General features: G+C 47.1%; 1 protein-coding gene across 12 annotated transcripts; it reads left to right on the forward strand.

Annotated features, from left to right (window-relative positions):
* Window positions 1-6,780: 6,780 nt before the first annotated feature.
* Window positions 6,781-115,439, forward strand: ZNF532 (zinc finger protein 532). Of its 12 annotated transcripts, none has more exons than XM_046024963.1 (11): window positions 6,781-6,838; window positions 9,225-9,306; window positions 9,391-9,502; window positions 55,724-58,086; window positions 71,433-71,614; window positions 75,828-76,004; window positions 82,493-82,655; window positions 86,334-86,615; window positions 108,416-108,528; window positions 110,548-110,695; window positions 112,813-115,439. In XM_046024963.1, exons 4-11 carry the CDS (start codon window positions 55,741-55,743, stop codon window positions 113,305-113,307), a joined length of 3,906 nt encoding a protein of 1,301 aa, XP_045880919.1. In that variant the 5' UTR covers window positions 6,781-6,838; window positions 9,225-9,306; window positions 9,391-9,502; window positions 55,724-55,740; the 3' UTR covers window positions 113,308-115,439. The 12 variants fall into 12 exon arrangements, with proteins under 12 accessions (XP_045880919.1, XP_045880922.1, XP_045880917.1 ...); XM_046024966.1 differs by lacking the exons at window positions 6,781-6,838; window positions 9,225-9,306 and adding exons at window positions 7,304-7,583; window positions 8,687-8,897; XM_046024961.1 differs by lacking the exon at window positions 6,781-6,838 and adding an exon at window positions 7,304-7,583.
* Window positions 115,440-136,018: the final 20,579 nt, after the last annotated feature.

Consider the following 136,018-nt stretch of genomic DNA (forward strand, 5'->3'; position numbering starts at 1 on the left):
CTCAGTGGGGAGCCTGCTTCTCCCTCTCCCTAGGCCTGCCACTTCCCTACTTGTGCTCTCTCTATCAAATCAGTATCTTTGAAAAAAAAAAAAAAAAAAAAAAAAAAAGAGCAACAGAGTTCTTTGTAAAGGGAGGGTTGCAAAGTCCTTCTTACCCCTCTTCAAAAATGAAATGAACTTCACAAGCGCTGGCCTCCCCAAGATGGGCCATGTTGGCATTAACATTTTTTCAAGCTAATAGCAAGCCAAACCCAGCAGATTCAGAACAAGCTCTTTGCTTCCCCCTCAACTGCCTTGCTGTACCAGGAAGAAAGGTATTAAAAGAGATTCCTCTTTACCAAAGTAATTTATCTGCATAACAGAGCAACCTTTGTTTTCCAGACATCTCCTCTCCCTTTCTGGCTAATGGTCTTTTCTCCCCTTTGTATCCTCAGACCCTACCTCTTTTTTTAGCTCCTCATTAAGCATTTGTTGCTGAACTGTTTGGAACTTCCAAATCTGGGTGGATTCCCCTATGTATGCTATTAAATTCGATTTTCTCCTGTTAATCTGTCTTGTGTCATTTTTAGTCTTAGTCCAGCTAGAAGGACCTTGAAGAGCAGAGGGAATTCCTCCTCCCTGACGGTAGCAGTATATAAAACTTCTGGCCTCAATTTTTTGGCTTCAGTAGCTTATCTGTGAATGAGTCAGTGGTAGAATTTGGGTGTTGGAATTTTTGTAATTTAATCCCAGAATTTTAAATTGCTGTAGAGAAGCAGCTTTTTTAGTTGTTGTTACACAGTTTAAAAAATTATATACATGGGGTGCCTGGCTGTCTCAGCTGGAAGAGCCTGTAACTTTTGAGCTGGGGGTTATGATTTTGAGCCCCATATTGGGTGTAGAGAGAACGAAAATAAATAAATAAAACCTTAAAAAATTATATGCACATATTATTTTGGCTAAAGAAGTAATTTATTATTGAGAATATCCCTTCTCTGCTAAATTTTTATTGAGTGGTACATAAAACAATAAGTTTTTATGGAAGGTCCTCATTGGAACAGGATCAAACATATACCCTAAGCAGCGGCATGTTAGAAATAGCTGTACTTTTCTTTCAACAGTAGGGCAATCCTCCCACACTGTGTAATTTATTCTAATACGTGTTTCTTCAAATCTACAGCAATATTTTCTAAGCGTCTTCCAACTGTTTGCTGACAAATGAATGTATTTTATTTTGCAGTCATATTTTCTGGTTATTATTTTCATCTTTCAACATTTGTTTGTATCTTCTACCTTTCTAGGAATAACCAATGTTTCCCTAGTGAGATGTGACTTTGGGTCTTTTGGCAAGAAATAAATGTGTCATTAAGTCTAGCAAAAATTGTAAAGTACTTGATCTTCTCTTATCTCTAAATGTCATTGAAAAAAAAATCAACAACCCCGCTGGTGTTTAATTAAGCTTGATGTTCTGAACTCCTGATTTTTAAGTGTCTGAGTGTGGTAGCATTGGGAAGACCTCAGTGAGCCGAAGTATCATTGTGCCTGATCTCACAAGTTTCTTGTCTCATAGAGAGAGCCAAATATATTTCAAATATTGTGTGGGAAGGACAATTTAGGGACACACATCAGGGACACCCAGACTCAGCTTGTGAGTGTGGGGAGAAGTCAGGGAAGACTTTTCCACGTGAGAGACATAAATTATGCCTAAAGATAATACATGGCAATAAGACAAAGGGGGTTGGGTGGGAGATGTCCCAGAAAGAGGAAACAGCAGGGTGAAGGCCTGATGGTGAAGGCAATAAGGTCTCATTGGAATAACAGAAAGTTCTAGGAGGCTGCATCTTGGAATGGAGGAGGGAAGGACAAGGGATGTGGACAGGCAAAGGGGCTTCATTACTTACACAGCCTCCACCTTATTCTGCGGAGAATGGAGAGAAATGGAAGGTTCGAGCAGAGGCGTGGCAAGATGATATCTTGAGAAAGTTGCCTGGAGAACATACTGGAAGTTGGCCAGATTGGAGGCATGAAGATCAGTTAGGGGATAGGAAATGAAGAGATGGGCTAAGCCTTGAATCTGGTGAGGGATGTGGAGAGAAGGGACTGGAATTACGAGATACCTGGGAAGTAGAATCCGTAGCACACCGTGATGAAGTAGATGAGAGGGCATGGGAGTCACCAGAGTGGAGTCAATGGGGAGTCGGGGCTGAGTGTCCTGGAAACAGGCTCTGGAAAATCTCTGGAGGAAGACGTGTGAGGGAGTGAGGAAGGCAGGATTAGGCAGAATGAGAAGCTTGAGCAACGGTACTATGGAGACCAAGGCCTCAGCCCATTCATGGTGAACTCTGGAACTGGGCGGCCCCTCAGAAGTAGTCCACATGAGGCAAGAGGGCTAAGCCTTTGTATCTCCACATCAGCCGGACAGAAGTTGCTTGCTACCTGGGACCAGGGCATGGGGGCAGGGGGTGGAGGAGGAGGGACAAACTTAGTGAAGACAGTTCCCAGGAACTGGCACAGGTCAGGACCAGGACAATGGGCAGGGAGGGACTCAGCTGGGAGTGGTCAGCAGCCGATGTTCTCAGGAGCTAGGGGATGGGGCGTACCCCCTGAAGAGAGGTTCTGGACAAAACACTGTAGTCTCCACTACAGGGGCAAAAGCTCTTACATTTACTCTGGGATATGTTTACTTTCAGGTGCCTGGGAACTTATTATCCATTCCTTAGTTCACAACTAGTTAATTCCGTCCCACAACTACTTAATTCTGTCCTTCCTTCCTTCCTTCCTCCCTCCTCCACTCCCTTCTCCTTCCTTCCTCCTTTCTTTCCTCCCTTCCTTCCTTCTCTTCTCTACACCCGACATGGGGCTCAAACTTATCAGGCAAGATGAGTCGAATGCTCTCCTTAGTAAGCCAGCCAGGCATCCCAATAACTAGTTAACTTCAGCTGTGGGATGTGTAAGGCATTATGCTAACTGGTGGGGATGGCGGGGGTGTTGGGGCCAGATGCAAAGATGAAGATTCAAAAAGCACGGTGCCCAGGGAGCCTCTGTACCGGAGAAGACCAGTTCTCTGGTGGAACAAAGTCCTCATTTCCTGCCTGCTCCCTTCTCCTCCTTGAAAGATTAACCGGACAGCTCTCCTTTTTCTCAGACACTTTCTTAGCTTTCCTTCCCTTAGGCTTGGAGAGTCGAAAACAAGCCCAAACATCAGTTCTTTTCAAAGATCCTCCGGCATAATGTAAACGTTACAAAGAGGTAAGAGATCTTACAAAATTCTCAACAGGCCTTGCCCACTGGCCCTCCATTGCCAAAGATGATTCTGTGCTGCTATACCAAACGCCATACCTCTGGCTTTTCTTGAATTCCCTAGAATTCATAAAACAACCCCATTCCTTGGTCCCTGTCCTTCTCTTTCCTTGGGCAAAGCTGGCTTTCCAGCAATCAGGTCCCAAAGCGACAGTAGGAGAAACCTTAGCAGATCCATCTAGTAGCCAGGACTCAGGAAGTCATTCAGATATCGAGGGGCCACCTACGGAATGCCCAACTTTGAACTGTTAAATTAATTAAAACAAGGAGGCCAACCGACTGAGGCAGCTTGAATGACAGGGTGGCCCACGTACGCAAATCAAAGTCTAGGGCTGTAGCCAATCACGTCATTTCCTTTCTTTGTTCCGGCACCTTCTCTGGTCTCTCCCCAGGCTCCTGTAGGTGGAGCGCTCGGAACCACTTCCGGTTTGGCACTGCCCAATTTGAGTTCATATTTCCTCAAATAAACTCTTCACATTTTTAATATGCCCCGGTTTATCTTTTCACAGACAGACACCCTACTTTCCCCACATTCAGTTCTCTGAGTGAAAGGCTTCCCAGGCATTTCCAAACTAAGGGTCAAGAAAGGGGATATGGCTTTGCTACAGAAAATCTATTTATAAAATCACTAACAAAGGATAAGGGGAATCCTTTCCCAGACCTCCCCCCAGTCTATTTCTGGTAGGCCAATAATAATTTAAATCTGATTATGGCTTCTTTCAAGGGTATGGTTTTTGAAAAAAAAAAAAAAAATCCTGATTCTATCAATATGTTGATGTTAAAAAGATGGATTTTCTTTTCTTTGTTGGTCACTCAGCTCCAGATCTTTAAATTATAATGTGGTGTTGAATAGTGTAATCACTTCTTGTAAAACGAGCCAGCAAATGTAACCTATTAAACTCTATAACCGCCCAGGCCGACCTTAGTTTTGAGGTGGAAAGTTTGTAGCTCAGGTCAGGAGACTCAATTTAGGAGTAGTTTGCAAGGCCTTTTGATGGCGAGATAAAGAAAAGGTTTTTCTTCTCCTTTTTGGTCTCCTTTTCCTCAAGGAACACACCTTTTGTGTGCTCTAACAAAGGAATTTCCGAATTCATAGTGGAATTTGGAGGTGAAGTATTACGGGTAGACTGATAACTATATGCGCTTGCAAAGCCGGTTTCAAACCACAAAAGGATTAAAAAAAGAAGAAGAAGAAAAGCTGGGATTTTGCAATATACTGATGGGAGGAAAAGCTAAGACATTGGGAGTTAGCAATAAAAAACAGCAACAAACAAAATCCCAAAGGATTTGGAATTCCTTTAGTTTCTATTTGGCATAAGAATAATATGATTTCTTTGTTCTGTTCTTTCTTATCTCCAGCACTCAAATAATCCTTTATTTCATTCCTGCAGTCAAGTTACTTCTATTGTTGCCCAGAGCAGAAGGGTACCCAAGATAGCCTTACGTATGTAGAATAACAGAATGAACCTTTGTGTTGATTTTTTGGTGGAGGGGTAGTGTTATGTTTCAAAAACTTAAACTAAATGTGTGGGTTTTTTTCTCTGTTGTGAAACAATAATTTTACAGAGTGGGTTAGGATGGGTTCTTTGCTTTTAACTGTTGGTCTACCTGGGAAAATGATTTCTCTGAAATCCTCTTTGTAAAATAGAGCAGAGACAATGTGCAAGAAATTATTATTTTTAAAAATTTTTGGTTGTTTATGGTTTTTAAAAGCAGATGCAATGTTATCTGTGGCCGTTTGTGCAAATGATGAATTGTGCTTTCAAATTAATTTCCTCCAGCGAGTTTGACCAAAACACTGGGCTTTGTAAAAAGCTCTGCTTAAAAAGTATTTGGCATCATGACGCCACGAGGCAGTTGTACAACTAAAGCCTCTTTATGACAAAAATAAGAAATCCAGACTTTAGTTTTGGTAATACAATTCTTGTAACCATTCGAACACTGTTGGGCTGTGCTTTCAACTCCTGAGAGAAGGAATGGGGGCAGGGCAAGGGAGCTTGTTCAGTAAACAAAGATTCCAAATCTAGGGAACCTAGGATTTACTAGGATACGTGCGTTATGAAATTTCATATATCAGAGTATGTGTAGTGCATCAAGATTTCAGATAAGTAGGTCCTTGTATAGTCTTCAATGCCTGGAATGTTTTTACACGAATGCTAATAAAGGCCCACCTTTGGGAGAAGAAAAAAGGCCTCCTTTCAAATGAAATCAAGCCCAGGTAAAGTTGAAACTCAATCCACAGAGCTCTGGCACCGTTTTCAGGCTAAAAGAAGATGAGAGTTTCAATTTCATCATCTTGTAACACTGATAAATGTGGTGCCCTGGCTGACAAAATTTGCAGATTACCGAGGTCTTTCTAAACACGTGTAAATGCGCGTGCCCATTTATGTGCAACTCCAAACAATCTGGCGTTTGCAATGAAAGACCAACGACTCTTCCGTGAGACAATCATTCGGTTCATTTACATGAAAAGTCTTAAATAGCAAAAATGCTACTTTCAATTTACATCATAGTGTCCCCATAATCGAGAACAATGGCTTCCTCAATGGAAGATAATGCAAAGGAGAGGCATACTGAGATTAAAAAAAAAAAAAAAAACCTCTAAAAACAAAACAAACCAACCGCAACAACTTTTCAGCATACTTTGCAAATACAAGCCAATTAATCTAATTTAAAATATAACACACAGCAACAGCTTCCCATGCTGGGAGTCTTCAGTGCTACTGGAGGAATATTAGTTCTCTTTAGAGTCCATCCGTTCACACACAAGTGAGCCTTTTTAAGAGCTTATGGTGACTTTTTTTTTTTTTTTTTTTTTTTCAGATCCTTCCATTTTGTCCTAGTTCCAGGGCAGCCACAATTAGCTTGACATGGGGTTTCTCTCTCCTTTCAAAAACCTTTCAATTGAGTGCACGTCTATGAACGAGGTAGGACCCGGGACCCAGGGCCGGATAAAGAGCATACCTGATCTCTTGGTAACATTGTCTCCTTCGTGGACGTGTGAACGATTATGCACACCTCTGTGGTCTGAGCGGGGTTTATACATGTATCTTTATGCGTTCTGCAGGCTAGGACCACCTGCTGTATGTACAATACGTGCTTGCTCTTTTTGTACACCATCTTCCTTCTAGAATTTAAAGACCCACCTATTACAGCTTGTTTACTCAGTATCATTCCCCCATTAAAGAAAAAAAAAAAATCCTACAAGAACTCAACATGCCATGTTTCAATCTGGCCCCAGTGGCTTTTTCCCTGGAAGCAAAACGTGTGTCTTTTACACCAGGGCTTTCTCCCCACCCCAGGGGGTGTCTTCCATTCTTTTGTGGCTCAGTTTAAGGCGAAAGGGCTCCAAACCACTAACTAAACAGGAGAGAGCCCCTTCTTCCCCCTCCAGGGAGAATTTCAGATTTAATTTATCTGAAGATAGCGTGCTCTCTTCTTACTTATTTGCCACCATTACGAGGATAACAAAACACCACCTTGGCTTCAAGATCCTGGGTGGAGAGGCTCACGGTCTTTTTCAACCATCTTTGGCGAGGCCTTGCTTCCTTCCACTCGAGTAAGTTGCGGCTTGGGGCCACGGAAAGGACTGGGTGAGAGCCCGAAATGTCGTTTGAAAAAGAGAGAAGCCCTCCCTCCATCCCCTGAGCCCCACCAGCCCGCTCTCCGGGGCGAAGCTGCGATCCAGCAGCCCCATATGGGCGAGACTTGGCAGGTCCGCGGGGCTCCTCTCGCAGCCGCGGAGTCGGCGCCGGCCGGGCGTCCGCGCCCGCCGGCCGCGGGGCTTCGCGCTCTCGCCTCCCTTCTCCCCGAATCCTCCCTTCCCCCACCGGCCGCCCCCTCCCCCTCCGCCGCGCTCCCTTTTGTTCGCTCGCCGCTCGGGCCGCCGCCGCCGCCGCCGGGCCCGCACCCCCCAGCCGTAGGCCCCGGCGTGGCGGGCCGCCCCGCCGCCGCCGCCGCGCGGCCTAGAGCGCGCCGCCCGGGGAGGCGCGGGGCCCGGGGCCGGGCGCACGGCGAGGCCGCGGCGGCGGGGCGGCCCGGGGGCGCGGGAGCCGGCAGCCCGGGAGGCGGCGGCGGCGGCGGCAGGCGGCGGCGAGGCCGCTCCACCGCACACGCACACACAGACCCCGGCAGCGGGAATGCAGATGACACGCCCGTAACATGGAAGCCGCCGCCGCCGCTACGACGACAGCAGCAGCAGCCACAGCAGCAGCAGCCGGCGGCGCCGCGCTGAACAAAGGTCATCCGAGCTGCGGCCCAGACGCCCGGGCTTGACCGCTGCGAAGGCCAACCCCGGGAAGGGGGTGGGTGTGCGCCCGCGGGGCGGGGGGCGGCGAGGGGCGGCCGGGGCGGGGTGGGGTTGGGGGGGGGAAGCCGGCGAACGAGGGGCGAGGGCAGCGCAGGACGGGGCGCGGGTGGGCAGCGGGGGAGAGGCGGGCGCGCCGGCCCCTCGTGCCCACCCCTGCGGGCCGGGGTGAGCGCGTGAGGCTCAGGCCCCTTGGCCTGACTGCAGCGGCCTGTCCCACCCTGGCCTTGGGGCCGGCTGGCCTTCGCGCCCCGCCGGCTTCCTCGGGGGGGCCGAGGACGAGCCGGTTTCGCTAGGCCCCACAGGTTCGGAGAGGGGGGCCACGTGAGCGCTGGCGCTCGCTCCTACCCCCTCCAGCGCCGGCGGTGCACCGAGAGGATTCTTTAAAGGCCTCTGTGCCCCTCGTTCTCACTGGCCCTCAGCTCGCCCCCCCACCCCCACCGCAGGCATCCCTAGTTTCCTACCCCGAGGTGAAGGGATTTGGACTTCTCCCCCCAGGTGCTTGAAAGAAGAGAAGGTTGGAGGAGGAGGAGACTGGGGGGGCTGCTGGTGGTGGTGACAGGGCTGGGAGAGCGAGGAGAGGGACGGGAGGAGGGGGCTGGGTGGGGTGGGGGGTGACAGGCAGAGAGGAGCCTGGTCAACAAGCCAGCACCACTCTGCTAGCAGGCCGAGGCCGCTCCTGCAGCCGACGCATCCAGTGTGAGGAGACACACATAGATTGCTTTCTTGGGGGCTCTTTGTCAGCCACCAACACAGGGAACACACACTGACACACACGTACACAAAGATGTGAGCCAGGTTGTGGGAGGTAAGTGGGGGAAGGAGAAGGAGGGGGAAACAGTGTCTTCGGTGGGCTTTGGGGTGGAGGGGCAGGGGGGATGGGCCCTGAGGGGCTCTGGGGTGCTTGTGAGGTGAGCCTTTCCAAGGCTCTGTGCTTGTGTGTGTGTGTGTGTGTGTGTGTGTGTGTGTGTTGGGGCGGGGCGGGGGGGGGGGGGAACACACGATGACCTTCCCCTCCTCACGAAGACCTGAAAGGGAGAAGCAACCCCTAGCGAGATCCCCTCTGTGCTGATGATTTTCAGGGACTTGTTGGCAACTCAGCGAGGGTTGCCATAGCTTTTTTATGTAGGGTGACCAGAACCGGCTGAAACTGGTTTGAGGCAGATCAGCTCCTGAACACAATGCAGTCACTGAGCTACTACAGTGGGATAGCAGCTTCCTCCCTTCATGGCAGCCAAAAGCAGAGGAGCTTGCAGGAAGGTACCATCCCAACACAGTATGTGAATGCACACTTAGACACCACACAGCACTGGTACGTGACTGATGGAGCCCTAAAAGATTCTGTAGAGAAGAGGGAAAAAAATGTGCAGGTTTGCAAGGTCTGAGATTACTTGGTCTTTTCCTGCCTTTTTCTTTTGCTTAAGGGATGGACAAGGAGCTGAGATTTATGACCCTTATTAAAGAAAAAATGTGCCTTGCTAGGGTGGGGACACTTGATTTCTGCAGTCTCTCTTTCTTTCTTTCTCTGTGTTTTTAACAAAACAAAACCAAAATGAACTGATGGGTTTGTAATGGTAGTTTTGTTTGTTGCTGGAGAATGCTACTTTGCATGCTTTTTTTTTTTTTCTCTCTCTTGCAGGGTATGTTCTGTTTTGTGCTTTTCCTTTTAGAAGCTACTAAAGGGTGTTGGGGATCCTTCTGACTATTATGAAGGCCAAAAGGTAACAATACTGTTCTAGGAAATGAGCATAAATGCGTTCCAGTGATGCTGTAAGGCATACATGCTGTCTTTTTTTTCCTTGTAGGCCTGTTGACTGGGGCTGCTTTTAACCCTTTCATATTTGCAGAGAATGCAAAACCGTGTGACAGTCACTGAACATTGAGCCAAAGTCTTTCCAAAAGGTCAAGGTTCACAAGGTGAGATATGATATTTTGAGCATGAATTTAAGTGTTTTATTTGAAGATCCGTGCAGAGGCTGATGGACAGTGGATTGGTACCCTGGAGATAATTTTGGGTTCAGAGTGGGAATACTCTGAATGTTATCCAAGTTTAATGGGATTAGGGTGACTTTATGATGGTATTGCTATCAAGACAAAATCAAAATGACTTCCTTAATTCGCATGTGGCTAGTCCTTGGGAAGGAGGCAGGCCTGGAAAGAGGCAAGTTTAGAGAACGGTAGGCATCAGGGCCTTGTGGAGAATGCACTGGTTTGCATGAGACTTAAAGCAGCACACATGTAGCATTATCCTGATGGTGACCACAAAAAAAAAAAAAAGGAAGGACTTGGCCAAATGGAGGCAGCCTATTTGAGGAGTCTGAAGGTAGATTTGCCTTTTGTTCATTCATCACCTTCCTTTTTACCTTGTGCTCTGTGTTAACCTGAAAGGTTTTTCAACTCCGAGTCAAGTGGTGGAATGGCTTTTATTGATTTTAGGGGCTGTTGACGGTGAGTTTGCCATTGGATTATTTGTGGCATACATTTTAATGTGGAATGCTAATGCAGTACCAGGAGGAAACCGGCTAGTCTGGCTTCATCTGTGACAAGATGCCTGTTAACTCAAAGCTTTGTAGCAGTGGCTGGTGGAAAATGTCTGATGCCTTAAAGAGCTCGCAGTTATCTTCGGGCTGGCGTTTGTATGCACCCCCAAAGCCAGAGGTTTTCGAGGAGCAGGGAGAAGAAAGCAGGCATGAGTCTGGCAAAGTAAAGAACAAAGGCAGTGAGCGCTTACCGAGGGAGCACTAAGCATTTTGCCTTGGGGTTCCTGGTGAAAAGAGCTGCAACTTCCCCAAACAGGAAACCAGCAGCTCCAGAATCCTATCCAGTATGATCTCCACAACACACAGAACGCGTTCTGGGTCCTGGTTTGGTAGGAGTACAGTCAGGAGGAGCTCAGAGAGGACAGGATTGGAAAATACATTTGTCCCCTACTTTGAAGAGGGCATTTTATTCCTCCTCGATTTGATTTTTGCGCAGAGTCAAGCCTTTTCAGAAATGCGGAGGATCTTAGAATATGCTAAGTTGTGGGCTGGCAGTTGGTGGGCAGAGTATCTGCAGTGAAGGGTGTCAAGTAGGCTAGGGTTTTTATTGTTAAGGGTTTTTTTCATGTGATCGCAGAGCACCCAGGATGTGATAAAGCTGGCAAAAGGGAAGCGAGGGCACGGTCAGCTCAGAGTACTTTGCACAGTATTTAATAAAGATAAATGTAATCTCCGTCTGATATACCAGTAAATAGCTTCCACGATGGAACAAAATTCTTTACAAATCACTGTGCTGAAATGGGTGTTCAATTCTACATCATTTTCGACTGCCAGAGGTTCACCGTCTGAGTGTGGTAGAAATCTGCTTGCAAAGCAGATCGCAATCCACGTTGCACGATATGCTGCTCCTGCTTTTCTGGTGCCAACTAAAACTCAGATGGCGAATATGATAAACCTTAATTAGCTTAATACAATAAGCTGTTTTATAATTTAGTCCTTCATTCCCGTCTTTAGAAAGGCCGTGGTTTTTATTTAACTTTGACAGCTAACCCCTTGCAATCCGTGTTTCTTGATAGTCTGTTTTAAGAGCCCTTTTTGTAAAGAATTGCATGGCGCAGAACGTTCTGGTTGACTCTCTCTGTGGTTTTTAGCTTTGTTACTCCTCCTCCCCCTAGAAGGCTCCTGGAAAATCGCATTTGTTTTGCATTTAGGCCAGCCTTTCCAGCTGCAAGGGCTGTTTAAGCTTGGAGAGCTGGTTCTCCGGGGCAGCAATCAGAAGCTCATCTGTGGACTGAGGTTTGTCTCAGGTGGCTCGATCTCCTGCTGAGGTCTAACAATGTAGCAGGCCCAGGTCTCCCAAGACAGGAACCGAGAGCTTTCTGGGCTTGGGAATGTGAATGTGAATGTGAGTGCGGAGAGTGAGCAACAGCATTCTCCTTCCTGGAAGAGCCAGGAGAGAGCAGGGTAGCACCCACACTTGGGGCTGGGCCTGCGTCCTTGCTGTCACCGTCGCCATGTGGAAGGCCACACCTGGAGCCTCCCAGGGATCGCCTGCGGCAGGCTCTGAGGAGGGTGACAAGCCGGCCATCCGCTCTGGAGGAAGAATGTGTGCGTTTGGCTGATGAGGGTACGCTGGAAAGTGTCACAGGGTGCTCAATCTTTGTTTTCATCATTTGCTCCCTTGGATTTATTTTTTTGCACGTTAAGAAACATTAGATCCTGGGCTTTTAGGACTCTGAGCATCCTGGTTCAGGAGAGGAGGCTTGTTGCTTTCTCTTTTCCCCCTCTCTTTTTTCACAAAGAGATTCCCTGCCCCCATCCACCCTGACTCCTCCTTAAAAGAAGGGTTTAGGAGGGAGGCAGGGCACATGTAGGTGGAATTTTCTGCGTATACCTTTGCCTCGGATGAGTTAGGGTTTTCAGATTTGTGTCTCCCGTCCCTCTTTATTTCTTCCCTTGAAATGCTTTCTTGGGTCTGTCTTCTCTTGGGTTTGAATAAGCTCCCTCATCTCCTTGTTGGAACTCCCTGTCTAGCTCTTCACAGCTGGAGCAGAGGTTGTCCCGATATGGGACCCTGGGATGGTTGCCAGTGCAAGGGAAACCGAAAGTATCTGGAAAAGGTTTGGGGTTGCTCTCTCCTCATTCCCCTAACATCTCACCCCAATCAGTACAGTAACCACATCCGCAGTAAGCATTGAGGAAATCTACACCTGTGTGTTAATTACATTCGAGGGGTGATCTTTAACCAAGTCATGGTTAAATAATTAACTTTTTTAACTTTTCAATTTACATACAGTGAAATCTGCTCTGTGGTGTGGAGTCTTGGGGGTTTTGACTAGCATACAGCGCTGTGTGTCCACCCGTGCCGTCCGCAGGGAGTGGTTCCGTCAACCCCCGAAATTTGCCTCCTGCTGTACATTGGTGGTCAGATTCTTCCCACCCCAACCCTTGGCAACCACTGGTTTGTTCTGTCCCTATATTTGGTCTTCTCCAGAATGCCATACAAATGGCTTCTTTCCCTTAGCAGAGCGCATTTGACATTTCATCCACGTCGCTGTGTGTATCCACACTGGCTGCTTTTCCGTTGCCAAGCTGTGGACTGCGATATGGACATACCACAGTGTGTTTCTTCGTTCCCCCCGGACGTGTGGGGTGCTTCTGCTTGGCGGGTGCTTGCGAGTAAGGCGGCTGTAAACATTTGCATGTTTACATTCTTGTTCTTGTCTGAACCTAAGTTTTTACGTCTCTTCCCTAAGTACATGGGGGGCAGGCGGCGTGGCTGGGTCATATGGTCAGTACCTAAGAATTAGAAGTCCAAGCGAAAGCCCGTTCAGCTCTTCCTTGCAGCTCACGAGAGAGAGCTGGCCTTGTCAGCGGCAGTTAAGACTTCCCAAGTAAGACATCGCAGGGAGCATTATCTGAAGACGCACGAGAGATGATTATGATAATAGGACCACTCACTAGCGGGATGACATGCTTTATAACCCAGAACTAATCGGAATTAGCCAAAAGTGGAAACAGAAAACTGCCGGTGGTAAAATATCCTTTATTTCCTACAGCAATCATTTTTCGTCTCTTCAGAAACATTTGGCAGTTTAATTTTGACATTTGTCTTCAGGTTCAGGGCCACGTCAGACAACAGCAGAATCACAGTTTTGGAAAGTGGTACCGAAGATCTTTGTTGAAATCGGACTTGCGTAAACGACGTATTATTAATTATGATTTGCCTGAGTTTTCGACTGCCAGAATATGGGTGTGGTTTTAATATCTGCAGGTATTGTTCAGGTTTGATGCCTTTTAAGGAAATGAGAATATTTAAGCAAAATCCAGGCAATGAAGTTGGGAGACTTGGGGAGATTTAGAAAAAAAAAAAAAAAATTTTTTTTTTTCTTTTAACTTTAAACATTTTTTCAGACCAAGGTTGTGGGTACTGGAGACAGAGGAGAGCCCGAGAAGTGGGAAGTGATCTTAATTTGGGGATTATTTCATCCATTTTACAGTTACTGAATGTTTACAAAGCACCAGACATTTTGCTAGGCCCTGGGAGTACCAAGAGAAAAGGAATCCGGAGAGAAAACTGGAGTGGGAAGTAGCCTACTGGTTGCTATGACAGGAATGTGAATGGGCTACCTAATGCCCAGTGTCCAGAGGGAGGAGCCCTCGAAGAGGTGGCTTCTGTAGCGAGCCGGGAAAGACGGGTAAGAGTAGAAACAGCAGGCAGAGACCTGGGGAAGAGTGCGGAGTCCTTTGGAAAGACACTGAGCGGGCCTGGAGTTGTGCAGGGGGCGGGGAGAGCCGGGTGGCTGTGGGAGAGGAGGAGAGGACATCAGGAGGCTGGCTGTCAAGGGCCAGACTTCTGAAGGTCATTCTCTGCGGAGCAATCTAGTGGGGGACTTTCTTGTGGAGGTGGTAGAAGCCGAAAGCCTTCGGCCCTGGGGCAGTGTCTGAGGCGGGAAGGGAGGCTCTCCTCGCCAGAGGCAAGGAGGTCACTGGAGGGGACCACCGTAGCAAATCCGGGACAGAGGAGGGCCTGGGGTGGGACAGAGGAGGGCCTGACCCCAGGCGATGCAGTGGGATGGAGTGGAAGGCGGGGGAGGTGTGTGTACACTTGGGAAGGGGGTGGGGGAGAGGGAGGAGCAGAGGACAGCGCCAAGTCGGCTCCTTGAGGTTAACTTGCTGCTGCTGGTTTTTGTCTGGGAGAGACTGCGATCAGAAGGCCGACTAGATTTGGAGGGTAGATGTTGAAGGGGCTCCATACAGTGAGGTCAAGTTTGGGTTGGGTTGTCCATGGAGGTGTCCTTTGTTGCCAGGATCCCTTTGGGCTGGAGGAATGGGCATGGAACAGAGATGATAGAAGAAAGATGTAAAAAAACGTTGAGTTTGGGGTTCCATAAGATAACGGTTTGTATAGTCACGGCCTTAAAGAAGGAGCAGCTGAAGAACTTAACTACGCATGCCTTGGAAAACAGGAGGGCAAGACATTTCCGGAGAGGCAGAAAGTAATCTTAGTAGCCGACATCTGCAGACACGCAGCCCATCCAGGAGGCCGTTCTGCTTGTTATTTCCCGTCGTACTGGAGCAGTGAGAGGAGCTGGGTCCCTTTATTCCCGTGATGCAGGTGGGGAACAAAGACCCTGGCCAAGGCGGCTCGTAAGTGATACTAGAAGCAGAATTTGAGGCTTGTTCCTCACCACCAGGCTGTTCTGCTTTGGGGAGCAGAATTGGTGGGCATGAGGAATCCGTGGAAGGTGTTTAGGGGTGTGGAGGAGGAGCCTGAGAGGGCATAGGTAGGCCCTAGACAGTAAAGGCACTGATAAGGTTCACGTTAGAGGTGGCAGTTGATGATGGCTGAGGTGAGAACATGTCATGGAGAAGCTTGGGACACAGTTGAGGTTCCCTTGTAATAGCCCCATTTTCCTGACTTCACTCAGCATGGAGAGAGGAGAGTAGGCAGAGACAGTGCAAGAAAGCGGGTTGAGAAGAGTACATTTTTACTGGGCACTATAGGGTGAGGATACAAATTGGAAGGGAGAAGGAACAGGGACGTTTTTGTTTTTATTTATTCTTTGAAAAGAACTCAGATTGAAAGTAGTGCTGAGAAGAATCTTTAGTTTCAGTAATAAATAAACACAGTTAAAGAATTCTTTGAGTCATCTTCTGCAGACAGGAAGTTCTAAATTTTTCCTCTTTTAGAATGAGAGGAGGAGAGCAAATTCTACTTGATCTAAATCTGGAGACTGAAATAAGTAATTTTTAGACAAACTCAGAGTAGCCTTTTTAGCCATCCCAGGTGTTCCCTCCTAAGTGGCCTGTAATTGATGGTCCTTAGGGACAGAAAATGCGGGTTTTGTATTGTTTTCAGTTAGATGTTAGTACAGCTTGACGTAAGAAGAAATTCCAGGCATCTTGTAGGATTTAGAGAGGCCTAAAGATAAAATCAAGGTGTTGTTCTTGAATGTTTTCTCAACTCAGCCTTTCCTTTTTGGGACACACTCTGGCTTTGCAAAGGCTGACTCATTGGTCTCATTATGGGTATTGATTTTGATCATTTTCTTCCCGAGAGGAACAGAATTCTTTCTAGGGATCTGAATCGCAGTTAGGTAGCTTGAAAACCTAAGAAAATTCGGAGCCCTGTGTTTTTTGTTTTTGTTTTTGTTTTTAAAGATCTGCTAGCTGGAAATACTTCAAAGATTTACACTAATCTCCTTTTCTGCAGTGAGCCCAAACTGGGGAGAGAGTGGGGTCGGTGGGTGGACCTGGAACCCAGCATTCTCAGCTCCCAGTCTACGGTAGCTTGTGTCATGACGGACTGGCTCTCTGCCCTCCAGTTTGTTATGGGCTGGGTGGTGTGTGTGCGCGCTCCTGATACCGTCCTTAGGTCCTGTGAACCACACAGGTTCTCGTTGGTGAGCTGGTCTTGAACTGTTCTGATTTAACATAGCAAGAGTGGGAGAGGTAGTGTGAGGTCTGTAGTTTGAGATGTGATCGTGCCGAGTGTTCTAGTGAAATCTGGGCGCTTGGTCCACGGGGATTTTCAGTGGCCTTTGCCTGGCTCTTGGTGACCTCAAGCTGCATTCTGCCACCATGGGACCTTAAGCAATTTCCTTAAATTCTAGGCCTTGCTTTTCTTTGAGGGTCCTTACGAAGATTAAGTGCATGTAAGGTGCTTCATAGAGTGTCTGCTCCAGGGTGAGTCCTCCCTCGGGTTTTAGCTGTGCTGTGTTCCCCAGCTTCCCTGGTGTAGGGGAAGGGCCTTTGCTGACATTTCTTCTCTCATCGCAGAGGGTGTCGTTTCTCCTCTCGTGCCCATTAGCTCAGTTTTAAGTAGTTTTGGTTTGTTTTGGCCCATGAAAATCCACAGTTGAGTGTCTCCCGCCTGGTCTGTGGTGTCTTCAGTGATAGCTGCCCGATACCTGGTATGTAAGTAGGCGAAATGTAGACAGGAGGATCGTGTCCCCATTCCCACTTGGCTGGACATTCATTTGTAGCTGGAAAATGTTGGATGAATGTTGTCATTATCATCTCGTACTTCGACTGTCTTTGTTTCCAGAAAAATCCAGCCCTGTCAGTGGTGGCCGTAGCCTAGCTGATGTCATTTATGTTAACCAGCATTAAAAGAAATAAAACCTGATTGTGCAAATACGGCAGGTTAGCCACAGCCTCCGCTCCATCCCTTCTCTCATGGCACGCTGCTTCCCACGTTTGCTTGGCAGCGACCAGGTCCTCGTTATCTTGCACATGGGGATTTGGTGGTGGTAGAAGACTGAGTGGAGAAGGAACCTGCAGGTCATATTTTAGTGTCTAAAACTTCTCTGTCGGTAGAGTGGGCGCTGGCCCCATAGGGCCGTGGAGTGCTTGCAGTGTGACTGGTCCTAACTGGGCTGAGCTGTAAGCATAGAACGCACACCAGGTTCTGAAGACATACACAAAAGGAAAAAAAAAGGATGCAAATATTTCATTATTACTTTTTCCATATCGATTACATGTTGAAGCGAGGCTCTTTTGGTTGAATACAATTTATTACTAAACTAAAATTATTAATGTTGTTTTGCCCCCCCCCCCTTTTTCTTTTTCAAATGTGATTGCTAGAAAATTTAAAACTGTATGTATGGCTTTCATTCTTTCTCTGTTGGACAGGGCTGGTCTGGAATGTTAGATGGACATCTAAAGAAATTGAGCGATAAATCTCTCTGGTGCCCTGAAGTGTTGAAGTTCATTGTGTTGAGTTACCCTTTTGGTTGGAAAAGAATAGTGGAAGGACGATGTGATGCCTCCTGGTTAGAGAAACTCGTGCTCCCCTGGTTTGGACCCTCTTCTCTCACACGTGTCCCTAGTTCACGTCTCTGCATTATTGGGTCTTGGCAGCCGTGCCAGGCCGGTGTCTGCTTCCAAATGGACAGGGAACGAGTGCGGATCACACGTTTACCACGTAAGCTAGATGCTTACGCCAAATGTCCCCTGTGAAGTGTGATTACCATCCCCTGTGAGACTCTGGGGACGTGAAGTGACTGGCCCAAGGTGGTACCACTCGCGAGTGACAGACCTTGGATTTGGGCCAGGGACGAGCTGGCTTGGGAGTTCTACTGCCTTTTCCGAATAATGGTTCCTGCCTGGTGTTCCTTTTTGTTCCTCTTGCTCAGAGTCCCATACCTGGTCCCAGGTGCCCTTGTTGTCTAGATAGCGTTTCTCCCTCTGTAATTTGCACGCAGATCCCCTGGGGCTGTGTTAGACTGTGCAGACAGTGATGCCGGCTGGCTGAGTGGGCCAGGGTTCTGTCCCTCTAATAGGCTCATGCCGGTCATGGTGACCTGTTGCTGGACCACACGTTGGTTAGCAAAGGTCTGCGCTGTTTCCTTGGGTTTTGGACGTGCTTCCTCTGATTCCAGAGTGATCTGATTCTCCAAAACTTGCCTCATTCTGCAGGGGCTCACCCTGTGGCTCTGCCTGGGATGCCAGCAAGCGCACATGGGACCAGAACTGGTTTTCGGTCGCAGGTGCCCAGCCGGGCATGAACGCTGATTTCTGTGGACACACAGTTGGACTGGATGGACGTATTCCTGTTCTTACACAAGTGCATCACTCCTCCTTTCTTATCTTAACCCCTTCGACACCTGTCGTCTGATAAAACATAAGATAATTTTAACCCTGAGCTGTGTGGCACGGGTCTCCGTTTGAAGTCCTTGCGATGAAGACCGGCCTTAAAGTGACACTTGGGGGGGACTGTGCCGTGTTTGGTTCAGAGTCGGAATCTGAGGGAAATGAGGACTCAGAGCAGTGGCCTGCCACTGTTTCTGCCTCCGTGCCTGACAAAGAATCGAGGTGGCTTGTGACTTTCCCTTAGAGTGGGAGTTACAGTGCGCACCTCACACCGAAGTGTGGAGGGATGAGTCATCACCACCTGCTTCTTAGCCCAGGGTGAAGGCAGCCAGCCCGGAGTCCTTGGATCGGGAGGTCTTGGTCTTTGGACAAATCAGAAATGGGGTTTCAGGAGGGAGCTTGGTGTGTTGTGTGTTTGAACTCTTAAGAGGTTGTGCAAAATTTAGTGTATTTTTAAATTTTTAAAATTTTAAACAAGTTTTTAAAAAACATCTTAACAGGGGCACCTGGGTGGCTCAGTGGGTTAAGCCTCTGCCTTCGGCTCAGGTCATGATCTCAGGGTCCTGGGACCGAGCCCCGCATCGGGCTCTCTGCTTAGCAGGGAGCCTACTTCCCTTCCTCTCTCTCTGCCTGCCTCTCTGCCTGCTTGTGATTTCTGTCTGTCAAATAAATAAAATCTTAAAAAAAAAAAATCTTAACATTTTTAATCTTTAAAAAACGATTTATCTGTTTATTTTTTAGAGAGAGGAGAGCATGTGCGCACACTCCTCACGAGCAGGGAGGCGGCAAAGGGAGAGGCAGAGAATCCTCAGGTACATTCCCTGCTGAGCACAGAGCCCGACATTGGGGCTCGATCCCAGGATCCCAAGATCAGGACCTGAGCCCAAATCAAGAGTCAGACACTCAAATGACTGAACCACCCAGGCAGCCCCAGTGTATTTTTTAAATTTGGGGATGCGATTTGATTAAATGAGCTAACGATTAAATGATGTCTGATACGTTAGGTTACCGTCCCCATCACTCTGTAAGAAAACTCCATTTCACAGAAACACGAGTTGAATTTTAGATCTTACTGGAAACTTGGACTCAGAGAGTTCTACGATATATGAATCTGGCACAGTGAACAGGATTTTTAATTGTTGGCTAAATCTGTCAGCTCCCTGCTTGGCGCAAGACCCTGTGCCTGGTGCGATGGGGGTGTCTGCCTGGCCCGTGAGTGAAGCTGCTGAGTCCCAGACTGCTGGAAGGGGAGTGGGGTGGGCTCGGGGGGTGGCAGCAAGGCTGGGTGTTCAGGGTGGGCCAGGCGGTGGGGCCAGCCCTGGAAAAAAGGGGTTGGGACTGTGGAAGTTCAGTCTGAGTTGCGGGTGAGTTCAGAGTGCAGTCGGGGGTCGTAAGTGCAAAGGCTTTCGGAGCCTGCCAAGTGTCAGGAGAAGTGAGGAGTCCGAGACTAGACAGACACTCAGAGGTTGTCAGAAGACAGAGCAAAGCTGGATGGATGGTCACGAGTCTAGTGGACAGGCAGGGACCAACAGAGCACGAGGCCGCAGAAGTGGCAGCTCTGTAGAAGTCCAGGACAGCAGCAGTTGGGCGATGGGGACTGTGTGCTCAGAGGAGAGGCCCCCGGGATGATGGTGGGGTGCGTGAACGGGCGAGGGCAAGATGAGCTACCGTTGCCAGTGAGCTCTGCATCACCGAATCAGAACCAGCTCTACGAGGCAGCCTTCCTGTGAGGTGGCGGGTCAGGGCCCTTGTTGCTCAGGGGGCCGGGGTTAGGAGGATGGACTGGGAGAAGCAGTCACTCCTTGTACGCAAGACAGATGCGGAAAGGCGTTAAAATACTCGATCGTTTGGAGTTTGCCTGGCTTCACAGGACACATGATCGAGACATGGCTATTCAAACTCACACCGGAGGAGAAGGTGCTGACGATGAGGCCATGCCTGCTGCCGGGGAGGGCTCCTGTGTCGTCTTGTACTGAGCTTACTCTGTTCTTTTCAGGGCCACATGGCCTCTGCTGTCTCTTTGTGCCTCTCCTTTGGTAGAACTGCATTCTCCTTCCGGTGCACTTGGCAAAGGTGACTGTCCCACAGCCCCTGTGTTCCCACATCCCCGTCTAAACTGCTAGTAACGGGGCACCTGGGTGGCTCAGTGTGTTAAGCATCTGCCTTCAGCTCAGGTCATGATCCAGGGGTCCTGGAATCCAGCTCCGTGTCGGGCTCCCCACTCTGCGGGGAGCCTGCTTCTCCCTCTCCCACTCCCCCTATTTGTGTTCCCTCTCTCGCTGTCTCTTTATCAAATAAATAAATAAAATCTTAAAATAAGAAAGTCCTAGTCACATCCCCTGCGTTGCCTAGTCCCGCTTCTGGTTCTCCAGACCCGCAGCTGACGGGTCCTGTCTGCTCAGCTGTGGCTTGGAGGGCCGGGTTATGCCAACGCTGCATGGGTGGTAGGTGGCGCTGGGCTGGTGACACACCCCCTAGTAACCCCTCTACTGCCTGGCAAGGGGGTGGTCTTACCCCGTTGTATGCCTGAGAAACTTGAGGCTCTGAGAGGTTAACACACATGCGGAGGCTTAGTTGTTGGCAGTTGGCACCCGTGCCGGGGTCTTCCTGACTCCAGTCCTACCCGCTTTACCGTTCTCCGGTATAGTAGCTAAAGTGAAGGGGCTCTTTGGAGCATAGAGTTGGAGTCTTTTGTTGATTTTCTGTTTCCTCAGAATCACAGAAACGATATGTTTAGCCTCCTGCATTTGCTCGGTCAATGGCGAAGGCCGATTATCTGAGTTATGCATCGGAATGAGACATTGGAGGTAGGAAATTTGGCTAGATGGCTACACATCAGGCCTAACGTGTAGGGTTCATGGGTACGTTGCTGTATATTTGAGGTCTCTCCCGGGCAGGGGTGCACGCACGTGAATGCTTGTGTTTGAGGCCCTGTGTAGCGCATACCTATTTGGCAGAAGGCCGAGTCTGGTTTATCTGGCCGATGTTAATTGGGGGAAAGATGAAATACACAGAGTTCAGCACTTGAGTAGTAATAATGAGGCTTTAATGGTTTTGATTTTGGATGACTCAGAGAACTGTAAAACATTTGTGTTCTCCTCGTCTGCAGCGTTAGGATATTGTCGACCTCCGCTGGAATTTCACACGTAGCTCTAACCTCTTTGGTTACACAGTGCTCTTATTTCAGGTCACTGGGGACAGGAAACATTTGTTCTGTGTCTCTTGTGCTTCTTAGAAGACCTTGTGGGGCTGCCTGTGTGCAGGAGGCACTTTTGGATGCTCGTTCTGTCCCGGGTAGTGGCTGGGAATTCTAATGGCATCGGCTTATTATCCTCTGTCTGAGAGCACGGGAGTTGTGGCTTCATTTCTTCTAGGGCTTTCTCTATGCTAGAATCCTCTCCCTGACCTTGTTTTGATACTATAATAACCCAGAGTAATTAGTACTCAACTGTATTCCAGATAGTTCAGGTAGAAGTAAGTATCTACCTGGATTATTATTATTTTTTTAAGGTTTTATTTATTTCTTAGGAAGAGAGGGAGCGGGGGGAGGAGCAAAGGAAGGGGGACAAGCAGACTCTATGCTGGGTAGGGAGCCCGGCATGGGGCTCGATTCCGCGACCCTGAGATCGTGACCTGAACTGAGACAGAGTCAGACGCTCAGTCGCCTGAACCACGCAGGCGCCCCTGGCTTGTTGTGTTTAACCTTCACAGTAACTCTGGAGTGGGTCTTATTTTTCCCTTTTACACATGAGAAAACAGAAGCTTGAAGAGGTTAAGTAAGTTGCCCAGAGTCTCTTAACTTGGAAGGGGAAGAGCCAGGGCTCACTTGCATCTGTCTTCCTCCGGAGCCCGTGCTTTGAGCCACGACCGCACACTGTGGTTTACAGAAGTCATTTCTGCAGCCCGGCCACGGCAGGCTCACGTGTCTTTGAGGTTCAAAGCCGCTGCTTCTGGGGCAGCCAGTATTTCTCCTTTGTCGAGGTCCGAGAGGTATTTCTGGCCTGCTCTGTGCACTGATGTGGCTGTGGCGGCTGAAGGCAGGTAAACATTGAGAGCCACCCTTGCTGCCTCCCCTGACTTGCCGTCTTGACCACACGTGTGTCTCTACCTGTGCGTCTGTGCCTCTGGCAACACAGACAGCGTCCTTTGGCAGTAATCACCCGCCCATCAATGTCTTTGTCATCACTTCGGCGGTGTTAAGGTTAAGGCACAGCCCCTTTAGGATCAGCTTTTTATTGCTCTTCCTCTATGTTTGGAGGTTCGTTCCCTTGCTCTTTCTCGAGTTGTCTTGGGGTTGATGCAGAGGTGCCCGCGGAGAGGAGCTGCTGGGAGAAACACGGAGTTAAGCGCCAGGAGAATGGGCACGGGGCATGTCCTGCACACTCCATTCCAGAATGCATTCCTCTTTGCCAAGAGCCATCTCCAGGGAGAATAGCCGCTTACACCTTGTTGCATGCGTGTCCCAAAGATGTCTCACCCACAGGCTTCTGGCCTCCAGTCCTCTTGGAGGGTGCTCCCAGCCTGGGCCCCCAGAATGAAGATTCTCCCTGGGAGTTCACAGCAGCAGATCCGGGAAGAGAGCGGTGTGCGTGTGTCTGTGTGCACGCATGCACGCACACATTTCATCCAGCATTTCCCACATTCTCGGGCTGTGGAATCCCTTTTGGGTGGAACATTCTTGGGTGAACATCCTTTGGGCTATTAGCTGTCGCTGATGTGAACTTAGTGAAAAGTAGGAGGGCCAGGGCTTCCTCCGATCTCTTCCTTTTAATATAATACAGTGACTGGTGAAATGATGTGATTCGTTGTGTGTTTTTCTGCCGCTTCTCTACCCTGGGAAGAGAATTTGTGAGTGAGTTTATTTGTAAGGTCCACGGCCCATAGGCCTGCTGTGAGTGGTAACTCCGGGGCGAGGCTCTTAGTTGTAGCTGATAGATGAAAGTAGTACCTTTCACAATTCCAAACACGTTTTGAATGAAACGTGTCTGGTGAGAATCGTCGAACGCTCAGGTGATGGCCTCACTGTGGAATGAACGTGAGAGCGTTTGTGATCAGGACGCAGGGAGCCCTTGGAGCACGCTCTTCCTCAGCGGGGGGAGAGGAAGGGGGCCGAGGTGCCAGAGCAGGTACCGGCCCCCATCTCCACCTGGGCGACTTGGGGGCTGGCGGGAAGGCAGGTTTGTGGTGATTTTAAGAGGTTTAGGTCTTGGTGAGAGGAGGACAGGGTGCTGATGGGAAAAATCTCTTGTTTACTTGGAGCAACGTTTTTCAGCCTCAGCGCTGTTGGCATGTGGGGCTGCACGGCGCTGTGTTGTGGGGCTGTCCTGGCCGCATCCCTGACACCCATACGCACCCCTCACCTCACCCCCCACCTCACCCTCCGCCACCAACATGTGACAACCAGAAATGTCTCTAGACCTTGCTAGATAGCTTGGATGGGGTGGGGATGGTGAAGGGGAGTCGCCCCACTTGAGAACCACGGACTGAAAGCGTTATGGCAAGAATGATGCTTCAGAACTTCAAGCAGTAAGAATTCCCAACAAAGACTGCCAAGCAAAGCGAGCAAGCAGGCAAGCAGCATCTCGAAACTGTACAGATGCCCCAAGGAATGTAACATACCGTGAGCTACTGGTTTCCTCTTCTGTGTTGTCTAATGCTAGGGGTCTCAAAACTGTTTGCACATATTTGGAAAATTTAGTATTTAAGTTGAAAAAAAACCAACAACAACAATGCTGGTAAAATCAGTAAGAAACCACAGAAAACGGATCTGCTGGTTTGATTGTAGCATTTCAGGGACAAAGCCTTCCATTGTAGGATTTAGGGTTTATGTGTGAAAACTGAGAAGGCTTATTCAGGTGACAAAGGAAAATTACTTTGAAGTTCTCCATTGTATACTCAACATATCACTTGTAATTTAGCAAATCGATCCTTTGCTTCAAGCTAGAATTGTAGAGATGCTACTAAAAAAATGTGGTATTTATAAAATGCCAAAGGAATGCTAAAGCTTTTGTGGGTTCTGCTCTTGAAGTATGCTCTTGAAGGTAGGGATCCTTTGTTTCAGCATTTAAATGGGCAAGTGATTTCTTGAGTTTCAAATACTGGAATTCACCAAACATGTTTCATTAAAAAAAAAAAAAAAAGCACTTTGCATCTAATAGTGAGGTTTTTTTTTTGTTTGGTTTTTTTTTTTTGGTTAAAGATTTTATTTATTTATTTGACAGACAGAGATCACAAGTAGGCAGAGAGCCGACAGAGAGAGGGGGAAGCAGGCTCCGTGCTGAGCAGAGAGCCGGATATGAGACCATCCAAGGCCCTGGGACCATGACCTGAGTGGAAGGCAGAGGCTTTAACCCACTGAGCCACCCAGGCGTCCCAGGTTTTTTGGTTTTTTTTTTGTTTTGTTTTTTTAACTTTCTCATGAAACCTTTTGAATAACCCACTTCAAGCAGAGGATGTAGTGAACTTTCCTGAAGTTTATTGATGGTGACATAATTAGCCCAGACCCTTTCAGTATTTCTCTAAACTCATTGATGAATTAGCAAATTACTAGCACCAGGGTCTTTCACTTAAAAGAATGTAAATGCAGTGGGAAATAGGGCTAGAGCAAAAGTGCCTTTGACAGAATTTACCAAGATTGATGACTTTGACTATCCCTAAGTTCACAAGAAATATAAACTCTCATCTACTTTCCTGTAGGTATGAAATTTTGAAAATGCACGCCTATACTTGGTGGATGAACTCCAAGAAATATTTGCCCCTGCCTTCCCGTCATCCCCTGCTCTTTTCTGGATTCAAGTGACAGAATGTTTGGTGTGCGTCCTAACCCTTTCTATGAATTTTACATATCTCTTCATTTTACATATCTATATGTAGAAACATATAAAATGCAGTATGCTTGTTTTTTCTTTTTAATTTTAGTGTAATTTAGATACTGTTTTATGACCTGATTTTTATTTTCACAAAATGGTGTACCTTGATGGTTCCATGTTAGTATCTATAACACACTTACTTACGCTTTTTTTTTTTTTTAAGATTTATTTATTTACTGTGGAGAGAGTGAGGGGAAGGGCAGAGGGAGAGAATCCTCAAGCAGACTCCCCACCAAGCAGGGGGCCCAGTGTGGGGGTGGAGGAGGATTGGGGAGGGGGTGTTGGGGTGCTCAGTCCCAGGATGCATGTGATCATGACCTGAGCTGAAACCAAGAGTCAGACAGAGGTTTAACTGGCACCCAGGTGTCCCTCGTCTGCCTTACTTTAATGACTGCGTAATACTCCATAAAAAGGATGTATTATAAATAACGTAAATGTAGGTAACACTGAACTGTGTACTTAGAAATGCTTAAGGTGGGGCACCTGGGTGGCTCCGTTGTTAAGTGGCTGCCTTTGGCTCAGGTTGTGATCCCCGGGGTCCTTGCTCAGTGGGAAGCCAGCTTCTCCCTCTCCTACTCTCCCTGCTTGTGTTCCCTCTTTCGCTGTCAAATAAATAAGTAAAATCTTAAAAAAAAAAAAAAGTGGTTAAGGTGGTAAATTTCATGTTATGTGTATTTCACCACAGTTTTTTTTGAAGAGGACGTATCACAGTTGATTCAATCATCTCTCTACTGATGAACATTTCCATTTTTTCCAGGGTTCTGCTGCATCAAACATTTTTTTTTTTAAGATTTTATTTATTTTATTTAACAGACAGAGATTACAAATAGGCAGAGAGGCAGGCAGAGAGAGGAGGAAGCAGGCTCCCTGCCGAGCAGAGAGCCTGATGCAGGGGCTTGATCCCAGGACGCTGGGATCATGACCTGAGCCGAAGGCAGAGGCTTTAACCCACTGAGCCACCCAGGCGCCCTTGCATCAAACATTTTTTATAGCAGTGCCTCTCACTTTGGAAGATTTAATTTTTTTTTTGGTTTAAAACATTGCCCCTGTGCCCGAAGGTCAATGTCATGGTGTCCAGGTACAGGAAATGGGATCCTTGCCTTTTTTCCTTTGGAGGGCAAGGAAAAAAAACTAAGGAAAAGAGACCCCCCCCCCCCCCCCCCCCCCCGACTTTAAGGATTTATTGGTTGTGGGTGTGCTGCTGGAGAGTGAGACTCCCATGGTAATCTTCTTAGCTGAAGGTTCTCTCTCATCATTAGCCAGCTCTGGGTGTCTGTTTGGGCAAGCCCTCGCCCTGAGCACCTTTTTGTTGTTCTAGACCAGATACCTGCAGAGCTGTGAGACCAGGTGGATTACTGGGTCTCCAGAGGAATTCCTGGAGGTGAAATGAAGGACAGCCCTAGGGAGGGCGTGCAGCCAGATAACAGTTCTGATAGTGAGGTTTGGGTGGCGCGGGAGGGTTCGGGTCGCCTGCGGTGGTTTGGTAGTCAGTCAACTCTGCCTTCTGCTTGGAGCTTTCCTCGCAGAGAGCCATCGCTTTGAAATGCTAACCCGAGGGCAGCCCTGCCCTTTAAATTGACATTCCGCTTTCTAAAGAAAAACCTGAGCCAGGTATTTTTGGAAGCTCTGTATGTTCAGTAAGTAGATGTTCCCCGGCTCGAAAACCTTAGCACTCTGGGCAGGTCAGCACAATTCTATTTTTGACTCTTGAGCGAGAAAAAGAAAACAGTGGTCACGTGGATTGACTGGAGGGGCGTAATTTGGGTACGTTTGATAGCGGTTTCGTCAGACAGCACCCTGTGTCATGTGCCTTTTGGGTCCCTGAGACCATCTGGTGGAAGAGGTGGGGAGATACAGAGCGGGTCTGAGCAGCTGCGGCAGTGAGGGACCCGTCACCTTCCACCTGGGCCCCCACAAAAGCCACAAAACAAAGCAGAAGCCCCAGACTTGAGGGCGCAGGAGTGTCTGTCCTGTGGGACCAGCCAGTGTCGCTCGTTGTGGCGAATGTGTCCTCTTCCAAATCCTAGACCCTCTCTGAATGCCGGAGAGCACGCTGCGGGGGGTGGGGGGGTGACTGTGGTCAGCCCCATTTCCTGAGGAAGTGACTGAGGCCTCCGGCTTCTGAGAGCGGCTTCAGCCCGGGGCCCCGGGAGCCCGCAGGACGAGAAATCACATGCACATTGATTTTCCTTTGAGCAGGGGCTTTGACATGAAAGGAGCCCTCCGCAGATGTTTCTGTTAGGTTAGTGCTTTGCTTTCGAAAATTACTTTACTGCTCTGCCGTTGTAGTTGTCCTTCTGTGGCTGTCCTCTGCGCGGGGAAGTCGGAACACGGGAGCATGGGAACTCTGTGTCTTCACAAGGGTCCTCTGCGATTACGTTCTGGTCTAAGTTAAGAAACTCAGTGTATTTTATTTTATTTATTTTTATTTTTTATTTTTTTTTTTTAAAGATTTTATTTATTTATTTGACAGAGAGAGATCACAAGTAGGCAGAGAGGCAGGCAGAGAGAGTGAGAGGGAAGCAGGCTCCCCGTGGAGCAGAGAGCCAGATGCGGGACTCGATCCCAGGACCCTGAGATCATGACCTGAGCCGAAGGCAGCGGCTTAAACCACTGAGCCACCCAGGCGCCCAAGAAACTCAGTGTATTTTAAAAGGACGTTAATTCCTTGAATAATAAAACACAATCTTTATGGGATATTTAATGTTATACAGGCAGACTCAGGATGGAATTCTTAGCTAGTTTTTTTTAATACTTAAAAAATAATTAATTTGATACATTTATTTGAGAGAGAGCATGTGTGCACGAGTGGGGGGTGTGGAGGGCAGAGGGAAAGGACCCCAAGCGGACTGCGCTGAGTGCAGAGTACCACCCGGGGCTCGATCTCACGACCCAGAGATCATGACCTGGCCAAAAGTGAGTCACATGCTTTATCGACTGAGCCACCCAGGTGCCCCTCAGATAGTTTTTTTAATGGACAAAATGTGGGAAACTGGGCATTTTGGAATTTGTATGTGATTTTAGCAAAGTATGAAGGAAAATTAAATATTAAATCAGTTAACTCCACACAAAGAGGGCCATTTCAAATGTACCCTATCATGGCTTGATACCATGTGTTTTCTAATTTTAAATATGAAATCAGGTATTTTTCTTTACAGTTTATTTTTTTTAAGGTGAGAATGTATATGACTCAGTCTTTTCCTCCCCTGGCTGCCCCCTACCCCAGCATATTGTGGACCATATTTTCCCTTTTCTTGATTTTCCTTCTTCCCAAGCATTTAGCTAACACACAAGACTCAGAAGCTCTGAAGTTAGCTAGGTGGAGGTAAATAAGCCCTGAGTTTCCCTGTTTGCAGGTAGCTGGCACAAAGAAAGAAAGGGGTGCTTGTTCAGGCTTTACCTGAAATCCAGGGTTGTCTCTCTTGAGCCATGTAACGTTTATCCGTATGTCTTTTTTCTCTTCGTGTTGCTTTTACTTGCCTTTTCATATATATTTTATATTTTCTATAAAATATAGTTATTAAGAACGTCATTCATATTAACTTGAGCGTTCTATTTAAAAAGACATTTTTCCAGAAGTGGAGCAGGTGCTTAAGAAATATAAACTCCTAAATAAAATTAAGTACCCTTGTCAGTCCTTAACTGTTATCACCTGGGCTTATCCAAACATTTGCTTTCCTTCTACCCAGAGGGCAGTGACTGTGCTCAGGGCTCCATTTCTTCCTCGAAGGGTGGTTATTACCTCTTTAACGACTTCTAGGTATTTCTTTCTTTCTTTTTTTTTTTTAATATTTTATTTATTTATTTGACAGGGAGAGATCATAAGTAGGCAGAGAGGCAGGCAGAAAGAGAGAGAGGGAAGCAGGCTCCCCGCTGAGCAGAGAGCCCGATGCGGGACTCGATCCCAGGACCCCGAGATCATGACCCGAGCCAAAGGCAGCGGCTTAACCCACTGAGCCACCCAGGCGCAAATTGTACCTGGTATCTGCTTGCTAAAATCCCCTCAGTCTCAGTTGCTCTGGTAAAGAGTTCTTTTCTGTCTCCCTGCCTATCTTTTTTGAGAAATGTAAAATGTAACAAAAAGTATAATGATGAATTGCATATCAGGTACTAACCAGGCACTATTTTTTTTTTTTTTTTTTTTTTAAAGATTTTATTTATTTATTTGACAGAGAGAGAGAGATCACAAGTAGACAGAAAGGCAGGCAGAGAGAGAGGAGGAAGCAGGCTCCCCGCGGAGCAGAGAGCCCGACGCGGGGCTCGATCCCAGGACCCCGAGACCATGACCCGAGCCGAAGGCAGCGGCCCAATATGTCTCTCTGTGTGCACACTCTGTTCCCTGCTCCTCTCCTACCATTTCCCCCTTCCCTTCCCCCCTCTCTTTCCCCCTCCCTCTTCCTCCCTTCTCCCACCTCCTTTCCCCTCCTTTTTCCCTCCCTCCATCCTCCCCTCCTCTTTCCCTGCCTCCCTTCCACCTTCTTCTTCCTCCTCTTCCCTTGGACCTCATAGGCAACTGGCTCCTTCCTTCCTTTTTAGAGGGACCTGGGACCCTAGTACTGATGCACATTAAAAATCACCAGATAAATGGATTATGCCTTATAAATGGAGTTAAAAAGTTTTCTTATGGGGTGCCTAGGTGGCTCAGTTGGTTAAGTGTCTGCCTTTGGCCCAGGTCATATGGTCTCAGGGCCCTGGCTCAGCAGGGAGCCTGCTTCTCCCTCTCCCCCCTGCTCTTGCTATGTTTCTCAAATAAAATCCCCCCCCCCAAAAGTTTTCTTATCCTTGGTTTTTCATCTGTGTTTTTGTGTATGTTTGAAGCCTCTTAAAATAAAAATTTGACTTATAATCATTTTGACTCAATGTACCTTAGAAAGTTGACTAGCGACCTTGGCATGTCTTCCTGACCAGCTTTTATTTATTTATTTATTTATTTTTAAATTGTTGACCCATATGGATTTTCTTTCTCATCCTACCAGGATAGGCTATTAAGTTGCAGCCTCAACCAGTTTGCCCTTTCTTGGGAAGCTTAGTGAGCTTCTGGATTCATCCTTTCCTCGAGCAAGGGAAGTGGCTTATTGTTTAGATAAGACTTCCTTCAGGCTGCGATCCGGTTGGAGAGTAGCAGGGAGAGCATACTGCAATATCAGACATGGATAAATACAGATAAATATATTATAAGTTTCTGGATAAATGCTTATCCACAGAGAAGCCTAGTTTACTGTGAAATCAAGAATATGTGGTCTCTCGATGGATGGAATGACAGAAGTTAAACATAAGGGTTATGATTTAAGAGCATGAGTAAATGATTTTAATGTCTGTTTCCCTCATCTTTCATTTTACCACGAGCTAAAAATACATCTTCAGAATTTTAACGCAAATGGGTGAAACTCAACACTGTATATCTTAAAGGTTATTTTTTGAAGTGTTCTTATTTTTGCAAGAATTCTCCAAGAAAGGTCTCTCTCGTGGTTCCTTGCCTTGGCAAAAATCTCTTTGGAAAATATCAAAATCTAAATTTAAAAGGGTATTCTTGAGCAAATGTGTGTACTGAATTCACACGAACATATGTCTGACATGATGGAAACATGCATAGACACGGAGAGAGATTATTGAACGTGACAAGGCCTAGTATGTTAAAAATATGTATGTGTGTTTGTATTTATGCTTCTGTATGCATTTAGAAGTCTGTATCCCAAATGTTATCAGAGCTTACCTCTGACCAGTGGGCCTCCTGGAGACTTTTGCTTATGTCTTTGGGTTTTAGAGGACTGGCGAAGAGCATATACTATGCTTATAATAAAAATGGTTTTCAAAATCCAGGGGTGAAAGAAAGTCATTTGAATAAATGGCAGCCTGTTGGCTAAATAAAGCTTTTTTTCAAAGATGCTACCCGAGCATTCAGGTTAAGAGTGCTTCTGTTGGAGTGGCAACGTTTACCTAGGGATTTTAGAATCTAAGAGGTTGTTGTATTGGCTAGCAGGGAAAGAGCTGGAGGCGGTGGGATGCCATTACTGTAACAAAACTCCCTTGAAAGAACTTCGGGTTCTGCAGCTGGTGGATGAATTGGTGGGGTTCTTGACCTGTTGTTTCTGTACCATTCAGTGGACAGAAGAGAGGGAGAGAGAGGGGCGGGACAGAGGGAGAGAGAGTGTCTCCAGCAGGCTCCACACCTAGTGTGGAGTCCCATGTGGGGCTCGATCTCATGACCCTGAGATCATGGCCTGAGCTGAAACCAAGAGTCAGATATTCAACCGCCTGAGCCACCCAGGCGCCCTAGTAGACAGAAAATCTTTAAGGAATGCTATAAAGAGAGCGGGTTGGTTAATCCAGGTTATGAGATCAACATTTTCTGATTTGTCCTTCAAAGGAAGAAGTAAAAGAATAATTGGAAGTTTCTGTGAGTTACTTCAGACCTCAGTGAATCTCCTCCTGTCAGGGGGTACATTAACCCTTAACTATTAGAAATGAGCTCACTGGGAAGTTGTAGACATTTTTGGACCTATGTGCTTGTTACTCAATCTACTAGAATTGTCTGAAGACCTGGCCTGCCCATGAAATGGTTGGCCTTACTATTTTCTCTCTAAAGGGTTTGGCTTACGTTTCTTGTGTGTGTAAGCCAGAGAGAGCAGTGATGGCATGGAGCCATGGCGGCCTCAGTTTTACTTACCTGTTGGTGGGTTGGATAGTTCCAAATATCCCGAACCTTCAGAAAATTCCCCTAACACGTTCACTGGGTTTATTGTGGCTTTTTCCTTGTCCTGTATTGACGGTCTTTGGTAGCGAGATGGGAGAACATTTCCTCTGATTCTAGACTGGAGAGAAGGAGGAGCGCAGTGGCCCCTCGGTGTCTTGCTGGTCCAATACTGTATTTTCATTGTCCTTGTCATTCTCGGCACTTCTGCAAAGAAACATAAATATGTGATTTTCATCACAGAAGGCCTTTCCTCTGTTTAGGAGGGGTTGAAATAATAAGTGAAAATAATATTCTTACTAATCAAATCCAGTAAACCGTGGCTCCTTCTGGGTGTTAATTTGTGAGGCTTTAAGATTATTGACCTCCTTACCCTTCCCTAAGGAATTAATTAATCATTTGCCTTTTCTGCTGCTCTCATCCTCCTTTTACCGGCTTCATTTCCATTACACTTGGTCTTCCCCTGCGTGTAGGCATTCCTTGGCATTCTGTGAACTGAGCTCATTTATCAGTTTTCTCTAGATATTTGGGCAGCTTTATCTAGATTCATACTGTGCCCTACCTGGAATATTTTAGAGGTTAATGTACCTTCAGGCTGTGGGGGTTATTGGAATCTTAAGGGATGTGTTGTGGGTCCTGGAGAGAAGTTAATATTCCACAGGAAAGACCAAAAGAAACTGTGCCCAAACTTTCTCCTTCCCTCGAACCCTGTGGCTCAGGTCCGGTGATCAGAGGCTGTTCGGGCTCCTCTGTGTAAATTGTCTGGAAAGTTTGACCCACATTGGCTTGTCCGGCTTGGATTGTCTACCAGGGTGCGCTGGTCACACCCGGTATTGGTGGTGCTCTACAGAGGGGTGACACCTTCTGGACACCTGGCCATCTGTGTTCTTTGTGGTGGTGTCTGTTTGCGGACTGCCAATGAGAAGACTCATGTCTTTGTGGCAATACTTCCCGGAAGACATGGGGCACCTCTGAGTCCCTCTTAGAGGAAAAAGAGGGTCTGGAGGTCCAGTAGATGTGGTGAGCATTTCATGCTGCAGCCGCCCTTTGTGATTCAAAGTGGATATTGATGTGTTAAAGATCTCAGAAGACGGGGCTCCTGGGTGGCTCAGTTGGTTATGCTGCTGCCTTTGGTTCCAGTCCTGATCCCGGGGTCCTGGCGTGGAGTCCTACCTCAGGCTCCCTGTTCAGTGGGGAGCCTGCTTCTTCCCCTCCCTCTCCCTCCTCTCCTCCCCTCCTTTCGCTGTCTCTCTCTGTAGCTTTCTCAAATAAATAAATAAAATCTTAAAGAAAAAAAAGAAAGAGCTCAAAAGATGGTGGGGATCAATATTTAGGGAAGGCTTGTGGTAAGGAAACCAGTTTAAATGTTTAACCACATTACTCAGAAGCTTCTTCCCTCCCAATGTATATAAACAGAACACACTTTGGGACATAGTGACGTGGAGATGTCTTGGTGGGTAGCAGCCGCCCCTTACTGGCTCACTCGCCCACTGCGTGCACCTCTTCTCGGCCACACTGGTCATGTTTGTCGTGTTAGTAACCTCTGAAGTGTATTGTGGTGGGGGTACCCGAACACTGAAATGGATAAATGCTAAAGATCAGGGCTCTGTACCCCTCAGACTGCTGTTGGCTGAAGGTTACCAGCACTGTCCATTTCCTTAAAGCTGGTCACAAAAGGGTACTGGATTTTGGAATTTCCAAAATCTTCATTCCCTCCCTTCCTTCCTGTCTTTCTCTCTGTCTTTCTTGCTTTATCTCCATGCCCAGCGTGGAGCCCAATATGGGGCTTGAACTCACGATGCTGAGATGAAGAGTCGTATGCTTAACCGCCTGACCCACCCAGGTGCTCCTCGAAAATCATTTTTTTAAAAAACATTTTTTTTTTTTTTTTTTTGACAGAGAGAGATCACAAGTAGGCAGAGAGGCAGGCAGAGAGAGAGAGGGGGGAAGCAGGCTCCCTGCTGAGCAGAGAGCCCGATGTGGGGCTCGATCCCAGGACCCTGAGATCATGACCTGGGCCGAAGGCAGTGGCTTAACCCACTGAGCCACCCAGGCGCCCCGAAAATCTTCATTTTAAAATCCGACGTTCCTTGTCCTCCCTGTTCTTCTCTCACCGCGTTTTTGTTTTTTTTTTAATTGTGGTAAAATGTGCGTAGCATAATAGTTACTGTTTTAACCATCTGCATTAATTAACCAGTGCCATTAAATACATCCCTGTCTGCAAAACTTTTTCATCGCCCCCAACAAAAGCTCTGAACCAGCCCAGTGGTAACTTTCCTCCCCACCTTCCCCCAGGTCCGTAACCTCTGTTCTGCTTTACATCTCTGTGAATTTGCCTGATCCCGGCCCCTCCTCTAAGTGGAAATAGAGTTTTTATCCGGTGTGTCACCAGGATCCCATGAAGCCGTCCGGGTGTCTGGGATGGAAGCTGAGGAAGGAGGGCGCAGACGCCTTCAGACGCCTGCGTCACAGGGGATGCCTCTCCCTCTGCAGTTTGGGTCCTTATCTGTCTCTTACTATAAACCACTTCAGAGCCCTCTTCAAAGGCATCATATGAATAAAACAATGACGCATGGTGGAGATAAGCGTTAGAAAGGCCAGTACCTTGGACAGATTGAAGCAGGTCGGGGTTGCTCAGTTAGAGGTGTCCTTGGGAGGCTTTGAACAGGAGGAAGTCAGATGAGGCTCAGGAATAGAGTGCATGGAGGTAAGCCAGCAGGAGAACAAGCTGGGAGACAAGTCCGAGCCCTGTGCGACCTCACATTTTTAAATGGGCAGCCTGGTTAGCTGGAGACATAAAAGGCTACCCGACTGCATTCTTCAAAGGGCCATGGCTTTGTTCTGGGGTCAAGTCTTAGGTTGTAAGCCTTTTTCTTTTTTCTCTCTGTTTCTCCCTCCCCAGGGCTTGAACAGAACCACAAAAAAATTCTCCAGGGTTGGAATTTTCTCTTTGATACTGGCCCGGGTCTAAGGGGGGGGGATTGTTATTTGCATTTCATTACATGTGCTCTTAGATTTGGTAGGCTTGGCGGAAGAGCTCAGCTGATTCCGAATTAAACAAATAATTTTACGAGCTGTGCAGTTTTCTAGAATATACATAATCTGAAAGTAGTTGGATGCCAAATCCTCCCCCACACCTCTTTTTGCTGCCTGTATTTTTAACTCTCACTGAGTAAGGGTCTTCTCAACGCGTTGAGGTTGGAGGGAGACAGACCTGAAAAAGAAAAACACACTTAAAAATTCTTCCTGAATATTCATGCAGCCTAATTTTGCAATTAAAAAAAAACTGTTTCTGGGTTTGCAGTTACGTAACGTTTTTTTCTGACCAGTAAGGGAATATGCCATATTTCACTGTAAACAATTTTGAGACCACACTTAATGCAATAATGCCCTAAGGGTTACAATTAGTGAGCTGCTTTCTAATTGTGACAGATTTGCATTTGCGTTAGGAAAAGCCGTAAGTAGGTTTTATGCTTTTTTTGGAGAAACCAGGCTTTGAAGAGCAGAGTGATTTTTTTTTTTTTTAATTGTTCCTATTGAGGGGAGAGATGTGACGTTAAGATTGTTATTTAACGATTTCTAACAGTTTTAATTTTTTGTCAAAGTAATACACGTACATAGATTTGAAAGAACCACACGGTGACTTCTAGTCCTCTTCCCTGCGGGCAGTCAGTTTCACCTCTTTGATCTTCCTTATTGACTCTCTGGTTTCTCAGTAATAAACTCACAGTGCGAACTTCAGACTTCTTCATTTTAGATCTTAACCTCCTGATCTCCTGGTGGAGGTCACAAGCTGGGTCCGTGGAGGCAGAAGGTCTGGGTTCTCGTCCATCCTCATCCAACATTGACTGGCCGTGTGTCCTTGAGTGAGATACTCAAACTTTCTCTGCCTGGCATATAAAAGAGGAATAATAATCGTAGTCATAATAGTCATAATGGCCTCCAGGCCCGCCCTTGATGTTCCAGAGCAGAGCCTGGGGCCAGACTACAAAAGGAGACCAGCTGGCTAAATATTTAAAAGGTATAATGAAATATTTAAAAAATATATTTAAATATTTAAAAGGTATATACCATATGCCTAAATATTTAAAAGGTTTAAATCAAGCTGTGTCTTTGGCCTGGTCCCTGGTCCCACCCAGGGCCTTGCCGCCTGGCCCTCAAGACCCAGAGTCTGCAGGTGGCGTCGTCCTCCTCCTAGCAGCCCTGTGAGCCCAGCTAGCCTGGAGCCCCCGGAACCCGGCTGCGGTCAGCAGCGCAGGCTTCCCAGGGAGCCCGGATGGCTGGAGTTGTCATCCAGCATAATTTTCTTGAACTTCTCTCCCACTTAAGTTTTGTGACTGAAGATTTTCAGTACCTTCCATGCCCCCGGGAGTCAAGGAGCTCTGGGACCCCAGGGCAATGCTGTGGTCTCCACATACACGCCACCGCTGTCTCTTTCCCATAATTCCTATTCACTTGGCCAGTGCCCGAAACTAAAGGGGAAACCAAAACTCCTAAGAGACCAAAGAGAAAAAACCCAGTCTCTGTGTTTGGTGCTGTTGGAAATGGCTGCCTAAAGCACAGGCCCAGGGCAGGGCTCCTGTTACTGTGGACAGGTCTGAGTTGCCCTGTTGGCCGCCGAGGGGACCCATGAAACGCTGTCCAGTCCTTTGTTGTACTTCTTAAATTTTTTGATGTTCCTTTAATTTCGCTGTGCTCTGGACTGTTGTCATTTGCTGTGCGAGGCCGTCAGAGGTAGAGGGTTGCCAGATTTAGCAAACAGAAAACACAAGGTGCCCAGATAAGCAACAGAACATACTTTTGGGAAGAGACGGATCATTGTTTATCTGAAATTCAGATGTGGTTGGGCATCCTGTATTTTATCTGGCAGCCCGTGCTGGCCCCTGCCTCCCGAGACTTGGCACGTTTAGTCTTGGGGAGTTACTCCTGCATTTTTTCTTTGATAGTACCTCTCTTTATTTTTTCTTTCTGAAATACTCTCAGTAGTGAGATGTTGGACCAACTGGAGTGAACTTTCCATGTTCATGCCTTTGCCCTTTTGTTGTCTGGATCTCTTTTCCAGTTCTGCGTTCCTTGGCTTTACTTATTTATTTATTACCTGTTTTATCTTTTATTTCAGTTATTATTTCTAAAAGTTCCTTCTTACTCTTTGGGTGCATGTTTTCCATAATATCCTCTCCCGTTTTCTCCAAGGATACTCTGTGTGTGTATATCCTTCCACTCTTTGCAGCATTTCTGTCCTCTTTTTGTTTTTTAATTCTTTATTTCTTCTGGTCTCTTTCCTGTTGGGGGCTTTCCCTCAGTCTGGCTGTCCGAGTTAAGGACAAGGCCATGAAAAGCTGGGTGGAAGCTCTCACTGCCCCCTGAGACAGCCCTTTGCCCAGGGCGGGTAGGGGGTGGGAGTGGGGGAGGTGAGGGGGTGTTTCTCTGATGACTCATGGAGCTGGACCCTTCTTTGCAGAATCCCGCAAGCCAGCATCTGGAATCTTTTTTTTTTTTTTTTTTTTTTTTATTTATTATTTATTTGACAGACACAGATCACAAGTAGGCAGAGAGGCAGGCAGAGAGAGAGAGGGAAGCAGGCTCCCTGCTGAGCAGAGAGCCCGATGCGGGACTCGATCCCAGGACCCCGAGATCATGACCTGAGCCGAAGGCAGCGGCTTAACCCACTGAGCCACCCAGGCGCCCCCAGCATCTGGAATCTTGTCACTGCAGCTTTCGTTTCTTAGGAGACTCGTCCCTGCTTCTGTCTGGGGAGTAAACTTGGCTTTTGGTTTGAGGGGTGGAGGAAACGGAAGGCCGCAGGCCAGGCTTTCTGTCTCATACTTCACGACGGGGGCTCTGAATCCCAAGCCTCGGTGGCTCTCCGATAACCGGGAGCATTTGCCCCCTCCCCTCCAGCTGTCTCAGCCTGCAGGAGGCCGGGGAAGGGTACAAGGGCTCTTTATCCACTCCCTGTTGGAGCCCCACCCCGGTCCTCCTGACACACGCAGTGTCTCCTTTGCTGAGTCCAAGGCCTGAGCTTTGAAGTTCCCTGGGACTCACTGTCCGGCTCCGTGGCAGCCTCCTGCATGACCTTGGGACACAACTTCTTGACCCTTCTGAGCCAGCTGCCACTCGCCTGCCCTCTCTTCCTTTCCCCCTAAAACTTTGTTGGAGTCTTCTGCTGGGTTTGACTCCATTCTCGCTGTCCTTTCCTTGCGGGGATACAGTGTAGGTAATTTTTGGTTGGGACTTTATTTAGAGATGCAGGTCACCCATGTGCAGCATATGGGTCAGTGGTTTTCCGTGCACTCGCAGAGCTGTGGAACCATCTCCACGATCCCCTGGAGGACTTTTCATCCCCCAGAAAGAAGCTCTGTTCCCCTTAGCTGTCCCTCCTCACTTCTCTGGTGCCCCCAGCCCTAAGCAGTACGAAATACTTCTGTCTCTGTGTTTGCTATTTTTATCTTTTAAAAATACTTCTAATGTCATTTTTGTAGGACTTGAGGGAAGGGAAAAGAAACTCGTGAATGCAGTCAGCGTTCTTTCATGGGAAGCTCTCATCCTGGGCAGAATATTAATACACAACAGCACTGTGCTTGTTTCTCTACTGCTGCATTCCGGGGGTTGGTGAAGCGCCCTCTGACAGACGTGGGAATTTTCCTGCATGTTCTCTCTTTCTCTTTCCCATGTGTAATATCTTCGCTTGACCCAAACTTGGATCTTTTGGAGCTGGACATGGCTTTTGTGTCCTCTTGGCGTCCAGCGATTTTCAAGTGTCAGAGTGGTTCTCCAGGGGGATCGACGCAGAGCTGGAAGGTCAGCCTTTGAATCCAGGCCCCCAGTATTTTCTGGGTGAAGGAAATGGAGGCCGTGCGCTGTGAAAGTAGACTATTTCAGTCACTTCGTAATTTTTTTTTTTTTTTTTTTAAAGATTTTGTGTTGGAGCGCCTTGGTGGCCCAGTCGTTAAACATCTGCCTTCAGTTCAGGTCATGATCCCAGAGTCCTGAGATGGAGCCCCGGATTGGGCTCCCTGTTCAGCAGGGAGCCTGCTTCTCCCTCTCTCGCTCCCCCTGCTTGTGTTCCCTCTCTTGCTGTGTCTCTCTCTGTCAAATGAATAAATGAAATCTTTAAAAAAAAAATAAAGATTTTCTTCTTAAGTAATCTCTACAGTCAACGTGGGGCTGGAACTCATGACTCCGAGACCAGCAGTGGCACGCTCCACCGACTGAGCCCGCCGGGCGCCCCTCGGTCACTTCTCTCTTACATCATCGTTCAGTCAACACCTACTCTTGGGAGAGCATTGCTGATGAGCGGTGGCAGAGCATGGATGGGACCAGCTAGGGAGAGGACAAACCCAAACGCAGCCCCTATTAGAAGTGACAGCCCGCACGCCCGCAGGGGGCCAGTCGGGAGTTAGCATGACCTCAGAGAGCATCCCGAGTGGACACTAACCTCTTCTTGGGGTGGCTGCCAGGGAGCCCTTTTCCCATGTCGCTCTGCCTCCATAGCCGCCAGACCCTGGTCTTCTTCCACTCATCCCAGGTCCCCTCCCTTCGTCTTTCACAAGGAAAGGGCAGCCCTTCAGCTTGCCAGAGAACTGGATGACTGGGTAGATAACCCCCTTTTGCTTTGCCTTTTCTTTTCTCTGAGCCTCGTCTGTCCCTTCCCTTTTTTCTCTAGCTTCTCTTGGAGTGTTGGTTCATTGGTATAGGACTTGGGGACCACTCCTCGGGGTGGGGCTCCTGGCTGGGGGAATTCTCCTGAGGGCTCCTAACGTGGCTTTCATCCGTGGTGACCTGCTGTGGCCGCTCGTGCTGGTGCTCGGCCCTTCCGTGGGGCCGGGTCTGTGAGCCACCGGGGCCTGGTGCCGTGTCCATGGGTGTGCGAACGTGGTCTAGCCATGTGGGTTGGGCCAAGGTTGGGCAAGGAGTTGTTGAGATCGCAGCCAGTCATGCTTGGCTCCGAAGACAGCGTTTCGAAATTAGGAAAAAAGGTTACAGGACAGACAGAGAGACCTGTTGAGGTATTTTGCTTTGCGAGTTGAAATTCTGCTGCCTTTTCGAGGAAACTACATTCTTTCCCAGGTAGGATCTGGTGATCCTAGCAATGGCTGGTGGTGGGACGGGGGGCGCCTGCACAGGAGCAGAAAGGCCGTATGTTGTGAAGTGAAATGAGATGTAGTGAGGAAGCAGAGCCTGCCCTTCGCAAAGTGCTGTCCTTTTCCCATCATCACCTCCAACTCACTTCACTTCCTTACCTCAGTGTTCCTTTTCTTTTTCTGTTTTGTTTTGCTATTCTCACAAATCAACAGAGAGGAAGAAAAGAGCATTTTATTTATTTTACATTTACCAGTTTTAAAGATTTTTTTTTTTTAAATTTATTTGACAGAGATCACAAGTAGGCAGAGAGGCAGGCAGGGTGGGGGGGAAGCAGGCTCCCCTCTGAGCAGAGACCCTGATGTGGGGTTCGATCCCAGGACCCTGGGATCATGACCTGAGCTGAAGGCAGAGGCTTTAACCCACTGAGCCACCCAGGTGCCTCAGAAAATAGCATTTTAATGCTGATGCTTTGGTGCTTTGCATATGTATTACATGTTTTCACTTACTCGCCTGTCCTGTGCAATGGCTATTGTTATCTGTGCCCATTTTTAAAATGATGAAGTTGAGGCTCTTTGAGAAAAACCTGAGGAATGGGTTCTCAAACACGGCCCATGGAGGGGTGTGTGTGTCCGGAAGATTCTGGGCCCAGAAATCACGACATCCAAGAAGGAAAGGTGCGTCTGCAGGGGCTACCTGCTGGGTGCGGCCTGATGGTGTTTGGCCCTCACTCAGCTGGATAGGGCCTATGGGGTCAGGCTAAGGAGTTGGGCTGTAGTTTGGAAAGTGATTTGAGGATTTTGAATAGAGGGGAGTGACAGATACGGTTGAAATGGAGTTTCGATGGTTGAGTCAGGCAGTATCGAATGAGAGGATGGGGAATCGGGTGTTGTCTTTGTCTAGGTGTGAGGTGACTTCGTTCACAGCTAGAGGAGGGAAGGTATTCTAGAGACGGCAGATGTGATGTGTCTGAGGAAAATGGGCAGGACTCCATGAGAGAGAAGTAGAGGGGATACTCTTATTTTGAGTGTCTGAGAGAAAAACAGTATAGGGAGAGGGGAGTCTGATTTTGAGGAATAGGTAGATGGGGAAACTCCACGGAAGAGACTTGAAATGAGGTGTGATTGTAAATCTCTCTCAGGCCCTTTAACTGGATATCTCAGAAAAAAAAATTAGGTTTGAATCTCTCTCAAGTGAGTGGCTGTGGTATGACATACATATGTTTAGTGAATCAGTTGTGTGTTCGAGAGAGAGAGAGAGAGAGAGAGAGAGAGTGTGTGTGTGTGTGTCTGTGTGTGTATCAGAAGTCTGAAGTCCAAACCTTGGAGAATGTGTGAGTTAAACTGCCCCTTAGAGGTTTTAAGACACTTTCAGCGTACATTGGGGGACAGTTAGCTCAGCTAATTGTTTTTTATTCTTCTGTAGGTCTCAGTAGGTAGCATTTTTTAAGAAATAGTAGGTAGCATTTTTTTGCTTTTATTATTTTTATGTAGTTTTCATATAAAAATTATATCGTTAAGGGGCATCTGGGTGGCTCAGTCGGTTCAGTTCCGGTATTGGAGCCTCCTTAAAAAAATTATTTAGTTAAGATGGTAAACTTCGTGGTATGAGTATTTTACCACAATTAAAAAAAAATAAATATATTACCTTGTTCTGTTTTCCTGCATGCAGGCCATTAGTTGTATCGGCTTCACAAGTGGGTTGCAGTGGATGACTGGGAAAGCGTTCGGCATATAACTTATTTAAAGGGAAGCAGCAGTTTCTGTTTCTGGCTGCCAAAGTTTGGACCGGCAGATCCCATTTACAGTGTTGCTGTGGAAGGAAAGACCGGCTTTGTTAGAAGATACCTAAATCATAGTGAGAGGCATAAACAATTCATTTATTTCCATGTGACCTGTACGTCCAAACCTTTATTTAGGAGGAACTTTATTTTTAAGGGCGGGGGAGGGACCAATGAAGAGGGAGAGAGACAGAATCTCAAGCAGGCTCCATGCCCAGTGCAAAGCCAGGTGCTGGGAGGGATCTCATGACCCTGAGATCATGGCCTGTGCCCAGATCAGGAGTTGGATGCTTAACCGACTGAACCACCCAGGTCCCCCCAGAGGGATCTATTTTTTTTATTGGCTATTGTCTTCTATATTAAATTATCAGTGATCCACTTGTCATACTGTCTGCCTTTAGGTAAAAAGAGACGCTAAATAAGTCATTGTCATCTTTGGGCAGGATTGGGGCTGGGCGTGGTAGTGGAAGATTGTCCCAGTCGTTCTGTGTGCAGAGAGCATGGAATATGCAACTTCGGGAAATTCTGTTTCTTTGTTTTGTCTTGTCTTGTCTTTGGTTTTGTTTTGTTTTAAAGATTTTATTTCTTAACTAATCTTTACATCCAACGTGGGGCTCAAACTCAACCCTGAGACCAAGAATCGTACATTCCACTGACTGAGCCAGCCAGGCGCCCCTGGAAATCCTATTTCTAATAAACTTTGGTTTAAAAGTTAAGTCAGGGGGCGCCTAGGTGGCTCAGTGGGTTAAGGCTTCTGCCTTCGGCTCAGGTCATGATCTCAGGGTCCTGGGATCGAGCCCCGCATCGGGCTCTCTGCTCAGCATGGAGCCTGCTTCCCTTCCTCTCTCTCCGCCTGCCTCTCTGTCTACTTGTGATCTCTGTCTGTCAAGTAAATGAATAAAATATTAAAAAAAATAAATAAATAAAAGTTAAGTCAGGGAAGCCTGAGTGGCTCTGTTGGTTGAGCACCTGGCTCCAGCTGAGGTCATGATCCTAGGGTGCTGGGATCAAGTCCTGCAGCTGGCTCATTGCTTGGTGGGGAGCCTGCTTCTCCTTCTGCCTACCGCTCCCCCTGCTTGTGAGCACTCTCTCTCTTACAAATAAATAAAATACTTTTTTAAAAAGATTTTATTTATTTGACACAGACACACACAGCAAGAGAGGGAACACAAGCCGGGGGGGCGGGGAGATTAGGTTTCCCGCCGAGCAGAGAGCCTGATGCGGGGCTTGATACCAGGATCCTGGGATCATGACCTGAGCCAAAGGTAGATGCTTAACGACTGAGCCACCCAGGTGTCCCAGTAAAAAAAAAAAAAAAAACCGGTTAAGTCATTTTGATTTGTCAGTGGCTGACCTTGAGGCAGCTTATTGGTAAGAGGATAAAAGGGAAAATTAATCTCCGCATACAGAGAGCTGTGCCGTACACATTTTAGGAATACCTTGTCTGTAATGCTCTTGGCCCACCCAAGTGTGGCCTTTCTCCAGGGACTGCTCGTCCCAGTCCCCTCGTCTCGTTTTAGCACCCTCCCACCCTCTTAGCTAGCTGTTCATTATCTCTGTCTTACTTGCTTTTATTTCTTTATTTTTAAAATTTTTATTTATTTATTTGACGGAGAGAGAGAACGAGCAGGGGGGAGGAGCGGAGGGAGAGGGAGAAGCAGACTGCACTCTGAGCTCAGAGCCTGACGAGGGGCTCCATCCCAGAACCCCGGGATCCCAGGACCCACGAGTTATGACCCGAGCTGAAGGCAGGTGCTTAACTGACTGAGCCACCCAGGCACCCCTGTCTTACTCACTTTTTTTTTAAGATTTTATTTATTTATTTGATAGAGATCACAAGTAGGCAGAGAGGCAGGCAGAGAGAGAGGGGGAGAAGCAGGCTCCCCACCGAGCAGAGAGCCCAATGTGGGACTCGATCCCAGGACCCTGAGATCATGACCTGAGCCGAAGGCAGCGGCTCAACCATTTGAGCCACCCAGGCGCCCATGTCTTACTCACTTATAGAAAACAAACTAACTGAAGCCTGTGATTTCTTTAGATTTCCTCCGTTTTTACCCGATGCCCTGTTCTGTTCCGGCATCCCATGCGGGATGTAACGTTACGTTTAGTTGCTACGTCTCTATACCCCTCTCTTGGCTGTGATCCTTTCTCCGACTGGCTTGTGTTCCATGACCCTGCCTGCGCTTCGGAGGAGCGGCAGTCGGTGTTTTGCACAGTGGGCGGCGGCTGGGCTTTGTGCAACGTCTTTCTCGTGGTTAGACTGAGGAAGCCTGTTTCTGGGGTAACGTGCTGTTCTCCTCACATCAACGCAGGACCTGCTGTACCTGCAAGTTACCACTTTGGATGTTGACCTTAGTCATCTGGCTCGGAGAGGGGTCGTCAGGCAGTTCCACCGAAAGTTACTCTTTTCTTTCCCTTTCCGCACTGTCCTCTTTGGAAGAAAGTCACGTCAGGAGCTGGGAATCCTCTTCCCTGCGGAAGGGCAGGGCGCCAGGGCGGTCACTCAATTCCTCTGTGCGGGAGGTTTACCGGCTGTCTCCTGTTGAGACCTTCAGTCCTTCGTGTCATCAGGGACTCATGGACTTTTATTTTATACTTTAGGTTATAATCCAGCACTGCTTTGTTTGTTGCCCGAGTCGCACCAGCTCTGGCCACGGCACACTCTTTCAGTTGACCTCTGTGTCCTTGTCAATGTTGTCCTGTCGTTCCGGGCCCTTGCTTCCTTCCCAGCACTAGGTGCTCCAGGCCCCTGTTGTGTATTTCCTGCCTGATCCTAGAATCAGTCATTTCTCCAAGGGACCCTGGTTCCTTTTAGCGGGGAATGCGTCCAAAACCGTGATTCGTGTGCTGGCTGCCCCCACTTCCGGTCTTTGCCAGGCATCTGCACCAGCGCTGGGCCCACCTTCTCGCATGACTCACTTTCTTCTTTCACGTAGCGAGTCTTTCCGTAAGACTGCCAGGATATGGTTTTTGTCTAGCTGTCAGATTTCTTCTTTAGAAACTAGTTTTGTTTGTGTATTTGGCAGAGAGAGAACACAAGCAGGGAGAGCAGCAGGCAGTGGGAGCGGGAAGAGGCAGATTCCCCGCTGAGCTGGGAGCCGATGTGGGACTCATCATGCCAGGACCCCAGGATCATGACCTGAGCTGAAGGCAGAAGCTTAACGACTGAGCCATCCAGGCGTCCCTAGCTGTCAGACTTTCAGAAGACTACCTCAGTACAAAATTACATTCTGGGGCGCCTCAGTCGTTTGAGTGTCTGACTCTTGATTTCGGCCCTGATTGTGATCTCCAGGTTTTGGGATCGGGTTGTGGGATGGAGCTGAGCACAGTCGGCTTAGGATTCTCCCTTCTCCTCCCCCCTGTGCCTCTCCTGCTCTCCGGCATGTACACAGATGTGCGTGCTCTCTCACGCTCTTTGAAATCAATAAGATCTTTTAAAAAAATTATTCTTTGGATGGGGAGTTAAGCAGCTTTTTTCTGTGGCCTGAGTTTCAGTATCGACACTGAACAGGCATCTGGCAAACAGGATTGAATTTGGGTCGATGATATTTTTGGTCTGCAATTTGTATCTTTTATTACGCTCCTCAAGAATTTTTACAGATTTGTGAGCCTTCGGGAGGTAGTTAAAAACTCATTAACGTTAAATTTTGAGCATTTGGTTTTATGAAGGCAAAACAAATAGATGAAATAAAATGGACTTGGGAACTGGAGGTTTGCATCTGTCTTTCCCAATTTACAGTGTAGCTTTGATGATGGGGACTCCCAAGGGTAGTGACAGAGGTAAATGAAGGAGATTAAAGCCAAGTGTAGGGCGACTGGAACAGTATGAAAATTCACATCTTCCCGGATGTGATTTCTTCTATATTTGTCCTTCATGGGAAATCTTATATGAGAACCACTTTCTTGTTGAGTGTGAATCTCGAAACAGATGGAGATATACGTTATTTTCTTTTCTGTTCCTCAGATCACATTAATTATTGATTAATTTTTTTTAATTAACCAAGATTTAGAACTTAAGAGTGTTATACAATTCTTGGGGCTCCCCTGAGAAAACCTTGTTTGCAGGAGTTCTGAGGATTTCGAGAAGCCCCATCTCTTAGGTGTGACCTTTGCTAACGTTCCATCTGTCTTCAGGGGAGAGCGGCTGTTGGTGGGAAGTTGTGCAAACTGTGAGGTGCGGTGTCCGGATGAACTGTAGTTCTGCTGTGATTTGGGGGCCGTCGGGAGCAGGTGGGCTCTGATGAGGATGGTGCCCTGCCGTCTCTTGTCTGGGCATCTCTTCTGTCTGCCTCCGCGGTTCTGACCTGGTGGGTTTGACCTGGTGCCCCATTCTCTAACTCTGACCCTGACCGAGGCTCACAGCCTGGCCCCTGGGCTCTGTGTGGGATCTCCCATCCCCCAGGCCCCTCAGGGCCAGCCTCCCCACCCGAGAGTGCTGTCCACTTAGCTCGTTCCTTCTCTTGCTTAAACCCTGTGAGAAGGAAGGTTAATAATCACAAGCCATTCTCCACAATGTGGTCCTGAATGCTTGGCCAGGAAGGTGTTCTGGCCCTGGGTGTAGATCTCCCAACTGGTTGTGGGGTGACAGGAAGAGGAACATTCCTTGAAATTCTCTGACCAGTGGCCACTCCTTGTCTGAATCGGGTACTTTCTGTGCTTTTTTTGTGCTGTGTGTTTGACTTTGACAGTGCCCTCTCTCAAATAATCGTCAAGTACCCAGTCCTTCCCGTATATCCCCGGGGCTGGGTGTACACTGTTAACCTCATTTTTTAGGTGGAAAATTTTCTGGCACGAGGAACTCAGAGCAAAGGGAACAGTAGTGCTGGACTGGAACAGTGCTGGAGGGAGCACTGTGCCATCCCACCTGTGGTCTGCGTGTTGTGTAGCTGCGATGTTGAATGCTCCTTCTCTACATCAGGGTTTGTCCATAGAAACTAATTTATTTTAGGGAACTGTATGGATGGGTTTTCTGTGCTTTTGCTGATTATTATTCTCTAAGTGACAAGAGCGCAGGTTGGTAAGTTATCTCGTAGAGCGGCAGAAAGAAGTAAATAGGATATTCATCATCTCCGTCTGCATCCGTTCATTATCCAGTGAGCAAATAGTTCTCTTACAACTGGTAAGCAAACCGCGTGGGAAAAGTTTCAAACTTTCTAATAACCAATAACGTAGAAATCAGTGTGTAATAAGTTACCTTTTTGCTGCCTTAGATATTTGCTAATAAATATTTATGAAGTTCAGAGGCAGGATGAGCTTAAAATAACTCCTTTTTAATGCATAAAGGCAGCAACAGAAATTGGTATATCCTTTTGGGAAATCATTTTGGCATTTGTATTCATGGATCGGAAAAAAAGGACCTTTGGTTAGATCAGAATTTGGGGACTGCCGCATTTTTCTTTTCAGAGAGTTAGAATATTCATTAGCATGATAATGAGCTGTCCTGCTGGAAGGAGTCTGCTCCTGTGTAGAAAAACCAGCATTTACTATGTGTATTTCAGCGTTGTGTTGGCGAGAAGCCTAATAAGATCCTACAGAAGTCACGTCTGTTTCATTGCTTGTGAAATGCTGCCTGAGGGCTTTTCATGTTTTCAGAGAAAAGGTGAATATCATCGACATAACCCGGACAGGGCTCGGGAGGAACATGAGGGCTTTAGGTTAACTTTGCTGCGCAGTTGGGGGAGCCAAGTGGAGCACGAAGCAGGCAGTTCGGAAAGGTGGCTCTGCGGGTAGAATTGGGGCTGAATGTGGAAGTGCCTGAGTTCTGTAAATGGGCAGATGGTTGGGACCATGGGAGTTGCTGCCGCTGCCCTTGGACGCAGGGAGGTACAGAGTCAGACAGGACCCAGGCGGGGAGGAGGGGAGAGCCAGGGGGTCAGGAGAAGTCTGGTGGGCTCCTGGCGGTGCTGCGGGGTTCACGAGAGGCAAGGATGCCTGGGGAATGGCATTCTGCTGTAAGACCACGGCGGTGGGAAAGGACGCAGGTCACGGAATGGGGCTGTGGTATGGAGTGTTTTCTGGCCACGATGCGCTCGCTTGATTTTCATTTAGTAGATGTACACGACTAAATGATAGCACTGTCTTCATTTAGCTATTCTGAAATTATTATAACTTACAGAAGCGTTGCAAAGATACCACAAGGAGTTTCCAGGAACCCTTTACCCAGCTGTCCCTGACCACCCTGCGTCATTAAGACACAGTCATCACAAGGAAGCAGTTATCCCCGGTACACTGCTGTGACGAGATCGCAGACCTTACTCTGACTCGGCAGTTTTTGTACTGAGTGGAGGAGAGAGTATGTGCCCGTTTCCCTCCTCTGCGGCCTTACAACATACGGTCAGGATTGTGTTTTCTCGGGGCTTCAGCTAGTTCTTTCTTCCGTCCTCCTCCCGCACGCTGATACTGTTGACGGGGACGGACTTAGGTCCTTTGTTACCGTTGCTCTACATTTTGGGCCTCCCAGTATTCCTGGTCGTCTCCAATCCCCTTTACATACAGTAAATTCTTTGGGTCTCCACGAATGCAAAGAAATACGTATCCATCCCAAAAATGGTGATACAGAACAGTTCCTCCAGATGCCTTCCTACAGCCTGGATTTTAGCGGTGGTAGCAGGGGTGGATTGCAGAGGGGCCGGGAAGGAGCTAGAGGTCCCTAATTTGTCCCAGCTGTTGAGCACTTGCCTGGAGGCAGTGTGCCCATGAGACAGGGCACTGACTTTAGGGTCAGCAGGCAAAGATTAGCCTCTTCATGCAGCAGGTAGAGATGACAGGTGTGGTCAAGAGTGCAGGAAAGGAGGGCGGCCAGCTCTCAGTGGATTTGGAGGACTGGCTTGCGATGGCCAGCTGTGCGGGTGTGGGAAAGGTGGGAAGGTAGTAAGGGCTCTGGGAGAGGTCTCGCCTGATGCCCGCCGTCTCTGAAGCTGACGGCAGGGAGAAGGCGGTCTAAGCAGGTAAGAAGGAAAGTTAGGAGTAGTTTTTGACCGCTGGCAGCATGGGAGTCAGCAATGTGGAAGAGAGCTTCGTGGAGCCAAGTGAGACTGGAGTTCCCCGGGGGCGGGGATAAAGAACAGGGATCAGCAGTCTTCTCTAGAAGTTCTCCTGACCACTGGAGAACCTCCATGGGAAAAGCAAAGGAGCTCATTATGGTTGAGCTTTGAGAGTTTGGATCTAAGGGTGACCTTCCTTAGGTGCGGTGACATGGGAAATAGGCCAGAAATTGCAGGTTGAGCTTCTGGAAGGGCTGAGGTTTGTAGAGACCCTTTGCTCATGTGGCAGGATGCTCTTCTGGCTGCTCCTGTAGGGCTGAGGAGAGTGGAGGGGCCAGGAGGGAGGGAGGTGCCTGTGTGTATTGCCTTGAGGGCAGTACGTAGAACAACCACAGGGAAGGGCTGGTTTTATTCTTGTGTGTCTCAAGGTTGTGCCCTGATTACTGTGGTGCTGTGTCTATATTTCCAAGAAGGGGTTTGAACTTTCCCATCAGTTATATTTCAAATCAGGAACACGAAGTTTCTTTTTTAAAAGATTTTTATTTATTTATCTATTTGACAGAGATCACAAGTAGGCAGAGAGAGAGGAGGAAGCAGGCTCCCTGCTGAGCAGAGAACCCGATCCTGGGCTCGATCCCAGGACCCTGAGATCATGACCTGAGCCGAAGGCAGAGGCTTAACGCACTGAGCCACCCAGGCGCCCCAGGAACGCTAAGTATTAACTGAAAAAGGACACACTACCTTGGCCAAAGTATCTGCATTATTGGGAATTGATAAAAGGATCATACCGAGATGGATGGGAGGGTTTAGTGAAACAAGTAAATCTGCTATGGATAAATAGCAACTATATTTACTAATTTCTTATTAATTCACATGGAATTAGCAAAATGTATATTCTGTTCTCTTCATCCTGTGTGTGAAATGTCGTCTTCTTTTTTTTTTTTTTTTAATTTATTTATTGGTGGAGGGAGAAAGAGACCAAGCAAAGCAGGGGGAGGGACAGAGAGAGAGAGAGAGAGAGAGAGAGAATCCCACGCTGATTCCCTGCTGAGTGGAGCCTGATGCAGGACTCAGTCATGACCTGAGCCAAAATCAAGAGTCAGATGCTCAACTGGCTCTGGATCTCAAGGTCATGAGCAAGCCCTGCTTTGGGGCTTCATGCTGGGTGTGGAGACTACATTAAAAAAAAAAAAGAAAAACAAAAACGTTTTATATTTGAAGGAAAGACAAGGAGGTTAGAAATATGAGTTAGGGGACGCCTGTGTGGCTCAGTGGATTAAGCCGCTGCCTTCGGCTCAGGTCATGATCTCAGGGTCCTGGGATCGAGCCCCGCATCAGGCTCTCTGCTCCGCAGGGAGCCTGCTTCCTCCTCTCTCTCTGCCTGCCTCTCTGTCTACTTGTGATCTTTCTCTCTGTCAAATAAATAAATAAAATCTTTAAAAAAAAAAAAGAAATATGAGTTAGGTTCATTACTCAGTGAATGATTTCTTCTGAAAGGGCTTTGGTGTCCAGACGGTGCTAGAAAATAGTGAAGGACATAGTCCCCAGAAGGATAACAGGGCTGGTATTATTACAGTTGTTCTTCGGGAGGTTTGTGGAAGACTGTCAAGGTGGTCAGTGTGTACTATGGTTTTCTTTAGGATTATTATGATTTAGAGTTTATTGGTTTTCATGAAATTAAAATGTTAGTTTCTCCACTTAAATGGTGAATTTGATGTGTTTTCGCTGTCCAGCTTGGCCTCTGCGTGGTCATTTTGGATGCAGAACCGTGGCCGGGTCCGACCTGGATGTCGGCTGGGTCAGGCGTGGGCAGGTGGGCGTTGGGGGTGATCTGAAGTTAGCAGTCCCCGGGTCAGTGATGCCTGAGCCTTTTCCGCCGCTGGTCTCTAGTTTGAAACTGGAAAACAGGTCCCCGAAGAACGGTCTCTTTCATCACAAAGTGTACGAAGGACGATGAAGGGTGAATAGGTTTTTCTTAAATTTTTCTTGGACCTGATAACTCTTGACTTTGGCCAACAAAGACGAAATAGCTTTCTGTAATTTTAAGAGGCTTAAGTAAGAAAGGAAATGTTTTGTCCATGTCATAGGAGAGACTAAAGCGATCACGTGACAGACTCGAGTTCTTTCAGTTTCTGTTTCTGTAAATAGGCCTACATTCCCCCCTCCCCAATATTTTCAGTGTCTGGGTAAAAGGACATTCTGCATTAGGCACAAATGCTATTAGTGAATCATAGGTTATTTATATGGGGTTTAGTTTTAAATTAAAAGACTGTTGGTGCCTTTGAAGGAAGGTATGTTTTACGGAGTACGAATGAAATAGAAGACATTATTACAACAACTAAAGCTAATTCTGTCTGAAAACCAAGCTGTCCAATGAAAGAGACGCTCAAGGGCGCCTGGGTGGCTCAGTGGATTAAGCCGCTGCCTTCGGCTCAGGTCATGATCTCAGGGTTCTGGGATCGAGCCCCGCATCGGGCTCTCTGCTCCGCAGGGAGCCTGCTTCCTCCTCTCTCTCTGCCTGCCTCTCTGCCTACTTGTGATCTCCCTCTCTGTCAAATGAATAAATAAAATCTTTAAAAAAAAAAAAAAACGAAAGAGACGCTCAAGCAAGTTCCCTGTCCATTATCTTTTATTTTTTTTTAATTTAAAAAATATTTTATTAATTTTTTTGACAGAGACACAGTGAGAGAGGGAACAGAAGCAGGGGGGAGTGGGAGAGGGAGAAGCAGGGAGCCCGGCACAGCGCTCGATCCCAGGATCCTGCCATCATGACCTGAGCTGAAGGCAGACGCTTAACTACTGAGCCACCCAGGTGCCCCTGTCCATCATCTTTAAAAGAAAAGACTGAAATTTATTTTTGTAATGTTTTGAACACAGTGGTTCTTCGGGACCAGGATGAAAAATGGAGAGAAAACTTTTAAACATAAACATTTCTCTTTGTACCCGATACAGCTGGGAAATGAAGTGGGAGTTAAACATTCTGTTCCCCCAAGTGGAGAATTTGCTCTTGCCTTCCAGAACGCAGGAAGGGAGCAGGTGATAGGTAGTGGGATTGTGAGGATGACAGACATTTCTGGAAACCAAGCAAGAAGTGTGAAGTTAGCGAGAGCGGTGTCCCCGCAGACGCGGGTCCTCCCCGCCGGAGATGGTAGGTTCCACGCAGTGCTGGGCTTTGCACTCCGGTTTCATGCCTGTCCTGTGTCCCTGACCTTCACATCGGGATTTCTTCAGGTGAACCAGCGGGGCTGGATTCAGAGTTTTTGAAACCTCTGCTAAGTTGCCCTCACCCCAGTGCTCTTCAGAAGGTCCCGTTATTTTGCCCTCAAGTCCAACCCCCTTCCCGCAGAGAAAGTATAAATCTTAGGTGACACGGAGGGATGGGAGAGCGGGGAGTGCTCCCACGGTACGACGGAGGGAGAGTTGCTCCTGCGTGGGGAATGTCCTCTCAACCCCTGGGGACATTGGCAGGCTTTGGGGATCCTCTCTGGGGTGTTCCAAGCCTTCACTCTGCTTTGGCTGGGCGAAGGTGGTGAGGTGACAGGAAAAGACATGGGCGGCGTGGTGGACACTGTCCTACCACTGACCGGGTGACGGGACGCTCTGTGGTAGCGTGGGCGTCCCTGCGTGTGGGTGGGACAGCAGGGCCCTCGTGTCAGCAGAAGAGGAAGAGGAGGTTCACTTGTTCGTCTCCCACGGGTGCCTGCGAGTGGGTGCCAGTCACACTGCGGATCCAGACTGTCACTTGCACAGCAGGCTTTGTTCTACGGGAGACCTTTTATCATCTGTTGCGATTGTGTGTCCTGGGCCTACCACCTGTGAGTCTTTGAATGGCCTTCTATGTTCTTTTTGTTCCTGAACCGAGTGCCCTCAGGAATGAACGATGAGAAACTGGATGTTGTTTTTTGGTGTAAGGAGAGGGCACGTGACATAAATCCGGCGTCACCGTAAAGAAAGGACGGAGAGAGGACAGAGCCTGTCCACTCCCAGGGACGAGTAGAGCGTGGGTCCAAGCTTTGGATAAGTGGTGGCTTAAAGAAACACTTCGCAGTGTTTAGCTCTCTTCAGACCCTTTCTGCTCTGGTGGGAGTTGGGCAGTAGTTGGTGATTCTGTGTCTTGAGTTCTCTAAAAACCATGATCTCTACACTTCAGTCAGCATGCTTGGTAGAGATCAACCACAGGGGCTGGGTGCTTTGCTAATGATGATTTTATTTATTTTTTTTAGTTTTTATTTATTTTTTAAAAAAATTTGTTTATTTGAGAGAGAGGGGGAGAGAGAGCGTGTGTGCACAAGCATGAGGAAGGGCAGAGGGCGAGGGAGAAGCAGACACCCTGCTTAGCAGGGAGCCTAACGTGGGGCTGTATCCCAGGACCCCGAGATCATGACCTGAACCGAAGGCAGACACTTAACCTACTGAGCCACCCAGGTGCCCCCTTAATGGTGATTTTATCATGAGTTTTCACTTACAATTGCCATTTGCTGCTTAAAAATAAATATAGTGACATTCTGGGATTATTCCTAAGTGGGTAGACTCTTGCGTGGGTATTATCTGACAGATGGATTTTTCATTCCCTATATTCTGCAGTTTAAATGTTCAGTTTCATTCTAGAAGGAAAATCATAATCACAGAATTGCACTGAGTATGACTCGTCATAGATATTTTCATAATAATATCAACTTAGAAGTGTTGATGTTTTCTCAGGGCTGTAGTTTGATGCTGGGGATATAGTATTCCCTGTGGGTCTTGCAGGCATCCATCCAAGAGAAGGGTGGCCCTGGGGTATTTTCTCTCCAAGCAAATCATGTAGGGAAAGGCATATGTGACTTCTTCAGTTCTGTATTGACCGGGACAAATGTGAATGGAAGGTGATTTGTTCTATGGCTCCTGTTGAACCACGCCTGCTAATTTCTTCTTTAGTAATAGTTTTCCACCCAGATAATGAGCAGCGTTGGGATGTGTCCCACAGTCTGTGAGTAAGCCAAGGAGGGTGTGTTAGCAACGACTGATGGACTTGAGGTTTCTTTGTATGCCTGTTGTTACCTCAGTGGGAAGTCTGCCTTAACCCCCGTGTAGGTTTTGTTAGGAATGCGTGATTAGGACGCCTGGGTGGCTCAGTCGGTTAAGCGTCTGCCTTCCATTCAGGTCATGATCCCAGGGTTCTGGGATGAGCCCCGTCGGACTCTCAGCTCAGTGGGGAGTCTCCTTTTCCTGCTCCCTCTGCCCCTTCTCCCTGCTTGTGCCCCTCTCTCTCAAAGAAATAAATAAAATCTTAAAAAAAAAAAAAAGGAATGCATGATCTCTTGCAGTTCGTACGAAAAGAAGAATCATTAAATACTTCAGTAGAATGTGGAGGACAGTTTCTCAGTGATTTAAAGGAGGAACAAAATAAATAAAAATAATTAAAAAAAAAGGTGGGGGGCGCCTGGGTGGTTAAGCTGCTGCCTTTGGCTCAGGTCATAATCAGGGTCCTGGGATTGAGCCCCACATCGGGCTTTCTGCTCAGCGGGGAGCCTGCTTCCCCCTCCACCCCCGCCTGCCCCTCTGCTTACTTGTGATCTCTCTCTCTGTCAAATAAATAAATAAATAAATAAATAAATAAATAACTTCAAAGGAGAAACAGTAGTAAGTATTGAAGATGAAAGAGCCTTAGGAATAAATGTCTGTAGATCAGTTAGGCTGATCCTTGCATTGAAAGTTGCCTAAAATCAGCGGCAACCCTCTTCCCTTCCACATTGAACTTTGCTTCCTGTTTTCCTTCTCTTCCTGACTGCTTGCCTCCCTCCACAGCAGAAAGAAGGAATAGGTCCAAAGATTCCCTCCTTTCCTGAGGGTCCCAGAGCTAGGGAGTGACAGATCTGGGCCTGGGCCCATCTTTCTAATCAGTCCAGTGTGCTGGCCCCTGGCTCGTGGTGTGTTAGTCATGTGGCGTTTATGGTGCAAAGATGAGCGGGACATTGCCATCTTCAGTCAGCTGACAGGCCAGTGGGTATGAGGAGACAAGTACACACACGTGCCGTGCTATGTAGCAGTAGGTCAGAGAAACACAGAGTGCTCCGAGGTTCAGGCAGGAGGAGGGATGTCTCCTGGAGTGGAGCTTCTCACGTGATCTCTACGATCCTGTGTCCTCTGCAGATGGGGTGAAGGGTACCCTTTAAAGACCCCAGGCATTTCATGCGTTTATAATCATTCATCTTTAGCCATGGGAATGACCATCCTTTCTCCTAAAATGCTCTGTCCTTCTACCGCCCAGGATTTTGCTGACGTTAATAGGAGCACTTCACAGAATGTGACCCACCCCGATCTGGCCCCAATATAGAGGAGAAGGCCTGCCTTCTCCCAGGCTCTGCCATGCCCTCGGGTCCACGTGTGCACGTCGAGAGCAGCGTCAACCGCGGGGTCGTGGCCCAGCAGCCACAGTCAGTTGGACAGTCTGTGCCAGTGCAGTGGCAGTTAGGAAATGACCTTGTTGAGCTTCAGCACTGAAAGCACTAAACCAAGGAGGGAGAAGGAAGGGATGCTATCCTTTTTTTTTTTTAAATCTTTCCCCTAACATAATAGAGAAAATTAGGATTAGATAAAAACTGATTGAAAAAGCTTCTTAGGAATTTTTTTTTTTCTTTTTTAAATCTCGGGCCAAACTTTATTAGCAGCAGATAGCCCCTGGTGGGCTGGATGCTCATTTGCTGTGTGGGTGAATTGAAATCTGTAATTGGTTTTTCGATGGTCATATATTCCCTTTGATGTGATAGGCCAAACGTGATGGTAACCATAATCGTGCACATTGTGCCAGTGGAATTGAGTGCTGAGAGATTAAAATAGGTTTGGGAGTAGCTTTTGGTGAAAACTGTGTGATGAATCCAGTGGTAAATGACAAATTTTGTGCTGTACCCGTGCCAGTCAACTTCGTTCTTGTTTGAGAGCCGCCGTGCTGGTAATGCCATGCAGCATTTTGGGGAAATTGGTTTGAAGCTGTAATTACCAAGGCTTTGTACGTGGTCTCTGGGTGTTCATTCACTCCGAGTTTCCTAGTTGTCGGAAGCGCAGTTACCAGCCCCCTCTTTCTTGCTGATCATCACTGTGTAAGTCCTAGAGGGATGTTTATCTCATCATTACAGAGTGTTCCTTGCTGATGGAATTATTTCTGTTCGTTTGACAGAACATTTGATCAAATTCATGACCATGGGGGATATGAAGACCCCAGACTTTGATGACCTCCTGGCAGCATTTGACATCCCAGATATGGTCGATCCAAAAGCAGCCATCGAGTCTGCACACGATGACCAGGAAAGCCACATCAAGCAGAACGCGCACGGAGACGAGGACTCCCACACGCCCTCCTCTTCCGACGTGGGCGTCAGTGTCATCGTGAAGAACGTTCGGAACATCGACTCCGCCGAGGGCGCCGAGAAAGACGGCCACAATCCCACCGGCAACGGCTTACACAACGGGTTTCTGACCGCGTCCTCTCTAGACAGTTACGGCAAAGACGGATCCAAGTCCTCGAAAGGAGATGCGCCTGCCTCAGAGGTGACTGTGAAAGACTCCGCGTTCAGCCAGTTCAGCCCCATCTCAAGTGCTGAAGAGTTTGACGACGACGAGAAGATAGAAGTGGACGACCCCCCAGACAAAGAGGACGTGCGTTCTGGATTCCGGTCAAACGTGTTGACAGGGTCGTCTGCCCAGCAGGACTACGACAAGCCAAAGGCGCTCGGAGGGGACAGCTTGAGCAAAACTGGAATCTCTCCTGCAGGCAATTTAGATAAAAACAGAGCTGTTAAGAGAGAAACAGAAACAAATTCCATGAATCTGAGTGTTTACGAACCTTTTAAAGCCAGAAAAGCGGAGGAGAAGCTGAAGGAGAACTCTGAAAAGGTGCTTGAAAATCGGGCCCACGAGGGGAAGCCCAGCTCGGAGAAGAGCGACCCGGGCCCGGGCAGTGTCGCACTGTCACGGTCAAAGCCATCGTCCAAGCTGTCCTCTTGTATAGCTGCGATAGCAGCCCTGAGTGCTAAAAAGGCTGCTTCCGACTCCTGCAAAGAACCAGTGACCGACTCCCAGGGGTCCTCTCCGTTACCTAAAGAAGTAAATGACAGTCCCAGAGCCACGGAAAAGTCTCCTGAATCCCAGAGCCTCATCGACGGGACAAAAAAAGCGTCCCTGAAGCAGCCGGACAGCCCCCGGAGCATCTCCAGTGAGAACAGCAGCAAGGGGTCACCGTCCTCTCCCGCCGGGTCGACACCAGCAATCCCCAAAGTCCGCATCAAAACCATTAAGACGTCTTCTGGGGAAATAAAGAGAACAGTGACAAGGGTGTTGCCAGAAGTCGATCTTGACTCTGGGAAAAAGCCTTCTGAGCAGGCAGGGTCCGTGATGGCGTCTGTGACGTCTCTCCTGTCCTCTCCAGCTTCGGCTGCCGTCCTCTCCTCCCCACCCAGAGCACCTCTGCAGTCGGCGGTGGTCACCAATGCAGTCGCCCCTGCAGAGTTGACCCCCAAACAGGTCACCATTAAGCCCGTGGCAACCGCCTTCCTCCCAGTGTCTGCTGTGAAGACGGCAGGCTCGCAGGTCATCAATTTGAAGCTCGCTAACAACACGACGGTCAAAGCCACGGTCATATCTGCTGCCTCTGTTCAGAGTGCCAGCAGCGCCATCATCAAAGCCGCCAACGCCATCCAGCAGCAAACCGTTGTGGTGCCAGCATCCAGCCTGGCCAATGCCAAACTCGTGCCAAAGACTGTGCACCTCGCCAACCTTAACCTTCTGCCTCAGGGCGCCCAGGCCACCTCTGAGCTCCGCCAAGTGCTAACCAAACCTCAGCAGCAAATAAAGCAGGCAATAATCAATGCAGCGGCCTCGCAACCACCCAAGAAGGTGTCTCGGGTCCAGGTGGTGTCCTCCTTGCAGAGTTCCGTGGTGGAAGCTTTCAACAAGGTGCTGAGCAGTGTCAACCCAGTCCCAGTTTACATCCCCAACCTCAGTCCTCCTGCCAATGCAGGCATCACGTTACCGACCCGCGGGTACAAGTGCTTGGAGTGCGGGGACTCCTTTGCCCTCGAAAAGAGCCTGACCCAACACTACGACCGACGCAGCGTGCGCATCGAAGTAACGTGTAACCACTGTACCAAGAACCTCGTTTTTTACAACAAATGCAGTCTCCTTTCCCACGCCCGCGGGCACAAGGAAAAGGGGGTTGTGATGCAGTGCTCCCACTTGATCTTAAAGCCAGTCCCAGCTGATCAAATGATTGTCTCTCCGTCAAGCAATACTTCTACTCCGTCGTCCGCTCTTCCAAGCTCCGTGGGGGCCAGCACACACACTGTAGCGAAAATTCAGTCTGGCATTACCGGGACCGTCATATCCGCTCCCTCGAGCACGCCCATCATTCCAGCTATGCCTCTAGACGAGGACCCCTCCAAGCTGTGCAGGCATAGTCTGAAATGTCTGGAGTGCAACGAGGTTTTCCAGGACGAGACGTCGCTGGCTACACACTTCCAGCAGGCTGCAGATACGAGTGGACAAGTAGAGTATCCCTTATATTTTGGTGTTTCGGTGACGAATCCGTAGACATGAGTGCTCTATACAATGCCCTCGATTTTCGGGGCGGGGGCTCAGTCAAATGGGTGGGTGTGTGTGTGTGTGTGATGCACAAGAGAAAAGTTTTCATAGACTTGCACAATGTTGAAAGGGAAGGTGCTTTTTTTTTTTTTAAGATTTTATTTTTTTATTTGACAGAGAGAGAGATCACAAGTAGGCAGAGAGTCAGGCAGAGAGACAGAGGCAGACTCCCCGCCGAGCAGAGAGCCTGACGTGGGGCTCGATCCCAGGAGCCTGGGATCATGACCTGAGCTGAAGGCAGAGGCTTTAACCCACTGAGGCACTTTTTTTTTTTTTTTTTTTTTTTAAAGACAAACTGTGTACTAGTTGAGTTCATGGCACCTCAGATTCAGGGTAAATGAGTTGGAATTGTTGGCATGTATGCAGGAAGTCTGAGAGCTGACTAGTGAGAGCATCATGCCTTTGCATGAGATGTTCAAGTCAGGTTAAATCACCTGTTGAGTTATTAATGACAATTTGGGGATTTAAAAAAAAGTCCTCGTGCTATTTAGAATTACTGTCTTGTACAGTTAAACAGACTTAATTGGTGCCCACTTACATGGTGTGCCTGCTTACTTACGCTGTCGGTCCAGGAGTATCTTCAGTACAATGAATTTAAGCTACAGATGGAAAACCGTCTCCATCTGAATAGAAAATACCTTTGCATTTCTTTACAACTTTTTTTTTGGGGGGTGGTGGTGAAGTGTAGGTTGATGCTGGTGAAGTACGCGTCACAGTGGGCATCAGTGAGTCTGTCGTTCTCTATGAGGCATCCTTGGGCCAATAGAGCAGCGTGTTTTACAGATAATGATACTTACTTGGAATGGAGGTAACTGTATATGTCCAGTGAACCAGATTCAAGCTAGAGAGACCGTATGGTTTATTGTGGGAAGCAGAGAACTTGTGAAATTGGAAGTGGTGGGTCCTAGTTTGAGCTGATACACGCTGGCTCGCACTTGTGTTTGTGGAGACCCGGCAGCGAGCTGACCTTTCCTTGTTTGCCTCCATATCTTGCTGGCTGGGGTGATGCTGCCGTCCAGGTGTCGGGTAGAGTTGCCACGATCCGTTCCTCCAGGGCGACTCCTGAGTCAGGTTCTTGGTGGGATTTTGAGTTGGGCAACCAAAAGATCAAGAATACCTCCATCATGTTTTTCTTTGGATTTTCAGTTTAGTGCAGGTGGAAATTAGAGTTTTGAGAGCACTCTCTCGGCCTCGGGTTTCCTTGGCTGGGACGGTGGGACACTCCGGGGGAGAGTGGCTGGTTTGGGAAGGCGGGGATTGACGTGCTCTTCCAGCATATCCCGGTGACAGGGCCTGGGTTCTTTCTGGGGCCTCTTACCTTGTCCCGGCTTCATCAGGAAGGTAATATTCCCTCCGTTGCGTGTGTCGTGTTGCCTCGTTTCTCGGTCAGCTGGTGCTCTGAGCGGCGTGGCAGATGCGGTCCGGGCTCCGGGGGCTCTCACCGCCTTCCAGCATCCTGTGCTGCTCCGTATCAGGCATTCTGAGCTGCCCTCCTGTAGGCTCTGTTCTCTTCCGGATCTCGTCTTTTCGAGGAAGGAGGAGGTGGGTGGGGAGGTAGGACTGCTCCTTCCTCCACGGATACTTCCAGCTCTTGTTCTCCGCTGACCGGCCTGGCTCCGCAGCCAAATGAGCGTCAAACCAGGGGGGAAATTAACATCTCTCATGTGTGCGACTGTTTTACCTTGACTTCTGCCTTTTGCTGGGACAGGTGTATAGTGTAGCTCACGCCTTTCTCCTAGAATGCTTAGGAATGAGTCACGGCTGAATAACATGAACTCTGGGGCCAGATGCACACCGAGCCGAGCGTTCCCCCTCCCCCTGCCCCCCAGCAGTTGTATTTTCTTTCTTCGACTGTGCCTGGCTAAGTGTCCACTCACTTCATGTTTACAGTCACAAGCCTCAGCTGCCTGCATGTCCAGGCACGGCCGGCTGGCGAGCTGAATGTGCCCCAGGGTATACTCTGCCTGTTCCCCACTTCCCCTTGTCTTGTCGCAGTCCTTGCCCAGAACCTCTGCCTCCCGGAGTACTTCCCCGATCTTCTCGGACTAGGCCCGAGCAGGGTTCCCCTGCGGACCCAGGCAGGCAGCCTGGTCTCTCGCTCAGCAGCCCAGGCCGCATGGCTCTCCGTGGGGGCAGGGGGGGTGCTGGCTGCTACTTTTTCAGCGCTCAGTTTCATCAAGCCAGCCCTGAGTCCCTTCCCCAGTCTGGGACGTTGGTGGGATCCACACGGCTGTCGCTGTACCAGCTTCGGGTTTCGTGGGAGCTAGGGGCGTCCTCACGCATCGTGGGCACCTGGTGTGGCATCTGGCACCGCTGGTACTGGAGGCGGGGGCTGAGGACGGGAAGAGCAGAAGAGAAGCGGGAAGGTTCTTCATTTCGTCTTCTCCGGTTTGCCGTTCACGTGACCATCCGTTCACAATTGATGACCTTAAATTCAACTGGGGGAAAAAATCTACCTGCGTAAACTGTTTCTTCCCTGAGAATGGTACTTAAAACACTACGTCTTCTCGCAAAATGTTGAAGTTGAGGCCCCTCAAGACCCGGTCTTTCCTGAACCCAATCTTTCCTTTCTTGTCACTACGGTCAGGTAATTAAAACATTTACTCTCCATCTCTCTGTGGCTCTCCACGTTCTCGATAAGTCTTCGGTGGACTGAGAGGGCGGACTACCTCGCCTTTGTAACAGCCCCCTGGGGCCTCCCCCTTTGACCGTTCCTTCTGGGGCAGGAATCTGGCACAAGGTCAGCCCATGCCTGCAAGCTGCCCGTTTTCTCTTCTGGACTAACTGAGCCCTTCGCTGGGCGGGGTTCCCTAGGTTTGCAGAGTAGTCTAGTTAGGGAACCGTTCACAGCGGTGCCCACACTGACCCTGCTGCCGCTGTTGGTTCTGAAAGTTAAGGGTGTGACCTCAGGGCCCACTGCCCCTCATTCATTGACTCCCAGCGTTCGACTCCACCAGGCCTAGAGAGAGGTGTACCCTTCACAAGCAGCGGGGCTGTTCTGCCTGCCTGCCCTCCCTTTCCCTCCCTTCCTTCCCGCTGCCCGCCTCTACTTAAAATTACCATAATCGCTTGAAAATTTTGTCTGATAATGTTGCAGTGTTCTGTGCGGATGTCCTGGGTCTTCCTTCTCAAATCACTGACTTTAAAATTAAACTTTTCATTTTGAGATAACTTTAGGTTCATATAAGAAATAAATACCCTTTATTTAGTTTCCCCCAGTAGGACACTTGGCAAAACTGTAGAACAGGGTCATTACCAGGATATCGACGCGGGTGCCCTGAGCCTACAGAATATTCCTTCACCAAAGTGATCTCTCAGTTGCCTTCTCAGAGCCACTCCCACCCACTTCTTAACCCCCAGCAGCCCCTAATCTGTTCTCCATTTTTATTCTGTTGTCATTTCAGGAGCGCTTTGTAAATGGGGCCATACGTCTGTCACCTTTGGGGATTGGCTTTTTGTACTCAGTGTGATTCCCTGGAGACTCACAGAGGTTGTGGCAGGTACCAGGAAGCTGTTCTTTAAAATCACTGCGGGGGATTCCTGGGGAGGTTGTCCCATGGGGTGTTTCCCTTTCGGTCTTTGAAGGACAGTCTGCATTGTTTGCAGTTCGGGGTCATTCCGAATGAAGCAGCTGCAAACATTTGTGTGCAGGTGGTTGTGTGAACATGAGTTGGAGTTTGCTGGGATAAATGCACACGTGTACAGTTGCTGGGTCGTATGGTAGTTGCACGTTTATATTTTTAAGAAACCGTTTTCCAGAGTGGCTGAACTGGTGTATATTCCTTGGGCAGGGTACTGGTGATGCCGTTTCTTTGCTCCCTCGTCAGCTTTTGGTGGTGGTGGTTTCCATTTTAGCCATTTTGGTAGGTGTGTGATAGCTGTCATGCTTTTAATTTGTAGTTCCCCAGTAGCTGTTGATGTAGAATGTCCTTCTTCATGTGTTTATTTGCCCTCTGGATGTTCTTTCTGGTGAAATATTTCAAGTCTTTGGCCCGTTTTCTATTTAGATCATGTTTGTGTCCTTTAGCTGTTGAGTTTTAGGAGTTCTTGTTGTATTCTAGATACTACTCCTTTGCTGGGTATGTGGTTGCGAGTCTTTTCTCCTGGTTGGGCCTTTGCATCTTTTTTTTTTTTTTAAATAATAATTTTTTAAAAATTTTATTTATTAGGGAGAGAGAGAGACAGTGAGGGAGAGAACATAAATGAGGGGAGAGGGAGAGGGAGAGGGAGAAGCAGGCTTCCCACTGAACAGGGAGCCCGATGTGGGACTCAATCCCAGGACCCCGGGATCATGGCCTGACCTGAAGGCAGACGCTTAATGACTGAGCCACCCAGGCACCCCAGAGCCTTTGCGTCTCTTATTTAAACAGGTCTTTAGCAGAGCAAATGCTTTCAATGCTAATGAAGTCCAGTGTACCCATTGTCCCTTTTACAATTCATGCTCCTGCTGTCAAGCCTAATTTTTGCTCTGGATCCTAAAAATTTTTTCCTGTGTTTTTTCCTTAAAGTTTTATAGTTCTGGTTTTTGTATTTAAGCCCATGATCCATTTGGGTTCATTTTTATATAAGGTATGAGATTTACACTGAGTTTTATTGTTGTTGTTTATTTTACCCATGCACATCTTCTTCCTCTAATACCATTTGTCCAGAAGGCTGTCCTTTACTGTTGAATTGCCTTACCACCTTTGTTGAGTATCAGTTGAGGGTGTGTATGTGTGTGTGTGTGTGTGTGTGTGTGTGTGTGTGTGTGTATACATTAAATATATATACACACACACACACACACATATATATATATATATAATTTTTTTTTTAAGTAATCTCTATGCCCGTGTGGGGCTCGAACTCACAAACTGAAGATCAAGAGTTGCAACTCTGCCTACTAAGCCAGCCAAGTGCTCCTCACTTGGGCATAGTTGTGTGTGGCTGTTTCTGGGTTCTGGCTTCTGTCCTCTTGATTTACATATCTGTCCCTCCACCAGCACCACACAGTCTTGACTATAGTGACCATAAAGTGTCTTGTACACTGGTATGCCCAACTTTATTCTTCTTTCTCAAAATAGTTATTTTTCTTTAACTGAAGTATAGTTGACACTCAGACTTGTTTTTAGCAATCCTAGTTTTTTTTGCCTTTCCATATAAATTTTAGGATTGTCTTGTCTATATCTACAAAATCTTCTGGGATTTTGATAGGAATTACATTAAATCTGTATCAGTTTGGGGAGAATCAATATCTTTACTATGTTGAGTCTTTCAGTTCGTGAACATTTATTTATTTATGCATTTATTTATTTATTTTAAGGATTTTAAAAATTTATTTATTTGGTGGGAGAGAGAGAGAGAGAGAGAACATGTATGTGAGTGGGGGGGTGGTCAGAGGAAGAGGGACAAGCAGACTTGATGCTGAGTGCGGAGCCCGACATGGGGCTCAGTCCCACAACCGTAAGATCACAGCCTGAGCCAAAATCAAGAGTTACATGCTTAGCTGGCTGAGCCACCCAGGTTCCCCTCTCTGTTAATTTAGATCTTTGCTTCCTTTTACTGTTTTGTGGTTTTCATCATATGAGTCCTCTAAATGTCTTGTTTTGCTCTTTTTTCTCTCCTAACACTTGTAAATGGTATTCTGTTTTTCAGTGTTCACATGTTACTGCTAGATTGAAATAGAGTTAATTTTTCTATATTTATCATGTACCCCCTGACTTTGTTGAACTCATTTATTCGATTCAGTGTTTGGGGAAATAAAATTATATTGAGTTTTCAGGGATGAGCCATCCCTTTTGCATTCCTGGAATGAATCCCATTTGCTCAGGCTCTATGATTCTTTTTATATTTGGTGAAGTTAATCTGCTAATATTTTGCATTAGAGTTTTACATTTTATATATATATATATATATATTGTACTGTCTTTGGTGGGTTTTGGACAGGTTAGAATTAGCTTTATATAATGCATTGGGAAGTGTTCTCTTCTATTTTCTGGAAGAGAGTGTGCAGTTAGTGTTCATTTTTCTTTAAATATTTGGTAGAATTCTTCAGTGAAACCATCTGGGCCTAGAGATTGCTTTGGGGACTTTTCTTAAAACACCTTCTGGGCTGGTAGAAGGACTCTATCACTTGATGTAGGGATGAAGACCCCTCTTCCCTACTGGCTTTCTCTGACACCATCCAGGCGGTGGTGCTGGGACAGCTTACTACAGCTCGAAGACGGATGTCTGGGCTGCTCCCGGACTTGGTGTGGTGGGCGTGGGGCTGTGGTGTTTCCTGTGGTGGTTGGCTGGAGCCGTCATTATCTAAAAAGTTTTCTCTTTTGTTAGCCTGACCCTTTCCTGGTCCTTTGGCTAGTGATAGCAGGCTTTTCTTGGGGATTATCATCATTATTATTATTTTGTCTCTTATCTTTTAGTGTTTCCAGATTGCCAGTTTCTTCAGCTCCAAATGTGGGAGATACATGAGGCAGAAAGAAACAGAGAGAACTCGTCACTGAGTTCCAGGGTCCTGAGGTCCCTAGGCAGCCTGCCTTCTTCTCTCTGCTTCTCAGAGTCTGTTAATGTCTTTTTTATGTATAAAGCCCAGGAGTTTCAGTGGTATTTAGTGGAAGGAATAGGGAAAGGTACTTCCATTTCCTTTTCCCAGAAGTGGAAATTTCGCTCTGTTTAAACTTCTTGTGTAGCGGCTGTGTCTTCGGGAGATCCCATGATTACATCGCTAGGCTCAGCCTGAGCCTTCCAGCCTGGGACTCTCAGTTGTGTTTGGAACTAGGTGTCCCGTGAGCACAGCGTTCTGCTTGATTCCTCTCTGCTCTCCAGGTCCATTTCCACGCATCCTGGCTCTTAGCCCACCTGTGAAGGCAGTCAGGGATGAGGTGGTCAGTCTCTTCTGTTTGTTGTCTGTGGAGCCAGGCTCCGAAGACCGCACCCAGCCTTTCCCTTGGGAACCACCTTTTCTCGGTTGAGCACAGTCAGCGTCCCGTTTCATCTCTGATTTCTTGTTGACTCCCGTTGCTCTGCTGTTGGAATGGGTCCTTCCAGGAATTTCCCAGCGGTGCCTGTTGGAACCCAGCAGAGGGTCTCTTCTGTTGATCCCAGCTGTGGCCACACACGCTGATCTCCTTCCACTGTCTCCTCACATGTGCGCGCTCAGCCTTGCCAGAACTTTCGAAAATGTAATGGGATGAAGGAAGGTTTTAGTGGCATTTGCCAGTTACTCCTCTTCCAAATGTCCTGTGGACCATCTGTACCAAAGTAATGCTTGACACAGGGAATCAGGGTGCCACTTCACTCAGAACCGGCCTCTTGCTCAGCACACCTGCTGGAGCAGGCCTCTGCTGAGAGTGGAAGTGGAAAACGTGTGGTTTAGCGCAAGGCCCAGCCGGAGTCCAAGCCAGGGTTGGACCGCCCTGCCGGTGGGGGGGTGGGGGGTGGGGGGGGTTGGGGGGGTGGTTGGACCGCCCTGCCCGTGTCTGCTGATCTCCCGGAGGAGACGGCAAGGAATCTTGGGTGAGTCATTTCCCCACCCAACTGCATGGAACTGAGCTGTGCTGTGAAAACGGAGCCACACAAGCACTTGACTTTGTAACACCGGTAAATCTGCCCTGCTTGGAGGTTTCTGTTCCGACCTATTTGCTCCTAATAATCCCCGCTTTGGGGCACACGGAGAAGAGGAGTGGGTGGAGAAGATTCCCGGTTCTCCATGAAGTATTTAAGAGCTAACAGCTGAGCTGTGGATAATTGATACTAAGATGTATGGGAGTGTCTGCCTCACCCTCAGTAAAACCGTGACTAAATTTAGCCAAGAACAGACTAGAAGTGCATCCTGTAACCTCTTAGTTGGTAGGATGTTTTCGTAGCAGAGAATGTTACAGGTCCTTTGGTCAGCATTTTGTTGTACAGTTGGAGAAACAAATACCCAGTGAGGGGCGGAATGGGGACTGGAGGCAAGAGTGCCTAATTGCCGGTTCATTATTCTGTCTGCTCTGTCACGCTGATAACCTCGGATCTAGAAGCATTTGGCAGTGGCAGGGAGCATGAGAATTAGAAGAGAATGGAATCTTGGGTTCTAGCCCGGTCAGCTCCTAGAGTGCAGACAGAGGTGCCTTTTTTCTGCCCTGGTCCCATTTTCAGGGATTGCTGACTCAGTATAGTTTCTGTGCATCGGGAACACACCACACCACGTGTATTTCATTATCTTGAGCAGCCCCGGTCAGCCCTCATTTCTAGATACACTCTGCCCAGGCAGTTGCTTCTGGAAACCATGGAGCCCACCTCCATGCCCTCGCCCACCCACAGTATTACTAGCCATAGACTCCCAGCTCTTGCTTGGTCCCGCCCTTCTTCTAAGTGCTTAATTTCAGTTCTGGCCGGACTAGGCCTGTCCCAGTTTGCACTTCTGCCTTAACCTTTTTTTTTTTTTAGTATTTTATTTATTTATTTGACAGAGAGAGATCATAAGTAGGCAGAGAGGCAGGCAGAGAGAGAGAGGGAAGCAGGCTCCCTGCTGAGCAGAGAGCCCGATGCGGGACTCGATCCCAGGACCCTGAGGTCATGACCTGAGCCGAAGGCAGCGGCTTAACCCACTGAGCCACCCAGGCGCCCCCTGCCTTAACCTTTTATCATCTGAGTAGGTTTAATGTGCTGACCCGACCACTTTCTGTAAATGTGCTTTTACAACTGTCAGCTCTTATTAGAAATTTTCCGTGTAGCAGAATGACTTGAGGACAAAAACCACCGCAACCCACCAGTTTGGAAACAAAAGGAGTCAGAGTCATTTCTGTTATAAATCTTGTTTTGTGTTATTTCCAATCTAAGTGAGATCTGAAATGAAATGCTCTGTGTACTCATCGTAAAATGGGATGAAAGTGAGAGTCAGAAGGCCAACTGGTATGCTTTATTATTACTGTATTATTTGGGGGGTGATTTTGCTGTAGCCAGAAGACTACAGACCTGGTGTCAGTGACACAGACAGGGTTTACGTAGCACAGGGCCTTCTTCGCCCGCGGTGTTTTGACCTTCCCACCCACTGTTTCAGGCTGCTGCCCACTTTGGTGTGTTCGAGATGTGAGCACAATACATGGTGTATTTACTCCTATTTCTCTAGCTTTTCTCACCATTCGCAGGCAGTTTTTTTTCCTTAAAACATGAATTGCAACATACGGAATTATTTTCCTCGTTACCCAGATAATTGCTCTTGCATGCAAGGAGGATGCCCAGCTCTGGCGTCCCTGAGTCCTCAGTAGGGCCCTGATGTGCTCCTTTCCTCTCCCTCTTAGCCAGCAGGGAGGCGGGGCCAGGGCCTGCGGAGAAGGCACAGTATGACTAATTGTCACGGATGGAATGTGATTCTTTCTTTTCAGCTTTCTTGTGTTACTTGACTATGGAAAGGTATTATCTTACTGTAAAAAGTAGCAGTTCTCTGAGCAGGTGAATCTGCCCCAGCATATATGTTAGCTGCTTATTAATGAAGTACTGGAAATATTTACCCTTTTTCAGATGTTCTAAGTAAAATATCAGAAGACAAATGAATCTACTTAAGTGCATGTTATTATAGTTAACCCTTGAACAATGTGGGGGTTAAGGGCACCGATCCTCCACACAGTCAAAAATCCATGTATAACTTTCCACACCCACCCCCCCCCCCCAACTTAACTACTAATAGCCTACTGGATTTTTTTTTTTTTTTAAGATTTTATTTATTTATTTGACAAAGAGAGAGAGAGATCACAAGCAGGCAGAGAGAGAGGAGGAAGCAGGCTCCCCACTGAGCAGAGAGCCCGATGCGGGGCTCGATCCCAGGACCCCGAGATCATGACCTGAGCTGAAGGCAGAGGTTTTAACCCACTGAGCCACCCAGGCGCCCCAGCCTACTGGATTGTTTTAAAGTTTTTATTTAAGTTCTAGTTGGTTAACATATGGTGAAATATTGGCTTCAGGAGTAGAATTTAGGGATTCATCACTTACATATCACACCCAGTGCTCATCCCAACAAGTGTCCTCCCTAATCCCCATCCTCCATTTAGCCCGGTCCTTCCCCCCCTCCCCAACTGCTAACCTACTGTTGACTAGAAGCCTTACTGATAACACAAACAGTTGATTAACACATATTTTGTATGTTATGTATTATATACTGTAGCCTTATGATTAGGTTAGTTAGAGAAAAAAAATGTTAAGAAAATCACAAGGAAGAAATTACATAGCAGTGTTGTACTGTGAAAGATCCCCATGCAAATGGGCCCACGTGGTTCAAACCATGTTGTTCAAGGGCCGACAGTATACTTTTCTCTATCCAGTTAAGTACGGTCACATTAAACTGCTTTATGCTCTTGTAAGTAGCCGCAGCTTGTATTGTAGAGAATTAGAGTTTTCAGATAAATTTTAGTTCTTTGATTTTAAAAAAAGGAAAGTCAGATTCTTGTGAAAGCGCAAAGAAATAACTGACCTGCCCCCGTGCTATTCTGTCCCTAAATCCGGAGAACAGCTGTCATCACCGTGAGGTCAAGGTATCCCAGAGAAGCTGATGGGTTAGTCTGCGAAAATGCTGTACCCCGTCTGGGGAAGCAGGGGAGCACAACGTTATCTGAAACAGGTAGAGTGAAACAGGCAAAAACTCTGGGGAGTACAGGTAGACACGAGTCATGTGAGCGTTCAACTGTTGATAACACAAGCATCAAGGAGAGAGTGTCTACAACCAAAGTACCGTGCTTTTTCTCAAAACTGAAGAGAGGCAGGGAGTAGAAGTGGGGGTACCCAGAGAGAAATGTGGGAGCCAATACAGTGTCTGTGCATGAATATATATGTGTGAACTAGAGGTAAGACCGTCACCAGTGTGATTCCCCCAGCCACTGAATTCTCCCATTCCAGTAATTGCATGGACACGTTTTGATTTGGGGCGGTCGTGCCTACTGGCTTTCTCCTTGAACTTCTGTGACTAAAGTGGGTAACGAGCCTTAGCCAGTGGAAATGGGTGAGTGCAAACTCAGGGAGCTAGTCCGTGGCCCGGGCAGGAGATGGGGGTGGGATGGCCGCCAGCAGCCCTCACAGAGCCCCACGGGCTGGACCGTCCCGCCACACGGTGCGTCGCGAAGGGACCGCTTCCCCTCTCCAGGAAACGGGTATGAGCAAGGTTGGTATTTGTCGTTGGTATCTGGTATCTGTTACTCTAACACGTTTTTCGTAGTCTTTGCAGTTAGAGAATTCTGTTGTAAGGAACACTCAAGAGTTTGTAATGTCTCTTCTTGAATCATTTCGATACTTACTTTAGTTAACCTGCTAGCAACGAAACCTTTTCACTTCACCAGTATTTCCATGACTGTTTAAATATGTATTATAAACAAATAAATGTCCAACAAGGAAGATTAAATGATTCACTGTGAATTTTGTACGTATCATGAAGGATATTTGTTGATAGATCTTGACGAGAGAGAATGTGAAAGTTACTTTTACCTTTTTTTTTTTTAAAGAATTCCTTTTATTTGTGTTGCTGTTTTTCCCTATCAAACTAGTGTAACCATGTTGCTTTAGATAAAGGAGAAGCTGTTAGAGATGGTGTCCACTTGAACCCTAATACAACGGTCGGGCAGTTCTAACAGATTAAGTAGTGAGCTCTAAGGTCCAGAAGTGCACACAGCTTCCCAGTGATGTCACTACCAAGTCCTAGATCGTTATGAGAATTGAATGGAATGTTGCATTTCCATTTATTTTAAGTACTTCATCGCTTGGCCTGGAGTGGATGGGGTCCGTCCGTGTCTGAGGTGCGTGTGGACATGCACATGTTATGATTCGCCACCTGGGATGAATGGCCATGTGGCCAAAGCAAATAGAAGACCTGAGTTCAAAGGAACCAGTGATTTACCTGTGATAGCGTAGACATCAACAGGATCTTCTAATGCACGAAGGTGCAGATGGCTTTTTCTTGCTGTGGCTTGTTTTAACCTTGGCTGTATGTGTTGTTAGACAAGGAATGCTTTTTTTTTTTTTTTAAATGACGCTGGCCTCATCAAAGCTGCCTGTAATGTTCTTATTTTGTGATTATAATAAACATTTTGTGAGATATCATTTGTATTTAGTCCTTTTAGCAGGAAAACCAGACAGATTTTTTCAAGCAAGCTTCTGGTTTTCCATAGTTTTAGTTGCTTAGGAGTTTAAGGCCTTAATTTTGGGGACTGGATTCCAAAGCTAAAAGAAAAAGAAATCTTTTAAAAATTTTATAACTCCTCAGCATAAAAGGTCATTTTAAATCTTAGCTAGAGTCTGTATTTTGAGGATTTCTTTAACTGACTTTCGTGTAAGTTAGATATTTTAGAAGGTGATGGATTCTTGTTACATTAATGGCTAACTGGAATTGGAATACATTTTATCTTGTGCTGTGTTAGGTTTATTTTTGGAGTGGATGCAGTAAGTCCTCATTTATATTTACCTTAAGTTTGCTGTTGCTGTGTTTGAAAAATATGCCATGTTTACTGCTTACATCTAAGGGGACGAAAAACAGTGTGTTTCAGTTTTTCCTGATTAGTTAAATGTAGGGCCTTTTCCAAAGAGCATTTCTGTCTTTATTTTATATGGGACTAGGCTTTAAGCTTTATAAAGTTTCAGTTTAATATCAAAATTTATGTATCTGAATTTGAGTTCACTGATTTTATTATAAATCCAACAGTGTCCAGCTAGCTCATCCACTGAAAGACCAACTCAAGTAGAAAAACAACAGCTAATTGCTGTGGGTCATTCTTTTGTCTTCCTGTATTTTAGAGTTCAGGTAACTGAAGTGACTGGGAAAAGAAAGAAAGAAACAAACAAATTGGATTAGTCTCTATTTTTTATTATTCTGAAGAAAGTTTTTTATGGGTTGTGGGAACTGGCTACTCTTGAGATAGAGGCTTGTAAACATGTAATTCTACGTGAAAGTTGACTTGCTAATGTAATTTGCAAGATTACCTCCTCTAACATCCCTCCTCTGCACTGAACAAAATGTAAAAGTTAACAGAATTGAGAGTTGACCTGGTGGTCAACTGATTACCAGTCAGTCCAATCAGGTGGATCCTGATTACCTAGTATAGCACTCATTATTTTTCTTTTCCAGGGCAAGGGATGTTAGGTTTAAACGTTGAACTTTCAAGTTTTGCTTTCTCCTTGGGCTTAGAAGCCACGAGAGCAGTATTTGACATGAGCGATGTGCCGTTAATTGGGGGTTTTAACCACGCTTCTTTGCATATTAGAAAGTCCTTCGTAGGACCAACCCTGTCTCCCCCCTTTGGTTTATCTAGAAGACTTGCACTATCTGCCAGATGCTGCTTCCTAACCAGTGCAGCTACGCCTCACACCAGAGAATCCATCAGCACAAATCTCCCTACACCTGCCCCGAGTGCGGGGCCGTCTGCAGGTCGGTGCACTTCCAGAGCCACGTCACCAAGAACTGTCTGCACTACACACGGAGAGTTGGTTTTCGGTCAGTATCTTGTTTGCTTACATGCAAGTAAAGCCCGCTCGCTTGTCACCGCGCGGCATTTCGAGTTCTGAGGGGTCCATGCACACCGTTTGCGGGGTCATACAGTGATACCTCAATTAACAGATCCTCTGGGAACCGAGGTCATGTGCAGTGGCATTGATCTGTTTGGATCCTTGTGGGATTAGCCTTCTGGTCCCCTACTCCAGAGGGTAGATGGAGCCCGTCCTCCTGCAAAACCGTGCATGGGCCAGCAGTCAGCTTGGATGAACCGTTAGAACTTTTCCTTTCTGCACCCTTTCCAGCAACCTTCAGCTATCACACTCTCTGCGTTTGAACCCCTCTAAGAACACCATGCATTTCTGTACCTTTTCATACGTCTCCTCTGAGCAAAACGGGATGTGTGGTCCCTTTTATTTCGTCCTGTCGAAGGATTGGGTGTTTGCCCTTTCCTAACATCGTCATTCTTTGTGGAAGAACCTTCTACCCCAGGTAACCTTCCTCTGTCCCTTTTTCCTCGTTACCCAAGTCTAGGCGTTTCCCTCGTCTCTGTACATCCTAGCTGTGGCCCCTTTTACTGCCCCTTGAGAATCTCAGATAACATCTGTTCCAACATCTGGCAAATCGAATGTTCATTTAGGGAGCGTGGAGTGGTGATGCACTGGAGCTTTGCCTTCCATGTGGTGACCTTCTGAGATGGATTCCTGTGCCTTTTCTATTCTGACCCCACGAAAGTCAGCCAAGAAAGCACGCCGTTGCCACACAGTGTCTTTGTTAATAGAGGTATTACTGTACTGTGTGTACCTTAAGATTAAGTGTTTGCTTGCCTATAACTTAAATGTTAGACTGTGAATACACAGTGATATGTTCTAGCTGCACAGTTAACGCTGTTTTATAAAAATGAAGTCTAGTCGGTATAATTTGATGGTTTTATTTCCGTCATATTCAGGTCACAGCAGTATCGATGGCTCTGTCCATTTCTCTAACCCTAAGAGAGACTTCGTTCCCGTTCTTATCACACGCCTCCAAGCCTGTGACGCAGGAATGCTTAATGCTTTGGGTACCACCCTCGTAGGAAACAGTTCGGTTTGGAAATTAAGGAACTAGAGATTTGGGGGCCAGTTTTCCCACTTACTTGGTGGTAATTCTGTCCGGTGGTGCCTCTGGCAACAGCGGGGTGGAGCCTGCTCCAGGCCGCACTGAGATGCCCCAGAGAATGCAAGGGCATGCCCGGGGGCTCCAGGTGCTGAGGGAAGTCACACATTGAAGGTGCCCTTGATCCCACAAAGCCCATATGAGGGTACCTTGGTTCTTACCCCAGGGTTTAAAACTATTATTACAGGGTTCTTTGTTTAGTCATGGGAAGCAGTTCTGCCCCATTTTTCTCTCTGCTCCTCTTTTAACAGATGCCAAACTTTCCTCAAGTATTTATTTTTTTGAGTATAATGAAAGTAAACTTAGGGGGGAATGAATAAAGGAAGTAGGACTTTTGCAGTTCTCGCTATTCCTGGTGCCTTTCCTAAATTAAAACAAGCTCTGCACCCAGGCTAAAAGCAATCAACTCAGTTGGAAAAGCTGATCCCTTGCTTTTTTCTCCCCTGCCCCCCATTTGGCACTGGGAATTTTAAAAAAATTTTGTGTTTAGTACAGGTTTTTTTCCCTTGGACTGGGGGCTTAGAAGAGCTATCAAAATGCTTCTGTGTGTGTATTCTGTGTAGTTCGTGTTTACCTCTTTAGTTGGGAGAAAAAATATTTGACCTTAATTTTTTTTATCTGCTGCTTCAAGTAATGGTCCTGCCTGATACTTGCCAGGGACTTAGCAGCCCCTTGGCCTTGTTATTTTTCCCAGCTCTGTATGGGGAGAAAGACTTCTGGCTCTCCACTCCCATCATTTTCCCTTTGTTTTTTTTTTGGTCCCAGAAGTTTCTCTGAAAAAGCTCTCGTGCCTCAGTTGCCCCTTCATGACGCAGTGAGCCTGGTTCTTTCTCTTCTTGATCGTACTGCCTCTCCCAGATGCTGAGGGTGGTCACTCCTGGCTCCTGGTCGATGTGGTCAAAGTCCTAGGTTTCTATGAATTTTCCTACTTCTTGATCCATTGGCTTTGCATTTCGAGAGGGGGTCTGTAGGATTGTATACTATAAACAGTAAAAAAAAAAAATTTTTTTTTAACATGAAGAGAAACTTGATTGGTACCCAGAGCACAAAGGACCTCAGGGACATGAAATATTTATTAATAGATAGGACTTTTGTAGCTTTAAGATTCTGTGTGAATCCTTCAAATTCTGTCTTCTGTTTGTTTGTCGTCTTTCTGTTCCCTGTTGACCTCTGTGCCCCGGAAGCTTTTCTTCCACCTGAGGGCAGATATTTTACAAAACTCTCTCTTTTCTTAACTGGTTTGTGCATTCTCTGCTTTCCTTCCTCACATTAAAGACGGTTTTCCCTTAGCCTCGTTGGTGCTCTTTGGGCCTCGTCCTTCCACTGTTGTCTGGATGCTTTACTTTCCTGTTTATTTTCCGTAGGATTAAATCTTCCTTCCCAGTCCAGATGAAATCAGAGAATTAGTTCTTTGTGTCTTTTTGCCCTTCCTCATTCTTCGCCCTTTGAACACCACCTTCCTGCCCTTGATGAGAAAATTTTTCTTTTTATGGTGCCGGTGGAGAGGACCCTTCTGTTTCATTAGTGACCCATTTTTGTTTGATGGGATCCTCCTCTTAACATAGGAATCAGGCTTGTAGGGTCGGGAAGAACTAAAAAGTGACTTGAGTTCAACTGTTCTCCTTTCACACGTGAGAAATGGGCCCAGAGAGGATCAGTGACCTGTTGAGGACAACATAAGTTCAGGTTAACCCAAACTAATTTCATTGTGCATGGGTGGCTTTATTGCCTAAAATAACACTTCAAGTAGATAAGATAGAGGAACTTTCCTTAATTATCCTCCTGTTATGATTTAGTGTATTTTTTAACGTAGATGCTGCTGAATATTATGCCTTAAATCACTTAAAATGCTAATGCCCGAGTTACAGTTTATATGGCCTGCCGGCAAAGCTTCACACGGCACGCCTTATGGAACCCCCATGCTTCAGAGAATCCCGCTCCTGTGTGACTTGGGAAGCATCTCCACGAATCCGGAAGGTTCTAAGAATGAAAGTACCTTAAATTCATGCAGGCATAATGGAGCACTGCCTGCTGGAAGGCAGGCTCTGTCTGTAGTCCCCCTTCCCCAGGTCTGCTCCCATCTCCACGCCCAGGAACGGCTCTGCTCAAGGTGTTGCGGGTTGACCTCCACAGACTCTGTGTCTGCAGAGCCCACTGTCTGGTTAGTTCTCAGGTGTGAAGACGGGACGGTCCGGTCATCAAGCGGATATGTGAGCAGTGTTGCCCAGAGTCCCTGCGGGAGAGAGAAGAGCTTGGGAAGAAACACATCTAAGCGTCAGAGCTTGTTTCCCAAGGACTAGATGAGATCCGTTCACGAGCTAATCAAATTATCACACTTTCAAGAAGTAAAGAAGTTAATTGGAAAGATTATTTAGCGATGTCGATTTTTCAGGAGTTTATAATTCATGTTACTTCTTAAAACAAATGTAAGTGTACATGAACTTACTTTGCAGGAGACAGATAATGTAGGTGGTTAACCTTCTCTACCCCACAGGCCCCCTTCATTGCAGATCCACTGAACACATCAGTGTGTCCCCGGAGACCATGGCCATGGCTTCGAAGCCAGTGCTGATTGGTTCTCTCTGCCTCTCTGTTGATGGCATGTAGGTTGAGGCAGTGAAGAATTCTTCCATTGGAAATGCCATTTAGGCATTGGGGGGTAGTTAGGAGTCTCAGGGCCTGGGGTCCGAATCCAGCATGTGGGAGTGTTCTCCAGAGTCACAAGACCTAGGGTCTTGCCGTGTTCCCTGGGCTTGGTACCGCCCCCGCACTCCGGCGGTCTCCCGACACGCGGGAGTCTGGGTATTTACTCCCGGCAGTGTCCACGATGCCCAGGACGTGGGGCAGTTGAGTTTTGTTTTCCTTCTTCCTGATCTTCCTTCTTAAGTATATAAAAATAATTTGACCTGTTATAAGTAGAAAACAGAACAAGACTTTTCCTAAAGGTCATGAGAAGCCACAAGAGGCCATTGACAAGATGCTCGTTTTCGCTGACTTTGACAGTGAAGGTGCCCGCGTGTGATGGTCCCGTGCTGACGACCGCGTGTTTGTTTCCTGGCAGGTGTGTCCATTGCAATGTCGTGTACTCTGACGTGGCCGCTCTGAAGTCTCACATCCAGGGCTCTCACTGTGAAGTCTTCTACAAGTGTCCTATTTGTCCCATGGCGTTTAAGTCTGCCCCAAGCACACATTCCCATGCCTACACACAGCATCCCGGCGTCAAGATAGGAGAGCCAAAGTAAGTCCTGCCGCCTTCTGACTTCGTGCCACTGCCTGTTCAGGGATTTAGAGGACGGGGTAGTTGTGTGGAATAAAACTGAAGGTACAGAGAAGGACCCACAGCGAAGAGGTCGCTATAGTAGGAGGTCCAGCCGGTGGCTTGTCACTCCCGGCACCCTTGGGCTCCTTCCAGGGGAAGCCTCCGGCCAAAAATGTCACTTCCTACTTACGCCCTTCAGCTGTCACAAAGCAAGTGAATATTTATCAGTTCTGTCCTTTTTCTTAAGATGATTTTAACAAATAAGTTTGAGGGGAATGGTAAAATACGGTCATCTTCCCTTTTTTGCTTTAAACCTGGTTTCTTATAGGGTACCAACGTCCATTTAAAACACTGGTTAGTGAATTTAACTTCATAGCCAGTCTAAGTCCTTGATTAGCAAAAGCAATTTCATTTTTGTCTTAATCTTGCTCTTATTTTGGTCAGTTTTTGCTTTGTGAGTCTTTAGTAACAAAGTGGCCCTGGAGCAGACCTGGGACTCCGGTCTGCATCACGGGCAGCTTAGCCAGGAAGAGGGAGCGTGGGCTTTGGATTCCGAGGCCTGCCACCCGCCCGCCCCCCAGCTGTGAGGTCTGGGAGTGTCACGTGCTCTGTTTCAACATCCATTTTTCTCCCCCGTGAAGTGAGGGTAGTGCCTACGGCCCAGAGTGTGTGTGAGGCTGAAGGGAGGTGACATTTAAAATGTGTGGCGCACAGTCCCTCTGTCCAGAGCACGCGGGGGCTCGGTGGTGCCTTTGGTCCTTTCCGCATTTGCTCTTTGTTGTGTACATAGCACTGGGTTACAGCCTCGCGGTGAAGCGCATTTCATTCCCATATCATTTATGGCAACGTGGAATTTGTTGTGTGAGGTTATTCTGCTGCACAAAGCTATTGATGTGTTTTGCCCGTAACTCCATGATCATGGACGTGTTAGAGGGAAGACTTGCAGACGCGCCACGTTACGTGTGCCGGCCTTTTACGGTAACATTTAGTTTGCGGAAATATTAATGACGGAACACTATAGGAGCATTTATTAGAAAATGAGGATAAAGTTTGGAATTCTGTTCTAGGAAGACCACCTCCCCTCTGGTCTCTGGATCCTTGAAATGAAGCAAACTGCAGATCAGGCGACCTGTAAATAACCTGGTAGCTTGGCCCCAAAGACATACTTGAGTGAGCTCTGAGGCCCTCGCTGTTCATGGTAGTAAAGCTTCTAGGTGCTAAGGGGGTGTCTTGCCCCGTTAATACAGCTTTTAATTGGGTTCTTTTTTTTTCTTAAAGATTTTATTTATTTATTTGACAGACAGAGATCACAAGTAGGCAGAGAGAGAGAGGAAGAAGCAGGCTTCCTGCAGAGCAGGGAGCCCAGTGTGAGGCTTGATCCCAGGACCCTGAGATCATGACTTGAGCCAAAGACAGAGGCTTAACCCACTGAGCCACCCAGGAGCCCCTAATTGGGTTCTTTATTCAAATAAATAAATAAAACTTTACTGACATCCGGAATAGTACTTGTTACCTAGGAATACAGGGCAGCAACTGATTAAGGTAAGCTAAAACGGTATTTTTCCAGTTTGAGTAATGCATAGGAAGAAATTACTCCAGTATTTTCCTAAAATTATTTTTGCTACAATTGTTCTTTAATACGTACCAACTCTAAAGATGGGCATTGACTACTATGTTTTAAATTGTAAAGCCAAAGGGAAAAAAAAATTAGGGATGAAATACAGCAAAACTGCCAAACCAGGCAGCTTTCACTCAGCTGCATCCATTCAGTGAATGGCGGTGCTTGGCCGAGGCGAGTCGCCACCTGCAGCCTGGCTGGGACCCCAGGTGCTGCTCGTCAGGCTCCATGTGGCACGACTGTATCACAGGGGGGCCTTGAGCTCGCTCTTCCCTGCCTGTTGGAACACTTACCTGGCCTCCACGTGATTCAGAAGCTTCCTTTTGACGTTAAATCCATCTCTGCTCTGTTGATGTGGACCCCCCACCCCCCTCCCAGATCACTGGCCCTGATGGCACTGGAGACTCGGGTGTTGAAATCCGGCAGGATTGGGTTCGCAGGTGGTTATGCAAATGATAAGGTTATGCACATGGTGTGCATTGATTTTTTTTAAAGATCAATATAAAAATAACCCTCCTCCATTTTCTTTCGAGGCTATACGAGGTCTAAAAATAGAGCGCCATAAAGTCCTGTCGTCCCAGCACCTCAAACTGAAATGCGCAGATTCTGCTCCTGTATTTTTTTTTTTAAGATTTTTATTTAACATTTATGTAGTGTTTCTTATGTGCCAGGCACTGTTCCAGCGCTGTGTTTCTTGCTTTTCAGTGTGTGGTCAGGCTTGTTACCCTGCTGTCTTAAAAGAAAGCGGTGAGCCCTCTTTAATCCTTTCTGGGTGATTTCCAGTTCATTTTGAATGCCCTTTCCTGGATTTCATGGTGGTAGAGGTTTGTGTCTATTTTCATCTTTTCCTTGACATCTGATGAACAGCAGGGTTTTTGCTATTTTGTGCCTTCCTCTTATTTGCCACTCTAAATGTATGTAAGTGGAGAAGGGAGACCTCCAAAGTCTAGGATTACATAAGAGACAGAGTTTCTGAATCAGTCCAGCATGTACTAAATTATAAGAGCGGAACGACGGGAGGATTTGGAGTCAGATGAGGCTGAATTTGAACCGTGGCCCTGGGATTTGTGCAGCATCCAGCAGATTCTCTTCACCCTGAGCCCCTCTGAGACATAGTTCACGTGTTGGAGGCGTGCGGATGGTCTGTTGCTCAGGACAGTGCTTTGCACTTAGCTGGATTCAGTCAGTGCTAATGAAGGAGGTGGTTTGTGGTAGTGATTTCTGAGCTTGGGATCTTTGGTTGCATAAGCTTTTACATTTGTTTCGAGGGGTACGCACTATTCTGGAGAGTTTGGGTTGCTGTAAGTTGGACCTGAGTGTGGGTATTTGGTTTTAGCTTTCTTTTTTCTCTTCCTTTCTTTCTTTTTTTTTTTTTTTAAATATTGTATTTATTTGACAGAGAGAAATCACAGCTAGGCAGAGAGACAGGCAGAGAGAGAGGAGGCAGCAGGCTCCATGCGGAGCAGAGAGCCGGATGTGGGGCTCGATCCCAGGACTCTGGGATCATGACCTGAGCCAAAGGCAGAGGCTTTCTCTTCCTTTCTTTCCCCTCTTTTCCCTCCCCTTCCCTTCCCTTTCCTTCCTTCCTTCCTTCTGTTAGGCTTTTAATTAAGTTGGGGTCCAGCATGGAGCCCAACATGGGGCTTGAACTCGTGAACCTTAGATCAAGACCTGAGCGGAGATCAAGAGTCACTCAACCGAGGAGCCACCCAGACGCCTGGTTTTAGGTTTCAGTTTCTTCCCCATCCCCTTCCCTGCCTCTCCCCTCTTCTCTCAAGTTCCTTCTACCCCTGTCCGTAAGTCTGGTTATCCACTATTCCCTCAGTCTTGCAACTCTGGTAGGATTCAGTCAAACATACAGGTTTGGCTTTCAGAGCCCATTGCAACTCTACAGGACCTCCCCCACCATTCCCACAGTCTGGGGACCCAGCCACACTCTTTGTTTCTGTCCCCTCACCACGCCATGCCCCAGCGTTGGCCTGTGTACACGCGGGCCTCACCCTCACCGTCCTTCCTGGATTCCCTCCCCTGCCTGGCTCTGTCCTGTGGTTTTCTGCCGTTGTAGTTGGAGAGTTTGCTCGATCTTCATATCCTAACTCTTGTATCTGTGAGGTTCATTTATTTGAGCTTTGTTTTTTTAACATGGGCACCATCGAACATTTCTCAGTAGTTTCCGTCCTACGGGAAAGTTGGAAACCTCTACAGATGATATCCCTTCACCCACATTCCCCAGTTGCCCACATTCCTGACATTTACTCCCACCATTTCTTTCTCCGCCTCTCTCTCCTTGAAGAATAATGGGGCAGCAGGACATAAATATTGGAGTGTGTTCTGCCTCTGCTCCCAAAAAGGTCACCCACATATGGCACCCGCTTTGAACCCTCCCAGTCAGAAATCAGTGTGATTACGTCACCGCTCAATGCGTATACCCCATGAAAATTTCTCTAATAGATGAGAAAATGCCCCCCTCCCCCCTTTCAGGTTCAAAATCCTATCCAGGAACATGTTTTGCATTTAATCGCCCTGTCTTGTCAGGTTTCTTCCGCCTGGAACAGTTGCTCCATCTTCCCCCGCCTCTCATGTCTTTGGCCCCCCTCATTCTCAGGAGGACCCCTGTCCATCGTGCTTTCTTGCAGCTGGACGCAGGACACGTCCTCTTGGCAGGAGGCTCCTTGTGTCCTATCAGAGACCGGCAGTGCCCATGCGTGCTTCTAGCGGTGAAGCCGACCTGCGCCGTCTCGCCAGGCTGGTGCCCGCCAGACCTCCGTGCCTTGTGGTCCCCGCCTCCCCCTTGATAAGCGCTAGCAGTTCGTGGGGTGGCGGTCCGGCATTATACCAGCAAGCTGTTCCTCAGAAAAACACTGAAGTAAATCGTTTTTGTCCTATTTTATACTTTCTTTGCTATTCCGTGGAAAGCAAAAAAAAAAAAAAGTCAAAGCAGACAAAACCCCTCCCCAAAGGAATGTAGCTCGAGGAAAATGGGCCATGCCAGTTTTCATGCAATAGTTCTTCCTAAAAAATGTACGAATAGAATCCTGAGAAAAATTCTTAGCCTAGCTGGTTAATCTTCATTCTTTCCCTGAGGCTGCTCTTTTTTCCCTCTTGCTCTGCGGTAATTACAGAAAAATCGAGAAGTGCGGACAAGGCAAACGGCAAGAGTGCGTATAGTATCGTCTGGCAGAGGTGGTGGCAGGTGTTTGACCTTCCGTGTCTTCTCTACGCCCTTGAAAAAATGTGAACGTGTTGTACATACTGTCTTGTGCCCTGTTTGAATTTTCACGAAAATCTCCCCATGCACTGGCGTGGGTCTGTCGCACAATCTGTGAAAAATGCCGTAGCTGCTTGACAGGACTGCCCGTTTGGGCTCTTTTCATTTCCGAGCTGTTTCAAACAGCGAGGAAGTGACCGTCCTCGTCACACTTGGTACCGTTCACGACGGCCCATCATCAGGGTGCCTCCTTTGAGCTGTGTGGTGGCGTCCCGAAGTCCTCAAATCCCCGCCTCTCCCCACAGGTGCCTGTGATCTGCGCTCAGTTATTAATATGTCAAGACCTTGTAAAAACGTGTGCCGCTCATCCAGTTAAATTTATACATTTTATGTGGGAAAAAGTGAAAAACTAAGTCTGCCATTTATTGACAGAGAACCGGGAAGTGAGATAGACTTTCTTAGGAAGAGCTCAAGAGGGAAGACCGGTGGTTTCCGAAGCTTTCCTTTCTTTGGCCTTGCTGTGCAAGCAGCAAACGGAATCTCGGCTCGTTCTTTGCGTCTCTGACTTGACCTTCAGTCTGTGTTTGTCTGCCATTTTCCTGAGCTGCTCCCTCGGATTCTTTGTGCCTGTCCTCGCAGTGCTTCAGAGAAGGCACAGGTGGTGTCTCTAGGCCTCCGCTGAGGACCAGGAAGACCTGGGGCAGTTATGGGAGAAAGGGGACCCTCGTGGGCATCCTGAGCGAGCAGCGAAGCCCCTGAGGGTGGAGGTTGGTGGCTGGGGCGTCTAGTCCTTCCCCTCCCGCCTGAGCTTCCGTGGACGGTGTTATGGTTGGAAGGGGTTGTGTGCAGAAAGCTCAGGTCTGAGTTAGCTTAGGGAGGCTGCTTGGCAGCTAACCCCGGGTAGGGAAATGGTCTGTAGTGGACGGTATTTTAAACCATTTTAAGCTCAGTAGATGTAAATTGAAACAACAGTGGTATGGATTTTCTTTTTTCTTTCTCTTTCCCTCTTTCTCTCTGTCTCTCTCTTTTTTGGAGGGGGGCGGTGTATGATTATTGACTGTGTAGGGCTTTCTGTGTTGAGAACGTGTAGGGAAATACTGCAATTCAAGTGTAAAAATCTCCCCCAACTCGAAAAGAAAACTTGGGACAAATAAGAGCTTGTGCAGGCGTTGGAGCTGAACAGGCCTGCTTAGTTCCTTATCAAATGCTTTTTCAAGTTAGGGGACCACCTCCCAGCTGCCTTCCTTGTCTTCCCTTAAAGAATACTTAAAAAAAAAAAAAAACAAACTCAAAAAACCAAGATGCTTTTGCTCTGTGTTAAAGTAACTAACAGGTGAAGGTCTTGTACAAACAGTATCTGCTGTAGATCTGTAAGTCGTAAAATGGTCATTAATTTAGACTTCTATGCAAATGTGGTTGAATGCATCTTTACTCCAAATGTTAAGACGGATCTGCCCTGGAGTGATGCAGGTTGCCTCCAAAAGTTTGTTTCACAGCTAAACTGTTTTGTTCTTTTTACCGTGTTTATGTGTTCTCACTGCTCCTGCCGCCTGAATTCTTGAGATGAGATGTAAAGTAGCAGTTCTTTCGGCTTCCGAGATGAGGGCTGACTGACATTTCCACGCACTTCTTCTGTTTTAGAATAATATATAAGTGTTCCATGTGCGACACTGTTTTTACCCTGCAAACCCTGCTGTATCGCCACTTTGACCAACACATCGAAAACCAGAAGGTGTCTGTTTTCAAGTGTCCAGACTGTTCTCTTTTATATGCACAGAAGCAACTCATGATGGACCATATCAAGGTGTGTGCACATCTCTCGTGTCCTTTAAGTCAATTGCAGACCCATTCATTGATTGTAAGTCAAGGCTGAGCTGCAGGTGAAGAGAAGGCATGCCTGCTCTAGAGGGAAGGGATGGATGCTGGTTGTTGGTACAGAGCAGTTTACAGAACAGAATGCTGCCATCATCCACTTGACTGATGCTTTTTATCTGTGTCCTGTGACAGGTCAGTGCAGAGTAACACACGCATGCCGTGGTTCTCAAAGAGAAATAACCATTAGGGCTCATCCTGTCCCTGCATGTGAAAATGATGACCGTGAAATTGACTTTTTTTGAGAAGTCCGTGTTGTAATGGACTTAGAAATAGACAGGGACTCTGATGAGTTGTGTTAATTTGTTGTAAATATTGGTGTATTAGAAAAATGAAGGTTTTCCTTTGAAATTATGTAAGTGATTAAATTTATGTGATAATTGATTCCCCTGGGTCTTTTTATTAGTCTTTTTTTCTATCAAGGTTGCGTGCAAATCGAAGGTAAAATGTGTAGGATAAAAGAGTGGCCCCTGGCAAGTGTTCAGTTAACAAAATGAATAAATGTCCGGGTTGGACAATTCTCACCCTCCAGACTCCAAAAGGGGCTCCTAAATCTCTTTACAGCCTTTGAAGCTCATGGAGGGCAGTGCTTAGTCTTAGCCTCCTAACTGCCCACTCTGAAAGGGTAAGCAGTTTTATTCCCGTGTGATAAGGACGTAATATCTGAGAACTCTCAGAGCTTAAAGTGACTTGACTTTTTAAAAAGAGAAAGCAGCAGTGTCCTGATACCATGAACTCCCATCTCTCTTCCTCTTCGTTCTTCTCTTTTTAAATACGGAATACAAGAAAGGTGAACCAATCAGGTCTCCTGAGTTAGTCCGGTCTCATCTTAATTAGATGAATGGACTGTTAATCCTTGAAATTTCCTGTGTTGAGCGTACGCGAGCTCACGTAGCGTAACTGCCTATTGCAAAGAACCTAACGCCTGCTCACTGGAGGGTCTGCGCATTGGCGGCTGGGCTAAGGTGGTGGTTCTGTGGCCTTACTTCAGTGAATCAGTGCGTGGGCCATACCTTGCATCATTATCACTTAAAGTACAGTAAAATCCTCTTAAGATATTTTAAAGGTTTTCACTAAAATCACAAAACTATCTTGACAACAAATACTTAATGATTGATTGGTGGGGGGAAAAATCCAAACCCTAGAAACTGCTCATAAAAACATAGTGACATTGGAATCAGACCCAAATATCTTAGCATACTTTTTACAGGGGGAAAAAGAAAGAAAGGTTAACTTCTTAAGAGGCTTTTAAGGTATTTGCTTTCTGGAACTCATGTTTACATCTGGAAGTGGGGTCATTGACATTGTGGTTAGGGTCTTCCTTGTGTTAATAGTGAATTTGGAGGAATACAAGGTTCCAAGAATAGAGACTGAAGAGGAGTGGCAAAATCCTGTAGCCACAAGGACGAAAGAATTGTTTTTATTCATCTGAACCTTTACGAGACCACATGATACGAAAAACAGTGGGAATACTCACTTGTGTTCTCATTTCAAGTATGTCCTGTACATTTCAAATATCCTGCCTTTACGTGTTTGGGGATGGGTAAGAATAAAGATACAGTTTTGGGGGCGCTCTGCTTTTGTTTTCATTTTTAAGATCTGTACTAGTTCTTGTGAGTTTGTTTGTATCACCTGATACCTGTGCTGTTCACTTTTTCGTGAAGAGGAAATTAAGAGAAAGCAGGACAGGAGCCCTCATACATATTCTTTTAAAGGTAGATCTTTTTTCGCCTAATTTTATCAGTTTGTAGCATTTCTTCTTCCAGAGTATAGCTTGATTCCCTGTGTGCATGTTGGCATTTCCATAAAAAGCAAACTTTCAAGTTACAGTTGTTCAAGTTACTTGTTGTTACAGGATCTAAGGAAAAATCAGTTCTAAAAGAATTACGTGGTATTTCTTTTATTTAATAAAGACTTTTGCTTTTAATAAACGATACTATTTTTACTTCATGATGTGAAAATGGAATGAGTAAAGTAGAAATTCCCATTGTAGCACCCATGACCTTGCCCTCTTGTCAAGGCAGAACTTCTTACTGCTTTTCTGTAATTCTTGTAGCACCGCAAGGTCGTCTCACCGAATACTTATTAAATACATGACCTTCTCCTCAACTTTCTAGTTTGTAAAAATGTATTTGCCTAGAAACTTACGAAAAGTTTACTAGAAGATTTTGGGGTTTTTGTTTTCTTTGGGTTTTAAATGGTTAAAAAGGTAAACACTTGGCTTCTGTTTTGGAAAAGGCCACTGGAAACCCAAAAGCCTCTGCCCTGTGAGATGGCAGAGAAGCCAGTGCTCGGCTTTTTGGCTGTCCCGAGCTCACGCCTTGCTTCCCTGCAGACTTTCTTGTGCCAAAGAACATTAGACATTTTCCTCCCAGGCCTCTTTTTAGAGACCAGTTTGAGGATCCCCTGGATAGATTTGACACCTCTGCTCATGGGAAAATGACAGAACCCCCTCTTTTTCTTTCTGGGGTAAGACCGTAAGGAGGGGTGGCAAACTCGTGGCACCGATTAGAGGTGATTTTGCTGGGCAGGTGTGACGGAGAGTACCCTGAGGGAGCGCTTCAGACTCCAACACTCAGGAAAGAATATAGAGTCGAGATACACTCAGTGTGAATCTCCGGGACGTAGGAGGCCTAGAGTGCTTGGGAAACGTGTGTCACGTTGTGCCTTTCTGGAGGTTTTGTAGGTTCAGGACTCTAGCCTGAAGGCCGATAACATGAGAAGGCCTGTTTAAAGCTAAATTCTACAATGGGGCACAGACTTACTTGCCTCCACTTTTTTTTTTTTTCTTTTTCTGGACTCTGTTTGGAGAACACAAACAGAACAAAAACCAAAGGCACGCTGATCTTTAAGATCAGATGGCACCCGCTTTCCCCTAGTAGAATTTGGAGTCTGAGTCTGAGTGGGATGGCCCTTGCGGCTGTCACGTTAATGACAGTAAAGCTAAGCGATTGTAGAAGGCTTTTTGAGTCTCTGCTGTATACAGCCTAGAAGTCTGGGTATTGTTGGGAAGACGGGACAGATCAAGATAGGATGCGGGGATCCTGACGGTACCCCAGAAAACCCCAACGAAAACCCAAACTCTTACACGTGTCCCAAGAATGTGGAGGGTCTGAAAGGGAGGGAGAAGGCCCCGCTCTTGTCTCAGGTGTTTGTGGAATGGTGCTTGGCCGGGGGCCTTGAACACCTACCTGTGCATCAGCCTAGCCCCATGTCTCTGGGTAGATGGGAAAGTCAACATCTCCTTCCCCGGGAAGAGTCTGTTGCGGAGAGAACTCACTGGTTAACTGGGGGAGGACAGAGCCAGGAATAATTTGGACTCAAAGCAGAAGGCTTTCTTTTTTAAAGAATTTAAAAATGGCACAAGCAAATAAGCTTTCAGAAGTTACTTGGAACTGGGAATGCATTATTCAGAGCAACCATAAAAGTTAATTCCCCTCTGTCTCTTTTTAAGTGTTTGCATAGATTTCCTTTTTGCTCTATTAAGAAATGCTTCTGAATGAATATAAAATCCTGTTGGGATATCTGTAACGTGTCAAGAATGGTCCACGTGTGCTTCTCTCCATGGTAACCGTTTATGATAGATCTTTCTTTTCTTTTTGTAACATAGTCTATGCATGGAACATTGAAAAGTATTGAAGGGCCTCCAAACTTGGGTATAAACTTGCCTTTGAGCATTAAGCCCGCAACTCAAAATTCAGCAAATCAAAACAAAGAGGATACCAGATCCATGAATGGGAAAGAGAAATTGGAAAAGAAGTCTCCGTCACCTGTGAAAAAATCCATGGAACCCAAGAAGGTGGCCAGTCCCGGCTGGACGTGTTGGGAGTGTGACCGCTTGTTCACGCAGAGAGATGTTTACATTTCCCACGTGAGGAAGGAGCACGGGAAGGTAAGAGCAAGAGGCCACCCCTGGGTGTGAGGAAGAGCACAGGACTGGGCAGACGTCCAACACTCGGGAGCTTGGCTCTGCCAGTAGTTAACAAATAAGGAAGAAAGGAGGAGAAAGAAAGTGATGTTTGGAAAACTATTAGTATTTGTATGACTTAATGTGATTCTTTCCTGAGTTTGGTAGTGGAAAGGGATACTGCATCCTTCCTGAAGCTATCCAGGAGAAGCTCAGTAACTCAAAAGTCACTGAAAAATCTGATTTGGATATATATATATATATCTATATCTCCTTCTCCTTTTTAAATAATAAGTACACATCTCCAACTAATAGGGATTTTTTTAAAGCCCATTATTAGACCTCATGAAACTAGCAAGACAATTTTATAATATGGTTCCAGTAGTCTTAAAGTTGGATTGTTTCCGTTAGGATCCGGAAAGAAGCTGCATTGCATTTGGTTTTTGTAGAACTGTAGTCTCTTATTCTATAGTAGCCCTCCCTCTATTCTGTTTTACTTTTTAACCTGCTATTGATTTCTTGGAAAAACTGGGTTACACGTTCTGTAGATTATTGTGCGCATTTCTGGATGTGGGTAATTGTTTTCTTTCGACATTGTTTAATTTGCTTCTCTTTATCCCATAATTCCTAGAAAGTTGATTAGGTCCAGGTTGAATTTTTAGATACAAATAGGTGCTATATTGTTTTTGTATCAAATCCTGAGGCAGCTAATAGCAGCTTCTTTCTTTCAGTGATACTATGATCCGTCATTGGGTTCCGATGCAGCATACTTTTAAAGAAACCACTTTAATTGCTTTAACTTAAGGCAGTAAAACCAAATTGTTTTCCTTGGGGAACCTGTGTAAAATGTACCTAGGAATTGGCTTGTGATTAATACATACTAGACCCTTGAAAAGTTCGTTACGTGAGGGCCCCGCTGCCTGGGTGGCTCAGCTGGTTAAGCCTCTGCCTTCCGCTCAGGTCATGACCTCAGGGTCCTGGAATCAGCCCTGCGTCAGGCTCCCTGCTCAGTGGGGAGCCTGCTTCCCCCTCTGCTTCAGCATGCACTCGCTCACTCTCTCTCTCTCTTTGATGCATAAATAAAATCTTAAAAAAAAAAAAAGGTTTGTTAAATTAGTGTTCAAACATGACTTCATAATCTCATTCATACAGTTTTATTGGAGCAGCTCATGTAAGCTGACATGTCTTTATTTGGTCTGACACAATTTATTGTCTCTTTGTGTAAATATTACTTACTTACAGAATATATATGGCTCCAGTAGCACATGGTTTATGTTAATCATCTCAACTTCAGGCTTGCCGCGCGGGCCATACCATCTTAGAATACTCTTGCAAATACTGGCCAGTTCTGAAGGGGCAGTACTTGGTTAATCTCCTGTATGAATTCACTGCCCTTCGTTATCTTGCCAAGCCTGATGTGCTGATTCTGGGAAAAGGCTTTTTCTTCCTTGGACCCAAACTGGATTTTTACAAATGCTAAAACAGGAGCAGACCTCAGTCTAGTAGCCCATGGCTTTCATTACGTATACATTTGAGATTTTTGTATCCAGCTTGGAACATTTCAAAATTCTTTTCTTTCTTTTCTTTTCTTTTCTTTTTTCTTTTTTTTTAACTGCCTTTATCTTGCACATCCAACAATTTTTGGATCTAGATTATAAGATGAAGGACAGCTCCGAGACAGATTTGGTGGGGCAAATTTAACACTAACTCCGACTACCTGCTCTGGGACGGAAGCCAGTGCTGAGCTGGCGGGGGGGGGGGGGGGCAGGTACGCTGTGCACAGCGCGTCTGTTTCCACTGGAGGCAGCTGTTCATCCAGAGGAAATGTTAGGCTTAGTGGGATTTGGGGATTAGCTTTGTAGAAGCTGAGATGCCGCCTTTTGGAAGGAGGCAGATCAGATTGGATTGCAGTGTCCATGCTGCTCCCTCGCCCTCTGGAGAGAACTAAAGGGAGGTGGAGAAGGGAAGGAAAGAAATGTCTTCATAGAAACCAGTGAAATGAGTGGAGGGCTGACTGTGCGTCAGAAACCAGGGACCAAGTTCAGCCGTGTGAACCAGACCGGAACCCTGCACTCCCGGACAGCCCACCTACAGACTCCTCCTCTTTGTTCCCATTCTTTTCTTCTTCCCTCCTGTCCGAATATTCCATTTAACCCCACACTTCACATCTCCTATCTTCTGCCCTTTTCTCTCTTCTTTCTGATGGCCATGAAGGCACCTTGCCGGCTTCACTTTTCCACTCCTGTCTCCCGCCCTTGGCCACCTGCAGGTGTCGGCTCACCACACCCACCTCTTTATTGTCAAGGCAACTGGACCAGTTTCGTCTTTACCTTGATTGATGCCTGACCCTCCCCTGCCCTCACCCCTGCAATGTTTAATGATTGGCAGGTCTTCCTAAAAGCATCTTCTACCCTAAGTTTGAATACTGCTCTCCCTCCTGGGTTTTCTCATGGTTGCTGAAGTGCCTCAGGTGTCTATCCTGGAAACAGTCCCCTCACCCCCTGGCCCCTGAGAAATTTCAGTTACCCTCGTGGCTTCACTTCCCATATATATGTGCAGATAACTCCCACATCTTTGTCTCCAGCTGTGGTTTCTTGCCTGCATTCCAGTCCCCAAGTCCAACCACTTTCTCAGCTGTTTCAGCTTCTTGGACAATTCACAGGTGCTCTTGGTCTGTCCGACAGGGAACCCAGGCTTGCCCCCAGCCCCCAGCTTCTGCCACCCGAAGCCTGGTGTCCAACCTGACTTGACGCTTCCTTCCGTCTTTGTTCAGGCCACTCTGGCTGCAGAGAGACCTCCCCGAAGTGCGTTCCCACTGGCCTCAGCTGCCCAGCGGCTCCCCGGGTCTCCCCGATCTCCCTCCCTCCAGCCGTGTCTCGCATGGGGCGCGCTGGACAAATGAGACTGCTCCACTGCTTCATTTATTTTTTAAAAAGATTTTGTTTACCATTTATTTGAGAGGGAGCACGCACGTGAGCATGTGAACCAGCAGAGGGGCAGAGGGAGAGGAAGAAGCAGACTTGCAGACGCGGGGCTGCATCCCAGGGTCCCGGGATCATGGTCTGAGCCAAAGGCAGATGCTTAACCGACTGAGCCACCCAGGGGCCCCTGCCCCAACTGCCTGAGACACTGCTCGCCGGTTTGTCTCTGGGGCTTTACAGGAATGTGCTGCCCTGGTGCTAACTGCTCTTAGTCCTTTCGGTCTCAGTTTCGACCTCACCCCATCTGGAAAGCCTTCCTCCGCCCCTTCCCCTACGTGTGTCCAGGGCAGCCGGAGCTTCCCTTACCCTGACTCATCCCTCTGCGAAGACGGCCTCTCACCTCTTTCTTCCAATAGCTGCTTCATGCTCTCTTCCTCTCTTCAGTTCCCACCCAGAACAACTGGGTGCCTTCTGTCCCTAGCCCACAGCACGCAGGTAGATATTTCTCGAATTAATGGATCAAGAATGAGTGCTGACTTGGAAGACATCTTATCCCCCCTTAGACTTAACTTTCTCTTCTTTAAAATGGGAGTGATCACGTATTTCGTGACCACACAGTGTCCTGTGCTGTAGGTACCTAGAGGGAACTGCTGTGAGGTGATCAGTGGCCTCCAGGCCTTTTGGATTTAAGGTGAGACATAAATATGAAATGATGAGGGATTTGAAAATGGTATCTGGCTAAAGGTCCCAGGAGAGCATAATTTTTTATTTCCACCAGGCGAGAAATTACTGGAAAGATCTGATTTCATCAGATTACCCAGTGAAATACCATTACGTAAATGTTCTGACCCAGAGCACTGTGAAGGGATACTTCATTTTCATACTGTAATCATGCCTAAAAAAATAAGTGTGTGTGTATATATAATTTTGAGAATAATGTGAGCACATTTTGCCAACCATAGCGGTTTGCTTTAGTGTTGCTGCTGCTAATACAGTTATTTTGGAGAAAAGGCTTTGAGTTAGGAGTAAGCCCACTTGGCATAAATTGAAAAACTCCTGTCTGGGTCATTCACTGCTGCCTCTTTTAAGATGGCCTCTTTTGGTCTCAATAATTGTTTCTGATTTTTTTTTTTCTCTCTACTCAATTCCCATCCAAAAAATTTGTACTAAAAATATTGTATGGAGTTCCACATCAAAACAAAGATCTTCAGGAGCTTTGTCTTCAGGGTTCAAAACCATAGTTCCAGCTGTGCTAGTTACGTAGTTTTAGTAGCTAGTTTCTTTATTTCACTAATGTAGAGTATATATATTTTTTACTAGTACACATGCACTATCCACTTCCAGTGGTTTCAAAAAATTTTTTTAAGTAATTTGTTGTAATTAGATATTAAGTCAAATAATTTTTTAAAAATTGGGGGCAGGTAATCCATAAAAATTTACAGTGATGTAATAATTTAAGAACAATTTGCCACATTATTATTTTAGCCATTTAAAACAGAGTAGTTAAAGCAGCTTGATTGTATTGATTGATTGATTATCTAAGGTTTTATTTACTGATTTGAAAGAGAGTGTGAAGCAGAGGGAGAAGGACAAGGAAGACGCCATGCCGAGTGAGGAGCCCGACTTGGGGCTCGATCCCGTGAGGGAAGATCATGATCGGAGCCGAAACCAAGAGTTGGAGGCTTAACTAGCTGGGCCTCCTGGGCGCCCCAAAGCAGCCACATTCAGAAACGATTCTTAACTGAACTTCAGTACAGAGAAACCAGTATAAAATCAATCACTTTCTAAAGCTGATACTGTTGTTTTGTTATGGGCAGGTTGTAGCTGCCTTTTTAAATCATACCGCTCTTTGAGGACAAGTTCTAAATCTGTTATTGTAACTTCCATGGTTTGTGATGTTGCACATTTGAAAAGGGGTATTGTGTCAGTCGCGTCTAGGTTTGGACATTAAATAGTTTTATTTGATCACAGAAATCGTCTCATCTTCCCCGTGTCCCTGCTCTCGGATACAAAAACAAGATGAGCTTGTCAGTATCATTATCCTGACGGTCTCATCCCAGCCGTGAGGCCTTCCCCAGATAAATGTACAAATACACAGAGTTTTATGTACAATTTTAGGGGCTCATGTACTTCCTGACATTCTTTCTTGATTGCTTTAGGGGTCTTCTAGGAACCTCATATTAGGATCCCCTCAATGAGATAACGTGAGGTCAGATCACACATTCTGCACTTAGGTAACCTGATAGCAAGTTGAAAAGTGAAAGTTGCCCGTACTTGTCCAGATCTAGAAAATTATAGGCTGATTTGTGATAATTATTTATAGCCATTTGGTTATCTGTTGCCCTACACGTTGAGAGATCATTATGGAACTTTTTTTTTTTAAAGATTTTATTTATTTATTTGACAGAGAGATCATAAGTAGGCAGAAAGGCAGGCAGAGAGAGTGAGAGGGAAGCAGGCTCCCTGCTGAGCAGAGAGCCCGATGTGGGACTCGATCCTAGGACCCTGAGATCATGACCTGAACCGAAGGCAGCGGCTTCAACCACTGAGCCACCCAGGCACCCCTGAGAGAGAGAATCTTAAGCAGGCTCCATGGCTCAGCGAGGAGACCAACGTGGGGTTTGATCTCACAACCCTGAGATCACGAACTGAGCCGAGACGAAACCAAAAGTCAGATGCTTAACTGACTGTGCCACCCAGGCATCCCTGGCTTTTGACGATCTGATACAACCCGTCCCTTTTTGCAGCTGCAGGATAACAGCACTCATATCGAGGAAGCTAATGCCCTTTGGTTTGGCACCATATTCTAGTTAGTGGTTCCCAGAACTTGACTGTGCATCAGAATCACCTGGACGGTTTGGTAAAAGGCTGGTTGCTGGGCTGCACCCCAGTGGTTTCTGATCCAGTAGGTTTGGGATGAAACCTGATGAGCTGCATTTCTTAGAAGTCTGCCCTTTGAGGGGCACCTGGGTGGCTCAGTGGGTTAAAGCCTCTGCCTTCGGCTTGGGTCATGATCTCGGGGTCCTGGGATCGAGCCCTGTGTGGGGCTCTCTGCTCGGCGGGGAGCCTGCTTCCTCCCCATCCCCCACCCGCCTCTCTGCCTACTTGTGATCTCTGTCTGTCAAATAAATAAGAAATCTGCCCTTTGAGAGCACCCCCCCATTTATCCTGTGTGGCAGTAAAATCCCCTAGAGCCCGCTGATTGACGCAGTAAGTTTATTCTTGCATATGTAGTTTGCTGTGAGCTTCGGCACTTCTGTGGGGCGGCTGTCCTTCCCCTGATGACTCAGTGATCAAGGCGGTTTCTTTCAGCCCCGCCCTCTCCACAAAGGTGTCACTGTACGGGGCTGGGGAGGGGGGAAGACTGGAGAATCCCATCTGGCCCTTACACGCCCTTATTCTGTAGTGACACGCAGTACGTCATTGGTCAGAAGGAGTCATGTGACCAGCCCCAGTTGTAGTGGACTGAGATGTGTGCTCCTGTGTGCCCTGAAGGGTAGGGAAGGGCAAGCAGTGTTGATCACACCTGTACAGTGTCTGCCGAATGATCTGGGGTGCTCAGGGGCCCACCGCGCCCCCTTCAGATGGAAAGGAGGCAAAGTCAGAGATGCAGAGAAGGAACTAGAAGATGTGGCACTCTGAATTCAAAGATGAAATGACAAGTGGGCCATTCATTTCCATGTCTGAAATTTACTGATGATTCCATGAGGGACAGAAAATGAAGAAAAAATAAAATGCTTTTGAGAAAGATTCATAAGTTATTTAGAAAATGTGACTCAAATAAGAATATATTATTCCAGATTTTGTTTATGGCCAGAATAGGTGTGGTGTTTTTTGTTGTTGTTTTTTGGATTCTTAGGAAGATTTGCTTTTAGGGTGAAATGTCTATATGCGGTCAGGTGTCTTTTACAGCCATTTTTAGGAGGCATTTTTCTATAAAATCACTGGAGGTTTCTCCAAACAAGGTTGAAGGCTGCAAGTACTCATTTGCATACACCTGTCCATGTAGTCTAAGACAAAGACCTGGCCTTCTCTGTTAACTTCTCTTACTGCCGCACTGTGCATGTTTTTTGATTACCCTGTGGGACAGGGCATGTTACCACACACCCCGTTGGATATTAAATGTAAAACCCCAAATCCGGGGATGTACAATAAAATTAATGAGACAGAGTGGGGGGCAGGTGTGTAAATGTTTTGATCCCCAGTAACCGGACCGGTGGGCTTGCCTCTGGAAGTCTGTCAGGATTTCGGCACTGGTGGGGCCGGAGCCGGAGCTGCTGGGGGTGTCCCGGTTGGAGGGTCTGACAGCCCTGTGATCAGAGCCGGGGAGGTTAGACCCACTGGCAGATAACAGAGCCCGCTGGCAGACCCCCACCCAGCTGCGGGCCTGATCTCTTCAGAGTACAAGTCTGTCTGTCCTGCGTAGACCCTCCCTGTGTGTGTTTAAGGTGGAGTCCAATGCCCTTCTCCCGTGCACCTTCTCCATACCTACTCCGCTGTGCCTCTCCTTGCGGTTCCAGACATAGAGAGCTGCCCGAGGGCCCTCACGTACACCTTTCTTCCTGGACTCGTTGCCCGGTGTGCTCTGGTAGACCGGATTCAACTAGTCGTGGCCGGTAGAAGTGCCCGAGCCTACTCGGCCCCTTTCTATTCCTCCATGCACCTGTGATTGCTGCGGTCCAGGCTCAATGTGGGAATCCGGCTTCATTGTGTTCTACCTTTGACCCACTGTGATCTCCTTGAGGCCAGGGAACTCCCGGTGCGGAAAAGGAGGAGCCCCGTCAGTACTGTGGAAGGAATGAAAGTGCCCAGCGGGCCTGCCATGGTGTGCTGGTTATTTAGGCTGTTGTGACCCTCAGTGTGGCCCAGTCATGGGCGCTACAGATACCGAGTTGTACCTTTGCACTTGAAGTAGGGCGCCTGTGGTGCTCTTCTCAAAAGCCAGCCCCCAGCAAGGCGCGCAAGCAGCTGCTGGTTGGAGCTGGGCGCTGCCCGCCACCACGGAGATGTTTACGGACATCTGGGCCACTGTGGTACGTTGCCCGCCAGGCCTGCTCTCTCTCATTTTGGAGTCTGAGGAGGATGCCTCGGGCTTTTCCTGTTTATCACTGGAGGCTAAGGAGGCTAGGCGGGTGCTGCTGCTGTATGGGAGAAAGACAATTCTCCGCTCGTCTGCTCCCGGTGTCCGGTGCTGGGAGCTGGTTACCGGGCCCTGCTGGCTTAAGAAGCTTTCTCCTGGAAAATACCGCCTGCAGCCAGAGGCTTAATTCCCTCACTGCCACAGACAGTGCAGTTTCCATTCTGTCTGCTTCCACCGCCCCAGACTGATGGCCGCCACAACCCTTCCTCTTATCTGTCAAAGCTCTGTCCCTTCCTGTGCCCGTGGGGCTCGGGGAGGAAGGTGGTTTCCTCCCAGACTTGAAGTTCCCAGATCTGCTCTGGGGTTAGGTTTCTCCGTCCAGTCAGTGCTGAATGTGGTCATTAGGCTTTAGAATATTGGTACGATGTTTGGATCTGCTGTATTACGTGGGGAGACTTTTATGTTCCTGTCCAGGATTGCAGCATGGATTTGTAATTTCTTTCGGAAAGTACATCCTTAAATCCAAGTGGCAGACCAGATTTTTAGATTTTAAAAATATAGCGTAGGAGGGGTGCCTGGGTGGCTCAGTCATTAAGCATCTGCTTCGGTTCAGGTCATGATCCCAAGGTTCTGGGATTGAGCTCCGCATGGGCTCCCTGCTCAGTGGGAAGCCTGCTTCTCCCTCTCCCACTCCCCCTGCTTGTGTTCCCTCTCTGCTGTGTTTCTCACTGTCAAATAAATACAATCTTAAAAAAGAAAAGAATTTAGCATAGGATTCTGTGTCTAAGTTGATACTCCCTCCAAGCCCTGAGCAAGCAGAAAACAATTCTGCATACCGTTAAGTGGGGGGCGGTGAAAGAAAAGCCATTCTAGCCATTATTGACTTCTAAGGCACCCTAAAATCGCTCTAGAAGGTAACTGAGAGCTCACGAAACCCCACTCAGTTCAGTTAGACTGGACGACTTTAGACCCAGAAGGACTGTGGCGGTTTTCAGACTTGAACTTGTGCCGAGGGCTGGAACCCAGCAGCCCCTCCCTCCACCTCAAGGTCAGAGTGTGGAGTCTCCAGGTTAGGGGTGAGAACAGATCTTATTTGGCAGAAGAAGAGCCAGTACCCCAGGCGAGACTGGAGCAAGGGGGAAGATTCTGCTGCTTGAGTCCATAATTCATGAATTCAGCAAGCCCCGTGGCTTTCCTGTGTCCACTGCCCGCACTGCCGCACGGACGCCTTTGGAAGGGCCGTCAGGGGAGAAAGTGGGACTCTGTGCACAGAGGCCTTTTCTCTTCAGAGCCCCTCAGAGCCTAGGAATTGTAAGGCTGGAAAGCAGCACCAAGCAGGCACCCACAGAAGAGCCTTTCAGGGGCTGCATGACGTTTGTCCTCACTCCGGGATGCTGCGGGGTCACGCGGTCTGGGACCTTCAGCCTGAGCAGTTGATGGTGCCGGGCAGCGGGACCTCATCAGTACATTTCACCAGACAGCTGGGAGGGTGAGCGTGTGCCCAAGGCCTGGAGTCGGTGGGGTTTAGTGGTAGCTCTTGGGATCTTTGTGCTTGCTTGTTGAGTGTATTTACAGACGTCTAGCAGAAGATGGGATAAAAACCAGTGATTATCTTGAAGAAGAATGTCTAGTTTCTTTTGTCTTCTGATTTGTGGAAATAAATTATTGCAGAGGGAGCCAACTCAAGTCTTCAGACACTGTGTTTTAGTATCTTTATTCTGTAGTAATATTTGTATTTTGTAACAGTGATTGTAGGGGACATAGCGTTCACAGTGACTTTTTTCCTACCCAGGTTGCTTTTTAAATCAAAAGGGCCAGAAAGATGGGATGGAAAATGTTATTAGAAGGAAAACCAAAAAAACCACTGTATTCTTTCTTGTGGTCCCCTCTTAAGGACTGGATTCTCTGAGAACAGAGACAATAGAGAAATAGTGTGTCCCCCATCTGTACGCTGTATCTGAGGAAACAGAGGCTGAGAAGATGGGACAGACCTTTTTAAGTAGAAGAAGGGAGCGAAGCTGGACCAGACCCAGAAGAAGTTGGCAGCAAAGGTTTTTTCGTACTCATGTGGCCTTTGAGTCCCGAATGTCCTAGAGTCGGTGAAATGTGGCGCGCAGAGGCCTGGGCACTGTCCCTGCTGTTTCTCTCATTGTGAGGGGGAAGGATGGGAAATAGCCCGGGGAGGACCTTTAATGAAGTGGGTGTAGGGCGGTGCAGGCGAGTGCGTCTCCTGACAGGGAAGGGACACGGGGTCTGTTTGGGTCCGTACACGGGAGCCCCAGAGCTCCGCGGCGTGTCCCACCGGTCAGTTGTGGTAGAAGCAGAGGCCTCAGGCTGACACGTACCCGTGGTGGCCCCACGACACCCCAGCAGGCATTTTGGGGTTCTGGTGCCACGGGCCTGGCTGCCTGTCAGAGTGTCTTGTCATTCGCTCAGCGTCCCCCTTGCCCCTGGCCCCAGGGTCTGATGTGGTTTCGGGCACAAAGACTGCCGTGGGACACGTTTCTTTCCTGTCTGCTCTGGGTTTGGCCTTTCATTATTCTGCCTCAGTCACGGCTCTGGGTTTTCCTTTTTTGGTTGTACGACGTCATCAGCACATCAGCTAGTTGTAGAACCAGAAAGTTTTGTTTGTTGTTGTTTTATGTTTTTATTTATTTTTAAAGATTTTATTTATTTATTTGACAGACAGAAAGAGATCACAGTAAACAGGGAGAGAAGGGGGAAGCAGGCTCCCTGCTGAGCAGAGAGCCCGATGTGGGGCTCGATCCCATGTGGGGCTCGATCCCAGGACTTTGAGATCATGACCTGAGCCAAAGGTAGAGGCTTAACCCACTGAGCCACCCAGGCACCCCTTATTGTTGTGTTAAAGCCTTGTATATTTAATGAGAGAGAGCATGTGCACAAGCCTGTGCAAGCTGGGGGAGGGGCAGAGGGAAAGAGAATCGGAAGCAGGCCCCACACCCAGTGCAAGCCTGATACAGGGCTCGCTCGCTCCTCCCTGAGATCGTGACCTGAGCTGACATCAGGAGCCCGATACTTAACTGCCTGAGCTACTCAGGCGCCCCTTGTTTGTTGTTGTTTTTAAGCAAGCATAGCAACTAGCTATGGCCGCCGTGACCTCAGTGACCTAGAGACAGTACTGTGATCCTGGCGGTCCCCAGGACATAGCCTGAGCATGCCGTAGGAAAAACAAACCCTTCTTACTTAGCGTTCCAGCTTGTTTTTTTCCTGGATCGATCACCTGCTCTGTTAACTAGATTTGGTTCTGACTTACTGAGACGTGGCTCTGTTTTCTCCAAGAGTGTAAGACCGTGGTCTAAATGGGGGTTCTCAAACTATGGTTCACAGGCTGGCCACCCATTTTGTAAATAACTTATTGAAACACAGCCACACCCGCTCATTTATGTATCATTGTGGCTGCTTTTGAACTGCAAGGCACAGTTGAGTAGTTGCAACAGACTTTATGGCCTGCGAAGCTTAAAATATTTACTGTCTGGCCCTTTACAGAAAACGTCTGCCAACCTCTGGTCTAAATTTATACTCTGTGTTTAAATATTTCCCCAAAACCACTCCGTTCCAATTTGTAGAAACTTGGATGGTTCAGTACTCAGAGATTGTTTTTCTTGATGATTTCAGACATATGTAGTCTGAGTTTCCTACGCTGTGCTCAGCTGACTACCCGTTTATTTGTATATTCTGGGATGTAGTGAGATCAGAAGATCTCGCTTGTGTTCTAGACATTAAATTCAGAGTGAGGACTTTAGAATTTACGACCTCCAGTTTCCACACTTAGGGGAAGGCTACCTGCCTGTGTAAAAAACCATTTCTCTAGGACAGTGTGGGTGGCTTGGGTAAGCCGGTTTGCTGCTTAGAACTTATCCTCGGGGTGCCTGGATGGCTCAGTCGTTAAGGGTCTGCCATGGGGCTCCCTGCTCGGCAGGAAGCCTGCTTCTCCCTCTCCCTCTCCCATTCCCACTGTTTGTGTTCCCTCTGTCACTGTCTCTGTCAAATAAAGTCTTTAAAAAAAACCCAACAACTTACCCTCTGTAACTGTAGGTGGTATCTTGCAAACGGAAAGGGAGTGCCCAGTTTTGTGGGCACACACTGACGATATTTGGATCTAAAATGAATCCATGAAGACAGTGAAATCTCTATGAAGCATTATTTCTTTTATATATATCCTGGTGAAAAGTTTCAGGCTCTCTCAGTGAAAATTATACTTTTATTCATGGAATACATATGCTGAGGATGTTACATATTTCTTTAGTGAATTTCTTTTTTTTAAAAGCAAGTTTCTTGGGTTGTAATTAATATGCAATCTTAGTACATTTCTATTCTGTAGAAAAGCTCATTAATTTTATGGGAGATGTTGTAGACTCTAGATTTTTTTGGCCCGTTCAGGTTATCAATCTAAACAGTTTCTCTTTTTCAGTCTTTGCTTTGTCTGGGCACTTACATATTACAGGGGCGAGGCACTATGCTGAAACTATTTGGAACAGGCCGTTCCTTCGTACTTTGGGAATGTTTAGCTTTTCGTCATGTTTGTTCTTCTGTGTGTATACCCTTTTTTAAAAATTCTATAAATATTTACCAAGTCGCACAGCATTTGTTATGCTGAAGAAGAAATGATACAGTTCTTGTCCTGCAGATGCTTACAGCTGGGTATAAAAAAGCATAAATATTTTTAAAGCTGCCGCCAGTGTGGGCCTTAGAGGAATCATAGGGCGGAATGTAGTTAAAACTAAGGGAAAGGGGCTTCCCATTCAGCTTTTAGCTCAGGCTTTCTGAGGCTCTGACCAGAGCAAGCGATAAGATACAGTACGGGCTTAAAAGAGGTCAGAGGAAGACGGAGTAAAATTTAAAAATTAAAGTTGCACATGATACGTGGACAAGAAGAATTAGAGTCGCCTCTGAGGCCCACGGAAGCAGGGGTTTGAGCATCACCATTTCTTGGTGAATTGGCTGGGGCTGGGGGATGCAGGGAAGGCTTCACAGAAGAAATACTACCTTGCGGGATGCCTGGGTGGCTCAGTCAGTTAAGTGTCTGCATTCGGCTCAGGTCATGATCCCAGGGTCGTGGGATCGAGTCCCGCATCGGCTCCTTGCTTGGTGGAGAGCCTGCTTCTCCCTCTGCCTGCTGCTCCTCCCCCTGCTCATGCTCTCTCTCCCTGCCTCTCTAACAAATACATAAATAAAATCCTTTAAAAAAAAAAAAGAAAAATACTACCTTGCTACGTACCTGGTGGATGCTTGGGAGGAATTCACCCAGTGTACGAGCGGAGGATGGGTGTGGCCCAGCCCAGCGGGACATCCTAATTGAGGGCTGACAAGTCGTTCCGGAGTGTGACGCCCTGGAAGGGCATGGTCGAGGTTGGGACTGGCGAGGTAGGCAGGTCCCAAGACCTTCGCCCCTGACGGTACAAAGAAGAGGAGAGCTGGCTGAAGGGGCCAAAGGGTTGGAGTGGGCCTCAAGGAGAAGGAAGGCTGTCTTTGAAGGGCAAGGGAGGAATGCGTCCTCGTCTTCAGAAGATGTGATTTGAGCGGCTTTGAATCAGCATTTACGAAGTTCTAGGAGATGTAGTCAGGAGTGGTGGGCAGAGGATTAGATTGTGGACAGTCTTGAAAGCCAAGAAGTGGGGCACCTGGGTGGCTTAGTGGGTTAAGCGTCTACCTTCATCTCAGGTCATGATTCCAGGGTCCTGGGATCGAGCTCCCCCCATCGGGCTCCCTGCTCCTCGGGGAGCCTGCTTTTCCCTCTCCCATTGCTTGTGTTCCCTCTCTTGCCACGTCTCTCTGTCAAATAAATAAATAAAATTGTAAAAAAATTAAAATTAGGAAAAAAAAAAAAAGGAAAGGAAAGCCAAGAAGTTTGGATTTTGCCCCACACCCAAGGAGAGACAGGCAATGAAAACCCCTTCACCCTGTCCTCTGTGGTTACAAGGGTGACTCTGTGGCCCCGTGAGGCCCACCCCTTGCCTGTGTGCTCCCTCCAGCCCCCTTCTTGGGCCCCTGGAGGGCCTCACCACCACTGTCCCCTGCATCTTCACTTTTTCCCAGATTATTCTCAAAATCCTAAGGTTCGCCATGGTGCCTCTTACCTGGCTGAACGGCCTTCCTGACCCACTTGCCTGGCGTCTTTTCCCTCTGCTCTGCTTTACAGCGAACATCCCGGAGATGGGTCTGTGTTCCTGCGCTCCCCACCCCCCTCCAGCTGAGGCAACCCTGTTACTGCCCCACAGAAACTGCTCGACTATTTCTGCAGGTCGAGGGACTTGGGCCTAGGGCTCTTGGCTTTCTCAGTGCTTTCGTTTGAGTTGAAGTGGTTGTCGGCTAGGTCCTTCTTGAAATGCTTTCTCTGCTAGCTAGGCCTCTGGGTTCTCACCCCGCCTCACTGATAGCTTTTTTTGGTCTTTCTCCTCTTTCCAGCCTGTAAATGTTGATGTGCCCTTTATTCTCAGAAATGCCATCCACAGTCAGCCAGCTCACAGAGTTCTGTCTGTGGCCTGGTCCGCTCCCCCGAGTTGCGCACTTGAATCTAACCACTTAGTTAGCGTCTCTGCTTAGATCTCCAATGGGCTTCTTAAATTTAATGTATCCAAAATGTAATTCTTGATTCCTCTCCTTCCCTAAACCTGCTTCTCTCCTACTTTCCTGGTCAGTAACTGGTAACCATTTTGCCAAGTGCCCAGCCAAGGAATTTGAAGGGATACTCGACGCCCTTCTCTTTCTCCTTTGTCATCCACATTCAGCCCATCCACAGATCTACCTTTGTCGTATACACCAAATTTAATCACTGGTCATCACCTTGACTTTCCAAACCCACAGCACTTCTTCTGTCCCCTGGATTGTCACAGACAGCCTCCGCACTGGTTCTTTGCTTCCACGCTTGCAGCAAGAGTGACCCATGTAATTCATTGATCGTATTAGTCCTCTGCTCAAACCCACTGGTGTCTTCCTGTCACTCTCACAGATGACCCACTGGTGTCTTCCAGTTATGCATCTTGGAGGACACAGAGTCCCCACGGCCTGTGGTCTTGCTCTGACCTCCTCACCTGACATTGTTTTCAGTCTTTACTCTCTAGAAACTGTGGAAAGGATACGGTCGGGCAGTTCAGTAGAGAAAGATAAGTGGCTCAGGAATGTATAGATAGATGTCCAGCATCCCTAGGTCTTAAGGAAAAACAAAACAAAGTGCAGTACAGTCTTTACCATTTTGGTAGAGTCGAATGGTGATCTGTTAAGACTTTTGGCAAATGAACCCTGACTTACAACGATAGAGGGTTCCCTTTTGAGGACAGTTTGGCAAAAAGTGTCGACCCTTAACATTTTTCATAGTTTCTAAACTAGAAAGACTTTCAGAAATTCCCATCACAGAAATAGTTGGTTGATGGCAGAAATTTTTGCTTATAATTACTGAAGATTGGAAACAACCTACATCATTAATGAGAGGTAGTTAAATAAGTTGTGGCCCATTTATACAATAGAATACTACGTTGTGTTAAGAAAAACACAGAAACATCAAAATGTGTGTAGCTGTGTGTGAAAAAAAACCACGTTACAAATTGAGATGTATAACAGACTCTTAAATGCACATGAACGTGGATTTGGAAGAGAAACGGGAAGGATATGTAGCTAGAGACGGACAGTAGTTACTGCAGTCCGTGACATTCGAGGCAGTCTGTTCTCTCATCCAGTTTCCAGTAAGTGTAATTTTTATAATTAGCAACAATAAGGGAAAGAAAATAAAGGCTGGGTTACCTGGACGCACCATATATACTTCTCTTTGAAATGGAAGCTGCCGGGGGCACCTGGGTGGCTCAGCCCATTAAGCGTGTGCCCTTGGCTCAGGTCATGATCCCGGGGTCCTGGGATCGAGCCCCATGTTGGGCTCCCCGCTTGTCCGGGAGTCTGCTTCTCCCGCTTGTGCGCGCGCTCTCTCTCTCTCTCTCAAATAAATAAATAAAATCTTTAAAAAGGAAAGACGAAATGGAAGCTGGGGCAGGAGTTCCTTCTGTATCCCAGTCCCTTTGTCACCACCCCCCTGGCCATAATAAGCAGGACACCTGTCTGCGGACGGCGCCTTCTCTTCAGTCCCACAGGAAGACTTGTCCTTCCTTCCTGTCTGGGTACTCCCTGCCCTCCGACCCCTCTCGCCTCTGTCCTCAGTAGCTTAGTTTGTCCACCGGCTCTTATCAGAACTCAGACTTGCGCAGGTCTGCCCCGGCTTCCGGCAAGCCCGGGATCCGAAATGTGCTCTACATTACTTTCTAGAACCTGCTTATATTTTTCCAGTAGATAACTGTGTTTTCAGTTATTCTTTCCTTGACTGATTCACACGATAAACATTCACGGAGCACTTTCTGTGTGCCGAATGCCAGGGGTATAGAGATGAGCGATTTACGGCTTCTGTTTTCCAGGTGCTCGCTGGGCACTGAGATGCCTCCTGAAATAGAAATGAAAAACCAGAAACTCGCAGAGTTCCAGGTTTTTCCTCAGAGGGAGAGGTACACTGTATAAGTACGTTGTCTTGTCCACTGAAAATCTTACCTTGACACCCCCTCGGAGAAATGCACGTTACCCCACAGGGAGGTGCTCCTGGCCGCCCTGCAGGATGGCCACGGGGAGGGTGGCACGGCGGCTGGCGGAAATGGCACGTGCGGCCGTTCTGGGAAGCGGGTGGACAGTTTCTTGCTTATTTTACCCTGGGGCTCAGTCGTCTCACTCCCGGGGAGAAATAAGGGCATACGTTCACACCAAACCTTGTATGTGCCCGTTTGCAGGGGCTTTAATTCCTAAGTCCCCAAAGCTGGAAACAACCTAGATGTCGGGGGAGCGGATAAACCGAGAGAGCGCGGCGGTCGCGTGGAGCGCTGCCCCGCAGTGGGAAGGGACGGGCTGTGCATGCGCTCAGCGGCCCGGCTGGATTGCACGTGTTCTGCCCCCGAAAGGAGCCGGACTCGAGAACCACGTGCTAGAGTACATGCTTCCATCTGTGGGATGAATGGAGGAACAAAACGAGGGGAGAGGAAAGAAGACAGAGCAGTGGGTGTCCAGGGCTGTAAAGGGGCACATGGGAATTTTAGGGCCGATGCAACTGCTCTGTCAACATTGTATCTATTTGTCGATATTTCTAGAATCATACGGGAAAAACAGTGGGTTTTACATTGTATAAGTTATACCGCAGTACACCTGGCTGAAATTTTTTTTTTTTTTCCTGAGGCAACAGAAAAACATCTTTTTGCTACGGGCTGTATTCACATTTTCCCACAATCTAAACAATATGAAGACGGGGGGGCAAAAAGCCTCATTCCTACCCTTGCCACCCACCAGCGCTAAGTGTCTTATGTATCTTGAAGCGTCTCTGTGCAGGTATCCTCAGAGATGCGTACGTGTTCTTGTTTTTATTTCTTTCCCATGCAGAACACAGCTCACGAATCTGATTTTCTGCACCAGCTGCTTCTCCATGTAGTGTGTGTTTTATAGTGCATCAGGATCTGCCGTTCTTCTCCACAGCTGCAAGGCAAGAATGTAGTTGTAGGTGTGCATATAATTCATTTAACCAGTTCTCCCTTGGTGGAGCCAGATTTTTTCCCGTTTTTCCCCATCACACGCAGTGCTGCCCCAAAGAACCTTGTCTACACCGGCTGTCCTGCCGTAGTGCTTCTGTTGGGAACAGATCTTCCCAGGCATTTTATCTCTCAGGGAACAGTTGGAGCCTAACATGAATTCTCAGTTTGCGCATGTGTGATATCGCCCCTGAGAAACACGAGGTGAGCACAGAAAATCGGGGAACGGAGTCACATAGGAATACACAACACACACGCATGCGCTCACCTCGGGCTGCCGTCAGCGACTTCCTCTCCCCACTGAGTCTCACTGGTGCACACCCCGTGTTACGCCTTCCCTCCGATCCTTAGGTCTCCGTTAACCCTCCTTCCTGCACTTCGCAAAAGCCCAGCAAGCCGCAACCCCCCGGTGCACACCTCCCTGGGCATCCCGCGTGACACCGTGCTCTGCCATTTTTACTAGGCGTGTCACTGACCGGGTTTGAGTGTCACGCCCCTAACTTCATTTTTGCTGGAAGCCATGTGGTTTTTCTTGCTTGATTTTGTGTCGTGCAAATGACCCATGATACATGTGTGTCATGTTACACAGAACTGACCGTACCGTGTGCGGGTGTATCTGTAGGCTAGATTTCCAAGTGAAGGAGGGCCCACAGTTTTAGGAGTTCTGTCCAGTGGGGTCACTGCTGTGATAGGCTGAAGTTTCTGCAGATGGTTGGGGTTTTCCTTTTTCGTAGGAAGCGTTTATGGTAGAGCTGAAGGGTGTGTTGTCATCATGGCTTGGGAATAATTCTGCTCCCTTTCATCCTGAATCGGGGGGGGCGGGGGGTTGGATGTCTGATGGGAGTTGGGAAAGCTCTTTGAGTGTCGTTGGGAGGCCGATAACCTCACGGAAACAGGAATCGCAAAACACGGCCAAGTGCGTGTCTGGCCAGCAGGATGTCTCCCTCTACTTCTTGAGAGTCTCCTGAAACAGAAAGAGGGCTTCAAGCCAAGACACAAGGAGGGACTAGCTGTCAGAATGGGAAGTGTCCGGTGTGTGAGCCCGTGACATTTCAAACACGTTCACCAAGTACTACCCAGAAAGAATGGCCTTCAGAGGTGGTGGAAATCCCAGAGCTCAGAACCTGAGCCCAGAGTGAGGGCTGCTTGGAAGGCACCTGCTAAGAGGAGCTGATGCTTTCTTTCCTAAAGAATGTGAAGGCAAAAGAGTGAACAATGGGAGATTAGGGAGAACGTTTAGGAAAGGTACCCAAGTGTCTGTTTTATTTGGTATTTAAAGTTTTCAACAATTTTCACTCTCCCAGCTATCTTCCCACTGCTTCTTCAGAGAATTCTATTTAAAAACAAAATAATTCGTAATTGAGTAGGAAAACCTGACTGCAAGAAGTCCAGTCAGGGCCCTGGTTCCCTCAATATCCGCTCATACTGCTGGAACCAGAGGAGGTAAATGACCTTATCAGTCTTGAAAACCGAGTGAGGATAGACTATGCTTTTTCAATACAGTTGTGTTTTTCCCCATTTTGTTTGGTTGATAAAATTGCTTTCTGTGTCAGAAAGTGGCTTCAGTATTGTAATACTGAAGAGGTAGAAGTTAGGAAAATAAATTAGATACAGCACCTTTGAATAAGTTAGTATTTAAAATTTAACAAAGAAGGAAGTCATTTGTTTTCTTAGGTAACGGGAACGTGGCAGTCTGATCTGGAGACTGGTGTTTAAGCCTGTGATTTTCTTGTCACCACTGATTTTGAAACCCTGCTCCATTGTTTGGGGATTGCACGGCTCGTTTCTGCATTTTTTTTTTTTTCCATAAAGATGTTGGAAAAGAAGGGTATCTCACAGATTGTTAACTCTTTTTGAAAACAGTAATTACTGATTCAGCTAAGCTGCTCTTCATTTAATGTGTTACGTACTCAGGACTTCTTGACTGATATTTTTCTATTAAAATTTTGATTTGATATTAATATGATGACACCATAACAAGAAATGGAATTTCAAACCCTTCATCTTAATGGAAAATCCATTTGCATTCCTCTGAGGCCTCTTGCCCTGTTGGATGGTTAGAAAGCTATATGTCAGTTCTCTACTTACTTTATTTGCTATAACTGTCTTATTTCTAGAAAAATGTCTTGTGCTTTAACTCTTCTAGGATCTTAACATTGTCCATCTTATAAAATTCTGCAGGAATTCGATATTAATAGATATTTCAGTACCTTCTTTGAAACACAGGACTACTCATGCCTGACTGTTCTTAAAACTCTATTATTTAAAAAAAAAATTTTTTTTAAGATTTTATTTATTTATTTGACAGAGAGAGATCACAAGCAGGCAGAGAGGCAGGCGGAGAGAGAGGAAGGGAAGCAGGCTCCCCGCTGAGCCGAGAGCCCGATGATGTGGGGCTCGATGATGTGGGGCTCGATCCCAGGACCCTGGGATCATGACCTGAGCCGAAGGCACTCAACCCACTGAGCCTCCCAGGCGCCGCTTAACACTCTATTCTAAAGAACCTCTTCTCTGGCTACATAAATGCTAATCCAAGAGACCAGGGATTGTCTTGTGTTATGTGACCAGGATTTTTATGAAGGAATTCCTCTGGGGAAAGAGAGTGTGGCTCAGAGGGTTTAACTGGTTATTCCTGTGTTTCCCATCCTCCCCGCCCCCGCCCCGAGATAATTCTCATAATATCCCAGATCACAGGCTTAGGAAAACGATCAAAGCAGTGGTCGGACTCCATCTTCAGCATGGAGAAGAAACTTCCCCTCTGTCTGGGTTTTTGAGCACTTACACTCCAATGTGTTTCATTTTAAAAGACAGTAGTTTCCACTTTTAAAATGAAAGTGGATATGTAACTTTATCGTTATTCATGAAAGAATATTTATTGAGGATTTCTCTGTGCCGCAAGGACTGTGCTCACTCTTACATTCCCCACCCATCCCCCCTTCCCCCAGCACCCTCTGAGGAAGGCTCTGGGGCGATCCCCAACTCTCAGTTCGGGATTGGATGTTTATGGAGAAACTTCCCTGGGATCACACGGTTCGACTTGTGAGCAGTCGAGAGAAGTCGGCAGCCCATTCCTGGGTCTCCAGAGCCAAGCTCTGGCACTTAAATAGATAGATTGGCTTACCAGTTTGAGTAAGGGCATATTTGTCACGTGAGGGGTGTAAAAATATCGATCATTTCTTTAATCACTTAGCCCGCAGTTGCTTGCTTACCTCTTCTCATTGTCAAAAATAGTGGTATTATTCACACGAGACCTTGTTCATTATTCTTCAGCCTGATTTTCCAGGAGGGTCCTGCCAGATGCTCCATTCATGAGGCCGGCAGTTACTTCTTGATCTGATTTCCTCATGAAACGACATTGTTTGATTCCAGACTGCAGTGCGGACGGTACCCAAAGAATGTGTTTCAGGGTTAAGCCGCCGAATTTTGCTTCCAAGTTTCCTCATGAGAATCTTTTGAATTAACACAAGTATTACCACAGCCAAAGTCTCTTTTCACTTTGACTTTTGTATCTGTTGAGATCTTTCCCTGGCCCTCTCACCGTCCCTCGGCCCCCATGCACACTCGGCCTTGCACACGTGCACACACACACACCGCAGACGCTAGTGATGGCTTCCATGAAGTGGTTTCCCATTCTTGTGTTCTTGGAATAAGTAAATGGTGTTATTCAAGAGACCTTTTGGAAAACTCTTCTCTTATGGTAGGAATCGTTAATCGGTGAGGTGCGCGGTGACTCAGATGTTGAAAATCAGCTAGAGATTTAATGGAAAGTGGCGCAGTGGATGAATTAACATTCTTTCTGGATCTGTAGCAAATTAATGCTTTTTATCTGGTATTTATTGAAGTGCTCTGCTTTCATATAGTGTCTGCTATATGAAATGGTATATATCTCTTTTGCAAAGAAAATGTGGTGTTTTCAAATATCCAGGGGTTTCTGCTGAATGAACACTGTAAGCGTTTTGAGGAAAAAATGAATATTTTACTCTTACGATAACGTTTCTCTCATTCTCTAGAGATTAATTAGCTCTGCATGGTTATACCCCAGCCTTTGGCCCTCCTTTTTTATTACGTTTTAAGAAGAATCTTTTTGTGTTGTTGATGTATTGCTTAAACGGTATTGCTTATTAGAACTTGAACTATTATGAAAGCGTTTTTAATTTTTAAGGTGATTCGGGTGTTGTTCTCTTAAGTGACCCTGTATCTCTTTTTCTCCCACTGAAGCAAATGAAAAAACACCCTTGCCGCCAGTGTGACAAATCTTTCAGCTCCTCACACAGCCTGTGCCGTCACAATCGGATCAAGCACAAAGGCATCAGGAAAGTTTACACCTGCTCGTAAGTCGTGATTTCTAACATGGGAAGTGCGGGGAGATTAACAAAGCGGAAACTTACAGGTTTTTCGTAGGTTGCCGTTAACGTTCCATTTCTCTGCTGTAGTTTGTAGATTTCCGTTTTCAGCTGTATTCTCTTGTTTTGACGTACGGTTTCTTGACTGGGTTATGACACTTTAAAAAAAAAAGTCAAATAAACAGGAGCAGCCTCTTGCCTACCCCGTATGCTCCTGGGTTCTTACCTGGAGTCCAGAGCTGTATGTCTCCTACACCGGAGCATCTTGGAGAAGTGGTTGATTTGCAGGCACACATTCGAATGAGATGCTTTTTGGTCACGAGAGGCCCAGGGAGCTGCCAGCAGTCACTGGCAGGTTGGTTGTCCGGTTGGTTGGTTCAGAGCAGACCCTGATAGCGCCTGGTCGTGGAGTCAGTCCGAGGCTGGCCTCTTCCCTCGTGCAGGGCAGCCTTTTCTCAGCACACGCTTTCGGCTAAGAGACCAAATTCCAGGAATCGAGTGGGCCAGGACCCTGAGTGGACCGTAGAGCCGCTCTGGACTTCCACGAGCTCCTTCCGTGTATGTGAGAATCAGAACTTGTGTCCTTAGTGGAAAAGCTTAGCACCTGCTCAGCCAGAGTGTGCCTCGAGTGAATCAGTATAACTTCTCCTAAAAGAGAGGACTGACGGACACAGAAGCTGTGTGGACATGTGGCGCGTGTGACATGACCAGGCACAGAGTATCGCGTGGCTCGGGACGCTCGTGAAGGTTGGCTGTGGGTTCGGCGGGGCTTCGCTGTTCTCAGTTAGCCAAGGGAGGTTTCTTGGGTAGGGAGACTGGGACACCGACCCGCCTTCGGTGAGGTGGAAGCTGGGAGTGATTTTGGTGAGGTGAGGACATCCCGTGACTAAGGCCTGCGCATGTGAGACCGCACTGCGAGGGTCGGAGAATTTACCAGGAAGCCCTGGCCGAGAGGAAGGTGGAAAGGGACTCTGGCGTGGCTTTGTCCTTCCTCGGATAGGTGTGTGTCTTTCTCTTGGGAGTCACTATGAGGCCGTGAGGTGCTCGGATTGTCTGGCGGATTTCCTTTATTCTGTGGTGTTGGTGCTGGTTCCTGAGGCTGCCCCAGGAGTGGGCCTCGAACACGAGATCATCAGGGTGTGGGGCCAGTCATTACAGAGTGTCCAGAAGCCTTTTGATTCTGTGTAAGGGCCCAAGGTGCTGTGCACACCCGTTCACCGAAGCGGTTTTCTTCGTGTGTGCCTTACGGTGTCTATAGTCACCATGGCCATTAACTTTGTCTCTCTTTGTCCATTCATTAAGAAAATGGTGACTTCCTACCTTCTAAAGGAAAAACTAGTCATAATCTACAGGTTTGGGGTTTTTTCCCCCCACACAAGGGGAAGTAAAAACTTAGAAGATTGACCTATTTTGGATATCTGTTGAGTTGCCTATCTTTTAGTCTATTGAATGAACCGATGAGTTTGAGCCCTGTGACACCGTGGTTGTGTCTTGGTGAGGAATGAGACCGGGCTAGACGCCCTGTCTTTGTTACGGCAGCTTGGACAGGAATCCTTAACATCCACATGAAGGAATCAGCGAGGGACTTTTTTCATATTAAAGTATGTCTTACGACATAAATTCTGAGAGAACACTGAGTCATTGTAAAGAAAACTTTTGAAATTTGATATTCTCTACTTCAAAATTAAAGCCCTCTAGAGTTATAAATTAAGTACTACCTCAACCAAACCTAGACAGGAAATACTTCATCCGAACCAAATTAGGCCGGTCCCATGAGTACACAAAAAAGCGACAGCCTTTTAGAAAGGCTGCAAAAACTTTTCTCACAAACTGGACACCGAGTCACAGTGAAATCGCTGTTTCCTTTTGGACCAGTGGTGTCCATGCAGATCACCTTGACCCCACGGAGCGTTCCGTTGGCTGGTGGAGGTCTTCCCTTGGTGAGCGGACTCTTCAGTGTGGGCGACTTTCCAGCAGGCAGGTGACCTCCTTGTCTTTGCTCCACAGGCACTGCCCAGACTCCCGGCGCACCTTTACGAAACGGTTGATGCTGGAGAAACATATCCAACTCATGCACGGTATTAAGGATCCTGACTTGAAAGAAATGACAGAAGCCACCAATGAGGAGGAAACAGAAATAAAAGAAGATACCAAGGTCAAACATTGCAGATGTTCTCTTTACAGTGACGTTGTGTTGACTTGCTTTTTCCATTCATGCTGTTCACTTTAAATTTTTCGAAATCCAAGCCTCTGCATGAAGTTATGACGTAATAGGTCATCTCCCCGCACACCCATTCTGGTCTTTCATCTCGCTCTACGAGCTGTTAAGTTTCTTCTGTCTCTTTCCAGAAAGAGCTTTAGGGATCTCCTTATGTATATACATCACAGAATTTTGTGTGGACTCACGTAAACGGTCTCTTAGCCAGAGGGAACGTAGGAAGCTAGGTTCTATCTTGTCGGCAGTGTGTCGGTTGTGAAGGGTACTTAAGAAAAGTGAAGAGATTCTTCTCTGTTTCACTTTGTCATAGTAAGAGAGAAAGTCACAGATCTGCCTTGTCCTTAGGTTAGTGGGTAGTGAACTTGACTCAGACAACCGTGTATATGTTAGCCTGTGTATCAGGCACGTGTGTGCCCAGCGCTATTCGAGGAGGGAGCAGTCCGGCAGACGCGTAGGGAGCTCTGCTGTCTTTGGCACTGGCCTGGGTCTGGGATGTACCTGGGAGACAGCCTCTGCGTGCGTCCAAGGAGTTAATCGTTGAGTAAAGCCGAGTCAGAGTACAAGCCAGATAGGAGTCGCATTGAATTGTGATTTTTTTTCCCCTTGACGGATGGGGATGGGGGGAGGGGGTTGGGCCGGAATTACAGAATCATTGTGCAGGGCCAGCTTCAGGCCGGGGCTGTGTGTGAGTGGTACCTCGTCAACGGGCCAAAAAGATGGGCCACTGAGCAGGGAGGAGGGAGTGTCCCGGTTTCAGAGCGCTGGAAGTGTGAGGGCTCAGAGTTAGAAAGCCGGCAGCGAAGGAGAAAAGCACGAAAAGCAGGGCTGGCAGGTGAGCCACGTGACAAAGGGGAGTGAGTGCGCAGGGGAGCTCGGGAGCTGCACCAGCTGGGCCTTCCAGCGCCTTCCGTGCCAGTCCCAGAAAAGGCGATGCCCCGGCATTTCTCTGCCCGGCCCCTGCCTCCTCTCCACACCACTTGCTGGCTTGGCTGTCGCCTCGGCTTCCCGGGCCCGGCCCCCGGCCCTCCCCACAAACAGGCCTCTGTTGGAGCGTCACGGTCCCTGGGGCTGTCGCTGATGGTGCAGGGGAACCTCCCAAATCCCCGTCTTGTCCCAGCCCCATTCCATGGCCTGCTTTGTCTTCCTGGGGTCTGACCCACGGCCGATCTCCTGGCTTGTGGTTTTCGGTCCTGCTGTGTCAGAGCTCGCATTCAGAGGGGGCAGGGACTCATTTGTCCTCTGCAGGGCCCCGCAGCTGCCGTGATGCCTGGGAGTGTAGGAGCTCGGGTCCTGTGTGAGGGTAGTGAACTTGACTTTTTTTTTTTTTTCTTTAAAGATTTCATTTATTTATTTGACATTTATTTGACAGGTAGGCAGAGAGAGAGAGGAGGAAGCAGGCTCCCTACCGAGCAGAGAGCCCAATGTGGGGCTCGATCCCAGCATCCTGGGATCATGACCTGAGCTGAAGGCAGAGACTTTAACCTAACACTGAGCCACCCAGGTGCCCCCCCCCCTTTTTTGATGAATTAAGCAGAAATTTTATTTCCAAGCTCATCAAAGATTTTTACAAACACAAAGTATCCTTTTTTTTTTTTTTTTGGACAGACAGAGATCCCAAGTAGGCGGAGAGGCAGGCAGAGAGAGGAAGGGAAGCAGGCTCCCCGCTGAGCAGAGAGCCTGATGCGGGGCTCGATCCCAGGACCCCGGGATCATGACCTGAGCTGAAGGCAGAGGCTTTAAACCACTGAGCCACCCAGGCGCCCCCAAAGTATCCTTTTAAAAGTGTCCCAAATTAAATCAAAGGCACATCATCAAAATAAAACACTTGTGACATTAAGAATTTATGTAGGTTGTAGTATTTTGACAGGCAGGAGCCCCAGGGGAGCAGGGGGGGTGTGCGGGGGTTAGACACGCAGCTGTAGGAAGCCCCAAATCCTGAAACCCACAGTCCTCACTGCCCTCGCAGCCCTAAAACCCAGGGAGAACCGGTCGTGGATCCCCCGTGGGGTGGAGCGGTTTTCACTCGTGTCGTCCCCTTTCTTCTTCCCTCCAAGGTTCCCAGCCCCAAGCGGAAGTTGGAAGAACCAGTGTTAGAGTTCAGACCTCCCAGAGGGGCAATTACCCAGCCACTGAAAAAGCTCAAGATCAACGTTTTCAAGGTTCACAAATGTGCCGTGTGCGGCTTCACCACCGAAAACCTCCTGCAGTTCCACGAGCACATCCCGCAGCACAAGTCGGACGGCTCGTCCTACCAGTGCCGGGAGTGCGGCCTCTGCTACACGTCGCACGTGTCCCTGTCCAGGCACCTCTTCATCGTGCACAAGCTGAAGGAGCCGCAGCCCGTGTCCAAGCAGAACGGGGCCGGGGAAGAGAACCAGCAGGAGAACAAGCCGAGCCCCGAGGACGAGTCACCCGACGGTGCCATGTCCGACCGGAAGTGCAAAGTGTGCGCGAAAACGTTTGAAACTGAAGCTGCCTTAAATGCTCACATGCGGACACACGGCATGGCCTTCATCAAGTCCAAAAGAGTGAGTTCGGCCGAGAAATAGCCACAGCCCTTCCGTAAGGAAGATCCCTGTCCACATTGGAAGAAAAGAGACATTTTTGTTACAGAAAGTTTGCAGTATAATAGAGTTAACAGTACTGTCTAGGCTGTTGCAATATATTCTCTGAGTGTCCCTTCCTCATCTGGTCGTGTACATCCTCGATAAGTATTAAAACAGTATTTGAGTTTAAAAGAGTTTGTATATATTTAAATGAATAACTTTTTTATACTCTTTGTTACATGTTTGTATCAGTATTTAGTGGAAGATGTTTTGAGGTCTTTTTTTTTTTCCTTTTTTTTTTTTTTTTGGTTTTTTGGTGGTTTTGTTTTTTTTCCTTTATTCTTTTCTGGGTTAGAATTTTTCTTTTTGTACTGTTTTCTTTTAAAACAGAGTTCTTAGTAACAGGGGCAGTTCCTGAATTCAAATAAACCATTTTGTACGTTACCAATTTGAACGGGGTAACTAACTCCAGGCTAAAATAAGGCCTTTTTTAGTGTTTTTAATTTTTAGAATTCACTACATAAATTGTAGGTATCGTGGGTCTCAAAAACACTAGGGACTTTTAAGTGTCTTAGCACTACCCTCAACGTGCCTGCTCTGAGTCGGCCAGCGCGCCTCTGACGTGTCACCGCCCCCCCGGCGTGTCGTGGTATCTTCCAGGCCACGCCAGACGGTGTCGAAACCAGCCCGGCAGGTAGCTTCCCTTCCAGCGGTGGAGTCAAAACTTCGGCCAGAACTCCAGGAAGGAGCATGCGTTTCCCTTAATTCCACTATAGAATGGGGAAGGAAGGGTACCCCAGAGGGGAAAAGCCAGAGGCCGGTGGTCTTCTGGGCGGATTTTTGCGAGGCTGGCCGAGAGAGCACAAGGAGGTCAAGTCGCCCAAGGGCTGGACTACTGTAAAAACTTACACACCTATCGTTAGACCAATAGATTTCTACAGTCGAGTTTTTTTGTCATGTAATTTATTAACTCTTACAAAGACACAACAAAAATATCAAGTATTTCTCTGGCTCTTGACAGGAAAAAAAAAATCACAGTTGACTTAATAACCCTTTGCTGTCTAAAGAGTTGGTGTTTCCTGTTCTGGGTGCTACTGCCTGACGTCCCGGTACTTGGAGTTGAGATGCTCTACTTCCGCCGCGGACCTGTCAGTGCAGCAGGGGCGGGGCGCGATGGGCCGGGCGGTCACGCACTGAGCCACCGGGCTTCGGTTCGGTCGTTTCAATAAGCATCTTCAATACCAGTGGTTCTGCTGCCTCGAAACACAGCAGGGCTCCTCCCCTGTCCCTTCCGTTTATAGTTCTCTGGGAGAGTTCTATTTTTCAGTTTTGGGTTTTTTTTGTGTGTGTTTTCATTTGCATTTTATATCTTGTATTTATCCCCTAAACACGTTTTGTACTTTTTTTTTCTTTTTTTAAGAAAAGAAACTCGTTTGTGTATATATAGATATTTGCATGATATACTGTAGTCGACGTTCGGTTCCTCAGAAGGTCTTGCTGCTGTCAGGTGTTACGCACTACGTCCGTCATAACTGTATTAAACACATTTCATATGTAAATAAACGTGGGACATTGGCCCTTGTGCTTCTGTGAGAGAGTTATTGATGGGGGGGTGGTCTGGCATCTTCATGAAGTTGAGGAAGTGCTTGATGGCAGGAACAGGCTCCACGATGTTGCAGAATTCTTCCCCCTGCCCCACCCCCCCACCTCCAGAAGAACGAGATATTCGTTCTCATTAGCAATCAGCCCTTTGTCACTTTCTCCTGGACTCCATCAATCATGGGTGTAATGCAAGGGCGTGATTAAAGGATTCCTACACTTGAAATTCCATTGCTGTTACTTGTTATATTTATACTTGTATTGCTCTGCGTTGTATCATAGCACTCTCATGTGTTTCTGCATAGGAACCTTGCAATAAACCTGTGTGGTGGGTTGCACGGGCTTCATAGTCTAGTTTACAGTCGAGGAAGCTGAGCTCAGATGCAATTCTTTGCCTAAGCCCCCACAGCGGGGAAGTGGCTTCACGTATTAGAACCCAGATACTCTTGCTCTAAATCGTAGTGCTCGCTCTATGTGTTTATGTACATATTGACAAATATTCATTTATTCAACAAATAAAAAGTATGCGCAAAACACGATACTAGAATTTTTGTTTGTGGCACTATGGCTTTTTCTCAGATAAAGTGGAAGTCTCTGTAAAGTACCCAGAAATGCTTGCCAGTATGAAGTTAGCATCCATAAATGCCCAGTTGGAGCATCCAAGAAAGTTCCAAAGAATGCCCTGAGATCCAAAATGAAGAAGAAATGGAAATCCAGAGTAGAAAAACAGCACACAAGGTTGTAACCCTGGGAGGGAACCCGGATGACTCAACTGAAGAGAGAATTGGTGAACTGGAAGACAGGTTGTGAAGAAATTACCTGGAATGAGCACAGAGGTAAGGAGATAACGTCTATTGAAGAGATTAGAAGTCAAGAAGGACAAAACAATAGGATTCATAGCTGTTTCAGAAAGAGGGAACAATTAGACAGAGGCTATGTGGAAAATTCTTGGTCATTAACAAAAGAGGTGGATACTTGGGTCAACACAGTGAATGCTGACCAGAGATCCGCAGAGGAACTTGTAGTTCTACCCATTCTTCGTTAGTGGTAGACCTGGATGAAGTTGTGGATGTGAGCAATGGAGAAATGGTATTTTCAGACCAAAGGCAGAAACTGGGCCATGCTCTGTGAATTCTTAGGAAGCCCATTTCCTCTGCTGGGTGAGCTGAGGCTTTCAGTGTAGGCTCAGACCAACAGTAAAAAGCCTTGAATGATGGACTAAGGTTTGTACTCTTTGATAGAGATGAGTTATTTGGACAGGGAAGTGATAAAACCAGACCAGTCAGTGGCAGTATTTAGGACGGAAGGTGGGGGAGTGTATCAATCAGGACAGGATAGGTTACGCTGTGGTTACAACCCTAAATCTTAATGTCTTAAAACAACAAAGCTTATTTCTTGGTCACATTTGATGTTCGTTGTCAGTTGACTGGAGGCATAGCTCCAAACCCCCTTGTCCCCTTATTCCCACTGTCACAGAAATTGCTGGTTCTTCTGGCAAAAGGAAGTGTGATTACATACTCTGGACCAGAAGTGACAGATGTCACTCTTCACAGTTCATTGGCCAAAACCGGCTTCATGATCCTACCTCCTCCCGAGGAGGCCGGAATTACAACGCTACAATGTGCCCAGAAGATGGAAGGCGGCCCGTATTTGAACAGCATAAGTGGCTGTCACAGTAATAACATTTAAATCGGTAAAGATGTGGTGCTAGCTCAGCCATGGTCACCAAGTAAACGTAACCCGGGGTGGTGAGAGCAGTCCTGGAAGGACACTATGGTTGTCGGCATTTCAGAAGTTGGACCAAGAGGATTCCATGCGGTGGGACACAGAAGGAAGAGAAATCGGACTTCTTAAGATGATGTCTTAGATTTTATTTTCAAGGATTAGATTACTTAAAACAGAAATAGGAAAGTCAAGATGATAGCTAGATTTGGGGAAGTTTGCACTGTAGACATACAGACAAGATACGTTTTGGCTGGTGGATGTGGTTGGATGGTTTTACTTTACCATTAATTGAGTTAACAGTGATGCGTGAAGAAGAACGCCAACCTGGGGATGAAGACTAAGAAAATGAGAAGAAAGATGTCGTCTTAGACTACGTGGTGTAGACCACTTCTTCCTCCCAAACACATATTCTACCAGGTCTTGGCTCCTACTCCAGTAAGTACTCCAAGAACAACTGTTCTACCCAGAAGCTCCAGGTCAGTGGGCTTGTGAGTTCCTTCCCAGGATCTCTGGCCAGCAGGGAAAGGGACTGTAGGAGTCTTTGGCCAAGGTTAATACATTATTTCATGTTAATGTATCCAGCATCCTGTGAGCACTCTTCTTCTTTTTTTTTTTTTTTTAAAGATTTAATTTATTTATTTGACAGAGAGATCACAAGTAGACAGACAGGCAGGCAGAGAGAGAGAGAGGGAAGCAGGCTCGCTGCTGAGCAGAGAGCCCAATGCGGGACTCGATCCCGGGACCCTGAGATCATGACCTGAGCTGAAGGCAGCGGCTTAACCCACTGAGCCACCCAGGCGCCCCGAGCACTCTTCTTTTAATGCCTAAGAGGAAGGGGGCGAAAAGGAAAGCGTGTTTGAAGAATTGCGTAAAACAGGATTTAATGGAACCATTCATCTATCCCAAAGAATGGTCTGAGAATAATGGGTGTGCTAAGTGTGGAAAGCTGCTTGAGACATTTATAAATGTTACACACACACACACACACACACACACACACCAGTCACTTGGGAATCAGATGCTGGAAGGGTCCCCTACTGGCGCTCTTCAGTCTAAGTGGACATTTGCTACATAAGGAACCTAGGTTTTGTTACCTTGAAAAGCTGGCTCCTACTTCATACCATTCACTTCTTGCTTACATGGACCCTTGACTCTTCTTCGTTTAGTTGGAGCTGCTTTTTGCAGTTATGAACCTCATATCCCTCAAGAGCTCATTGTAAATTTTTGGGATAGGACGGTGGGAACTTAGGTCTCTGCTAAGAGCCTCTAAACTAGCCAGTTGTAATTCCATTGTCACCAGCACCCCCAAACCGTTTGTTTGTTTGTTTGACAAAGAGCATGAACGGGGGAGGAGCAAGGGGAGAGGGAGAAGCAGGATTCCTGCTGAGCAGGAACCCCCCCTGATACGAGACTCGATCCCAGGACCCTGGGACCATGACCTGAGCCGAAGGCAGATGCTTAAACAACTGAACCACCCAGGTGCCCTTCTTATTTATTTCTTTTAAAGATATTATTTATTTGAGAGAGTACAAGCAGCAGAGTAGGGGCAGAGGGAAAGGGAGAAGCAGATTCCTAGCTGAGTAGGGAGGGAGCCCAATGCAGGACATGATCCCAGGACCCCGAGACCATGACCCGAGCTGAAGGCAGATACTTAACCAACTGAGCCACCCAGGCGTCCCCCGCCACCAAACCCAAATCTCTTATTTTGCATAGTCCAGCCTTGGTCCATGTGATTTGGCTGTGAGGCTCAATCTGAAACTTGGTTGTGAGTCTTCCCTATAAAGCAGAACATTCTCTTTTCACCCCCATTTTCCCCTTCTACTGTCCTGATAGATTTCAACGGGCGTTTTCCTAGATTCAATACATTGGATGGTAAAGCTCCCGTCATTTTGGTCTGTTCCTTTTTCTGGGGGTTTGCTCATTTACACTCAGTGCCTTCATTGGAAGGTAGATCTGGGAGTACCCGGCGTGAGATCCTTTATGAATGAGGGTCCTAGCAGGACACCACCAGTGCGCTAAGAAAGGTCTCACTTAAAAGACATTCAGGAAGGGACTGTTACAGAAGCGTGGGCTGGAACAAGTGACAGGGAAGCACCCAGGGACTTAGCGATGGCTGGGAGCTCTTCAGGACCCTCAGTCCTGCTGAGCAGGGAGGAGGGGTTGTCTCGAGCCGTGGACAGGACCTGGATCAGAGTCGTGGCAAACCAGGCGGGTGTGGGATGAAAATGACAGGAAAGCTATCTCGACACACTCAAAGATCTCTTGCCCTCATCTTCCACTGGTCAAAGCCAAATAGACATAAGAGGACAAGAAAGCCTAGTGATGTCTCATATCAGTGCTGGCCACAGAGCCGGACAGAGCAGGATGCATAAAGGATCTGGGCTTTAAAGGAGACATAATGATCGGACACCTGGCACGGGCTTTCGGAAGCGCCTTCTATATACTTGTTTTATTGGCCACATGTATTTTATGCCCTCTAGGCTGGCAGTTAGCGGCGGCAGGGTCCTCTGGATTCCACATTTACTTTTCCTTTCTAATTACTTCTCCAGGTTTATCCTGGAATTATACCCTTTCCTCGGTGGTTATTTTTACCGAAGGAGACAGAATAGCTTTTCCCAGAAAATATTCTTTGCTAGTTTCCAAATTCAATTTACGAGGTTAGTGCTGACTCAAAACAACACTATTTATAATGCCTCACAGTATTTAAAGGAACTGATTATTCAATTTGCTTTGCTATTTTATTGCAAGCTGCATATCCTGGAGCTTTTCTTATAATTGTAATTGTAAATGACATTACCGTGGCAGCCGTTTCGGAAACAGTGTCCGTTGCAAAACTATGTATTTATCTAGGGGAGCGCTAGAATTACAGATACTATCACACCTCTAACTCAGTTCCAGAAAGGGTGGGTTCAGTCCAGGAGGAATTTTCTGACCTTCAGATCAAGTTTCATTGGATTGGTTATTTCTGGAGAAGAAACTTTTTTTTTTTTTCTTTTTCCCTAAGAACAAGGAAAACCTAGATGTGTTGTTTGGAGAGAATGATGTGATGTTGACAAGAAGCAGGAGATGTCAAAGGGAACGACCCCTCTTGGGAAGGGTAGAAGAGGGTCTCTAAGTAGGGCTAATGGACATTTCTCCTTGTTTTGTCAGTTCTGCATCTGACCCCTTTCCAGGGTTGGGGAGTCTCCCTTGGCTCGAGTCTTGGCAAGAGAAGGGTCTTACCTCCTGCTCCAGAAACCAGAAGGTCACTCTGACCTCCAGCAGCCGAACCTCAGTCACGGCACGGCCGCCACTTGGCCAGAACGATGTTCCTGCTTTGACTTTCAAGCGAGAGACACAAAGAAGCAGGGACGTTTTGAATTTACTCATTGTGGTGGCACGGAGGCAATGACATTCCTCGGCCTGTCTCTTCACCCGGGTATCGGTCTGCCTTCAAAGAACCACCGAACGCTGTGTGATCCCGGCAGTGCCCACAGCGTGGTGGGACATCTCAGAGCTTAGACTCTCGCTTCCCTCTGTAGTCGACACCATCGAAGCAGCATGACAGTGTCAGTTATTTTAGAAGAGACGGGACCAAGGTAAACAGAAGCGTGTGCCTGTCAATTGCCATGTACACCCCAGCAGCCCTTCTGTCCCCCCATCCTGTCACCTCACCAGCCTCGTGTCCTGCCTCATCTCCCTCGCCTCCCAGTTGTTCCTGTCACACCTGTTCCCGTTCCCTTCATGGCGCCTGGCCCTGGCTGTTTCCCCTGCCTGGAATGTTCCTCCCTCAGTCATTATTCCCCAACTGGGCCTTTTCCTTTCTTTCCTGTTGGTTCAGAAGTCACCTTCTCGGCCTTTCCAGGTCCCCTAGCTTACGAGGTGCCCAAGAGCACACACCCACACACCTCTCTCTGCTCCCTTCCCCTGCGGTGTAGTTTTCCTCCTGGCACTTAGCACCCACCGACATCACACGCCATGTGTCAACCGTCATCCTCTGGATGTACGTGCTGAGCTTCTGCGGGAGCTCTGCCTGCTGAGATCTGTGACCGCCGTCCCCTCTCGACAGAAGCGGTGTCCTTTCCCGAGTCCGTGAGCAGCAGGTTCCATTTTCCCCACCAGGCTGATCCTTACTCTCCTCGGGGAAGACAAATCCTGTTTCTTCAAAGCCAGGGCCGGATGGAGAGCTGCTGACTGCTCTTTCCTGGAGACTGGGTCGCTTTAAAATGACTGTGGCGTTAAGAACAGCAGCCGCTGGGGGGCACCTGGGTGGCTCAGAGGGTTAAGCCTCTGCCTTCGGCTCGGGTCATGATCTCAGGGTCCTGGGATCGAGCCCCGCATCAGGCTCTCTGCTCAGCGGGGAGCCTGCTTCCCTCTCTCTCTGCCTGTCTCTCTCTGCCTACTTATGATCTCTGTCTGTCAAATAAATAAAATCTTTAAAAAAAAAAAAAAAAAAGAACAGCAGCCGCTGGGCGCCTGGGTGGCTCAGTGGGTTAAAGCCTCTGCCTTTCGCTCAGGTTGTGATCCCGGGGTCCTGGGATTGAGCCCCACATCGGGCTCTCTGCTCGGCGGGGAGCCTGCTTCCCACCCACCCCCCACCGCCTGCCTCTCTGCCCACTTGTGATCTGTGTCTGTCAAATAAATAAATGAAAATCTTAAAGGGGAAAAAAAAAAAAAAGAACAGCAGCCGCTGACTGCTGCCGCCTCGGGAAACGATAAAGACCTGCTTTCTGGAAGGGAACGCGTTATTTACTTTCGGGTCCTATTTTTACACCCAACACATTGCCTTGCATGAAATAGATGCCTACACATGTCTTCGTAAGACAACCAAGTCTCCTTGACCTTCGATCTGTCATGATTTTATTTCTCAGGGATGGGGACAAACATTCGAAGGGTCCCAAGCTATAAAGTACCCAAAATCAGATTCTTTTTTTCCTTTTTACCTAAGTGGTATTTTAAAATCATTTGAGACGGTTTTTATTCCTAATGATTAAAGCATGGGTGTGTGTTCTGCTCATTAAGTTTTTTTTGCCAGTTGACAGAAGGTGGAGTATTTAACACTGAATTCTAAGAGCTGTACAATTCCCAGTTCAGTGATGCAGACCGTTGACCATGGAGTTGGAAATCAATTCAGGTTGCAGATGTTTCTCTGTTTAGTGATTCTTTTTTTTTTTAAATTTTTTTAAAATTAAATTTTTAAATTTAAAATTTAAAAAAATTTTAAAAAAATAAAAAAATTAAATTTAAAAATAAAATTTTTAAAATTAAAATTTTTTAAGTAATCTCTACACCTAATGTGGCGCTTGGACCTACAGCCCCAAGATCAAGAGTCCCAGGCTCCAGCGACTCAGCCAGCGCCGGTTTAGTCATTCCTAAATATTCAAATTACCTAAACCTCTAGGGTTGGGACGCCTCCCCACCTTTTTTCTTTTCTTTTTTTTTTAACATAGGAAAATCGTTAAGCCCGGGAGATGCGTTTGGAGCTGAGAGCTCTGATAGGGGCTCCTCTTGGTTTAGGATACAGGAGCTCTCATTTCATCTTAGGAAACAGCTTTGTGAGGCAGGATGATTTTATGATTTCACAGATGGGGAAACGGAAGTAGTCAACCACTGAACCCTTGTTTCTGGTGCTAAATTAGGTCCTCTTTTCAGTGGAAATTGCTACTTTCTTTAGGTGGTTCCAGGTTGGATCTTTCTCTCTCTCTCTCTCTCTCTCTTTTTTTTTTTTTTTTTGTATTGACCTTTCCATTTCTGCCTCAGTTTAAGAACCGCTGTGGAGGGGTGCCTGGGTGGCTCAGTGGGTTAAAGCCTCTGCCTTGGCTCAGGTCATGATCTCAGGGTCCTGGGATCGAGCCCCGCATCGGCCTCTCTTCTCAGCAGGGAGCCTGCTTCCTCCTCTCTCTTCGTCTACTTGTGATCTCTGTCTGTCAAATAAATTAATTAAAAAAAAAAGAACCGCTGTGGAGGTGCGTAGTGACAGTCTAATGCATTCATGACAGAAAATAATTTTGAAGGAAGACTCAGAGAGTTTCAAGGTCAGAGAAGATCTTCAAGGTCATTTGTTTAGGAACCATTTGATGCTGGAGCTCTTCTAACAGCCTGATGCAGTGTTCATCCAACAATTAGCACTTCCAAGGTTGGAAACATCTAGAACCTTTGAAAAGAGCCCTGTTCATCTTTGGGTAGGTTTGGCTCCTAGAAAGTTCTTTTTTATTGTTTTAAGACTTTCCCTTTGTAACCTGGGTCTAATGATCTACTTTCTCAAGGACCTACTCAGCCAGCATGCCTGAATCTTTTTTTTCTTTAGTCCAATAGACAATAATAGTAAGTGGCCACAACAGTAATTGTTTTTTAAGGGTCTACTATAGGCCACCGTGAAGTGCCCCGGGGTATGCATTATCTGGGTGTCCGGCGTATATATTACCATCTGCCCGGACTACACGGCGGGGGGGGGGGGGGCATTTAGAATATAAACATTGTAGCTAAGATCTTTTAAGTACTTATGATAGGCCAGATGTTCTAGTACTTTCAATGTATTTACTTAAATCTCAAAATAACTCCAAGAGGTTGAGGCCATTGTTCTCCTAATTTTCCAGATGAAGTCGGGGAGGCAGAGAGACTGCCATAGGTCCCACAGTTAGTGTCAACTTTGTTCTTAGCTACGACATAAATTGCCTCTCAAAAAAGCACGGGGGGATGAAAAGGCACCGTGCCTGCCTTCATGGGGCTTCCAGGCTGCAGGAGAGGGAGACACAGAAGTGGACAGTCTTCGGAGTGAGGAGGTAATGAGTCTGTAAAGGCAATGAGGGAGCACAGAGAACAGGCACCTCTCCCCACCTACGGTGAAGCCCAGGAGGACTTCCTGGAAGAGCGAACACCTCCTTCAGAGCAGGAAGGTAATGCCCAGAAGGGGTAGGCTCGGCGAAGGGCACCAGGGACAGGGAGGCCAGCATGAGCAAAGGAACAGAAGTGGGAGACCGTGGAGTTTATGCACTAGAGGGTGTTCTGGTCCGAGTGTTTGTGTTGCCCCCCCAAACCCATATGTTGAAATCCTAAGCCCCAAAGATGATGGTATTTGGCAGGGGGGCCTCTAAGCATGGAGGCTCCGAGGGTGGAGACTTTGTAATGGGATTTGTGTCTTTATCAAAGAGACACCAGAAAGGCCCCTTGTTGCCTCTACCCTGTGAGGGCACAGGGAAAAGGCTCTAGACACGACCCTGGAAGAGGGTCTTCACCAGAATGTGACCATGTTGGAGCCTTGATCTTGGACTTCCCAGCCTGGAGAACCATGAGAAATGAATTTTTGTTCAAAACATACAGTCTGGGGTGTTTTGTTACAGCGGTCCCAACAGACTCAGACCGAGGGGGGGAGGCTGGGATGCTGGAGGTTGCTGTAAATCTGGTGAGCAGGAAGTACAACTGAGTCACGGCCACCCACACGTGTGGATGTGCGCCGGCTGTGTAAATAAGGTTCACATCACATTTTCAATGTAGTTCGGGAGGTTCCTATTTAAAGAAAGCCTCTCTGGAAGGAGAACATTTACACCAAGAGGAATCCAGAACTACACATTTGATGTTTTCTTAAAGTAGATGAACACCGTTACCATGGTCTTTTGTCAGCCTCATTTCCATCGCAGGATGTGTGTTTAAGCCCCCACGTGAGGCGCCATGGGGGAAAGAGCCGTCTCTTTCCGTGGGGGAGTTCATGACTCCCACACCTCCATCACGTTCAAGTCCGGAGGACACAGTCACGGATGCGGAAGATACAGATGATCCCGAAGAAGCCCTTCTCTGCTTATGGTTTATCTGAACGTGTCAGATTCTTAATCATTCCTGGAAAATACCCAGTATTGCACTTAACATCCTCCGTGTATCTTTTAAACCCAGAGATAGACACGAGACATCCAGCTCGGGACAATCCAGCCCACCCGAGTTAGGCGGCAGCATTAATCTGCGGAGCTAAAGGAAGCCAGGTGGCCAGCGGCCCCCACATCCGCAGCGGGAGTTTAGTGAACAATAACAAGTTGTGTATAAATCGGTTTCCATGGTTTGTTCATCTCAGCAGCTTTGCAGGTGGCTGAGGACACATAGCTTATCTCTGCATGTTAAGGAGTGAGCCCTGCCACCTTGCCCCCCAGCATATTAGAGACGAGGGTTTCATAAATATAAGGCTTTTTGTCTTAGAGGGGAGTTTTACCCTGACAGGTTAAGGGACAATGATGGTCCTGACTTTATTATTTTGTCTGCTGTCTTTTCTGTTTCAATTACCTTTTGTGTTTCCCACAGGAAACATTTCTCTCAAATGCATGCGAGACACTGATGAATTCCTTTCCGATTTGAATTCAGTGGAGCCCAAAGAATACGCTTTAAGAAGTAAGTAGGTTTTTCTGTCCTATTGGGTAGGCGAACGCAGGGAAATTGGAAGTTTGTGCCGGGAGAATTCTAGAAAAACTCTTGATAATTAAAAACAGAACCAAAGAGGGAAGGCAAGATGAACCTCAGTTTATAAATTGCTCCAGGAATCAAGGAGGGAGGAGGAATTTTTATTGCACAAGGGCAAGGGAGGAAGTGGTATTTAATTCTAGCCAGAAGGAATTTCATGAGGACTGACCTCTTAGCAATGAGAACTGTTTATAAATTGTAAGACGCTGTTTACTAGGATCAAGTTGGTAGCATTTTACTGTCATATGAGATAACTTACTGATTTCTTTTTCTAGATGTTTAGTCTGCTTTAGATAATGATAGGGACCAAGTTTTACCCATTACGTATTTGACAATAAATTCCGAGAAGTGTGTTGGTGAAGGCACTGGCCCACACTGGAAGAAGTTTGACTCTAGCCAAAGCCCTTTCCATGTCATAGGCCACCATAACTTATTTTTTTGTTAGTTTCCCCGAATTATTCTCATAACTAAAGGAACACGTACCTTCCCGCCAAAAAGGGGCAGGAAATCAGATTCTTTTTCAGAGGGTTAACCTCTCCTGGAAAATGATTCATTGTGGATGCTGAAGGAAACCACTAACAAGAAGCAACGTAAAAACCCAACTCTTTCCAAAGCCAGAGAAACCATCATAACAATTTCCATTTGCTTTTGAACACATGACGAATTTATTCTGAGTTGGAAAAGAGTAGCAAATACACATCAGGGAGATGAAAATTTGCTCTAGTATGGGGGAATTCAAAATCGCCTATGATCGGAAGCAATTGCCATTCGGCACTGGATTGTGTGTCCTGACGTTTAATGCAACACTGGAAAACGTATAAATCCAACTAATTCAATGGCCGTCTTCCAATCCCGTTTTAGAACTGATGATGTTTTGTTAGAACACTTGCCGAAACCAAGCGGGGAACATTCTGACAAACCCGGGCCAAACACACTGGCCAAGAAAACCACAGGGTACAGGGACTGGCTGAGACTGCCGGTGATGAGGTGGTGGGGCATGATGTCATTGTTAGTCACACAGCAGTGTTGACGCTCCATTCCCCTTACAAGTCACTCTGGTCATGTTCCAAAATATTCCGTCTGTAGTGGCTTGGAAATGGAAAATCTTTTTTTTTTTTTTCCAGTGAAAAAAATTTCCCAAAGGTGAATGGTCCAAGAAAGAATCAAATGATTTCTATAAATGGGACACATGACTATTGGTTAATTTGATAGATGAATACGAGGTGTCGTTCTTGTGATCGATTTCTTTCTTACGCACCAGAAGACACTCGATGCTGTTGCTTTGATGTTTTGCCTGAGAATCTTGAGCACAGAGTGTGGTTCTGACCGTCCATCTCAGTCTGGTTTTCCTGATGGTATGTGGATGGAGAAATGAGGAGTTGATATTTAGAGAACACTTTTCTGTGGAGGATGACTCCCAGCCTGCGCGAGGGTCATCCTACTGAGTTCCAACAGCCCCACGCTGAGCAGGGAGTTTCCTCTATTATGAGGAAAGAGAGCCACAGCGATGGAAAGGACCTTGCCCCAAATGAGTGGGAGGTAGAATCTGAGCCCAGGTTATTGGATTCCCAAGCTTGCACTTACAACCACTGCCTAAAATAAGCAACGAGACAAATAAGAAAAAAACACGGCAAAAAGGAATAAAAAGGAAGCACACGGGCCATCGTGGGGGGGCACTATGCAGAAAGAACAACAAAGAAAGTGGTAGAAGGACACATGTGGGGTATAAAGGGCTCAGCCGTGAAATCAAGCTGCTGGGGTTGCTCAGGGAGACAGGTGTACGTCAGACAGACAGCGGAAAGAGACGCATGAGACCGATGATCTCCAAATCGGGCTGGTCCGGCTCGGGGTATGACTGGGGTCATGAAATGATGAGTCACGGTTCACTTTTTAAGCTGGGCGATAGGAACATAGGTGTTTCTTATTTTCTTCTTTATGCCTTTTTAACATATCGAATGTCATGCAATCATGTGTTAAAGCTCCCTTCCCACCCCCAAGCCCAGAGAGGATGGAGGCAGGACCTCGGATAATGGGTGGGGATCTGAGAAATCCAGTGGGGAGAGAGGCTTGGGGGGGCTCTGGCAGGGAGGCTTGGTCTTGCAGGAGGGAGTTGGAGTTGTGACTGTTCAGAGCAGGGGAGAGACTGACCTTAGAGTCAGCTGTGGGGAGGTGGGGTGGGGAGGGCTACGTTAATGACTGTGGACATGAACGTGGCTGGAGGGACAAGTTCGGTTCCCGGACTCCAAACCTGAGTTCCGTCTCTCGCTTTCCACCATCCTTTTCCAGCTGCTTTCCAACACGTGTCCTTCATCTTAAAGGGAGCAAATCCATCAAACACTATCTGTGTGTTTTGATTTTGGGGTCACTGAATTATATATCCTGACATTTAATGCAACGTTGAAAAAACATATAAATCCAACTAATTCAATGACCATCTTCAAATCCCATTTTAGAACTGATGATGTTTTCTTAGGAACATCTTGGGTCACCTTCTGATCTGATACCCCTTCTGTTGCTAAAGTCCTCAGGCCAGCATTCTGGCACCTTTCCTTCTCCTTTTTTTTTTTTTTGTTTGTTTCTTATTTTGTTTCTAAACTCCATAATCCACAGCAATCTACATTCAGTCTCCTATGACAGCAATCTACATTCAGTCTCCTATGACATACAACCTCGCCCCCTAAAAGACCTCTGGCTTCCTCCCTCCTGGCTAATCATTTCCCCTCTTCCAGGGCCTTTCTCCTTGAGCACAATGGTGTTACCTGCCTTCCTCCTTATATGCACCCATTCCTAACTCAGAGGCAGTCCCCTGTCTGGGATGTCCTGCCTCCACTGCGATCACTCCTCTCTCTCTTCTCAGTTCTCCCTCTACCCGAACCCCTGCACCTACCCAATTGTTTCTTTCCTCATTGTGCTTTTCTGGTAAATGAGGCGTGTTTTAGAGACAGGCTGCTGACCCACAGACCTGTGCTAGGCTGGCCATCCGGCCGCCTGCGTCCGCCCAGAACCAGTTGTGTGCCTGGCCTCACCCAAGCGATGTTACTTTGCTAAACGACTTACCCCACCTGTGAAATGGGTAGGCTGTGTTTCTCAGATTCTGACAATCTGCAGCAGCTTTAAAGATATCTTGATTCCTTTGCCCGGGGGTCCACTCCAGCCGGTCTGCACAGGCTCTCAAGATCCATCTGTTAAATTTTCAAGCTGGTTGTCAAAGGCAGTTACTTTTAAGAGTTGAATCACTGAAGTTGACAAATTACTGTAAGAACAGAAGTAATGACTACTCAAAATTCATCACTTCCTTGTTGTTTTACTACACGTTACTCCTACTGGTACTCTTGAAGTTACTCGTGTCGACTGTGCCCGTATGGTGGGAAGGGTGGAAACGCGCTGCTGGGCACGTGGTCTGCCAGCCTCACGTTCACGGCCATCAGGCTGGGGGCTGGAAGTCAGCCGTGGCTGAAGCGTATTCACCATGGAAGTTGGCCATCACCCCAGGTCGGGGCTTGATTTCGTGTTTTTGTTGGCTGTCTGGACATCTAAGAAATCGGCGGAGAAAATGTTACAAGTGCAAATTCAACTTGAAGTGTCATCGGTCCATGGCCATTACATCGTAAGTAGCGCTTGCAGTCTGTCCTCCGACTTGGCAAAAACGTTGCTCACGTCACTGACAGTTGAGTGAAGTTCTGACGTACATCCTTCTGGTTTCCCATCCGTCTTACTCATTAACATGGGACGAAAATATCACCCTATGATCACGCTGGGACTACACTCATCGGTCAATGGAAACAAGGGGTTGGCTATAGATACGTGAGTTTACAAACATCAGTGGAAGCCTTCTCGGAGACTCAGTTGGCTATGTGTGGACTTGATAATAAGGAGTATTGTCGATTTCATAACTATTTGTAATTTGCATGTATTATGGGCTTAGTTGTGTTCTCCCAAAATTCACATGTTGAAGTTCTAACCCTAGTACTTTATTTTAGAATGGGACTCTATTTGGGGGTAGGTCTTTAAGGAGATCTTAAATGAGGTAGGATGAGGTGATGAGAGTGGGTCTTAATTTCCTCTGACTGGTGCCCTTATGGGAAGAGGACATGAGGACACAGGCACACTCACAGAAGGACCAAAGGAAGACACAGGGAGATGATACCCAACTACAAGTCAAGGAGAGAGGACACGGAAGAAACCTACCCTGTTGACACCTGGCTCTTGGACTTCTGAGTCCAGGACTATGAGGAAATCCATTTCCTTTGTTTAAGCCACCTCGTCTGTGGTGTTTCCTCATGGCGGCCGGAGCACGTTAATACAGCGTGCTACCCATCGTTTACATCTGTATAACTTATAGTAATCTCTCTATATTGTAAAGCTACACGGTCTTGTTTGGGGCAGACATTTACCACCACTGCCACGGCCCCTCCCCCAACTGCTAGCTGAGCCTCTAGGAGCTGGACCTGAGAATCTGAATTTCGAGGAAGCTTCTTGTATGAATTTTGATAATTGTGATGGTTGGTTGAAAATAGGGCCATTTACTGGTGATTGCTGGTAAAAACGTAAGTCAGACAAGTTACCAAAGCAGACACAAACTCAACCCCCTTGTGTTAGTCTGTTAGGCCTCCTATAACAAAGTACACATACTGAGGGACTTAAACAAGAGGAAATTAATTTTCTCACAGTTTAGGAGGCTGGAAGTTCAAAATCAAGGTGCCAGAAAGGTTGTTTCCTCTGAGACTTCTGTCCTTGGCTTGCAGATGGCGGACGACACCTTCTCCTCGGTGTCACTTTGTGCGAATATCCCTTCTGATAAGGGATATCAGAAGGGATAAGCCCCACCCTAACAGCCTTGTTTTCGCTTAATCACCTCTTTTATTATTTTTATTATTATTATTTTGGGGGAGAGAGAGAAGTGGGAGGGGCAGAGGGACTCCGAGAGAGAGAATCTTCTTTTTTTTTTTTTTTAAAGATTTTATTTATTTATTTGTCATAGAGAGAGAGACTGAGCACACAAGCAGGGGGAGCAGCAGAGGCAGAGGGAGAAGCAGCCTCGCCGCTGAGCAGGGAGCCCGATGCGGGGCTCGATCCCAGGACCCCGAGATCATGACCTGAGCTGAAGGCAGACGCTTAACCGACTGAGCCACCAGGTGTCCCCGAGAGAGAGAATCTTAAGCAGACTTCACACTCGGTGTGGAGCCTGACATGGGGCTCAATCTCACGACCTGAGATCATGATCTGAACCAAAATCAAGAGTCTGGTGCTTAACTGACTGAGCAACTGGCATGTCCCTAACCACCTTTTTTAAAAAAGACTCTAAGTCCAAGGATAGTCACAGGCTGAGATACTCAAGGTTAGGGTAGCAGATGAACATTGGGGGAAATATTCAGTTCAGCTTGTAACACCCCGTAAAGCCCATTTTGGACTTCTAAACTCCAGAACCGTAAGATAATACACATATGTTGTTTTCAGCCACAAAGTTCTGGTAATCTGTTCCAGCAGCCATAGGAAACTCCTTCAAACCTGCAGGAAGCTCACTTCTATTTGTCTAGCCACACAGCTCAGTGACCGCATTGCTGTCCTTTCGCTCCATCACCACTTTCCCTTCTGTGCCCCCACATCTCCTTGTTTTTCTTGCTGTGTGTTAAATATTGGACCATACTGTGGAACGGTGAATTTATAGAATTTAGGGACTATGTCCTAGATCTAGAATTTAGTGAATAAATCCTTATTCATGTATACCTAATGATGCAGAAGGACTCTATAGATCCATCTGTCCCAACGGCTGGGGTGCAAGTTAGGAGCGAGGCAGGAACAGAATCTCTCTCAGAGTCTCCAAAAGGGGCCACCCCCACAGACTCCGCGATTTCCAACGTCTGATCTTCAGCTCTGTGGCACAACACACGTCTGTTGTTATAAGTCACCCAGTGTGTGGAAGTTAGGACAGCACTGGGAAACGAATTCAGAAACCTATGGCTACCCAACACACCCTCCAGATTAAAAAAGTATGCATCTATTCCTGAGATGAAAAGCAAAACAAACAAAGTAAGTGGTCTCTGGTAGATCCCGGAACTAGTTTTCTTTGCGACGTACCAGCCCGCCCATGACCATTGCATAAGATCGACCCGGACCATTTATAACACCATCTTCAGCAGAGGCCTTTCAGGGGACGCTATTTATATGGAATTAAAACTGTGCTCAGCAGAGCGAGCCCCCCCAACCCTGGTTCACATGATGTCCTCGTGCTCCTGCACTTAATTCCTCAGGGACGAATTGGGGGGGCTCTGGTTCCCAAGCAGCCTACAGGGCTTTTCATTTCCTGTTTTCACTAATCTCATAACATCCTTGAAATCTTCCCCCAAGCAGCTATTTGTGCTTTAAAAAAAATTTAACCCCTCAAGTCCCTCCTCCCTGGTCCCCATGTCAAGTTTCTCAGCCCACCCTGATGGCCGGACTGCTGAGCTTCCTGCTCTGATAAGTTACTCCCTCTGGCTTCCTCTTTAATCTCTCAGAATGATTATTTCCCATCTTCTCCCTGTGTCTCATCTTCTTTTCTAGAAGGCAAGGCCCCAGTTTTATACCCTGTTGTAGGGGGCGAGCTGCAGGCAGGTTCTCTCCGCGCAGGCTAGCGGTCAGCTGGGCCTTTGTTGTCTTGTTATCATTGGAGGACGGACCATCAACTTGATCTGGATTCTCAGACGTTGCCTCTGTTCATGCCTGGCCATCAGTCTGGAGAGTATTTTCCTCCCCCCGTGCTGGAGCTAGGCACAGAAAAATTGCTGAAACAAATAAAATCTTCTAATAGAGAAAGGGTAACAGAGTGGCATCCACTGAAATGTCTGGCCTGGCTGGATTTCAGACACATCCAGGCTGTGATAGGCTGAAACATGGCCCCCCAAATGACACTGACATTCTCATTCCTGAGACCTGTGAACTTAACCTCTTATGGTGGGAGATTAGACACACAGAGGGGAACGTGATGTGACCATAGAGGCAGATAGCCGAGTGATGGGGCCACAAGCCAAGGGATGCCAGCAGCCGTTAGCAGGTGGAAGGGGTAAGGAACGGGTTCTCTCCTGGAGCCTCCAGAAGGTGTGTGGTCTTGCTGACATCTTGATTTCTGCCCAGTGATACTGATTTTGGACTTCTGGCCTCCAAAATTGTGAGAGAACAAATATCTGTGGCTTTAAGCCACCGAGTATGGAGGAATTTGTTATAGCAGTAACAGGAAATGAACACACCTGCTATTCTTGGTCTCCAAGTCCAAGATTAATAGTTGACCAGACAAGGTGGAGTACCAGAAGGTGTTTGTAAAAAGCTGCTTTAGGAACTTCCAATATCAGATTGATAGTGCACGCAGATCTCTGACTCACAAACAAGGAGATCTCCGGCAACAGACGGCTGGCATTTTATGTGTACGCCCTGTAGCATCAGCTATAGCACAAGGACTATTCAATCCTCATTTATAAAATTCTCCAGTGTGGGCACCTGAGTGGCTCAGTGGGTTAAAGCCTCTGGCTTCAGCTCAGGTCATGATCTCAGGGTCCTGGGATTGAGCCCCGCATCGGGCTGTCTGCTCAGCAGGGAGCCTGTTTCCTCCTCTCTCTTTGCCTGCCTCTCTGCCTACTTGAAATCTCTGTCTGTCAAATAAATAAATAAAATCTTTTAAAAAAATTCTCCAGTGTAACACAGGGATCTGGTAGGTGCTTCATAAATATTTGCTGATGATGCTGTAGATGATCGTTGCTTTCAGGATTTATTTGTGGCTTAGCATTCTAGGAGCTCCTGCTGTCTTCAGCTTCATGGTATCAGGGCATCGGTATTTTAAAATATAAGACCACTGGTCAGGGTCTGTCTTTCCTCCTTTCAAACCCAGAAATTAATTAGCTCCACAGTTTAATATCTGCCTGTTTTCCCCATCATGTGAGAAAGCCTATCTGTCTGCCAATTAGCCCAGTGGAACTGAAATGAGTTTTCATTTTTGGAAACAAAAACTTGAAACAACGGCCATGTGATCTGAAGTAGCAGGTGGGATTCGTCCTTCGTTTCTTCTATGCCTCCCTCCCAAGACAATCATGATGTATTCTTATTTGCACGGCGCCTGTGGCCCAGCATCTCGGGCTCCTGAGAGAAACCAATTAAGCAGGAGGCAAGGAAAGGGCAACGTGTCCATTTGAGATCATAATCAGAAAGGAAGCAAATGCAATTGAAATTTACATGCATTCAAAATAACCTCAGCCAGCAAACCATAAATCCAGTTTAGAAAGCAGAACACCAACTGGAAAAAAAAAAGTGGAATTTGATCTTCTCAAGCGAATAATTGGGTATCTCTCTGTATTAGTCCTTTAGCGTTTTATCTAAGGCTGAAGTCAGGCTCAGTATTGACATCACTCTTGTTTTTATCTCCTTGGACTCTTATAGTTCCAGATCCTTAAACTAGAGGCTATCGTGTTTGGGATACTCAGTGACAGAGAAAGGAATCAGGAATCATGTAGCTTATCTCTAATAAATACATCCAGTTTTTTTAAGTTGTTGCTGGGTTTCTTGACACATGGAGGACCTCAAAATACATTCACGGAGCTGGATTTGGGGCATTTCAGTTTAACTTTTTCAAGGTTTAACTCAATCCAACATATGTTTTCTGAGCTCCTCCTCTGAGATGTCCATTAATGGAAACAGGACCCATTCCTCACGTGGGAGACGGACAGGTGAACCATTACAAACTCCTTTTATTTAGTGTGATAGACCAAGGCAGAGTCTAGATTGCTTCCTAGGGGAGACCATCCTTCTGCCGAGACCCAAAGGATGATTCAACATTTGCCAGGCAGACAGGAAGGAAGGACATTCCAGGCAGAAAAACAGACAAGCGCAGGCATGGTGTGTTCTGTAGCACGGAGCAGAGGAAACGGGTGCGGGCGTGGGAGGACAAGCCTGGAGAGGCAGGTCCGGTCATGAAGGACCTCTTAATACACCCTCAGGAGTCTGGAATTAATGCTAAACATCAGAGCGATCGAGCCTGGTTGGACAGAGCTTCACCTGGGAAATTTTCAAAACACCAATCAATGCCCAAGCCACACCCCGACCTCATTCTTTGTGAGGGTGACCTGGGTCTTAGCGTTGTTTAAAGATGCCACAGGGGATTCTCATGTCTGCCCAGGCTTGAGAATCACAGCTCTAGATAAGAGGTCTGCAGTCTTCAAGGACCAGAGAGCAAATACTTCGGTTTTGGGGGCCGCACAGCCTCTGTTGCAACCAACGAACCCTGCCTGTTTCCAGAACGCAGCGTTAACAACATGTGAACAAAGGACGTGCTGTTTTCCTATAAGATTTAACTCACGAACACAGGACCGCAGTGTGCCAACTTCTACTTGAGATGACGAAAAACCACTGAAGAAGCTTTTTGTAAATATATATTGATTTTAAAAATTTTTAATATTTTATTGTTTATGTATTATATTTACTAAATAATATATGAATCTATCCTCACTGTAAAAGAATCAAAACAATCCAGACCAAGTTTAAGTAGGTTTTTTTTTGTTCCCTCAATTCTCAGTCCCCTTCTCAGATAACAGCTGCTGTCACTGGGTGTATATCCTTCTAGAACTTTCCAGAACATTCTCCTTGCATGTTTATCTACTAGAAAGATATTTTGTTTTATAAATTGAAAAATATACTTATTGTTCTTTTTTAAAAAAGATTTCATGATTTATTTGAGAGGAGAGAGACTATTCGAGCAGAGGGTGGGGCAGAGGGAAACAGAGAGAGACTCTCAAGCAGATTCCCTGCGGAGCACAGAGCCTGACATGGGACTCGATCTTGTGACCCTGAGATCATGACCCGAGCTGAAATCAGGAGTGGGCCACTTAACCAACTGAGCCACCCAGGCGCCCCTATATTTATTGTTCTTGAACTTCTTTTTTTTTTCCACAGAATAGTGTGTCTTGGAGCCTTTCCCACAGCAACAAATATAGGGCTATCTCATTTTCATTGCCGCAGAGCATTATAAAATATGAACGTACCACAGTTCATTTAACCTTTTCCTGACAGGGGTTGAACTCTCTGAGATTTCTGACATTAAGCAGTTTTCGTCCCTTCAAATGGAATTTTCATGTGGTTCCACCTAATAGCGTGTGTCTGCTTTTTGGCCTTTAGAGGCGTTGCTGCCGCGACCATCGTGCCACTGCGGCTCGTGTGAGTTTCCTGGGGCAGATTCTGAGATGCTGACTGGCTGGCTCACTGGGGATGTCAGTTGGGAAGGAGTCTTCAGTTAGACCACAGACACCAACTCTGGCGAGCTTTGGCTAAAGGGCAGCTTGGTGGCGGACTGAGGGGCGGCTGGCAGGATGGAGAGGAAGGCCAGTGAGCTGCTGAGCTCAGCACGGGCCTGTGTACCAGTCAGGCCCATTCCACCGCCTCCCGGCCGACCACTGGTACGACAACGAAGCCCAGGCTTTGCTTTGGGCCTTGACTTCCTCCACACTAGCGCTGGGAGAGGTTGGACCTCATGTCACAGGGAGTGGGAACGTAGAGTGACAGCAGCATCTACAGACCCTGCCAGTGTCTTCGATGACAGGAAATAGCACCCTGACTTCCTGTCGGGACTGTACGCAGTTGGGGAGCGGTGATGCTCCAGCATCTAGTTTCTGTTCGCAGGGAGGCTGACTTCTAGGAGGCCACAGTGAGAGAACTATTTCTTTATATTCTTACTAACACTGAATTCCACCAACTTTATAGTTCTTTAGCCATCAGAGGGGTAGAAAAGAATGGTGTCTAATTGTGGTTTGCTGGGGAGACTGAACTCCTTTCTTATATTTATTGGTTCCTGGGATTTCCTTCTCCAAGGGTTGCCTGTTCATGTCCTTTGCAGATTTTAAATCAGCTTCTTTGACTTTTAAAAAATTGCTGATTTGTAAGGGTTCTTTTTATAATCTGAATACAGTGCTTTATCCAAGTTTTTGAGAGCGGTGAATATGTCCTCTTCTCT

Source organism: Meles meles, chromosome 12, assembly GCF_922984935.1.
Source record: "Meles meles chromosome 12, mMelMel3.1 paternal haplotype, whole genome shotgun sequence".
Classification (NCBI taxonomy): domain Eukaryota; kingdom Metazoa; phylum Chordata; class Mammalia; order Carnivora; family Mustelidae; genus Meles; species Meles meles.

Coding starts and splice junctions, on each gene's coding strand:
- ZNF532 (XM_046024963.1), top strand. CDS start 55,741: ATGACCATGGGGGATATGAAGACCCCAGACTTTGATGACCTCCTGGCA. Junction 76,005..82,492: donor GTCAAGATAGGAGAGCCAAA/GTAAGTCCTGCC, acceptor CTTCTGTTTTAG/AATAATATATAAGTGTTCCA. Junction 86,616..108,415: donor TGAGGAAGGAGCACGGGAAG/GTAAGAGCAAGA, acceptor CTCCCACTGAAG/CAAATGAAAAAACACCCTTG.